The following is a 140,016-nucleotide window of genomic DNA, read 5'->3' on the forward strand; positions in this document are numbered from 1 at the left end:
AGTACCCAGGTGTGGCCTTTGGGGGTGATTACTCAGCAACACACTAGTTAGCCAAATTGAAAAGGAATGGAACAGTGTGAAGGTTTTTCAGGTGCTTGGAGTGCCCATCCTACCACCAACCCTCAAATACACCCAGGGCTGAATGTAGATTAACATCATACCCATGATGAAGCAAGTGCATGTTAAGGGCCTTGCTCAAGGGCCCTGCTTAATGGCCCAATGGAGTAAAATCACTCTAGGTATTCATGGGATTCAAACCGGCAACTATCTGATTGCCAGCACACTTCCCCAGCCTCAGAGCCACCACTCCACCTGCATTGAGCTGCTTGTGTAATTTAATTATGCATTTCTCATTAACGCACAATGTTCCTCTGTTTTCATGCAAAGCGCTGGTCAGCCTAACCCAACAAGGGGTCCTCATTTTATCCCAAAATAAGCAAGAGTAATATGGTGCCAAGTGGCATGCAGCGATAACCACACACTCAAACAGACGCAACAGTAAATACAACAGCCAAACCCAGATACTTAAGCAAGTTTAATATAAAAATAACAAGGAAAACAAAACAAGGAATGTTCAGACATTCGTCAAGCAAATTGCACACATTTTTTTCAGGAGATGAGCACCTTCATCTCCCAGAGGAATGAGAAATGGATAGATTAAACACCTCATCTCCTATATATACTGACCAAGGCGGCTGATCCTGGGGCTTAGTCGATGTTGGGATGTTGGCAGCGGGGGGACCCGCCTCCTGTTGTGAGATGCCCAGCTCCGACCTGATCAGAGCACTGGAGTGTCAATCCGGCATCACCGCATCTAAAGAAAACCGTAATCCCCGGATGGGTGTGGACCTCCTGAAAAGCCCAGAGCTACGGGATGAAATCCAGGTGCGTTCTCAACTGCTCCTTGGCAAGCATGTTTGGTTCTACAGCTCCTCTTAGACCACATACAGTACTGTATGAGCTGTCTGAGATGCATTTCCCTGGTGGGGCCAGCAGGGGGAAATCACTGCACACAGGCTTGAACACAGTTGAGAGCTGCTACGGGTGTAACACCACCAAAGACCACTTACACACTCATTCACGGGCCACATAAACAAAAGGAAACACAGGTCCCAAAATGGTGGGATTATCAGTGTTAACATTACATCTATAAATCGTCACTACGGTACCTTTCATGTCAGCCAGTGGATTCTGAGTGCAGCAGAGGGATATGGTAGCAGTGTGATGACATCAGCACTGACATCTGCATCCATATCCCCCTCCCCAAATGCTCCTACACTGTCATTTTTTGGTATAAAAATAGCCGGAGATAGGAGCTGGGACAATAGCTGTATTATTTAACACGTATCCCGCAGAGCCATGACAGCTGCAGTGGCAGAAATCGCTGGTGCTGTGTACACTGCACATGTAGGGGGTGACATACACCACCGTCATCTAAAAGGTCCCCTGGGGGCCTCGATGTATCTCCCTCCTTTACAATCCGGGGCCGTGACTCCGCTCCGGTCACGAGGAAATCATCCACTGTTTTCCACGCCACCTCAGTCAAAAGGCCACGATTAAAGGGTCTAATGAAGATCGCAGTGAGGCACAGCCAGTGATGACCAGTTCAGCCCGAGCCACCACACCTGGACTGTTTTTGGGGGTCACATCTGTTCTGATATTTAAGCAGAACAACCCAGAGGTCGAAACATACAATTTCTGCAGAAATGCAACAAATTTGCATTTGCGAAACACAAGTCACCACCACGGCCGTCACTTGGGCCGTGTCTCTGGAAGTACGAGCTGCGGGTCGTGGCGTAAATCCACAACAGCAGATGCCAGGGATGCGCGGTGTGTTAAGACAGATATACTGAGACTGTAAATGCCCTTGTGCAGCTGGAGGCTAGTATGCACTCAGTTAAGCAGGCCCTTCGCCCTGAGTTATTGACAATGTGTACATGAGGTCTCACTGGGGGTTTATTGCTAAGTGGCTCTTACTGCAAGCAGAACTGAAGCGTCTAAGTGCTTGTTTTCTAACTTGGTCCCTTGTCCCTATGGATACGCAGACGTATTTCAGGCTGCCTGAAGGTGAATGGGGATAGCAATTCACTGTTAGAATGATCCTTTGTTTACGCTGAGGGGGTGCATGCTTTGGTATACGTGCCCGAACCTGCGGGGGAGGGGGGTGTGCGCCATTATTCGTGTCCTAACAAGGTGCTCCATTTCCTGTCTGCTAGGTCCACACGCATCACGAACTCAATGGAAATACCATCCCAGTACTTTTTGACAAGGTGACAAGCCGCCGATACCCATTTCCTGTCTCTTCCGCTTCAAAGCTGAAATGGGCATCAGAGGAACGGACAAAAATAGCCCCCCCCCCGACTCCACCAGGAGTGACTGCTCAGCCTCGTTCCAGGGCCCTGGCCGGCATTGGTCCAATCAGAGAGCAGCAGGCTGGCTGGCCAGTCAGTCATTCCTAGGCAGGTGATTACATTCAGGACACCTGCAGGTGGACAGACACCCCGCCGAGAACATGGGTGCGTCATCGTCAACGTGACCTAACATGACCTCCAGGTCTGCGAAAAAAAAAATCCCTCGCAGCTCCCACCCAGCAGGACGGGTGGGGACGTTGCTGCGTCTCGCTGTTGAATTCCAGCAGCCGCTATAGCTTGACCACCACCACACAGGCTCCTGCCCTGCCGACGCACAACGGCGCCACCTGCAGGACGACATTGGAACCGATCATGTCAGTTTGCAGGACAGCTAAAATGGCATCGAGTCCCACCTGAATACTCCTCCACGCTGGCTAGCTGCCCGGGGGAGACACACTCACCGCTCAGGGCTGCTTACTGTTACCATATTTCCCCGTTTCCACCCACACTCAGGGGAAGACTCTCAGGGACCCGAACACTAGGGGGCGCCCATGAGAAATGCTGCAGTCAGCAAGCATGACATGGAAAATAATTATCACTAAATTAAAAAGTATGTTAAAACTGATAAAACAGGCTGAATATGCATTTAATAAAGTAAATTTCAGTTCTACAATGATTTAGTGTCATTGCAATGAATATAAAATTTTAAATGTTTTTAATCATCCTGTATGTAGTACGGCTATGGGGTGATAACACAGATTCTGACAGTAGCCATTATTTGTCTGATTACTGACATTACTATGTGTTCAGACACCTGTAACTATAGATGAGTGTGTGAGTTTGGATAATGGTTGGTTTGGACTGGCGGGGGCTCACCCATCCCTTTAAACAGCCCCGCCCACACTAGACCGAATCAGAAATAACCGCCTGTCTCCGAGTCACCAGCGTGACACACTGTGATGTCCCCATTAGTCACGGCCGGCTGCTAAAAACTCGCGCGCCTCCTGTTTGTGTCTCCTGATAAGTCCCATGGGGGGACGGGGGAGCAGCTGGCAGGGGTGAGATAAGGGTGTGGGGGGGGGGATTTCAGGCGCAATTTAGAGAGAAGGAGAGAGAGAGGGATGACGGAGGAAAGCATAATGATAGGGGAGGAGTACAGCAGAGGACCCCGGGGGGCGTGACAGCCCACCTGCTCCCACTGGTTGGTCTGCGGGTCGTAGGCCTCGACCGTGTTCAGGTAGACCTGCCCGTCGTACCCCCCAACGGCGTACAGACGGTCCCCCAGTAGACACACGCCCACAGCATCCCGGCTGATGCTCATGGGGGCCACGGTGGTCCACGTGTCCGTTTTGGGGTCGTACCTGGAAGGACGGATGACACGTCTTAGCGGCACGGCCGATTGACACCACCCCCAACCCCCCCCCCCGGTGCCAGGGGGTGCACTCACCTCTCCACGCAGTCCGACAGGCGCGAGGTCAGGCTGGAGGCGGGGGCGTCGTGGCCGCCGATGGCGTACAAGAAGTTGTTCCAGGTGGCCACGCCCACTCCCCCGCGCCGCTTGGCCATTTGCCCGCAGACGCTCCACTTGTTGGTGTGGGGGTCGAAGCACTCCACAGAGCGGAGGCAGGAGCTGCCGTCGCGACCGCCCACCGCGTACAGCCTGTAGTGGAGCCGGGACACAGCGGGGGGGTTTGCTGCTTAATAGGGGTGTCCGGTAATGGTCGAGGGAAATCTGATACCACTTAAGGTTACAGGAGACTGAGTCTGTTCCCGGTCATGTTGATCTGAAGGTCTCCTTCAGTACATCCCAGAAGACCAGTAAATGGGCATCCATGATAGTCAGGGGCCAGGGGCAGGCGGCTGTGCATCTGCTGCTTAGTCATACACCCATGACTAGAGGAATCTCGTTTGGCGTCGCCTGATACATGGATCATGTTAAGCGCCTGTACCTGAATTCTCTCCCCGGCCGCGTTGGCTGGCCTTTCTCCTCCACCAAATGTTTTCAGCCTCACATCTGCACTGGTGCCGATTTAAACCGTCCCTGTGGCGCCCTGGCATAGACCACTTGCTGTCTAAGCCCCGTGCCAGACAGTCCTGCTCGCTGACTGCATAGACCACTTGCTGTCTAAGCCCCGTGCCAGACAGTCCTGCTCGCTGACTGCATAGACCACTTGCTGTCTAAGCCCCGTGCCAGACAGTCCTGCTCGCTGACTGCATAGACCACTTGCTGTCTAAGCCCCGTGCCAGACAGTCCTGCTCGCTGACTGCATAGACCACTTGCTGTCTAAGCCCCGTGCCAGACAGTCCTGCTCGCTGACTGCATAGACCACTTGCTGTCTAAGCCCCGTGCCAGACAGTCCTGCTCGCTGACTGTATAGACCACTTGCTGTCTAAGCCCCGTGCCAGACAGTCCTGCTCGCTGACTGCATAGACCACTTGCTGTCTAAGCCCCGTGCCAGACAGTCCTGCTCGCTGACTGCATAGACCACTTGCTGTCTAAGCCCCGTGCCAGACAGTCCTGCTCGCTGACTGCATAGACCACTTGCTGTCTAAGCCCCGTGCCAGACAGTCCTGCTCGCTGACTGCATAGACCACTTGCTGTCTAAGCCCCGTGCCAGACAGTTCTGCTCGCTGACTGCATAGACCCTCACAGCCTTCCTCAGATGTCCTCATACAGTGAGGTGAGTGAGAAGCCAGGATCCATCAGCCAGCCCAGCCCAGCCTACTGGGAGAAGGCAACTCACAAGTCAAATGGGACTGGGGAGGAACAGCTGGTGGCTTTAATGCCATGTTTAGCCACATGGGGGAGCCCTGGCACCATCTGCAGGCTCCAGTAACTGATCTACTGTGGTTTCACCAGCCAAAATCAAACATCCTAATGTCAACACTGCTCTTTGAAGACATTTCCTCCAGACACACACATATTGACAGCAGAAGCTATATGTAGCTACAAAGCTAAAAGCAATGAAATGTGCAGTTTGCCCCTTTATTTCCACATAAAACCATCAACCAATCAGGGCAGAGACAATAAGACTCAATCATTAAAATCTCCCAGAGACCGGTCACACTTTACAGCCCTTGGGGGGGGTTCAGTTGGGTGGGTCTCAGTGCTCATCATCGCACCGTGGAGACCGGACTCACTTGGTGCCGAGTACGGCCACGCCCACCGTGCTCCGCGGCGTCGCCATGCTGGCCACGAAGCCCCACTGCCGGGCCTGGGGGTCCCAGCGCTCCACCGTGCTCAGGTAGCTCCAGCCGTCGTGACCCCCCACCGCGTACATGGGGCCCCCCAGGACGGCGACACCTGCGCGAGGACACATGGCGTCAGCAGGCAGGGAGGCGCAAGGCGCTGGCGGGGCGGGGCGGGGGGGGCTCACCCAGGCCATGCCTGTGCGTGGACATGGGGGGCATCACGCTCCAGCTGCGACTCTGCGGGTTGTAGCATTCCACCGTGTTCAGTGTCTTCAGGCCGTCGCGCCCCCCCACCACGTAAAGCCGGCCCTCCAGCACGGCCACCCCAAACTGCAGCCGCCGGCCGCTCATCACTGCCACCTGCCTCCAGGAGTCTTTACGCAGGCAGTACTGCTCGATGCTGGTGGCACCTGGAGGGAGTCACGGGCGGCGTTAGCCCCGGGGGCCCCGGAGACGGGAGGTGGGACGGATAGGGCTCCCGGGGGCAGGGGGAGGTGGACGGAGCCCCCAGGGGAAGATGGACGGGGGCCCTCGGAAGCTGGGGGGCTCTAGAAGTGTGGGGAGGCGAGTTTGTCCTGTAATTATCATTTCCCCATTTAATTAAGGAAAGCTCAGAGTATGACGTGAAATAACACTACAAATACCAGTAATACGATTAAAGTGTTGACATTACAGCGAGTGTGAGGTGCGGGGGAGGGACTCAGGGGGGGGGATAAAGGAGGGGGCCCACCTTTGGTGGCGTCCATGCCGCCCACGGCGAACAGCGTCCCCACGGTGGCCTTGCGGGGCCGTGTGCGGGGGCTCTGCAGCAGCGAGCGCCGCTCGGGAAGCAAGTGGTACTTCATGGCCTCCATGAGGAGGTGCTGGCAATCCACACTGTCCCTCAGCAGGGGGCTGGACTCCACGTCGGCCAGGAACTGCGGGCCGGCAGCACAGCTCTGACATCATCGCACCAACGACTTGGGCGGCGCTTACTGTGCCTTTCCTTCATTAACCGAAAGAATCAGCTCCCCACCCATGTGACGACAATCATGTGACCGCTATCCCCCCCCGTTTCAGACACGGCGCGGCTGTGGAAAAACAAAGGCACGCCGATAAGCCGTAGACCCCCCCCCCCCCACCCACCCGCACCCCCCCCCCCCACCCACCCGCACCCCCCTTCAGGGGGGAAAGAGAAACAAAGAGAAGGAGTGCGAGGCAGTTATTTCCATTAGAGTCGGGGTCACATGACACCCCCGCGAGCTGGCAGAGGGACAGCATCATTTACATTTAGATGGGAACTGCTTGAGGCGGCGTGTTTTCAATAAACAAGACACCCGGCACCCATTCGGCATACGTTCCGTTTCCTGCTCATCTGCTAAAGGCGGCCGACTCTTAAAGGGACGGGCAGCATCGCAGCGAAGACTACGCTGAGCTGGGACACGTAGGCGCCAAAGGGGTTTACATCTCCAGTTCACACCTGCGGTGCCGAGAGTGTCCGCGACGCGCCCCCTCTAAATCTGGACCGGGGGGGGCGGCCCGCGCACAGCAAGCTCAGCGGGGCCCCCTTAAGGCCAGAAGTGGCACAGCGATAGGAAGGCTCCACTGTGGTCTGTTATCTGCCTCTCCAGGCTGGGGTGTGTAGGAAATCCCCACAGCGAGAAAGCATGTTAATATGATCCAGCTTTTCACGCCCCCCCACACCATCCCCCGAAATAATTCAATTACTCAGAGGCGAGTAAGAGGCAGAATGCAGGCGGCCGCTGGCAGGCGAGCGAGCGACGGGGCGTGTGGCGGAGATGAGTAATGCGCTGCGGGCCGTCAGGCAGGCCCCCCCTCCAAGCGGCAGGGGCGCCCCCCAGATGCGCCTGCCTGAAAAGCGTCTAACCCCAACCCAAACCACTACGCCCCCCGGGATCCTCACCTGCGGCGAAAGCAGGGGCAGCCGCACATGCGCCAGCAGCCGGGGCAGGCAGCACTGCCGGGCTGCGCAGTCATACTGCACCCAGCTCAGCAGAGCCCCCATCGCAGTCTCCTCGTCCGGCACGTTCATGTCGTCTGACAGCAGCAGCTTCTCCACCTCCCCGGGGGGCAGCAGCTGGAACTCCTGGTTCCTCATCACCTCCAGGAAGTGCTCCTGTTGGGGGGGGGGGGGGCGGGGGGGGCGGAGTCACTGGGCTGCAGCAGGAGGAAAAGCTCCTCGGAGCAACGCCACAGCATTATATTACCATGCTGATAGAGTCCAAAGCAAACAAATATGGGAAGAGTAGGAGCGCGAGACAGTGAGTGTGTGTGACAAGGTGGGAAAGGCAGAGAGTGACAGAGTGACAGAAAGGGTGACAGAGAGAGAAATCACCGACAGAGCGACATTAAGAACAGAATCGTGAAGTTGCTTCCTAAATGACTGTTAAGTGTCCAAACGAGCTAATTAACCCTACAGAGAGTGATTTCGCACGGAAAGGGGACACGGGTTTCTCTGACCAATCAACTTAGAGGCCGGCGGAGTCCAACCCCCCCCCCTCTTCCACACACACACACACACACACACTTCCCTTTGAAAGGGAACATGACGCACAGTTTCAGGACATCGAGCTGTCAGTGTCTACTCGCGAAAAAACACATCTCCAGATGTCTCTGCATGCCAGATGCCGTTTCTGGGTAATCGCTCCATCTGTGATAAATGTTCTCGGCTCCAGAGAAACCCGCTTTTCATCAGACCTGAAAACGCGGCGCACGCATAAATTAGCCTGCTTAGAGCAGGACGGCCCACGAGCCTTGCTCTGTCAGTCAGAGGGGCGCCCCCTGGTGTTGAATGACGGGTACGCAAAGGCTGGACGAGCGTGGGTGAGGGAGGAGAATCTGTTTCACAAGCTCACAGCAAACTAACAACCTCTCTACTCCTGCGCCATTAGTGATCCCTGGGAGACGTCGTCCTGGATAAGTGCAAAACACATCAGTAGATGTTTGCCAGTCATACGGAATCGGACAGATGGGGGGGTAAGCACTCAGGCAAGCTCAGACACACGGCCTGTGAAAGGCTGGGGGGGCGCTCAGAGGAGCGGGCTCCCCCAGGGGAGGGCGAGTGGCTCACCATGGTGTAGCTGTGCGCCACCTTGTGGAGCTCCTGGCAGCCCTGCGCGTCGGCGAAGGAGCGGATGCCCAGGCAGTTCGAGGGATGCAGCTGCTTGACCAGGAAGTTGCAGCAGGCCTGCACCACAGTGGACAGCTGCAGCAGGCAGGATGCAGCCAGCAGGCTCTCGATGGTGTCCTCCCGCAGCTGCAGCCGACCTGCAGGGGAACGGCGGCGTGAGGCGGTGACTGGCGAAGCGGCGGCTCGCGTTCCGCTTGCGGCTTACAGGGAATCCTCACGCGGGGCCGGCAAACCTGTGTAAGCGTACTGCACCAAAGCCCATAATGCGTCGGGGTCCACGCCCTCCATCTTCACCTCCTCCTGTGTGGCCTCGCGGACGTTGCTGGTGAACATGGCGGCGAAGTAGTCAGACACCGAGGAGAGGACGAGTCTGAGGAGAGAACCGCGGGGGGGGGGGTCATAACGGCACCCGGAACAGAGTTCAGCTCACATCCCACAGCAGGAACTGAGGAAGCAGGCTGGAAGGTAAAGAGCCCACTGCGGACCTGAAACACCTGAGCCGCTGTCCCCAATACGGGGGGGGGGGGGGGGGGGGGGGTCCTGGGATGACCCTTTATCCTAGTGTAATATCACACACTTAACACTCCGGAATCAAAGGAGACGCGCCCTTGGCAAACGGCTGCCATGAAACACAGAGGCATGTGGGGGTCAAAGGACGAGAGAGACGGAGACGTGAGAGAAAGGGAGGGCTTTGCCATACAGCAAACGTCACATGGCTCTGTGTTGGGTACCTGGGGAGAGGGATTCCTCTCCCTCTCACCCCCTCCACCAACAGATTGAGACATCAGCAAATCCTCAAACTTCCGCTGAAACGTCAACATTTCCAACATTATCTAAGACAGCATCAGTCCCACAGCAGAAAGCCGCGAGCTGGGAGCTGACAGGAGGCGCCGGACTGAAACAGGTGCAGCGCTGACGTGTGGCAGGCCCTGCAGGAGGCCTGCCCTCCCCCTACATGGCTGTCAGGGCCCGTCTTTCAGCGGTGCAGGTGCAGGTGCAGGTATGCCGGATGGGTTCCCCGTTCGGATAGCTCTCTGACGAGCGTCGCCATCCCTCCTGCCAGACACAGCCCCCCTCTCCCTGTCACCCGACTGCACGGCACGCCTGCGTGTGTTGGCATGGAAACGGCGTGGAGCGGCGCGGCGGCTATGCAGACCTGTGGGCAGCGATGCGGCGCTCGCCGGCCAGGAGCACCACGTCGCACAGCTGCTTGCACCTCAGGTAGCTCTCCATCTTGCTGAAGGCCTGCTCGGCGTGGCTCAGGGCCTGGAAGTGCTCCTCAGGGACACAGGCCTCCATGGTGTGGGTGGAGGACAGGGTCTGGCTGCTGGAGCTCCTACGGGGAAACGGTGAGGGGCGTCAGGGACACGGCTGGGGCAGCTGATCGTACCACGGTAATGGCTAATAGCCCGACCGCACAGAAGCGGCACGGCGGCCATCTTGGACGTCTCGCACACAGCAGGAAGCAGGACCTGGAAAAGCGTGTCCGCATCGATTGTCCCTGTCCGACAAGCCCACAGCTCTGCTCGCAACACGAGATGCTCTCTCTCAGAGATCAGGCACCCAGTTTCACGGCCGGCAGCCTCGGAGCCCAGGATCCGGAACGCCGAGCCGGGGAGCGGCCCCAAGGAAACGTTCCACCTGGCCGTCCTTATAAGCACCCCCCGGACGGCCAGGAAAGTGCCGCGTTCCTACTGCCGGGTATCAAAGGGAAAACGAGGCCATTTGCTCTTCACATTTTTAAGTGTGATGTGGCTTCTGAAACCGTCCCTTCGCCAGCGGCATCCCTTGATGGTGTGTTGGGGGAGGCCAATTTTTAGCTAACAGAGCACTTGGCTGAACCAGGAAAGCCATGCCGGGTTATTTTAAACTTCCCCAATGCTCTTGAGTGGAGGCCTCTGAGAAGCTGCGAGCGGGGATCAGCCACCACAGGCCCCGGCTAGAGATGACAGTCCCCCTCGCACTGACACGGACCTCCATCTGTTTGTGCCTAAGGACCGTCCCATGTGGCGTATATGATAAATGGGTTATTACTGTCTTGTTCTGGGTGGTGCCCCAACCAACACAAACCCCGCCCCCCCCCCCAAGTACCCCTCAGGTTTATGGGAAAAAAACGCTGCGTCACGCAATGGAGAAAATGTGCAATGGGTGTGACTGAACACTGGTCCCATCGTGACACCAACTGCATCAGATGGGACAGAGCTCCGGGTTCTCCTCATCAATAGAGGGGAGGGGCAATAAGGGGTGGGGGAGGGCAGATAGAGAACATTACTCGCACTGACGTCCAATAAACAGCCAATTCCTGTCAGCGGGCAGCACTTACACGTGTAATCGCAGCAGCAGCAGCATGGAGCAGCCAGGCGGCCAATGATCAGCCTCCCGCGGGGCTCAGAATGTTATGGGTACCTGTAACATCACGCCCCCTCCCCCCCCCCCGTCCAACAAAGCCAGGCCACCATCCGAACGTACATTCAGGCACGGTCCCCAGCTACCCTGTCTGTATCCACTGCATTCAGCAGCGATTTGCCGCTCCGCGGCAGACCCTGTGATCCGGCTCGTACTCGTCACCGCCGGTCAAACAAGCGCTTTTATTACCACTACTAAAAAATTCACATTTCACATATTTCGCAGACGCCTTTGTCCAAACCGACGTACAAGTGAGGCAAATGGCACGTTACAGACATACTCGCTGCCAAAGAGTCGACTGGGCATAAGGGCAGCTATGCCAAGCTTCCCACCAATGCCCAGGTAGGTGTGTACATTTCAATGCATTCATGCCCAAACCTACCGCTAAGGACGCCGAGGCCAAGTCCTCTATTTTTTCTGCAACTTCAATAACCACGATCCATTACGGGGCACACTTACGAAGGGGTAACGCTTTTGAACTCGGTATTTTAAAAATCCTGGCTACGGCCCTGAATGCATTATTCGTGCCATGAAAACCGGGTCAGACACAAATGCGCCTCGGTTCAGTCGCTCACTATTCCAGAACGGCTCCCTACATGGGGCCCGAAGTGCAAAACGACGAGCGGGAACAACGGCCCCAGGCGATCCCGCTGTGGGATGGACGCCGACGTGGCACAGAGCCAGAGGTGTACCCCCCCCCCCCCCCCCCCCCCCCCCCCCCCAACCCCAGGGAGAAACGCCAGTCCGAGCTGGACCTGGGGCCAAAGAGACAACTCCAGACCGGAGCTGCACGCATGCATGGCATACGTAGGACACAGAAATGAGCGGATGCCGACCTCATAACCACAAGCCACTTCTGTAGACAAAGTGATCACAACTGGATCATTTCATCATTGCCAGCGTGTTCTTCCAAAAGACCGCGGCGCATACGCTGCATTATTAAAGCCTGCTTTGTGCTCCAGATGGCTCCGAAAGTAGTATTTTTGAAAAGTAAACGGAATGAAACGATGTGTAACTGTTACAATTAGACGATTCAGTGCGACGCTAACTATCCGTGTTAGCTGTGATGACACACGACGGCGGACGAAAGGGGCTGAAGGCTGCTATATCTCCACGATAAACTCTCTTCAAGCCCGACAAATCGGACACACCCTCGGCTTCAACAAAAGCAGGAGCAGATTACGGCTGTTACACGCGAACGGCGCTATCCGTGAGGACAGCGTTCCGCCGGAACCCGGCTTCTGCTCGCGATCTCGGTGCGATTCACCATCTCCACGTCGTGGGCACTTATCCTTAAGCTGGGCAGGGTCTACACCCAGCCGTGCCCACCTTTTATCCAATCTAAAAGCGAGATCTTACAGCGAACGCATTTCCCCCGGTTTTAAACACACCCGCACCGTCGGAAGGTTGCCCTGCTCTCCGTATCTGCACATAATTAAATAATAATCCGACAAAGAACCACCCATTAATTACGGCGAACCGTTTAAACGTGAGGCATCCAAAGAGGCGAGGCGCCCAGCCCGGTTTCCCCAAATGGGATACAGATGTCTGATGCAAACTGGTTGAAAACGATCAAAAGGCGAAAAGATTACCGCACATGAACTGTACGCTATGAAATGAACGCGATTTAGTAAAATACGAGGCTTTACAGTTACTGACGGTGTCACTTGGCATGAGCATAAATGTAGAGTTTAACCTCATAGCGCCAAGCAGCCGCACTGCCATTAAACACACAGCAGCTGCCTTCATATAGACTGTAAATGTAAGAAGCAGATGTGAGCTTTGGGAAATGCCCGCTCCTCGCCGCCGGAGACAGCATAAACGTACAGCATTTCTCTGTAAACTTCCACCTCTTTGAAAAGTTGCCACCGACATCTGATAAGATCTCACCTTTTTCCGAAAGCCTTTTAAAGATATCAGATGTAAAAAGTAGTTCATCGCTTCTCTGATCCAGCCCACCCGACGTCCTACCGGCGCTTTACCTGCAAGAGCTGGAGTCCGATTCGAGATTTCCGCTGTTCGCTTCACCCCCAGCGAACCCCTCCGGCTCGCGTCCCTCCATAAGAGCTTGCTGGGACCCAGCGCATCCTCCTGCGGTCTCCTCCAGGACCTCCGGTTTCGGCTGTGGGTGCGCGACCCACTGGAGCGGCGGGGGACTCCGACAGTCCTGCTGGCTCAGAGAGCGCCGGCAGCCCGAAGCCGATGCCGGTAAAAGCGCCGAACGGCTTGCGACGCCCGCAAACTTTATACAGCTGCTGCTGCTGCCGCCGCCGCTGCTGCTGCTGTTCGTGCCGGCGGCAGTACCAGCGGCCGCGGCACACACAGCAAGAGGCGGACCGTCCGCGGAGCCACCGTTTCCCCTGCCGCTGAAGAAGTCACCCAGCGACTGGTTGTGGGGCGCCGAGGAGGTGGGGTGGCCGAACCACCTCCATCGGATTCGCAAAATCTGTTTCACGTCAAACTCCTTCCTAGAGGCAGACATCCCCAGTTACTCCGGCGGAGACAGAGCCCGCTACGATGGGCACGGCTCGGCAGACGACACGAATGAAGGGAAAGCAGCGAAACTGAGGGGGATGGAGAGACGGTGCGCCGCGCAGGCTGGCGCGCGCACTGAGCCCTGAAAACGCGCTCGCACAGCAGACAAGCGGGGGCCGCGCGGCACAGCTAAACAGAATCCTGGGAAGGAATAACCGGGACGCGACCCAGGGGCGAGCGTAGTGCACTGCACGAAACAAACCAGTCACTCGACGCATGACGCGTTCGCTATGAAATCACTTAATTAATTTTCTGTACAGGACGAACGACGGCTGCTGATTACACATGCTGGGTTTTATTCCCTAAAAACACCCCTCACCACTGCCCCACAAAAAAGGGAAAAAAAACTGATGTGGTTGCTACGAGAAGGAGAAGTACCATACTGTAATGACCAATGGTCATGCAATATGACCCCTGCTTATATCTGTGTGGGTTGGGTTGGGTTGGGTTGGGTAAACGATAACAAGAATCATCTCACAGAGCATGCAGGATGCTACTTAGAAGGGATGTGGGCAGCACACATTCAGTAATTTCTATGGCTGATACCCCCACCCCCACAGGAACCCGTCTGCCTGCGCTTTCCTGTCTGCAGTGTCATCTGAGGCATGTGTGGCTATCATGGTGAGCCTTCAATGCTGCCCCCCCACCACAATACGAGAAGGTGGCCCCCTAGGCAGCCGCGCAATGCTATGCCAGTCCCCTAAGCAGCCACACTGGCATGGTCACTGGGCCACAGCGTCCCCTTGCCATTTCCTACACTGGCAGGCAAACGCAGTCGCTCACAATCAAACAACAACACTGGACGTTTTACCAAAAAAAGGTTAGTCAAGTCCCCTTATTAGTGGAGACCACTGGCCTTCAGCCTGGGTAAATATTGAAGCCCGTCTAAGTGGTGCTGCCTCGTACCAGGACTGACTCACCAGAGGTGGAGCATCAAGGGTGTAGGTTTGGCTTCAACGCTGTTAAGGACCAAATCAGTCCCGAACCCCTCGGCCCCTAAACACACATAGCTCCCCCGTGATATTAGTAGGAACATGTGCCATACCCAAAATCTATCTTCCATTAAACCAAAGCTCCCAGTGTAATCAACTGGGAAATATTAGTTTTTCTTCACTCAGACAACTGGAGGAGGGGAGCGCACAGTCACCTTAGTGGTCTGTAAGACCCACTGTCATGTCCCTTTATCCATCAGTGGGGTCCGGAGAAGGTTCCAGAGCACAGAGCTAATGGCCATGACATAGTCACTGAACCTGAATGTGTCTCAATGCTAACAGCAGCCCTGAACACTTCACGGCGTCAGCCACATTCCCAACATCGCCCACACAATCTTCCATCGCTGGGTGCAGTCATGTTTAAACATTTTGCTCCTCCCACATTGCAGGCTGTTCGTCGGCTGGTGCTAATTGGCAGAAAGGCCAACCAATCACGGGAACCAGCAGGGGGGAAAAAAAAAAAAAAAGAAGAAGAGAGACAAATTACACAGGCCACACGTAACACTCGTGGCTGAGGAATGTCCGAAATCATTCGCCCAGGTGATGCTCTCTTAGTAAGAGCTAAAAGGGCATTACAGCACACTGGATTAGCTGGACACTGACCTCTTCTCTCAAGTCAATGTAATCCATTGATTCAACACCAGACGATGCCCATCATCACCACCATGAAGCATCTTCTGAAATGAAGGTCAAGGAGGTTAGTAGTGAGCATTACTGGGGGGGGGGTTTAAGCCGTGACACCTTTCAGACCTCTTGAGGATAATGCTCATTAATAATCTGTGACTTTTATTGGGGTTTGCATGCTTTAAATGTAAAAACATTTAAATCTCAAAATCATCTCAAAATGTTCTCAAATTTTAGACTCTTCAAGATAGCCCTCTTTTGCTTTGATGACAGCACTGGCATTCTTTCAACCAGCTGCCCAGGTGTAACCACCTGGAAGGCTTCTCCATCAGTCCTGAAGGAGTTTCCAAAAGTTCTCGGCACAAGTTGACTACCTTGTTATTACTCAGCAATCCAACGCATCCCAAACCAGCTCTGTAGGGTTTAGGTCGGGGGATTGTGGGGGACAGGTCAACTGTCACAGCTCTACATTTCTTTCCTTCTTCACATGACAATACATACTACATAACCTCGAGGTTATTCTTGTTGAAAACCAATGATTTTCAGTTTGTGTGTCCAAACCTCTAACTAGTACTGTACATTGTTCTAAAGATTTCATGCATTCAGTTAAAAATCCTTCCAAGGCCAATGAACTGATACATTTTTACGAGCAATATGTTAAGGTAACGTGCAGAGTTCTCTTGCACCCCCTAGTGCCAGTCCTGTGTTCTGACAGAAGCCCTCTGCACTTGTGGTACTGCACTCTGGGGTCTTTACGTCAAGTTGGATGAAACTTCTTGGGCGTCCATGAGACGGCGATGAAGGCTTTCACAACCCCAGAGGCCTGGCCCTACCATGCCACCACGATCCTTCCAAAACAAAAACAAAAAAAAAAGGATTCTGCTGAAATCAGAGAACGTCAGGCCACCCAAGAGCTAAATAAATCGCAGCCATTAAGGGATCTTTTCCTTCTGGGAAAAAAAACCCAGACCTTTATCGACAGCCTTAAAACCACATCCCAGACATGACCGGCATCCTCGATAAGCAGCCCGTCGCTTTCACAGCGGGGGAAGCATGCGTACGGCAGTATTCTCTCAGCAAGCCCCCTCTCTGTCAAAACGGCAGCTCTGACTCACACGGGGGAGAAATGAAAATCCACGTGAGCTGCGACTGGCAGACTTCCGATGATGAACACATCAATGGAGAAACCGCAATGGGATAGATTGAGAGGCACGGCGTGCATCTCCATGAGCCGCCCCTCCCATACTGATCAGGAATAAACACTGCAGATGTATCTTCAGTGCGATTAGGACCAGAAAGCACCCGACGGTCAGGTGCCAGTCACCACGCTCACCTTGCCCAAAACGATAACGTCTGTGTCACAGAGCCGTGGGGGTTACCGTGCGGGGGGGAGCCTGGCATTTCCATACAAACCCGGAGTCTCATCTGGGAGCGGTACAAATATCGGAGGGAAAATTAACCAACCTAGCTGGACCTCAAGACCAGTTTTCAGGATCCGGGCGACTCGCCATCCTCCAACAATCTGCCCTGCCCACCCTCGACGTTCCCGCCACTATTAACCATCTGGCAGAATGAGCCCACCGCCGAAACCTCCCGGTCAGCAGCAGATATCCGCCTGTGATCTGAGGAGACCTGGGCTTTGCTGGAGCAAACACACCCTCGCCGTGGGGCGTTTGAACGCCAGGGACCCGAGACCTGCAGCTTCTCCGTGCAGGACAGCTCGCTCCCGATTCACATCCCAAACAGCAATCAGCTCAGTTTAGCTATGATCTACCTGTCTCCTTCATAAACACAGCCTGCAACCCCCACCCACCAGGACGATCACAGCCCTGTAGGACAACCGCACGCTCTAGACCGCGAGGCACCAACAAAGAAATGGTGAAGGCCCAGCAGGCCTTGAGAGCCCACCCACTCATCCTGAAGTAAAAAAAAAAAAATGTGTTACCTAGCACATGCTTTTCTTGGTCTATTTAACAACATACATATTTTGAGAAAGAGTCCGACAAACACTAAAGCGATTGTTGACCTTGTTCACTCTGCCAACCCTGGGATTTGAACCAGCAACCTTCTGATCCCAGGTCCAGTGTCCTAAGCTGCTGAGCCACACAATCCCCCCTGGAAACAGTACCGAACCAGACAGGTCCACTTATTTATGATCTCCCAGCCCGACACTAACCGCCGTTATCCCCGGCTGCCAGCCGGTGGGGGCGGGGATCACGGCACGCATGAAAGCGCTAATGATCACAGATACGTTTTCATTTACAAATCGCACAGACATTACAACTCTCATTACTTTTTATGTTTGCGTGGGATGATTGATAACGTCAGCATGACACTATCAGCACGGTTTCCGAAGAAATTTATGCAAGCTGAGCTGCGCCTCCAGAACAGTACTGTTCACGCCCCCACCTCCCCAGTCGTCAAATGGCGAATGCTAAAGGTGACAGAGCCCCTGCTGACACACTGTGGAGATTACGATCTCACCGCTCCTATGGTGATGGCGTTGACACACGCATGTACGTACGAACACACACACACCCACGCACGCACGCACGCACGCACGCACGCACGCACGCACGCACGCACACACAACCCCTTGACGTCTCAGGTGGGGGAACATTATAGGGATTCGAGACCAATTTTATCCAGCCCGGACACTTTGCCTTATTAATGTTTCATAAACAGAAAAACCCACGGGGACCAGCTGGTGTTGTGGCTCGATCCGCCGACTGTTTGGGCAGGAGATTCATCACACCGGTCCTGGAGTGGCCGGGGTGGGGGTGGCAGTGTGAGAGGGGTCCTTAATGGCTCTCCCGCAGGTCCCAGTTCCGTGCTTCCCACAGGCCAGGATGGGGGTGGGAGGGGGGGGGGGATTCCCACAGCCCAGGCAATGTGCCTCCCAGTGATGATGCACCTACCAACTATCTGACCCAACAGACACACTCAGGGGGGTGTGGTCACGTGACGTGGGCAGAGCGCACCCCCCTCTTTGATAAAGTCAGCATGGGGGACAGGGTCCTAAGAGGGCCTGTCTGCACCGCAGAAACACACACGTCCCCCACCCAATCTACACAGCCTCATCACCCCCAGTCCAAAAGGCTCGGTGGAATGCCACCCCCCGCCCTGTAAGGTCTGTACCCAGGCAGCTGAGGGACCTAACAGGCTGCTGTGCAGAGGCCAGCCGCCCTGATCCCACTGCCGATCCCACTGCCGATCCCACGGGCCTAAAAACCGCCGGCTCCCAGTTCCTTAGCCTCCTTTTCCTGCTCCTCTATTCAGCAGATACTTTGCACTGGACTGATGATCAGAAGTGAGATCCTTGCACAAGCGAGATCTGGCCCGACCTCCTAACCTCGAGTGTTTTCCTCCAGCGAATCGTCCACCCTGAAGCTCGATGAGGCCTCCTGCCGGGCAGAAAGCATACCCAGCACACGACGGGATTCTCCGACAGTGTTATTACTACAGACTGTAACAAGACGAGTGAGTCACACAGTTCGTAACAGTTTACTGCAAAGGCCACACTAACTAGGAATCCTTATAAGAACACGGCAGGGACTGGAGTCAAATTTCAGGTTTAATTATCATTTGTCTCCTGCTAAAACTGATGGGGTTTTTTTTGTGTAATTACAACAATCCAGCTGAGTCTTGGAGCCAGCTTGCATGTGACATCCTGAGTCACCGGGGAAGCTGGCTTCCAGCCAGTTCCGACACGTTCGTTTATGCATCGAGGGGAGCTCGGCTGTGTCTGTGATTCTCCTTGCCGCCGCCGCGTCTCCGGGGGATCCTGGGAACCTGGGACTCTGGCTGCCAAGCACCCAAAGGCAAAGCCAACAGGCATCTGACAGCCGGGGAAGATGGACCTTTTTATCTCTGAATGGCATGCGGATCCCCGCAACGTGCATGCTCTTTCCATGGGTTCTGTTCAAGTGGCTGCGGCTGGTTCTTACGAAAGCTAAATCACGAAGACGCAAATCCTGCACCGTGAGGTAGGTGCCGCAGATCGCCAGCTCCCCATACCCCAATCTCTTTCTGGGATTTATTGATATTTGTTGTCTCGTCACAACACAGAAAAGGACGAGGAGGACAATGGGCCTTTCATTCACCCCAGAAACACTGGCGGGTGCCTGCCCGGACAGAAGGGGGCGCAAGAGGCCAGCCTCACCCCTGTAATAACAGATGCTGCTACTCATCCACCCAGCCATCCATTCAGGTATGCTCTTGCTCCTCAAGGAAGCTTTACAGAGAATATATTACAGAGCAGATTCAAGACGGACTGCATTTGTAGAGTGAATCGTGCAGAGGTGAGAGCTGTGCCAGATGCAGCCCGTCAGCGACGCGACGTGACACTTCCCACCAGCCTGGCACTCCGCACCGTCAAAACCCCCCAGACACATGTGGGGGGGGCACCGCGTGTCTCTGCAGCTCAGAGCGCAGCCTGTCAGTGGGCAGTGGTCGCGGGTCTAATTAACAGCTAAATAAGCCCATTATTAAAAGGATATTCAATTACAGAAGATGCCTCCCCTCCCTCAGGTATGAGGTGAAATGTTTTCATCTTCACTATTCTCCGTCCTCTTGTCTGTGATCACAATGAGCTACGCTTTACAGCTCACGTTAGCGTTAAGGTCATGTGACTCACTCCGGCCAGCCCATTCGCTCGCTCGCCCTCTCGCCCCTGCTGCCCCCCCCCTCTCTATTTACTCAGTGGGTGTTTCTCACAAACAAAACCCCGCTATGGTTGCTCTGCAAACCAGCCTCGTCACCTGCCTCTCCACGGCGGGATCACGTTCACGCCGGAGCGCCTGGCCCACGTCACGCTGCCGGAGCATGGGGCCCGACTCGAGTCCAGCTGCCTGTTCTCTGACACCACCCCCCCAAGCACACCCCTGCAGAGCTCCATTCACTGCGATTACACAGGTGACTCCGGAGCAGAGTTACATAACATAACATCATATCTATCTTTCCTGGAACCTCTTCCAGGAAGCAGAGGGGCACCCTAGCTGGTTATGTACCTGTTAGTCATGTACCTGTTAGTCATGTACCTGTTAGTCATGTACCTGTTAGTCATGTACCTGTTAGTCATGTACCTGTTAACATACCATTCAACAGCACCTTGTCTGTAGATTCAGCTCAGCACCACACCCATCATGTCTATCTCCAGCGAAGGGCACCGCCAGTCAGCACGCACATCTGCAGGTGGATAGGTTCAGTTCCAGAAAGTAAACATCCAGATCAAAATTTTGTTTCAAACAAGTTAGAGACTTGGTTGGTTAAAACAAAATATTGGTCTGGATTTTGACTTTCTTTGCCCACATCACAGAGGTACGCTGAAGAAGTGAGGTCAATGGCCCAGAGACTGGTGCCTCCTTGAAGGTGCCTTCAGTCGCTGATCTTTCATGCATATTATTGCGTTTTGAGTCCAGAACATGAGGGAACAGCGTTTCAGCTCGGTGTTCTCCACAGATTAGCCAATATGTCGCCAGGCACTTAAGGGTCTCGGCAGTAACACACTGCAGCCTCATGGGGGTGCTGTCTCCCCAAAGCTGCCACAGCATGGTGCCATACGGGCTCCAAGATTCAACAACTGACATGCCTGGGAACAGGGGAAGCTGGGTAAGGGGTGAGATCTGGGTCCTTCGGATGCAAACAGGCACCTTTAAAATAAATGCTTCCTCTTCCTAAGTGGGCCTCTCATGCTTTACCGAAGGGACCCTCTGATGGGACACAAACACCCTGCCCTGGATTTACCCACAATGCTATGCAGCCTTGGGATCTTCCCCCAGACCGCAGATTGCCATGTGGCTCAACCGACAAACACCTGTCCTGCCTGACGGGATCGGATCTCCGCGGCGAGTCAAACCCGTGCCCCCACCCTCACTCCAGGCTTCCCCCCCTTTCTGCAGATACTCCATTCAGCTGCACGCCTTGGGATTCCCGATTCCCAGATTCACTGGCGGAGCCTGGAGACAGCCTACACGGTTCAGACAGAAAAACGCCAAACGCCAACAGAGAGGGAAGTGGCCCAGCCCCAGCAACACAGCTTAAAGGATTCAGTGGCACACTGCGTTTGCCCCCCCCCCAAATAATGTCGTAAGGCCTCTCTAACCAGCACGGAAGTGACTAGGGGTCATACAAGTACACGAAAACAGCAAATCAACCCAAAGACTCAGCACTTCCCCCGCACATGCACACAGATACACTTTCGTATTCATATCTTTGTGGGGACTCTTCATTCATTTCTATGGGCAAATCCCTACCCCGCCCTAACCTTAACCACGAACAACCAAACAGAATGCAAAGACCTCTGGCATTTTATATTTTTGATTGCAGTCACAGATTATTATTATTTTTTCTCCTCAAAACAGAGTCCCCACAACATAACACACACACACACTAATGAGTACCATTCGTATCACTTCAAAGCAGAATTCCAGTGCCATTCAGTCACTTCATGCACTGTACATCCCCCCCCCACATTATCGTAAGCAATAAACTGCTCAGCGTGTGGATCAGTGCCACTTGCTGACAGCTCCAGCTTATCCTCAATAAGCATCCTAACATGTTCACCAAGGGTCCAGCTAACGGCCACCATTAAATCCAGTGACATGCTCTGGCCTCTAGGTATATGTAATGATTCCTTTTGATGTGTAGGATGTACCATTTTGGGTGGGACTCAATCTGTATGCCATTTTTCATAATCTAGAGCATTACACAGAGCTCTATCACCAATCATCTACCAGCACAATGTTTAATACATCACTGCAATGACATTACTCAAGAGTAATTAACACAGCTCCTGGGCTATGGGCCTTTCCCCCACCGCGACGCTATCCTGTGTGGCGTGCACATTTTCTCCTTTTTGCCACAGATGTCCCGTGCCTTGTGGCCTCTGCTTCTCGCAGCAGGCTCCGGGGTTCACTGGCACCCCGGCGAGGACGGGCACTTAAAGGAGACGGACGGATAACTAACTACATCGGCCTGCGGCCATTAAAATCTTGGCATAAGGAACGACCTTCGACAAATCCAGCAGACATGAGAGACGCCAGTGTGGCAGGACAAGCACAAGCAGAATAATAATGCAGCACAAGAAAGGAGGAGAAAACTCCACGTTCGGCAGCTCTAATTTCAGCCTGGGGCATGCTGGGAGTTCACCCTTAAGAACCGCGATAGGAACATATACGGGGGTTTTCATCTTGTGTGTTGACGTGAGCTGAAAAAATGATCGGCCTCATTAATTCAGCCAAGCTGCCCCAGCAGTCGCGATTGGCAGACACAGCGGGGATGACAACCGGAGGCCGAGGGCATCCCTCTAGTCAGCGAGGGACTCTGACAGCTGGCCACTGCAAAACCGGGCTGTCAGAACAATATGAGTAAAACAGAAACTTCTGTCGATCTGCACAAGGGGTGCCTCTGCTGGAAGAGGCGAAACATGACTGAGCCACGCAAAAGTGTCACCTGAAAAGATCTGGGTTCAGGACATTCACGCAGGCTACACACTCAAAACTCAATATTTCCAATATGTATGAACACACCAGCACTGGCTGTGGTTCAGGGACAACCTATGGTGACCAGATAATCCATGTCAGAGAGGACATTTTGAGGTAGAACAGGATTTGTAAACTGTAAGGATTTGTAAAAGGACCCAGATTTCACTTCGGCGCCGAGTTCTTGCTGTGTGCCGATTGGTCAGTCTCCTATAATCACACATGTGTCACTAATGCTATTCTGAAACAGCTGGATGAGTCTTTCAGTCAAGGAAACTAACCAGTCAAAGCACAAGAGCTGAACTATTTAGCCAAACACAGGAGCCTTTCAGTTTGAAAGTAGTTTGTAAAACCCGAAGTAGCTCAAAGTGTCCTCCCTGACATGGATTATCTGGTTACCCTAGGAACAACCATGACATACAGAACAATATTACTAGACACTTGGCAGACAAAATTACAGAAATATATAAAGATGACAAATTTAGCACAGAAACGATTCAAAGACATCTTTAAACACATACATTAGCGTAAGAATACAATGACTGCTAAAAGCCATTCACACATTTCAGACGCAAAACACACCAATAACCTGAAGTAAAAAAAACAAAAAGACTGTTCATGTAGTGCAAATTTACAAATATATTGCAGACGATGGAGAGAAATGTCGACATAGCAAGAACGCAATTGTCACTGGGTGATGGGGAAAAAACAACACAAAAGCTTATCCTACGAACCAAAACGCATGCCAGTTTTATACCCACCTGACTCCCTGACTCCTCCCACTTCCCGCTGCGGCCAAGAGCAGCAAGTCTGCTGATTTTTATAAGAAACCACTTCTAGTGATGGTTCACCAGCTGGCAGAACAGTCACGTAGACCCACACTGGGGCGACCAATCAGCACAAGCGAGGAACAGCCCAAAACGACGACGACAAAAAAAAAAAAAGCAATTAGTGAAGAGGTTGGGGGTGAAAACACATGATCGTCATGCAGCTGGCTGAGGCTCCTCTTTCCCGAAGCACCCAGGCTGAGCGAAATCAGCACGACAGAGGCAAGAACAACTGCCCGTCGGCCGGTTTACAGTAAAGCTGCAGCGGTCGAATGCAGCCACCTGTACCAACCTGCGAGTTCCACAGATAAACACGGGTGCACGTGTCAGCAGTCTTAAAAAAAAACCCTTTCCAGATCGTACTACAGCTCCTATGTCACCCTGCTGACACCTTGTACCTTTGTTCCAATGACGAGCGCAGAACGTGCTTCCAGTAAACGGCCACACAAGTTGTGCAGTACAGGAGAGCGAGTCGGACGATTGCATCATTAAGGTATCAAACTCTCGGAGTTTCCCAGCCTGACAAAGTTTGGTTGTATATGTACAAAACTTTGCTGAAGTCTTAGGCAGTCAAAGACAATGACATTTAATTGGTCTTCAGGTTGGTGTAATACTGATACTGTCTAAGTGTGTCAGCTTAGCCATTTCAGAACATCTTCTAAAAAGTCACACTAGTATTTGAAGTAACCATCCAATAAACCCTTGACCACTGGCACGCCTCGTATGGCCAATTAATACATCATTGAGTTATGTAACTAATTAAATTGGCGCTGAAATGTAACAAATACATGGAATGGCTGCGGTGCCCCTGAGGAGAGGTATGGGAACTGAAGCGCTGTTCATCTAGCCGTCCAGCAAGATATCTGTAACTTTTTGGAGAACAGAAGAAATTCTTGCTAATTTTTATTGTGCTACTGTTAATTTTCATATGACGAACATATGAAGGAAACAAAACAAACACAGGAAGGAAACACGCCTAATGGATGGATGGACCCCAATTGATGAGCAAAGCTACACACCTAAAACCACAACTAAATTAAGGCACAGAAATCAATGCATAATCAGTAGTATAATAAAAGCATGAGATGAACTGAAAACACTCCAAAAAGCGCATTTTGCACATCGCTTAATTTCAGTTTCACTTTTTAGCCAATTAACAGTACAACCATCTAATCCCTTAAGACTTCCCTGCAATGGGAAACAGATCAGACCCTGCTGCCGGGTCTCCAAATACCACCTGGCTGATTCCCACAGGCAGCAGTCTTCAGATTGCATTCTCTCTCTCTCCTGCCATCCTGTCTCCAATTAACAAAAGAAAGAAGGGGCAGAGCCTGTGGCACGGTGAACAGGCCACTGGGGGGGGGGGGGGGGCTCCACCTGACAGGAGAGCGATTTCCACTCACACATCTCTGTGATCAGCTTACCCATCCAGGACACAGATAACCGGAATTATAGCAGCAAAAGCAATGTGTACAAGACAAGGTAGGCCTACACCAGTCTCTGCCTCTCTCCCCCCTCCCTCTCCCCCACAAAGTCTCATTTCACCCGAACAGTATGGCTCAAAATTGAAGAGTGGGGGGGGAATCAGAGGAAACACACAGGGAAAATAAAAATCCATATACAGGCAGGGGGGGGGAAGCTTATCTTCCCTACCCTAGACACCTTGCCTCTACTAAAGTGGCTTATAAAATGGCAAACACCAATTCAACTCATGTTAACAAGCAGCCTTGAGCCATGTGTGCTAAACTATGAACACATACACAAAGAAGCAGCTAACAGCTGTTAGCGCTTTCATTTCACATGCTACTGTGAACCGGCCTTCTTTAACAGACGGAGGCCCATACTGATAGGGCAACAGAGTGTAAGGGCTCACAGACATGCACCGACAACGGACCCCGACTCGGCAAGGCCAGGTCACCGAAGGACGAATCTTATGGGGATAGGTAATGCAGAATATAAACCAGGAGAACCGGTTCAAACCGGACTTGAAGCAAAAAAGCGACACGCATCCCTCGTTTCAGGCTGACTTGAGGCTCATTAAAATGTTAATCTGTGCACAGCAGTACTAATTAGCCTACACGGTATAATGTACACAGAAACCAGAGGCAAGTGATGTGCTGGGAACATGGGGGGGGGGGGGGGGGTACAGTGGAAAAGGAGAGACCTCAGAGGAACGCAATGTCTGCACACCTCACGAATCAGACAGGTTATTAACTGATGATGTGGATGGAGTTCACCATACCAGACCCCAGAATTAGAAACACGCCGTACTATCCACAGCTCCACAGAAGCAAAAGCAGTCAATTTCCCAGTTATTTATTTTTGTTTCACAGAAACGAGTTCCCTGGCTACGTGGCTGAGCTACACAAGCAGTGATATGCCGCAGAGGCTTATTTTAGAAAGTTTCCATCAGTAGATGTGTGAATAGGTCCAGTTCAGAGAAGTCTGTTTACAAACAGGGCATGGCCAAAAAGACAACACAATGAACTCGATGATCAAACCAAATTTATACTGCAGATGAACTCCTGGTTAGATTTCCAGGGACTTCGTTTCTGAGAATAGAGTCATGACCGCGCACACAAGATGGCACAATGTACTGTGGACGTTTAAGCTCCTGAACGCCGTTGTGCATGGCAAACAAAAGCTTCCTTTGGTATAGAAGGATCCTTGGGGGGGGAGGGGGGCTGTCTGCATCCCTCACCCAAACTGCTGTCACATGGAGGGCAGAAAGGACTCCAAATGTTCTAGAGTGGCGTTCCCCAAAGCGGTCCTTGGGGACCCACAGCTGGTCCAAGTTTTTGCTCCCCCTGAGCTCCCTGGGAGCAAAAATGTGGACCGTTTGTGGGTCCTCAAGGATCGGATTGGGAAACACCGTTCTAGAGAATTCTGAGATCTTCAGGGAGCCCTAGAGGAACAGCACGGTATTCCACAGGAGCTCTGAGCTGAGTCATGGGAGCAGATGAGCAGGCGACTCGACGGGGGACTCGTTGGGGCGGTGGGAAGACATGGCAAAAACCCCAGCACACCAGATGCCCTTGCCCCGAGCCTGTCAGAACTGCACTGGAAGAACCAGCATCCCCACTACAATTACAAAATCTGGTCACAAAACCGATAGGGGTGAAGCTGGAGAAACCAGGAATGAATTTCCGATAACTGGCATTCCTGACATCCACATTCTGCTTAGGCTGCCACAGTAATTACATTATCAACTTATCGCACAATATATGGACATAACCTCAATAATTTTTGTTTTACCTCGACACTGACAACTTGGGTTTACATAAGAATGAATGCCCCGAACATGGAAGCTGTTTCTTTCCTCTCATCTGCTCTCTGTTGCTGGTGCGGTTCAAGGTCAATTCATACTTCAAATAAAGTGTGCATGCCGTAGTGCACGCGGTACAGTGCCGCACCATCTGCAGCCCCGAATGTTCATACTTCTACTGCCAGTGCACCAGGAAAAGCTGCTATTAAGACATGTTTATGAAGTGTGGTATGGATATTATAAGAATAAATAAGAATTCACTAAAACTGACCACGCACTATGTACTTACAGTATGCAAGGCAGGATTATAACCATTAATGAAAACATTTCCACAAAGTGAAATAAGACACTAAAATAAAAACTATAACTAAATGACAACTATAAATATTGGTTCTGAAAATAATAGATAAAATAAAATGTCAAATACTTCCCGTTACTGTTTTTAAATACGAACTAGCTAAACTAATGATTTGTTTATCTTTAGGCGTCTCATGCAATAAATTATCTGGTTACTACCAGCTAAGTCCTGTAACTTTCCGTCTATCCCTAGAAATAAAAATACTAAAACCTAAAGTATATAACTAAGTAGATTCACATCTTTAAAATAAGGAAACGAAAGAAACCTAAAACTGAAATAGATTTCAAATAAAAATAATAGAGAAACTAAACTAAAAAAAATCCAAACGATAGCACTTATGCAAAAACATACATGGGTATATGCAAAAAGCCATGCAAAAATGCAAAGCTTATTCGTCAACATTGCAGCCAATCAGCACTCTGAAACATAGAACGGCAGAGCAGCATGTTGGCGCTGTCAAAATCAGACACGCAGAACTATGGAGCCTCCAATTCCCAACAGAGCTTCATGAGCTCAATTTGTTAGCTGCGAGGCGCTGTCAAGAGACCAAGTTCAGCTGACCTGAACACAGATGACCCAGACTGAATTAAGGCCTTACTGGACACATCGTTTTCAAGCAAATAATTAGGGTAGACACAGTACGATATATGATAGCAACACCTATTTTCAAGGCAGGAAGGACAAACTCAAATAAATCCTGTGTTCTGAGCTGATTAATGGACCGTCACAACAACCAGCTCTTCTACCGAGCCATTTCAAAGGGTCAAAGTGTTAAGCACCAGCTCATCATCAGTTTCTGACCTCAATGTCACCAGATTCCATCCCAATAAAGACGCTTTCGTAATCCCCCAAAGGCACTTAACTAGAATTACACCAGCAGAATATGAAGCTATATAGATGAGTAAAGACAAGGTCGCTCACTTAGCATTTAACCTAACCATCAAAACCCGACGCTTTACACAAAGACATGCGTATATTTTTACATTTCTATTGCAGCCGAGTAGCTTTCATTTATGCAGCCAGCAAGTACTGCAGCCCAACGTGTACCAATCATGTTGAAAAACGTAATCCTTACATTATGCCGATTAATCATCCTTATATTGACGATACCAGCCTTAAAGGCATCAAAAAAAACTTTAATCCCGATGGAATATTGTCCTATCCTGCCAGTCAGACTGGCATTCAGGAAACAAAATTAACAGACTTATAAAAACGGGTACTGAAACCAGCGTTTGGACTGCCACGTGTTTCATACAAAGTGCCCACATCCACATTAAAGTCAGACGCACGCACGCACTACACCTGACTAGGTGTCATCTGGACATTATACCGCATGAACCTGAATTACAGTAAGGAAGGAACTGATATGGGGAGTTAAAAAAAAAAAAAACCTGGTGCCCTTCATGCATGCAGTGGTGTAGAGAATAAATTAGTTTAAGGGCAATAAAAGGCACGGATACATTTCATGCAAGGGTTTTGCATACAAGAAATACAAGCATATTGGCAGATTCCCTTCAAATTTAAACGCACACAATTAAAAATGCAACACTGATACATGACAGGCCATGGATTCAGTAAGAAGTCGTCTCTGCAGTTAACTGGTCTGACAGAATTAGTGATATAAATGATCCGCTTTACAGATACCTTATGTTAATGTGATTAACGGTGGAAGCTGGTATGAACATCCGATTACCTGAAGCTGTCGCAATAACCAGCCCTCAAATAACTAACTTAGAACCTCACCTTTCACATATAAGCTACATCAGTCTGACTAAGACAGATGATAAAAGTAAACAAATAGGAGACGTGAGGCAGAGGACATTCTGTTCTGCTGACAGTAATCTGCTTGAAAGTTACCTTTAACCGGCCGAGATGACGGCTGGATCGGTTAGTACTGAAACCGGTGTCCTTTAACCAGACAGGCTCACTAACCCAAATGCAATAAGTCACCAGAAAAAGCAGCTTTGGGGGATTAAACACACGGTCTGTATAGCCAGCTGTGCGTATACTTATCGCAGGTGTCTGCTGGTCGAACACTTCTAATTGCTCCACTTTCACTCCTGACAGTCAGATTACTAGCAGTCGGTTAACCTCGTTACCAGCCCAACCCGCTTTTTAAAGTGTGTTTTAGCGGCCGAAACACTTAAACTCACTTTTGGACATTATACTGTACGTCGCTTCTTCGTCGAACAGCCGGCGACTCGGCGTAGCAGCCAGCTAGTTAAAGCTAGTTAACAGACACCTAGTCCACAGCCAGGAACACGCTCCTTGTTAACTCGGCCAGGAGTTAGTTAATAACTGTTTAAGATGAGTAAGTGGCGACTTCCCGTAAGTTTGCATCGCTGTAAAACAAGCGGAGGCCGAGCGAAACCGCCCGCTTTCCTCCGCCTGCACGCCGCTCTCAGAGCACCCCTGCCGCGTCTCTTACTCCTCAGCGCAGTTTTTTTTTTTTTTTTTTTTTTTTTTTTACTTTTATCGCCAAGGCGCCCCTCTCCGCCTTGGCTGATAACTCGGACGGCCGACATGCGCCCTTACCTTTGCCGTCCCGGCCGACATGCAGCTGTGTCTCCGTCGCTCACATTCGTACCTGACCCCAGCCGGCGTGGCTCCCGCCGCTTACAGCCCAGAGATTCACGTTACTCATTCTTTATAAACACAAATGACGTGCGTGTCTTTACTGCCGCATCAGTCTTATCTACCTCCCGTATACAGACGCCAGCTTTCGTCAGGCTTTACCAAAAATCACCGGACTGGGCGCACATAAAGCCAGTTGCCACTGAGGAGGGGGCTAGGTGTCCCTCCTTACTAAAAATAAGTATATAGTATTAATGTTATTTCTCCGCAAGCGTTAGAAAAAATAGGAAAACAATACATTAATTGTTTATTTCTTGGCCATTGGACAATAATACTGTGCCCAACCTAATCATAGAATGAGCTACAATTCATGTACTCATTCAAACGATTCAATTCATTTGAATATTTTCTAGTACTACGGTTCCAGGTTTATGAACCAACACAGCCACCTTATGCATATACACACACCTATGACATTCTTCTTTGAGGAACTGCGTCTTGAAACCGATAGCAAATACTGCTACATGATCATGTCACAACAGCTTACAAAACACTGTTTATTTAGAGGTTGGTTGGTTTGGGGGGGGGGGGGGGTGGTGGTGGTGTGGGTTTCAACATATCGAAAGATTCTGCAATACTAGGGTTGAGAGTTGGTTTATGATTTAATTTGGTTTTAAGATCCCATAAATGGGATGGGTTTGCTGAATAACAGCAAGTGTTTTATGCTTAACCCTGACCAGAAACACTATTTTGAGACTAGCAACACAGAATTTACCACAATCCACCAACAATCCACCTCTAAATAGGGTACACACCATTGTCCATCTGCCCGCTGGAAGGACACAAAACCACAAATAAGTGTGTATGTCTTTATTAAGGTTCTCAAATTATAAATAATGAATTAGCACAGTGGATCAGAGGCGACAAGAGTGGCTTCATATCTCCTGAGTTGTGGGTTTTATTCCTGTGTATTGAATTTCCATGTTCCTCGCATGTTCCTGCAGTTTAGGTGGGATAGACTGCAGGTCATCGATGACCCTAAGTAAACAGCTATGAAAAATAGATGAATGGGAAGATAATGAATTAGAAGGTAAAAGTCATGAGCGCTATGAATGTTCGAAATATAACACATTGCAGAGTAACAGCTTGGTTCAGCCAGCTTGGACAGTGAAACTCCTGACTCACAGATAAGCAGCTACCAATAAGGTCTTTGTGAATTAAGGTAATTTATGGCCACTCTTGCATTGCCTCTCATGTAATGGAACCTCAGAAACTCAGCATCCGTCCTCCTTGAAGCTGACAAACCTAGAACAGCATAGAATTTGCGTGACAGTCTGTTTCCTTTGTGTACGTTCCCAGACTGGCATGCCGCGCAATAAACCAGATCGACTATAAGATGTTGAACAGTTGACCAAACACAGCTCTAATCTGACATCCAAGGCTCAGATTCTTAAAAGATACATTTGTAATGCGTGATGCTTGTTTGACATCTTTTTGTCTGGCACACAGAACGAAGTCAAATCAAGCCAAAATGCACAAGTTGCTTTCTCTTGAGAAATTTAATGAAACGTGTTGATTAAACTTCACTTTTTTGCACAGCAGGAAGTCGCACAGGAAGTTTAGTGATAAGGCAACTACCGTTTTCAGTAAGACTAAGAGCTAGTGAAATAAAGTAAAATGTCCGACGAAGAAACGTCGGTCTGATTTCATCAGCCATGGTTGTAAATTAGAATATAGAGGATTTATTAATCCCGTCCTGGAATTAAGTAACAGAGAAATATATCAATGAAGTTGGTCATGACTGTTGATGAGCCCACGTGTTGCTGCTATGGAATATTCCCCGCTGATAAAACTACTCATCCTGCTGTTGGTGACCTTCATCGTGTGTCTCCCGGAGCTTTTCCCACCATACCAAGGTACGTGGCACAAAGTAGATTGATGGTACTCATATGACCATACGAGACTTCATGTTTGATTGGACACACAGAAACACATTGATATGTTGTATTTAACAAGCAGATCTTCTTGCTAGTCCAGGAATACATGCCTTCCTCTTCATGACAGATTGGAGTAGCAAACCTAACCAAACCTGATCTGAAGAACTTCACTATCGCATCGCTATTGGTATCTTGGCTATATAGCTCACTGAGCATTGTCTGATAAGTGACGTTTAGGAGGTCTCGCTTGTATCCATTTCACATTGATATCTAACTACCATGTCATTATAAAAACTCTTGACAAAAATAAATCACTTTGAAGCCAACAGTGACAGACTAAGGAGGTCCTGAAAACAAACATTACGTAATTAATTTTTTTGTCACTATTTTCATCTGCTTTGAAATACATTCTGATTAATATAGTAAAACTACAAATACAATAATCTGTAGATTAAAACAGAATTAATTTTCATTTGAGATGAATGTCAAAATAAACATTTAAAATAAGTATCTACAAGCCCAAATAAGATTTTCTCAGATATTTATACTGAGCATTCACGGACATACATTTTCAAAATTACTTTTTTTATGGCACAGAGGATGTGAGTTGCCAGTGATTTGCTTTTACAAATGATTCTGCTTTGTGGAATTACATTGTGTTATTTGGACTGGCAGCCAATACGTATGAAATACTCCCAATTTGTCACTGTATAAAAAATATGATTCAGGCAAACACGGTATCTGGTTCAATTTAGATCAAAAGAAATGACAGTTTTTAGCCAAAACACTTAAAATGGGCTAAAAAGTGAAATCCAACCTACGAAAACAGCAAAAACAATTTGCGCAACACTGTCCCCTCATGGTCATTAATCAAAACTGCAGGGGCCCTGAGTTATCTCCAGCGCTGCTGTGGTTCACTGCTGCCAGTTTAATGTTAATAACGTTCATCAAGAATTCTCACGGCCAATGCAGAGTATTTAGGCCTTAGGGGTGTTTAAACATTCTGTGTCACATTACCATGATGCAGGAGAGCCAAACACGACTAAGATATCAGGATGTTTACTCGACAGAATGCATAGTGATCAGCGCAAAAGGATTCTGAGGGCTGTTTGCAAAGTCTCTTCTGTCCAGTAATATTCTATCTGCAAGTTTTCTAGAATATCTCCATTTTTTTTGTATCATTCATCCATCTAAACGCAGTTCAGGGGAGAATAGATCTTACCTGCATGGGATTCCAACCCTGTCTGAAGCAGAGGCACCGTGAACTGGTGTGCCCTCCCAACACAGAGGACACAGGGCACAGGAATGAGTGCCTGGGATGTACCAACAGCAGCATCATGGGGGTGTCGCCCGGCGTCACCTCCGGAAACACAAACGGGTCAGACAGTCCAGAGACAGGCTGGTCCAGGTGTGAGATCACAGCAGACCTGGAGGCCCTGAAATGGACAGGTGAGGTCACCGCCTCCTGTAGATCACCATTAGCTAGGCCAGCTAGCGTGATCTGGGAGAACTGACATGCGTTTTCACTATTCCGGTTAAGGAGGTGAACTTATGTATTTGTTGACGAGGATCCCTTTAGGGACGTATATAAAATAACTGGTGTTACCGCTGTACAGCAATTCCACTTCTTGTTTTTTTTTTTTTTTTTTTCCGCCATCTTCAGAGCTGTCCAGCCTCTCAAAACTGCAAGAAAGAGAAACATGTCTTGTCTAAACCCAGTGGTGTATTTTTAAACCTGCATGTGACAGTATGATAAATCAGCTCTGCCGTTTGCCAGAAACCAGCAGGAATCCGACCTTGGATGAGCGGACCTGCAACTGCCTGATTTGGGCAGCAGGGGACGAGCGTTTATCTCGGCTCACAAAGTAATGGAGCAAGTTTTCTGCGTTTTGAGCAAAACGACTGTGCCAGACTAAAAACGCAAGCGAAGCTCTTCAGAAGAAGTCTCACTTTCGTTTTTACCGTTTCATCCATTTCCGACCCCAAATTAAGAACTTCCAAACACACAATGTACTTAGCTATTTTCTGCCCCCTATAACTCTAACCACGTATCTCTTTCACACAGTATCACACCATCTGGTGTCACAGCAGGTGACTGACCTGTTCCTGGGCATTTAGGTGACACTGATTAACCCTTATTCTCAGGGTAGAACTATGTTTGTTAAGTCCTGCTGCTCTCAAATTGCTGGCCACACTCCAGTCAACCTCAGAGTTCAACATCCAGAGGACCCACTCCAGAGAAATGACTGTACTCTCTGGGCCACCTTAGAAGGGGTGGGTCGAGGATTGTTTAAGGTGGGGGGGGGGAGACATAAGAGGGGGTATAATTCATACAGAAGCATACAGAGGGACCAACCTTATCATTAGCCAATGACTTGTTTTGAATTGTTGAGTGACAGGGGAAAGGGGCACTTCAGGGGCCAATCAGCTTTCAACTAGAGTGGGTGCCTCTGTGGCCCCGACCCTGTATAAGAGTCCCCAAGTGTCAGCTTCTCATTCCTTCCCTTTGTCTTCCTCTAACCTTTTATCCCCAGGAGCTAATGTAGAATTGTCTGTACTTCAGTCCGGGGACCACAAGCTGCACAATGCCACACTCGTGGGCTGTGTAGACAGCTGTGAGCTCATTGCTGGAATCCAGCATCCCCTGATCTGCTGCATGGAGGACCCTGCCTCAACCTTGAACCACAGTCACTGCATCCTGTGTGCCTTGGGCTTTGAGAATGCATCCATTAATGTTACGCTACTGTGGACGCACACGCAGCACGGTAGGGCGCCTTCTCCTGGCCACCGTGCCCCCGATGTTAGCGGGACTTAACAAAAGTGTTACATGTCCCTGCTTAACGTCTGGAGGGCTGGTGTTTGCTATTCCCTGGTTTACGATGTAAAACACCTTGTAACTGGGCTAGTACCTTAAGCAGGGTGTTTGACCTGCATAGCTCCAGTAAAATATTCAGATGTAGCTACAGTGGTTGCTCTGGATGCAGCACAAGGAGAGCAACTCAAGTTCTTTAAAAGGCTGCATCCTATAAAAGCCCCAGACTTGGTCCTGGTGTGCAGAACCTCTCCCCTCCAAGGGCTAATCTTTAGCCACAGAAACTTCATGAACCATTTGCTGTATTTTTGACCCCACTAGATGGCGCTCTTTTTTTGCTTTGGGGCATGTTTTGAGCCCTGTTATTAGCAGAGAGCACCATCTAGTGGGGTCAGAAAACACAGCAAACGGTTCATGAAGCTTCATTTGGCCATCACTACTCATCATCATTCTGGGGAGTGGTAGAGCATCTCTTCCGCCTTCTGTGTTCATAGGCTTCTTCTGGTCGTGCTCCTACCGGCTGGTGTGGCTCGCCATAGTGATGACTGTCATCCTGCTGGTCATCAGCACCACCACCAGGCACGTCCTGAAGAACCGATTCTATAAAAGTGAGTGCTGACATCTCACAGGCTTCTCTAGCTCAACCAGTAGAACATTGGGCTGACAACGCAAATACTTTACCAGTTAGAATTGTGCACCTGATCCGGTCCCACTCACCAACTTCCTCCTTTTTACAGGGAGGGCTGCAGTTCTCCCAATTACTGCGTACCAGCTGTCTCCGGCGCTACCGGGACCTGCCGGCCGTCTGGACAGTCAGCTAGGCCAGTATACAGTTTGTAAGCAGCTAGGTAAATTTCACCGTCTTCCAGGTTCTCTCCGAAGCGGGCAGCTGTTCTGGAGACTGATGATGCCGTGTTTCTCAACTGGTGGGTGGTGAAGTGTGTGGTTAAAAATAAATTATGGCCTCCACCATCCCCACATCACTTCCATCGGTTGACAAATTTTCTTTTGCCTCCAAATGCCCCCGGGTCGTGACTTAATGACCACGGATGAGTGGTGAGGCAAAATCAGCTAACGACCAATGTGATAATTAACTCAGCTGGAACAAATCAAGTGTCTACCCCCCTGGGGAGAAGCCAACAGCACAAAGATACATTTTAAGAGGGGAGGGAGACCAACCGATATTGATCCCCCTCTTGTTGTGTTCTTGTCCTCTCAGCACAAATTAGCCCCCTGACCCGAGCCAGCAGTCCAGCAGGTACGATCTCGCTCCGATGCAGTGATCCCCCCCCCGCCAGTGCTTATACTCCCTCACACTGCAGTGACAGGTGCCCCCAGCACAGTTTTCTCACTGTTTATTTACAGAAGCACGTCGGCACCTCTGCTGACAAGCATGTGGCGTGTGTCACTCTCTGAACTCGCTTGTTAATTTGCCGTTGGATTTCTCTCTGCTTTGACTCGCTTGTTAATTTGCGGTTGGGTTTCTCTCTGCTGGACTCGCTTGTTAATTTGCCGTTGGGTTTCTCTCTGCTTGACTCGCTTGTTAATTTGCCGTTGGGTTTCTCTCTGCTTGACTCGCTTGTTAATTTGCCGTTGGGTTTCTCTCTGCTGGACTCGCTTGTTAATTTGCCGTTGGGTTTCTCTCTGCTTGACTCGCTTGTTAATTTGCCGTTGGGTTTCTCTCTGCTTGACTCGCTTGTTAATTTGCCGTTGGGTTTCTCTCTGCTTTGACTCGCTTGTTAATTTGCCGTTGGGTTTCTCTCTGCTTTGACTCGCTTGTTAATTTGCCGTTGGGTTTCTCTCTGCTTGACTCGCTTGTTAATTTGCCGTTGGGTTTCTCTCTGCTTGACTCGCTTGTTAATTTGCCGTTGGGTTTCTCTCTGCTTTGACTCGCTTGTTAATTTGCCGTTGGGTTTCTCTCTGCTTTGACTCGCTTGTTAATTTGCCGTTGGGTTTCTCTCTGCTTTGACAGCCCTCTCTACGATTTGCGAAGCTGAGGAGACAGGTAAATGTCCTTCTTAACCGTGTGGAAACATCTGCAGTAGAAGAACTAAAAAAAACATGCTTGTTTATGCATTTGAAGGGAAAACAAAAACTATACAATTACTTTATTTAGCAGATGCTTTTGTCCAATATGATATAAAATTGAAACTAGGATCAACTAGTCCCTGGAGCAGTGGGAAGTTAAGGGCCTTACTCAAGGTCTCAGTGATGACATCACTCAGGGGGATGTACGCTTGCATAGGTACAGAATCCAAATCCTCAGCCGCATAGCACCATCTCATATTCAATTCTATTTGAATAGAGTATTTTAACAGTATTACATTGTCTCAAAGCGCCTTACATTATCCCTGCCAAAAGCCTCCAGTGAGCAAGCCAGAGGCGACAGTGGCAAGGAAAAACTCCCTAGGAAGAAACCGTGGGTGGAACCAGACTCAAAGGGGGGGGGCCCATCCTCCCAGGGCCAACAGAGGAAATCAAATTAATTAACAAAGTCCCGATTTATACACTCAAACTTTAGTCTGGTTGTAAATGCCGGATCACTGGCGGCAGGGCAGGCAGGAAGGACGGACATCACAGGTTGTAGGGGTGTCGTAGGCAGCAGGGTATCTTGCTTAATAAGATAAAAAGAATGAGTCTGTAGCTGCTTATTGGGTAGTAGTTTAAATTCTCTCATGGCTAATGGCCAATGGTTTTATTTTTCAGAGAGTTTGTGGGCGGAAGGGTAACCGCACCCTCCAGAGATGTTATGGACAAGGAGCTAAATCTGCGTGGGGTTCATTGTAAATGGTAAATAAACAAACCAGCACACTGAAGACAGTTACCGTGTCGTTTTATTTGGTTTTTCAACGAGCAAGGACTTCAGGCACATGGTTGGCAAGGTAAGGCGTCTCAATGAGAGCTGCAGGGCTGCGCATGCGAGGCTCGTCGCTGAAAGAAGCCGCCCTCGGGCGCGGCACCCAGAGAGATGAGAGCTGTGGCCCAATTCCTAACATATCCCAAGATTCACTGCGCGGACCTTCATAGGACGCAGCTTACAAAGGCACTGCAGACCGCATCCTTAGAAGGATGCAGCCCTTAAACTGGGACGTGGCAGAAGACTGTCCGTCTTGGGCCAAATTACCGGCTGAGTGCTCTGCCGCCTTTTGGCACTTCTGTAACAAACTCGTTTTCGAGTCTTTAAAAATCCACCTACAGCGTACATAAGAAAAATAAGCCACACTATCGATTACCAATGCCACAGACTTGGAGGTACAGTGAGCGGTGAATCAAAGGCAAAACACAGGCAGCTCAGGATGGATCAGTTAATGGTCTTAATATCATCACCTCCATTCTCACATCCACTAAATTTAACATTCAGTATTGATTACCATTAAAATCATAGTGCATTTACGTATTTACCAGGCACTAATATCCAAAGTGACATACAGTTGAGAAAGCAGGGTCAGACAATCACTGGAGCAAATGGGGATTAAGGGCCTCGCTCAGGGGCCCAGTGGTGACATCACTACGCCAAGTATGGGATTTGAACCTGCGACCTTCTAATCACACTGCCCCCCTCAGTAACTATAGTACTAATACTATCAGTTTGGAGATGCGACCCTCGCAACATCAAAGGTTCACATAGAAATAACTGGAGAACATTAAGAGCATTCAAATCTGCGAGGTATGTTTCCGATTTCTTTAACCAGCATGGTGTGATCGTTTAATTTGTAGCGTAGCGGGTGTTAAATTTGTGGTTAACTGTTTAGAAGCAGACTGGGAAGATGCCTTGTGGAAAAACCAAGAATATTAATCTCCATTATGAAAAAAAGACAAAAGTCATCAGCGGCTGAATGTATTTTGTTTAAATATTTAGCTGTTTGTTCAGAGTTATGCCAGGGCACAACATTTTAACGACCATCATTAAACATGTAAATCCATGTCATTAACAGTGCTCTAAAACGCATTTCAAAAATGAAAAACTTAAACATTGAGATGCTAATGAACCGGAACACCTCAATGATCTTCACCTCAAGCTTAGGAAAATAACTCAGAACTTATAATAAGTTATAATGATCATAAGGCATTTGACCAGATGCAGCTTGGGGTGCTAATCTTGCGTTCACAGGAGCAGGGCTGACCGAACCGCTTTTTGGGGGCTTGAGCAAAGCTTGATTAACCTAGCTGTCATTGGTTAACTTCCTCCCCAATCTGACACGCTGATCAGACGGGAGGGGGCCCCCTGGTGGCCACTGGGCAGCATAGCTCATTTATGCCTTGGGCCAACTCCACATAGCACACTTTCCTTCTTAAAACGCAGCCGATAGTCTTTTGCTTTTGGCATCAACAAAATTGCATCTGAACACTTTTTCTGTTACTAACCTGGTTAGTTATTACTTAAGGCTACTGACTGCCCAGTTCCTCGCACGCTTGACTCTTGGTTACTGTCTGGATGAACAGCCTACTGTATGTAGAGGATAACAACCGCACACGCACTGAATGACTGAGTGTCCAATAACGCTAATGGGTTAGCGGCTACAATCTGCCGACCAGCTAATTAGCAAAAGGAGACTGAGCGATGCCTTTCGCTTCTGGGCACTGAAGTCAACAGAGGTTCTCATCCACCTCACCCACATGGCGATTACATCCGAACGAGCCGATTAAACGGCATCTGAGCAAATGTCAATTTAAAAATCCGAATTAATCGAATTAATCTTCCGAGTATTAAACGCCATACATATAATTTATGTGCACAGAGACGGATGCTAGCACACTGCACTATGGCATGTTTGCTGTACATTTCGCATGTTGAGCTACGCTACAGTGCTACAGACACACACACACACACACACACACACGCACACACACAGCAGGGGGAATGTCCGCCTCTTCTGCAGTAGGGCTTCCACCTTCCTCAGCTAAGCCTCCTGGTTTGTTTGGGTCCTGCTGGTCTGGATGTAGGATATCTGGAGGACAGGCAGCAGCAGCTGGAAGGCATTCAGGATGTAGGTGGCGCTATTGGAGCCCTGGAGGAGCGAGAGAGCAGGGATCAGTGTCCGGTGGAGGAGAGCGGCCCTGAAAGTTAGCCCCGTAACCCCTCTGTGATGGCCAGCAGGCCAGAGCGGTGCTTCTTACCTCAAGCATGACACTGTCCACCAGGGGACTGAGCTCCTCTGCCTTCCTCTGATTCTGAGAGGATGAGAGAGAAAGATGGAGAGTTTGGTGATTATACTGCCACACAGAGGCGAAACACAGTAACTGCATATTTTATCGAAATTCAATTATGACCAAAATCAGGTCTGTTTTACCTCTTTAAAAAAATATGTTATATTAAAAATATATTATATTTTTTGGTAAAAACTTTGCCCGGTTTGAAGATTACAGTAACTACAAATCGACTCAAAGTGACTGTGTTTCTGCCTTGGTTAGGCAGCATTACATCACACACAGTGATGGGTTAACTGGAACACGACCCTGGTAAGAGTTAAACTGGTCAGAATCAGTGTACACGCTGTGAAGGTCCGCAGAGGGCATGTAGTACTGCGATTGGCCCCCTTACCCCGACGGAGAGCAGGGTGTCAGAGAACTTCTTCGAGAGCCGGCCCACCTCCTTGCACATGGTTTTGGTCAGCCTTGGAGCGGATGGAACATGCAGTGAGAGGAGGAAGGTAGGCACTCAAGCCCAGGTGCGTGCTTTGGGGGGGGCGGGGCCACAAGGCCACTGACCCCAGCTGATTGGCCCCTGGAGTGGCCCCTCCTCTGTCACTCACCAATTCAAAACAAATCATTGACCAATAATAAAATTAGTCCCTCTGTATGAATTATGCCCCCACATTGGTGACTCCAGGCTTTTCTCGAGAGCGATGCAAGGTGAGACAGCCCAACCAGTCATTCATCCAAATAAATTTGTAAAAAAGATAGTAAATACATTTGCAATTAATTGTTATTATACACTAATATGAGTAACACAAGCCACATTTTCAAATATAACTTCAAAATATAACTGAATTTTATATGTTCAAACAGCATTTTCATCAGACCAGTAGGGGGTGCAGTTGCACCGCAGACTCACCTGGCGAGGACGAGGGCCTGCTCCTGTGCCGGCTTCTCCACGTCCTGCCCGTGCAGGATGAGCTCGGCCACCTTGTGCAGCTGCTCGATGCTCCGCGCCGTCACCTCGGCCAGGCTCCCCACGGAGGACAGGTACGCGGCCTGCGGTGTGCACACGCGCGCACGCTCAGCCAGACAGACGCCCTCGCACGAGTGTGACGTGAGCGAATCACCTTGGTTGGTGAACATGGTATTCAAGATCTGGACCATGGTGGGAACATGCCTGACCTTCTGCTGGGTGGGAAGCTGCTGCCCAGAGGCACCAAGGGCTGTTACCAAGGTTACGGGAAACGGTAACTAAGGCGATAACACTATAATTTCCCTAACTTGCCCATATACTTATGCCCCCCCACTGCAGTGTCCAATCACAAACGTTAACAAGGCTGGAAGCTCCTCACAGCCTCTGGGTTCCTCCATTCAGAGGCACCATTCTTCTGGGTGTCTATAGAAGCCCCTTTGTTGACTGGGATCCAAAACAAAGCCCCGTTGATTTGAGCACATTGGTGCCTTCCCAACATGGCGTTAGATGGTGGTCTGATGACCCTGTGGACCTCTGCTCTGGTTTTAACATCAAAGAAACTTTTGTTCTATGACCCTAACCCAAGGCCAGGGGCTGTCATGCCCAGCTCCCCATCAATAGATGAGACATGGATTCCTCACCTCCAGACATTTAGAGCTGCTCTCCCCTTCTTGGTTCTCCTGCCCTCCGAGGCCCGCGTTGGGCTCTGGGCTACCGCTAGCGCTGGGCTCTGCCTCCTCCACAGCCTTGCCCATGCTGGGCCTCTCCACCTCCCTCACCCAGTCGCCAGCCCTCACCCAAGCCTGCGGAGGAGGCCGGCATGGGTTCGTCATCACCTGCCCCGTGCCAACTGCTACCATTGTTTTTTCTCGCAAAAATGTCAAGTTTTTGTGTATGACAAGACATTGTGAATTATACAGGTAAGAACCTTAATGCATTTTATTCATGAAAGACCAGCTGACAGATGAATTGGGAGGATAGGTCTGAAACAAGCGACAACAGAAAGACATGTTTAGACAGACAACGGTCAAGGCAGATGGACTATGAGGTGGCACCTTGTTGAGCTTATCTGGCGTAGCGGCGATGTGGAGTTCAAAGAGCAGGTCGGTGAGTACGGTGACAAACTCTGAGCCATCGGCAGCTGAGGGGACACACGCACACACACACAGATGACCTAATGAACATTTAGCTTTGAACTGCCCCATTTAACACAACCAAACCAGGTTGTCACACCAATTTAGAATCACCCGAATTACAAAGGACACCCATGCGCCGTCGTCCACAGTCTGATCACGTCATTGTCATTGCATCGTAGGAATCGCTGGGCACTTCAGGTTGGACGGCCTTGACTTACAGAAACAAGTAGGACATTCAAAGATTGAATATAGGTCACCATTTTCTTCTGCTTCGTCTTCCTTCCCAGAGTCCTTCTCCACAAAAATGTCCTTGATGGTGATCAGCTCTCTCTTCAGGACCTCTAATGGCTCCCCCTCCAGAGAAGAAAGCTCAGCCTGAACCTGGAGACATACCAGGAGAACAAGGATGATCCTTCCATCCACATAACGCAATTGTGAAAGTGACTTTGAGTACCAATTAACAAGTAAAATTTGGCACATCAGCTGAAATCTGAGCTCCCAAATAAAATATTTAACAAAATAATTAGCACCCCTTAATTTAGAGAGTTCATCAAGCTCTTAGACATCACATACTGAAGGAGCTCTGTCTGAGTTTGTCCTGCAGAAGGGGAGCCTGGAATCCACCAATGAGGAATGGTGAGATTGAATGTGGATTGGCTGGCCCAGGGATTGGCTGGCCCTGGGATTGGCTGAGATTACCCATAGCTGACCTTGGCCTCACTTTCATCAGACAGGATCTCCAGAGCTTCCAGGTGGGACAGGCCCTGGTAGTCATCAAAGAGGATGCCGTAGTGGGCGCTGGGCTCGCTGATGGGTTGGTGGCTCAGGCGCTCCCTCTCCTTCTCCTTGGCCTCCTTCAGCATCTGCAGGGGGTGTGGTCACTGCTCAGACTGCAAAGCAGTCCCTTATCGAAACCTTGCTTTTTAAGCACCGAGAACAAAAAAGTGTTCCTGCTGAAGGACCTTCAGAGAGATACTACAAGAAAGTCGAATTACTGTAGGAAACTGCTTTGTTCTTACAGAGAGCTGAACTCTGACCATCCTTCTGAATAGACAGCCCACAGACTCAAAAGAATTCACACAACCCACGTCAGCAACAACGAGCTGCAGTGAACTGGGTAGGATGTCATGGTTGAGGTGCTAAGATCCTTAGGGAACAGAGGGCTCTCCCAGGATGGATGTTCTGGAATGCTCCTCTGCCCTTACTTGGTGTCGAGTGCCGGTTTGCCCAGTACCTGAGATAGTGAGACAGTCCTCTGCATGAGAGTCTTGGTCTTCTTGAAGCCGGGGTCACTCTCCGCAAGGACGGTCATGGTCTTCTTGCCAATGAACTCCAGCGCATCAAGACCTCCAGTAATCACAGACTTGCCCTTCATGAGGAAACATGAAGAAGCTCATGGGAGTTTTACTTACACAAAAATGTTCTGAGGGCAGAAGGAAAAATGATTGGTTTAGAGAGATAACCAATCAGATTGTAGAGGAGGTGAGACCAAGCAACTAGAGAAGGCGGGACCAACTAATCAGGTATCTTGGTCTTACCTCCTCTAGTTGCTCAGGTGACCCAGTGTTTATATCATGGTGGACAAGCTTTTAAGGGGGCTGACAAGGTAACAGTGCTAGAACATTGTGGCCATGTTCCATGCAGTTTAGTTGATTATATCCAGCCTTAAAGGAACTACATTTTCATATGGTTGCTGATCATGGCGACTTACTGTGTTTTGAAAGGCGCTGGTGATGGTGGAGAAGACACCCCTCGTGGGAGAGGGAACAGGGTCTGCAGCAGAACCCAGGTCTGCAAAGGAGGGCACGCAGAACAAGTGACGATGGCAAAGCTACTCCTGAAGGTCTACTTATCTCTCAATGCCAGCTGCCACCTTCTGGAGATGACAGTGGGAATCTGCCCCAAAGTCACCTGTCTCTGCTGCACCCTCCTCCTCAGTCTCTGTGGCCTCCTCGCACACCGAGGTCTTATGGACACGCAGCGACACCCCCGCCTTCTCCTTCACGGCACTGATCCCGTGTCCTGGGGTACAGGGCCCACACAGTGAATGTATGACCTAAAGTGACTGAGGTTCACACCAGTGACACCATGGCTGGGGTGGGGGGGGGGGGGCATGTTACACAGTTGACCAGCTCACCGAGACTCACCCACTGTAGATGTGGCACTGGTCAGGAGTGACTTCCCCCAGGAACCCCAGGATCCCCAACCCTTGACTTTGCTCTCAGTTGAAGCTCCCTATAGTAAGATATAAACACAAACCAGCTCAGGCAGACATGAACTCTCATTCAGCCATGTTGGTCATTTTCTATATTTCTTCTGTGCAACAGTTTACATATTAAATCAAAGGTAAACAGGCCACCCACTCACCGGGTGTTCACCAGCTTAGGTGTATTGTCAGCATCTGAGGCTTTACTCAATAAATGTGCTGACAGAGCCTTCCGGACCGAAGCTCGCAACGACACGGAAGCACTGTACCTCCACCCCATGGCCTTCAGTCTCTCCAGCATCCCTGACAGTGCTGTCTCCCTCCAAGCTCACTGATTCGCTGCACTCTGTCAAGTGACTTTCTTCTGCATTTGATTGGTCCTCCTGAATCCTTTTCGTTTCCTGAACAAAAGGTTCTTCTTCATTCACCCCAGCAGTCAGCTGGCTTTTTTCAACATCCAGCAAGGGCTCTGACACAGACTGAGGACATGGCTCTTGGGACCCTGTTCCACTCATACAGAGGTCATCTTGATGAACTTCTGACAGTGGCTGTTTGGTCTCAGTAGACAGAGTGTCTTTAAGGTCACTCTCCGACATGGTGCTCTCTGTAAGGACAAAGTGGAACAAAAAATAGTTACTAGTACCATCAGATTCATTCATACGCTGAAGTCAACTAAATTAATTCAGTGTCTTTTGGGACTTTAAAAGGTACATAATTTAAACATTCAAAAATGAAGCTCTGTTGCAGTTTAATATATCTACACTAGAGAAAGTCATGAATGATTTGCTTATGGCTGCCGATTATTGTTGTGTAACCCCATTGGTTCTGCTGGAAATAAGCACAGCATTTGATACTGCTGACCATGACATTTTATTATGATATTTATACGATGCAGCGTACGGCTCAGTGGGCTAAGCCTCTGTGCCCGTGAGCAGGAGGTCGCCGGTTTGAGCCCGGCCTCGCCACATCTGTGAGTCCTTGGCCAAGGCCTTTAACCCCCAGCTCCCTGGGTGCCGTAACAGGTGGCTGCCCTTCCTGGCCAGCTTGCTCTCCCCTACGGAGAACAAGTTGGGGGAGGCGTTTATGAGCAAGGCTAGAGTCTTTTGTTGGTGTGAAAAGGCAAGCACCAGTTTGTCCATGTGAACAATGAATCCAATGGAGTGAGTTATGGGGTCCCGCAAGGCTCCGTCCTGGGTCCACTACTGTTTGCCATATACAAGCTGCCCTTTGGTGATATTATTAGGAAACATAGTGTGCGTTTTTTCATTGTTATGCAGATGACACAAAAGCTGTACATATCTGTTAAAACAGATTAGCTGTCACAGCTGTCAAAGACTGAAGAAAGATTTGCCAAGTCAGGAGCTACATGGCCAGTAACTCTGATCGGGTAAATCCTGACAAAACAGAGGTATTTCTGCTGGGCCTGAGAACAGCCCAGGGTGTTGCTGACATCATAAAGCTTGATGGCTGCCTAGTCAATGTAAGTACAGTGGTTACTTGGTGTCACTTTTGCCTCAGCTCTGTCTTTGGATGCTCATGTAAATAAAGTTAAAAGGTTAAAAAAAGCTTTCTTCCATCTGAGGAATACTGCAAAAGGTAGAACAATGCTCTCACTTCAGTTCACACACACCTTCATAAGCTCTAGACTGGAATACTGCAAAACGTAGAACAATGTTCTCACTTCAGTTCACACACACCTTCATAGCTCTAGACTGGAATACTGCAAAACGCCCTATTGGTTGGGTGGTGCCTCTGCATCATTAAATAAACTACAGTTGGTGCAGGACACTGCAGCAAGAATTCGAACAAGGAACAGAAAACATGTGCATATCAGTTCTGTACTGCCCTCACTCTACTGGTTCCCAGTTAGGTCTTGTTTTGACTACAAAGTATTACTGCTTTTCTATAAGACACTGAAAGATCTAGCACCAGAGTAAATTAGCAGTTTACCGGTTCCATATAACACCCCTCGTTTGCTTCGATCTTAAGGGACGGGCTACCTTGTGGGCTATCACTTCTGTCGGACTAGAGTGGAATGGTTGTTTGGTTGCAGAACATCCTGTTAGACTGCAGTGTTATGGAATAGCCTACCAGCAAGCGATCAAGATTCAGGCTCACTCCCAATACTTAAGTCAAGGCTAAAAATTCACTTGTTTAGTCTAGCATATGGTGACAAAGCTGATCGCTAGTTCTCACCCACGTTCTCAAGTGTCCCATGTGATGTTGCAGTGCTGGTGCTCAGGGATTCCTCATGTCTATGTCCCCCCCCCCCCAGCCTAGTTAAGCTGCCATATTTAATTAGACCTGCCAGAGCCTTCTTATCGCCATACCACACTACAAAATACCTCACAGAATTTAAACTATTTATGCCTAGACTATACACAATTTTACTTCACAAACTGGGACTTTGCTATTTGTGACTTACTTCGTCGGCCCTAGGAGTTTGGGCTCCCCCTTAGAGTCCCAAGGTTTCTTCCTACTGGGGAGTTTTTCCTTGCCACCGTGTCCTCTGGGGCATTGGGCAGGGACAATATAAATCCCTTTAAGAGAACGTAATATTGTGAAAATGCGCTACATAAATGAATCTTAACAGATTCGAATATCTACGATAAATAGCAGTAGTAATGCCTATACGTCTTTTACAAAACAGCTACACTCATAGGAATCATAACGATCCATAAATACGCTGATGCTCTCATTAACATATGGATTTAGGGCGACGCCGTGTGGTCAAATCGTTCAAAATCAATGTCAACTCCATTATTCGGATAATGAAAGGTCGGCTGAAACAATGCGACATCATATATTGGATATTACCATTAAGTATAATATACATTGTTAGAAGATTGCAAGTGTAAAGAAGTTGTACTAGTTGGACGGAAATCTCACTACAAATATCAGGCTATAACTCAAGAACAGGGAGGCTACTCAAAACGTCTATATAAAAGTACCGACAAGCTATAAAAGAAGAGTTTACCCGCATAGCGCTGTGATTCATTCATCATCATATACTATTTCCCATTAATCGTGTAGGCTGGCACGTGCCGAATGAATAAATAATATCCAATGGGAAATATTTTTCAGCAACCAAGAAGAATCTTGTTTGTGAAATGACTTACTTGTGAATTCTACCGCTGGGGTCCGTGCATGAATCCTACAGAAACACTCGGTAGATCTTTAAACAGAAGTCATTCTGGGTTCAGATGAATTAAAAGGCACGGATGTTTTCTGCAGCTGCAGCCCTCGCCTTCCGTCCTGCCTGCCCCGCCACGTCGGCAGCTCGTGTCCGTGTTGTGGGAGTGACGTCACACGGGAGCTGCTGCTCGCCCCGGATGAGCATGCGCACTTGCCCGATGGTCATTGCCGGGCGTTTTAATAAAACCATTAAACGCCTTTTAACGTGTAGATCGAGGGAGACTGAAACATATGCACATATCTGAGGCGAAAGTACTAACTGGAAAAAAATACTACTTTTGTGATCTTTGATCATTTTAACTGGTTAATATACCTATCAGTATCTGCTATTTAAGGTTATTTAGCAAAACAGCTAGCTTGCATGTTCCATAACTGTCATCATGAGATGAAGACTTTTATGGTAGTTATGTTGGCTTTAAAAATACCTTTCTCTGTGAGTAGCCACCCTACTTCATAGAAGCGTTAAAACAATCGAGCAGCGTCTTTATAAACAAAACAACATGGAGCACTTTTAAGTTTTATAACTTAAAATTGCGATATTACTTAATTCAAACATCCTATTATAGTCCGCGGTGATAAATCCTGGGCGTGAAAGGATTTTTTTGTCTGCCCTGAGCGTGGCTTTTTAAGCGACGGATTTACACTAGTTGGCGACATAAGTGTGGCAGTCAAATCAGGAGAATCAAATGACGGGCTACCTCCTGAAGACGGTCCATTTTGTAGCATCATGGAACATCTGCAAACAGCTGGCTCGTTGGTCTAGGGGTATGATTCTCGCTTAGGGTGCGAGAGGTCCCGGGTTCAAATCCCGGACGAGCCCCGTTTTTGTCCAGCCTAACCTCAGTAGAAAGTTCGAATAACTCCAGCGTATTAGGTCTATAAGACGCTGATGCTTAAAATCAGTAGTTTTGGTACGGAAATATAACTGATATTGTTTATTTGTGTCTGATGTTCATTTCATTGCATGTTCCTCCTGGATGCAATTATGACGTTCTTCACATACGTCTAACTGTACCATCTTTAGACAAACCAACTAAATGGATGTTCAGTGCATGGCTGGACTGAGAGGGTACAGGCGTCATGTTCTTTCTCTAATAATTCACTAAAGAGTGAAAGATCCAGGATAAAAGATATCACAGTCTCTAGGACAAATATACCTATCTGTCCCATTCCAAATGTACTGGCTTGATCTCCCATTTTCACTAATTAACCAAAAGTGAATGTAACTTAAAGGTCATAGCATTCATTGGAAATGAAAAAGCCTGAGTTTCCTCGTTCTGAGATATTTTCACGTATAATCACGTAGTTTATCCCTCAAATAGAGGAGGAAATCTATTTGCACTTACTTATTTCATATTGTTATATCTCATTATAACCACTAGATGGTAGCGTCGAGTCACATTTCCTGAAACGACCACTTACTGTAACTTTGAAAACGTGGCATCATTTTTGAAGTAAAGTGGCCACTACGCTTACAATCGCGGCTCGTTGGTCTAGGGGTATGATTCTCGCTTAGGGTGCGAGAGGTCCCGGGTTCAAATCCCGGACGAGCCCACTTTTAATACCAAATTGTAGCAGTAAGATCAAAACAGAACTAGATATGTAAAAAGCCAAACTCTTATAAGTCCTCTTGAAAAATTGCTTCATAATCAACACCGTGACATTTTGAAAAATACCTTGATATGGATCTTAGCATGCACAAACAATTACATGCATCACTTAACTTGCTTAGACTGGGAAAAAAACTGCAGGGAGCAACAGTTAATCCCGATAAAACGTCACTCTGAAAGAATGAGGCAAAACCTATTTAAAACTCTGTCATAAACAAGCGTGATGTAATCAGCCCGAAAGATGGCAGAAGTGAGTCACAGGCAAGGAGAGATTGAAAATTCGGGAGGCTCTAGACTCAAGCCACTTTTCCTTATAAGGAAAATACTGTAAAAGAAGGTAAACAAGAATCAGGTATCAAATGCAGTATTGTAAAGCGTTTATTATATATTTATAGTAATACATTAAGCTAGAATGTTCATATAAAACTGTACATTCTGTATTTCTCTTCACAGTTTGATATGACATCATGTCATTACAAAGTTCCCTTTCGAACTGCCAACCTAAAAGATCTTTATAGGAAAAGAGCTCAGTACAAAATTCACATCTTTACAGAAATGCATAAAATTCTTTGTGATACAATGCAAAAAAAAAAAATCATGCTTTAAAACCTTTAATAACCCATTCAGTCTTAACAAAATATATTACAATTTTTGTTTTTTTTAAAAAAAAATTTTGCAAAAGCTTTAAAAAAGAACTACAAAATATATATTTGCGAGTGGAAACGTTTGCACTGTCGCAGGACGCCATATGGCAACGTGACCGCAGACACACTGGAACCTTCTGCTCTAACACAATGCCTTGTTTCTGACGTTATCTGGTAAAAAATTGTTTGTCAAAAATCACTTATTTGCAGCTTTGTGTTTGCGGTATATTACTGCAGTATAACGTTTGATTATAGTATCAAGATAACATGGTTACAAGCTATGCACACACATAGTAACAATTGTGTAATTTATGTATACTTTATAATTTGCGTTTGTGTCAGCATCACAGTACAACCGCTAGCGTAAAGAGAGGGGAGCACAATCTTCCATTCTGAACTGTAAAGTGTCGGTCATCTAATTTAACAATTTACATGCAGCTCAGACAGATTGTAAGGGGGGAACCAGTTTGAGAATTTGGCTCTTTAACGATATTAAAGTGCAAAAATGTACTTATTTTAGGAAAACCTTCAAAAATATGTATGATTTGAGTATGTTGAAAATGAACAACATTTTGCTCTTAAGTGGCATTTAAAGGGAAGGGAAAGTATTATTACTCATATCTTAACTTCAGATTAATCATTGGAGATTAGTAAACTCATAATGTGTTATCTATGGAATATTCCTGCTTTACAACGGCAAACAGCATGAATCTGGCCTGTTAACCTAAATAACTATAGAACAACCAGCTATACCAACAAGCTTGTCCCTTCTTTGCACTTTACTTTCCCTAACAAAATGTCATATAGAAAAAGAAAGAGACACATTGAAATATACACGCTATTGCTTCCCCATAACCAGCCTAAATATCTCTCAACACAACAATAATGCCCAGATGACACGGTTCACATTTTACGAGGTAAAATCCGCCAAGCAGTATGTGGAGAGCCATTCTGTGGGCGGAGCCTTTCATCTCCCCACTGGCAGCCAACAGGAAGACCCTGGAGGTCCAGAGGAAGAGGAAGCCCTTGACCCAGGAGCCACACGGGGCCAGCGGACGCCCTCGCTAAACGGACAGGAAGGGCCCAGTCAGACCTTGGGCCCACAAAGGAAAGGAAATCTTCAGCGTCACAGCTGCTGACTTGACTCGAGTGGAAATGCACAGCGGAACTGAAGAGCAATGCCGACGGCTCCCAATAGGTGGCGCCAAAGCCCAGGAATGATGCGCGACATGCTGTAGAAGCCCACGGACACGTCCCTCAGGCTGGCAGGAGCAGTGCTCAGGTTTCTGCACAAAATTTAAACTGAAGGTTTCCTCTCACCGGTGAGAGGAATGTTTCTGCTCACTTCTGTCATATCGCTGACATTCTGACAATGTCACAGCACAGTTGGCAGGAATCCTCCACTGATTGGTGACACTGCGAGACATGCATGTTGTGTGGAAAGTTCTAGAACACAGCTCAGTGGTGAGTATAAAACGTATTACTGCACTGTTATCTATAGAAAAAGGTATAAATTTCATTTAAGCCCTCCGGATGAAAGAGAAATGTTTGCATAGTCTTTGAAAGGATTCACATTGTGTAGGTGCGACCTGGACTTCATGCCCAATGTCCAGGTCATGCCCGTCTCCCGTGCGATTCCAGCCAGCAGAGTCTGCTCATGCCAGCTGAGCATCTGTGCCATCTGAGGGCTGGGCTGGGAGGGCACAGGGATGGGGACACGCATCTAATGCAGTGGTCATCGGGTCAGTTCGAGGGGACAAAAAGTGACATGAGGTGAATGGATGTGGGTCTTCCGTTGTAGGGACACGTGTCCCCACCTTGGGTAAAACCCCAAATGAGTACCGTCACAGGTGTCGGAGTGGCCTTTATGGTCCTGTGGATATGTGGCCAGCACGGGGTGGGGGAGGGGTAGGAGGAAGGCGCTCTCCTGGCTCACACCAGCAGGTGGCGCTTCTTGTGCAGGGCCAGGTGGTCCGAACGGGAGAAGCTGCGCTCGCAGTCGGGGCACTGGAAGGGCTTGACGCCGGTGTGCTTGCGGAAGTGGCGGGTGAGTTCGTCGGAGCGGGCGAACTTCCACGTGCAGCCGTCCCACATGCATTTGTAGGGCTTCTCGCCTGCACACAAGAGGCGGAGACAGTCTTAGGCCAAGACCTCAGAGTGCAGATTAAAGACCCCCGGATTGCAGACATTCGCACACCGACAGCTGGTTTACCTGTGTGCGTGCGTCGGTGAGCCTTGAGGTGCGAGCTCTTGGTGTACACCTTGTTGCAGCCAGGAAAGTCACAGCGGTGAACACGGCGCTTCTTTAGGGTGTCTGGGGACTCTGCTGGGGGCGGGTGCTTGCCGCAGAGCCTTATCACCGACGGGCTGTTGCTCCTAGAGAGTTTGGGGGAGGTGGGGAGTGAGTTTTTGAGCAGATCTAATCAAAATGGGGCAGTGAAGTCTCTCAGCACTACAGCAAGCCCTGTTCATAAGCCATCGGCCGTAGATATATTGATACAGATTGGCAACAGGACGTAGAATGCATTCAGACATTAATAGGTGCGTTTTTTTCCCCCTACAACCACTAGAGGTCTCCAAAACAACTGCAAGTTACACACCTTATAAACCTACCGCACCACGACACAAGCATAGAATACGGCTTGGGTCAGGGACATTTCATTTCACTTTCCGATTCATTCTTTATGTTAGAAATAAAATTTCTGAGCTCCACTCCAGCAATTTCTTTTAAACAACATGTTTTTCTGCATTTAAAGGCTAACAGTATCACGAGGTAAACAAGTGTGCACACACCCCCCCCACGGCTCCCACCACACCTCGTACAAACACTGTAATTAACATTTCCTGCCACTCCCTGTGACTCGCTCTCTCGCTCTCTGTCTCCGTCTTTGTTTCTCTCTCTCTCTCTCTCTCTCTCTCTCTCTCGGGTGCAGCCCTTTTTCTGTGTAACGCTGGGGTCTAAAAGTAGATTGGCACCACACCCATAGGGCGTGTAAAACTGACCTTCCACCTTCCTCCGCAAACACGATGACACAATGCTTGTTTTTGGTTAAGAGTTCAATCTGAGAGTTCAAGTTTCAGCATGGAACTGTCACACGCGCCGAAGACAAACACCTCATGAACTCCCAGCAAAAAAACAGCCAATCAGATCCCCCGCCCACGTCAGGGCTCCCAGAACACATGGAGACACGGTGTCTGACTGGTGCATGCTGGGAGATAAAATCAAGGCACCAGAGAGAGGCAGCAGGGAAAGCAAATTAACGTGTAAATAATGCTGTTTGATATGTTCCTTTTATCGCCAGGATACAACATATTTCTCAAAAACACTACTTTTGTTGAGTAACAGTATTGCCATCAGATGATTGTCAGATCTTGTCGTTTTGACACACTTTTAGTACAGAAAGAATAAAATGGTGTAACATTCCTGTACAATAAATCCTCGGGTTAAAACACCCGGCTCGCTACGTACCGGCTGTACTTACAAACGGACTGCCATAAAGCCTATTACATTAAACATTTTGGTTAAATACAACGGTTTGTAATAACGAACGCACGCACTACGTGACACTCGTGAAAATTTTGCGAGGCTTAAGCAGTCCGTCAGCTCAAGGTATCGTATTTAGTTACTTTTATTATTACTGTATTGTTACCGTCATTATTATTTGAAATGGCAAAGCTGGCATACTTCGACAGAGATAATATTATAGTTTTATACCAACACGAAGATCATTTGAACATCATTTTCATTAACTGCCCAAAACGTCTGCACAGTACTGTACATATATAACATATATGTTTGTATATGTTCACTGTAGACTCTCAGTGTATATATAAGCCCTGAAACAGCATCAGTGTCCGTGGATTAAGAGAAGGTGCCAGAAATGTGGGGGGGGCATGCCCACACTGGTGCCCCATGCTCCCCTCCGATGGCCACAGCCCCCCCCACCATCGTGCCGGGGGGGGGGGGGCAGGTGCCGACAGATCCCAGCACAGAACTGTGGGGGTCACACTCAGTTTCAAAGAGAACGGAGGCGCGAGTTTGTGCAACTCTTGCGGCAACATGGGAGCTGCCACCCCTACTGGAGAGAGGAGGACAAACCCGTCCTTCCTCCAGAGGTTCTAGTGTCGAGGAGTTTGTTCTAAATGCGTGGGCGGCGAGTCTCATGGGAATGGGCGTAAAGGTTAATCGTGAACGCTAACAGAGAGTGACACGAGGGGCTACGGGCGCGGCCGGATCAGAACCACGGTAATCCAAGTAAGGGACCCCAAATGGATTTCGAAACCTTGTCCCGGGAATTATCAAGTTGTGTCCGTCACCGGACAAACTACAAAGACAGTGACTTACTCGGCGTACAGGCGGGGTGCGGAGATAACCGAGGTCACCTCCTCGCCGAGGACGTCCTGGTGGTCCGCGGGCGGCTCGCACTTGATGGGCTTCAGCATATTGTGGGGCTCTTGGCACAGGTCCACGGACCTCATGGGAGATCCTGCGGCATGACAGGAGACAGGAAAGGCCACGTCGCTGCTGATCTCAAGTCGAAACACATCGATCTCCGAGCGTGACGGAGAACCGCGGTGATGGAGAAAGAGAGCATGGCTCACCTTGCCTGTGGGAGTGCAGATCTTCCCCGGGGAGGGGGGGCACTATGATGGATTGGGGCAGGGAAAGGGGGGAGGGGTAGAGGATGGAGAGCGGCTGGAGCATGACGCTGGGCAGGATCATGCCGGATCCTGGGGGCGCGTTCGGGAGCAGCTGCGTCAGCATCGGGAAGGGTATGGGAACGTCGGCCGGGCTGTGGCGGAGCGGGGGGGAGCCGGCCCCGTGCGGGGACACCGGGCCCAGCCGCTTGGACTGGTGATGCACCCCTGACAGGCCGGAGATAAGGGGTACCGGGGAACCACGGGACGAGGAAGGGGAACTCCGCTTGGTGAGGGAGAGGTCCACCGGCTCCAGCTGCGACGGGCTGGCGCTGGACAGCCGGGTCATGGCGGCCTGGTGGCTCTGCAGGTCATGGAAGTCCTGCTGGTGCTGATTCAGCTGAAGGGGACCCATGGCGCCGGGGGGCGTGGGAGAGAAGAGCACCCTGATGGTCTCCGTCTGGGACTTCAAGCTGGGGAACTTCTGGTACATCTGCAGGAGAAGAGGTGGAGGTGCGCAGGAGGAGGAGATAAGAAGGAGAGAGCAGGGCGTCAGAGAAATAGCCAGGAGAGGTTTGGGGAAGGGGATTCTCTTTGATATTATTTTTATTTATTAATCAGACGCATTTATCCAAAGCGTCAAACGTTTTCTCTTGAGTAAGCAGGTCCCTGGAGTAATAGGTGGTTAAGGGCCTCGTTCAGGGGCCCACTGGTGTCATCACTCTGCCATCTGTGGGATCTGAACAGGCGGCCTTATCATAGGTTTAGCGTCCCTGTGAAATGATGTGCGCTGGGGGCCGGAATCAGAGCTTCATTACCCAATACGTTTCTCATAAATGAAGCTTTTCCCGTATGATGGTAGAGCAGCGGCTACGACACGCAGGGCGTCGGCACCGAGCTCATAGCCACGCTTCCTCCCCCCGCCTCGGCGCGACATGCCAGCGGGGGCTCTGCCAGATTTCAGATGGCCGCGTTCGACGGGGGGGGGGGGGGGGGGATGCTTTTCTGCCACGGCGAAACACAGAACCGCCAGGGGGTACGGAGATGACAGAACGTCTGCTTGCGTAACGGGAGCAGGTGAAAGGCCCCGTTAGAGCCTTCCGCGGCAGTGCCGTCTCCCCTGACGACGGGCATTAGTGATCGCTGGATGGATGGAGACCAGTTATCAGCCTCACCATGTCACGGACTGATCGCCCTCATCACGGCTGCCGGTTGCCATGGGGGCATTACACTGTGTGGGGTTTAGGGGGGGGGGGGGGAGTCACCTTCCGAGGCCCTCTAACACAGCCCGGCGCAGCTGCGCCGCCCCCCTACTCTCGTTCTCTCAGTGGGCTGGCCCAGTCACTCCCCATCCCTCGCCTCATTGGCCGTTCCCCCTATTGTATGCAAATTCCACGGTCTGTTTTTCCAGGAAGGAAGTGGCCTGTACAGCAGCACAAGGCGCCACTCACTGGAGAGGGGGCGGGATCGCAAAACAGGGGGCCCCGTACGGGTGAGGGAGGCTTCCAGCTCCACCACTTCAAACACAAAAAAAAAACGTGTCATTTCCTGTTTGGATGCAGCCCACCTGGTGAAAAACAGTCCAGCGGGATGTATAAAAAGCCGACTAGTGGGTAAAGTAAAACACCGTGTGACACTTACGGTCGTGTCTCCTCGCCCCCCCCCCCGAGGGAGACCAGCGGGTGAACTTACCGCCCCCACGTTGGTGTTGGCCGGGTGGTCATACATGAGCATGGCTGTAGGCAGGGGCCTGGAGGGGGGAGAGAGGGAGCAGACAGGGGGGCATTAGAGCCTAAAAAAAAAAAAAGCGTTGTTAAGGCATAAAGCCGCCTCTCTGAATCCGAACACCAAACAAACATTTGGAGATCAGAGGCTACTCATCGACACTCGCACGACGGGCAGGTAACCAACACCAGCTGCAAACCGCCCGTACTCGTGAAAAGATCAGAAGGTGATTTTTTTATAATTGTTAAACAATAATGTTTTTTTTCCCCCCCATCGATATCTTGATTTTATTTCATTAAAGTTAGTAAACAGAACATCATCACCGTAAACAAAAATCAAGACGAACATACCCAACCTCAAAAACAGAAAGAAAAGCAAAAACACGAGAAAGAAAAGTAGGTGTCGTTTACAAATATGAGCTGTTCTATAAGCACCAATGCTGTGCTTTTTAAATAAAACAAAGTGAGTAAAGCAGTACCAGGAAATACAGAACCGCTAGAGACATATTCATTTAAAGTATTAATTGATTCTACAGAACGGTGTCCAAAGGAGGAGAACAAAGCAATTTCGGGTGACACAGGCCGGATCAGGGTATGACCCAGTGATCCCGTGATCACCGGGCAGGTCCCAAGTTCACTTGGTTCACTTGGACAAGCTATAAATCGCACCTGACGGAAGAGAGAGTCGATGTTGCGTCAGTTCCCGGTCAGACCAGTCCGCGTATTGGGAAACACACTCCCAGAACTCCTCCCTGACCTGGACCGTGGCCAAGAACAGCATGTTCACGCCCGACCCCGACGGATCACCTGCCAGAGGCGGGGGGGGCGGGGGGGGGGCGGTTTGGGGGCTTTATGAGTCTCAGTGAATTTTGGGGTCAGCGTTAGCCAGAGAAGCGGGAAAAATTCCAGCCAATAGGGGAGGAGCTCAGCACGGTAAATATAGGAAGTATCATTATTAGGGGGCCTATTATTAATTATTATTATTGACAATAATAATACGTCCTCATTATTAGTATACTAATAATAATCATCATAATAATCATTTTAATCATATATGTCTTTGCTCAGATGATACTTGAAACCAAAGCTACTATAAGTCACAATTCCATTCCTCCCTTAGTGGTCCACCAGAATGTCCTGGGCCCGGCTCCTGTATCAGCCGCTCTCCTACATGGACCTCCGCTGACACCAGCAGCTTATCGCAGCCGGCGGAAGGTTGACCGGTATCTGCGGTTCAAGGTTCAACGCGGTTTAGCCGTATGTAGGCTAAAAACCAACCAAACAGCAGCCCTTAGTCTGGTAAACATGGAATCTTTTACGAATGAACAAAACTCGCATAGCTACCGTTCCATTTAAAGGGACGGCTCAGGAATATAAAATTAACACTACATTAAGATTAACAAAAAATGCAACCTAGCCTAGGCTGAGAATGTTGTTAGGGTTTCGTAAGGTCACGTTACATATTTACAATATTTGTTTTATGTTCTGTTCAAATGCTAGATTGTAATCTCAAGCCTTATCTGTCAGCACATGTTGCACTGTAAAAGGAGGTGCTGTAGCTTTAAGAGCAGCGCGAAGACACTTCACAGAGGCTGGGGCTCCATATTTGTTTGTCGAGTCATTGATTGTAAAAATAAGAATAAAAAAACACTCACTCATGCTTCCTAAAAAGAGGAAGCCATAAGGAGGTTCTATACAGAGCGCCCCCAAGTGGCTGTCTTCTGGCTGCAGCATACAAGGGTCACAGGCCATCATCGCTCAACCACAGAGCTCTGAGCTGGGCTTACAGCAGGTTCACACATGCACGAGATCGAACCACGAGGCGATGTTTAAGTTTACTTCCAGTACTTTGCAAGGTGCCTTGGGGGGCGAAATGCACACGGAAAAAGCAGGCGGTCGGCTGCAGGTTCGAGGCCTCCCCCCCCCCACCAGCACTGGTCTGGCTGGCCGAAGTCCACTGGGTTTTGGCAGAGCCTGGACGATCTATGGGCTCTGAATGTAATGATTAACACCCTGGCAGAGAGAGAGAGAGAGAGGTAGAGAGAGACCCAAACCGCGCACAGGACCCCTGTGTGGAGCAGGTAAGGTCGCAAAGAGACACACGTGACCTATAAGCATCCAGACACATCGCATGGAGACATTAAAGGAAGTCCGTAGGGTTGCTCAAAGGAAATACTGTGCTGTGACAACTGACAAAACCCCAGACGATTGCACAGCTCAGGTTTCTGGTTGACAAGCACGCACAGCTATGGGAACGCTGGTCGCTAATGCTCCTAAGCTCCAAGCCACAGCACGATTACAACAGAAGAAAAAAGAAATAATCTTTATTGTCTAGACAATGCTGGGAATTTGCCTTTGGTCTCGCAGTGTAAAGCATAAAAAATAAAGTTTACAAAACAGAGACAGAAAATAACCGCAACAGCAAAACAACATAGTGCTGGAAATGATAGCGACTGGGATCCAACCATATGAAGTAAAGGCGGAATTGATTCTTAAAAACAAAATATACGAAAGGAAAATGTCGGTATGATTTTATGCACTTGGAAGGTGGCAAGAACAAGACACAGTGACGTTATATTCACAGGATCAATAGTATTCGAGGCACCCAGAGCTTTAAAAAAAACAAAAAACAAAACCACAGCACTGTTATGACATGCAAAACGACATCGGCACGCGCTGCCTTCATATTCAGAACCACCTGGAGATTCAAAGGCGCCATCTGTCCGGCCCTCTCGAAAACCCAGCGACAGACGACCCGCTTCAATTTTGATGCCGCCACAAGTCACTTCCATTAAACTGTCAATAAAAGGATACACAGACAAATTTTATAGGTTCTATTATAGGTTTGTAAAATATTTTCTAATTACAGACCCAGCTGCCAGCAAGTCTTTAAACTTAATGACTTGCAAATGGCATTATGTCTGCAGTGGGGAACGGGTTCGAGACCGTAGGGTGCGCTGCTCCTAATACTGGGGGAGATTGATGTCATGCTGGCATGAAAGTGATGGTGGACTGGCCCCAGAACAGATCCGTGCTGCGGAAACACACACACACACACACACACACACACACACACACACACACACACGACTCATTTGGTTTTCATTTCTGTGCCCGCTAACCAAACGTACGCATCCGGATGGACCACCAGAGGTTCAGTTCTGGCGACGGTCGCTGGTAATCGCAGACTTGGCCTCTTCTCCCCCCCCTTTTCCACGGGGCCAGCAGGACCCGGGCCCGGAACAAGCCGCAGTCTCTGCTTCCCTCCGTCGTGGGTTTTTTAGCGCCACCCAGAGGTTCGCCACGGAACAGTGCCCACACTGACGTGCCACGTGACGCCACATCCTCCCCAGTGCCCCGGCCAGGACAACAACCTACCACCCCACCTTAGGCGGGTGCCGTGTAACTAAGACACCTCTCACTGTCCCGCCCAGCCAGAGACACCTGAACCAGAACGGACGAAAATCCAGTGATTCTTATTTCATATGCGTGCGGCCGGCCGAGCCAGAGCAGGGCCACCTTCCCAGGCTGAACGGGATCCAGGGCAACACTTTATGTTCCTCCCTGCTACCTTTTTCCTCATCCTGTTTGCACAGTTTATTGCAGCTAACTTTGTCCTCCTGTGTGGGGGGGCCTGTTGTTTCATCCATCTCATGGTCAAACGTGGTTTTGACTTGCGGTTATACCACTGGGGCCTCAAACCGCAGACCGAGGTGACACTGATGGAGACCTGAGAAGGATGCAGTGGGGTTTATTACTGGACACTTTCAACTGGTGGGGGGGGGGTGGTTATTGACCAAGAGTAACAGCTAAAACGACGCAGAAAGATAACCAGGAAGAGCCCAGCAAACTTCAGAAGTCCCTTACACGTTATTTCCCAGTGATTAATGAAAGAAAAATACTGTTTCATAAACCTATTGCTCAAACCAACACGGGGGAAGCCTTTGGGACTGTGGTCACACTGCACACTGGCTCCAGAGATGACGCTCAGAGTTGGATGTTTTCGAAGAGAAAACGTTAACTGCGTGCCACCTGGGACGAGGGGGGGGGGCAGCGAGCGAGTACGTTGGTGTTATTTCCACACAATATGGAGGACAGGGGAGGAACAGGAGGGGAGATAATGTGGGGCGGGGGGCCAAGGTGGTGGTGGTGGTGGGGGGGGGGGGTTGGGTAGGCGTGCTCTGAGCATGTGGTTTCCTGTCTGGGCCGGCTTCTCTCGCTTCTGACAAAACCTCAGGGAACCAGAACCAGAGAGTGAGGGGGGGGGGAAGCCAAAATCCCTCCCTCTGGCCTCCTGGACAATAAGCGCCCCCCCACCCCCCAGCATAGAGACTGCTGCCTGGCACACCGCCCAGTGCCTGCCTGGCTCTCCAGCACCAGTAACACCAGTACCGTTACAGTACAGCATTCCTACTATACCAGCAGTCCAATCTCAAACTGCTACAGCTCCGATTAAACCAGTATACTGAATCAGAGACATTTTACTGGTTATAGAACTGTTAGACTATAACTCCCACCACAGAACTGGTACATTAGTACTGGTCAGTGGTACAACAGCAGTACCACAATCGAAGTAAAAAATATATATACTCCTACACCAGTCCAGTTAGATGGGTGCTCGTAGGTGGGTAAAACCCGCACCAAAGCAAACCACAATAATTTATCTGATTAAGAGTCTGTAATACGAAACAACGGTACTTCCTTTGTGCCGCTGGTGCTTGATGGATGCCTGGCATACCTTCTCTGATTACCAAGGCTAATGTTTGCGGTAAAGGGCGTTGGCGAGATCACCGGCCGCCTCCCCGTTTACAAATCAACAAGGAAATATTGCGCGGGAATGCACATCTTTCAGCAACCTCGGAAAAAAGAAAAAAAAATTAAATGGAATATGCGTGTTGCACAAATCTCTGCTCAGGGAGCGCAAACAGTACGAAAAGGTCATGGATGGGTTATGCCAGGTTACAATAACAGGTAGCGCTATTCAGTTTCTCCAAGTCCCTTTCTTTGTATATAGCGCCCGACCCAGGACGACCGCCCCCAGATCGCTTAGCGCAGATGTAGCAACTTGGTTCGAAAACAAAGGATTTCTGCGAATTTCTGCCGGCGAGGGAGCAGAAAGACGTACGACTGGTCGCGGGCAGGAGCGCGGACCGGCTCGGGGACTCGCAGCATTCAGGAGGCAGCCATGTTAGGGGACAGCAGACGGCGGAGCTGGTTAATCTTTACCGGGGGCGACGGCCTGAACCATGACCTCTGAGCAATAAAACCAGCCTATGAAAGAAGTAGCTTGTGCGTGTGTGTGTCTGTGTGTGTGTGTCTGTGTGTGTGTGTCTGTGTGTGTGTGTCTGTGTGTGTGTGTCTGTGTGTGTGTGCGCACATTCCAGTAGATAACATCACAGCGTTGATCTTGTGGAAGCGGTGTGACTCAGGAGTGGTTCTGGGGGCGGGAGCAGTGCCCTAGTGACAACATGCATGCGTGCCCCCTTAATTATTATTGTCATTATTTACGTTTATATATGGGGGCTAAAATTTTATGTGCTGGGAGCAGACAAAACGCAAACACAAGCACATTTTCCTGACAGTCTCTTAACGCAGCTCTGCCGGGTGATCAAGTTGCTTCAGGTGGTGGAAATGGAAGTTAACGACAAAAAAATAAATAAAAATAAATCAAGCTTGTGGAAGCAAGACGGTAAACAATAAATCAGAGTGAATTACATATCTGTAAAATGTAACTGTAAAGCACAGCATAAATGTCTTATTGGTTTTCAAAATTGTCTTTTGCTCCTTAATCCTGACAGTCTAGTTTAAGTAACACTTGGAGGACATAAAGGTCAAATGCATCTGCCCCCCCCAACAGAACAACTGGCCCCAGTCTGCCCCCCTCCCAACTGAAATGGTGCAGATCCGCCACTGGTGTGACTCCGGGGCAGCATACGGGTGGAGTGTCTGGGAGTGTACGAGCCGGGCCTGAACACCCCCCCCCCCCCCCAAGCCCCCTATCCCTCCCACCTGGCCCACCCTCCAGAGACTCCAAACAGGAAAGGAGTCTGCATGTGCCAAATGGAATGTCTGACGCAAACCCAGGCCTTGAAACGAAAAGCAGAGGATGCAGAGCTACGCTGATGAGGGGGATATGGGGGGGGGGTTGAGGGGAGGACAGACCGCAGCGCTCACCCGACCGTACATGCGGGAGGGGGGGGGGAAGCAGTGAAATAAAACCTGACAGAGACCTGGCTTGTCTTACAGCAGTGAAGAGAGCGCGTCGCGTTAACCCTGCACAGGCAGTCCCGCAGCCATCAGCGAGAGAGAGAAATTACACGCCGCCATGCCGTCAGCAGGATCCACACAGAGACACCGGGAAACTGCAGACCTGAGTATCAATGGCAAGGAAGCCGCTGGCAAACATGGCCGGCCATTCTCCCAATGCCTGGTAACTCGCATGATAACATGAAACGGGATGAAAGCCAGCGACACACCCTTCGTCCTCGCAAATGACACACCATCCATGCCTTACACATTAAGTCCCTCAAACAATCCCCGATTCTCCTTCTGTGTTATTTAACATCTCAAACGGCACGTAAAACCGCAAACGGCACGTGATTCGTAGAAACAGGCTCTTATATCACCGGTGTCCCGGTTTTCAACGCTACAGGTTAAACAGGGATAACTTTACAGTAAGAGCACAGCGCTGATCCCGCAAGACTCAGGCGCGTCACCGCGTCCGGCGTTTCGTTTATGTTTGTCTTTATATAAGATACAACTAAGTACCATGGTTTTAGCCGGCAAACCAGGCAAAGTGTCCATTTAATGAGCACGTATGGAATAATACGTCCGCTTAAGCCAGTGAGCCCGAACCGAACCCCCGGGGAGGAAAAAAAACCCCCAACAGACGGGAATAAACCCAAGAGTCGCTTTTTCATAAACCTCGGCCATTTTCGTCCATTTTGGAGAATCCACTCATCATGAGCATTTTTAAAAGCCCCTAAAGTGCCATAAATACGTCGGATAATACGTTTATACACGGGGTATGGCAGCTGATCCCGGGAAACAGGACATTTAATAAAAAACAGCGACAATAAAAGAATTACACAATTTATATACGAATCGCACAAATATTCATTCTGTTTTTTATTATTATTATTATTATTATTACGTATACTAATATGCCAAACATTATATATAATTTATAAATTGCGCCGCTTTTAACTTAGGATAATGTAGATTATAGATAAACTTACGTTGAAATTGTATGAATAGGTTTACGGTCCAGTGTCCGAGGCAGCAGACCCAGAGGTCCCGCTGTCATCTACCAGCCGCGGTGCGGTCCGATCGGAAAAGCCTGGCGCAGGAAGCTGCGTAGCCGCCGAAGCACCGACATCGGCCGGCGCCGTCCGAGCCCAAGGCGCGTCTGAAAGTAACAAACAGGCGCTCGCTCGCCTCTCGCAAGGAGAGAAAAAAGTTTCACAAAGTAACGAGGCTGGAGGCTTTACTTTGTTTAAAAAAAAAAAAAAAAAAGTCCAGAACACATCATACGCCGGTCACATGACTGCGACAGGGGCGAGCTCAGGGGCGGGGAGCCGGACGATCGCTGCGGGAGGCGAGGGCGGGGACACGGGCGGTGCCATCCCGGAGAGTGGATCGCGGCCCCGGACTGATGATACGACGCGGGGGGGCGACCCGGAGAATTGCACTGGGAGGGAGGTGGCCGTGAGGCGCGTTTCGATTTGGTGTTATGGGAACTGAGAGATCTTTACCACGCCTTTTTTTACAGCACATTGGATGTATCAGGAATGAAGTCTGCTTGGGTTTATTACTGTGTGGTTAACGCCTATTCGGCAGTTCCCTCAAAGCCAAGCCGGATCTATACCGCACGGACCGGCATAAAAGATGTCAATGATCAAAACGCAAACATACTGCAACTGTGATCGATAAACCTTGTCGATGAAATAAATATATGAATGCACCAGTGGGAAACGTATTGGGAACTGGCCAGCCTGTCCGCCCGCTCCGCACAGCCTGGGCTGACTGCTCCTTGTCCCCCGAGGCTATAGTACTCCACCTGCCGCCATGATGCCCAGCTTGTGGCTCATCAAGGTGCGATCCGAGGCTGGCCTCTTTCCCGTCTCTCATCTGTGGCCTGCACAGGAAAATAGAGAACGAACGAATTCGTCGTGCGCTAATTAATTTGCGTGACTGTTGCAGGAGTCAGAATGAGCATCGCGGTTTCGCTTTGGGTTTCCGCGATTTTCGGTCTTAGTCGCCTAGGCACTTTGGTAAACTTAAAGCGGTTTTAATTAAGGCCAGATCTCCCGCAAAGCTCAAGTCCTTGTGGTATTTGTTAGTTTACCTCCACCTTCCCTTATTGTTACACGGTTTCAGGTAGGCCCAGTGCGCTAAACAAACAAGAGTCTCACAGAACTCAATCTGTCCTGCCCTTTGGGGTCTCCCACAATCCATTTTGTGGACAAACATGCGCTGTATTCATATATCTGTGGACTACTGGTATCTTAAACCTGACAGGTAACATAACACACTATATGATTCACAGAAAACTGCCACTATATTCCAGTGAAGTATATGTAATAAATTTAGTAATTTTCTCTCGCATGCGATGCTTGACTCCGACCCAACTAAAGGTATGCATTCTGAATAACTCTCCATTATAGAGGCCCACAGCCAAAGATAAATTGGGGTGGGGGGGCTGTCAAGCCCATAATTTTCATCCATGTCTACGTGCCTGTATGTATATTGTAATGGTATGCCTGTCACAAAGGAGTAATTTAGAGGAAATTCTCTGGAATTGCATTGTGTTTGAAGGGCATACCAGGGAAGATTGGCGCAAATCACGTACTGTTAGCTTACAGGCGCATGGATAGAGAAAGAGCAAGAGAGGGACTAGACGCTGTATGGTGTCTTGTTACCAAAGCCCTGTAGCTTACATAGGATAGTGATTCCAAATAATAGTAATAATAATAATAATAATGTGCATCTGGGAATATGTTTGGTCAAGAAGGGTTTCCCTCACTGTGTCTTTATTCACTGCGTTATCTACAAAACTCATTAGAGTAGCACCTTATTGCCTCAACACGCCCGTCTGACAGGACAAACAGTGCTAAATGAGCTACCAGTCACCAAGGCCCTGGAAAGCTTTACCAGATTTGCTGTGCGGGCATTTCTCCATGCTAATCTTTAACTAGCTGATTCTGCAGAATACAGCTGCCTAAGATCTGACAAGCTGGTCAGCTGGTAGAGAAGAGCCATTTTCTTCCAGAAAAATCGGCAAAAGTTTTGTTCACGTTTGTTCAGCAGGAACCTCCACAAACTGTGGTATATTCGAAGACTAAAATAAGCTTAACTCTGAAGAAAGAATGGAAATTCAGTTGCAAAAGGCTCGATTCGTCCCTCTCTGTGAAGTGGCCAATTTGTGACGTCCAAACGTCTTTCTAACTGGAGGATGGCTATCATCTCTCAGACCCCGGGTCAAACACGAGCTAATCTAGATCGGGTTTGCTGGCGTGGTCTCCTTTCTGCCTTTCAGGCAGAAAGTCTGATGGAAAAGGTTGGGTTGTAGGGACGCTGGACGTTCATGAAATATCATGGAAATTGTGAGCGTATTTTCACAATTGGATGTTTGTGAACCAATGCAGATACAGGCACCCCAATGCGTGACTGTTTAAACGGACGTGGCAACGGCGGTCTAGATGAACAGTGGCAGCTGCCAGGCCGAGCTGTACCTGTGTCCCGTCTCACTCGTACTTCACATACATGGAGATGTCACCTAGGAATCCGGTGAGAGCTCAGATGAGTCCTGAAGTGATCCAACTCGAATGATGAGGGAACTGTCGCAAAATGAGGGCGTGATGTGAGAGTGGCGTGTCTCACGTAACGCAAACCCCCTGGAGCTCTCGCAGCAGGAGACGCCTTCTCAGACCTTCTTGTTAGCATCTCGTTGTAGCTACGCTGAAGATGACTATGCTAATGCAGCAGAGTACTGGCGTTTCTGGGAAAACAGACGAGCCCCTGAAAATAATCAGACCGGGCTTGTGCGAGGTGCTAGGGTGACTGGATATTCATGTTCGCTGGCATCCTGTTCGGCCGCTAGACCTCTTTGGCTGAACCTGAATCATTTCGTTGACCTGTACTGGGGAGAGAAATGGGAACAGAGCGACACTGGTACTGCTTTTGCATGTTGGTGGAGCCGAGAAGAGAAAATGGAATTCCATGGAATGCCCTTCCGACCAGGGAGGGAGCAAACCCGTGGACCATCTGGGACCGGGCTGAGAAACACGGCTTTAGACAACATCTGTGTTTACAACCATTCAAACCTTGCATTTCTGTGGATCCCTTATGCTAGCGGAGACACAGTGGTACAATGGTCTCCTGGGTTGTTCCCTGCTTTGTGCCCATAGGCTCCAGACCACCCCTGTGACCCTGAATAGTACATGTGGTTGCAGAAAATGGATGGATGGGTCTGCATTGCAGACAGACCATATATATGGATTGTGGTGTGCAGATCACTAGCATTGTGACATCACCTTTTGGAACTGAGGGAAGTGTCTGATTGGATGTCCTTTAGATGGCAGGCCTTGCCCCATTCTTGATTACTGCGCATGGGCGGGGCTAGACCTCTTTTGTTTGAGATGTTTAACATACAGGTGAGTGCTTCAGTCTTATGGATAGCTGCGCGTAAATATGATCATAAACAGTCATTCATTCCACAAGTGTTTACCCTCATGCTAGTTTGCATTTCTGTATGAACTGTAAACAGTCCTTTGGCATTTTATTCATGCAACCGACCGAACAGGCATGTAAGCGGAGTTGATAATAGCCCGGCAAGCCAGCTGTATGTGCACTGCTCTTCTTTGATCGTTATCATTGATCACTTCACTCTGTGAAATCACAAACGTATTAAGCATGTCTTCAATACCAAAGGCTTTGCCGTGGTCAGAGATGATGTATTCTCGGAGATAAATTCGGTGGTTAAAATAGCCTAATTGCATAATAATTTTAGAATCCTTGTCATTCCTGTGGTTTCGTATATGTACCCACAATTGTCTTTTAGTTCATAAGAGTCATAATCACATCTAGCCTTTTAACCACCATAATTCTGATGGAGCGACATCAGTTTGATGAGTGAGGGGCGTCAGCTGATATCACACTCTGACACTGAATGTCCCCTAATTGGTCAATAGCGCAGGGAATTTATGGCTGTGATTGGAGGAGTGGAAGGCTGCCCAGCTTGGCGGCTCACTACCTGCTTCAGGGAAATCCATGCGCCACAAGGCCGAAATGCAGCACAAGTCACCCTAGACTTCAGGGGAAGTCGCAGTCCAGAGAGCAGAACACAAAGCGCCACTTTGGGGGTGGATTTTACCCACATTTGAACGGGATAATCCCCTGCAGATTCGGGAATAACAAATTACACTCTGGGTCTCACTTCATCACCGAAATGGCTGACTTTGGCCTGTTGTGCTTTCAGCCTCCTGTGATGGACAATGCAGTTAGGGCAACCAAAATTCACCTTCACGGAAATTCAAGTTTTAAAAAAGGAGACGAATAAGCCTCAGCGTGGAGTCTGGAGGCATCAACATGAAAACAAAGAGTCTTGACGTGACACTTGACGTAACTCTGTTAGTCTTACCAAACAGTGCTGATGACATTAGCTTCAGTCATCGCACTAAAGCTGACCTCTGCATTTACAACAAAGCAGGAGTCTTTACAATATATTAATTAGAGGTGTTTTTGCATGCTGTTACATAACAGTCTCCCTGAGACACTGGGCATAGATTTGCATTGACATCTAATTTCAAGATTATTACAGCCCATTGTTTAATGTTCTAGAAGCCTGGTGGCAGATTACAGAAAAAACCTGAAAGGCCAGAATGAAAAAAAAAAGAATGAGATGATGATGATGATCCACCACAATGAGCTGGGGACATTCCAGGGAACTGTGTTTTAACAGACGCTTGTTGTCTGATGCACATTGAAATAAGTTGGAGAGAAACATTAAGCTTCAAAATGACGCTCACACTGTTTGGCCTCCTTAGCAGAACTTATCGTTTCATGTTTGCTAGCAACTAAGCCTGACCTGGCATCTGTACCATGCGTGAGTTTTAGGTAAAATCCAGAAGCGGAACGCTGGAATCGGAAAGATGTGCTTTGATGCTTAGTTTAGATTCTTGGAATGGAACCAACGTATTGTTTATTTTATTGAATATGACCTAATTGCACAATCTGCAAAGCTTCTGTTTTCACAAGCTATTTTGCATTTTATTTCCATATTCAAGGCTTGCCAAAAGTGGAGGTAACCACAGGCACCTTGTGAGCCCAGGCGTACCTTGAATTACCGGAAAAGTCGATACCCGAATAAGATAAGAGAAGGTGACACCACTGACTTTGACCACAGTTAGTAATGAAACCTGAACAGAATAACTCATCTTGAAAACGGCTCCTGTCATCCTGTCACGTTCATTAGGAGGTCAAGGGCATGTGTTGCCCCGCCCACTATCGCATGAGTGGGGAATCGCTTTCACCCACTCACAGCCTCGTATTGGAAAGCCGTCGTGTTCACGCATGAAGGCAGCGCCGCTCGCACGCAGCTATTTTCCTGTAGGCGAGCGCGGAAAAAAATCGAAAACGGCGAAACATAAAAACACAATACCTAAAGCACTCGAAGACGGTCACCCACGACGTTGGGTGTGTGTGAATGTGCACGCAATTTTTTATTTGACATTAAATAAAGGCAATACCTGCCCCCCCCTCCAGCCCTGCCGGGGCGGGCGGGGGGGGTGGGGGGCGGGATACCGGGTAGCGGGAGATTTGCCAGGTGTGACATGGCAGCTCTGCATGCTGCTACTTCTGTTCTCGCCTCATTTTTCCCAGACACCCAGCAGCCATGTTTTGAAATTTTGGGTGAGTCATATTTCTCTAGCCTTCAGCGTGGGCCTTCACCTGGCACGGCGGGGCTGGGAGCTTCGACAAGGAAACAAATAATCGGCTCATTATGGCAATTACGAAAACAAAGAGCGTCGTATCTTGGAAAATCTGTCAGTCAATCTAACTACCCCACTGCACTATTATCCATCCAGGTATATTAGCGGCTCCCATAGGGAAAATACTGGAGCCAAATGCTAAATATGTTTCTACCTGCAAGCAGGCATGCAGGATTGTACAATCGTGCCCCTCGATCTCTCTCTCTCTCTCTCTCTCACACATACACACACATGTCTGCATGCTTCCTGACACTAGATCCATACTGTCACACAAACACAGCCACCATAGTAACCGTGTTTAGCAAACACGAATCGCTTCATTAGGGTCGCTCTTGCTACTTCTTCTCGTCGAAGCAACCCCCCCCCCACCCCCCCGGTCGCCCGCAGACTTCTTCACTCTGAAAAGAATGTCTTTCCTTTAGGTAAAGAGGCACATTTTTTTCAAACCTTAAAAAGTATCCTTGATGAGTGTACTGCTTGATCAACGGCAGCGAGATTCATGAAATGAGGCGCTACAGCCTTTATTGGGGCTGAATGAGTTTCTAAGCTTAGAATGAAAGGTAAGAGTTAACCATCAGATTCAAGATTCAATATTCAAAGCGTTTATCGTCATATGTACAGCAGAAAAGTGCATTTCTCTGTGCAATGAAATTCTTACTTTGCCGTCCACACAAAATGCAGAGGCACAATATAACAGAAAAAAATAGTAAATAAATACTTTGAAGTGTAATGTGCAGATGTCAAGAAATATTATCTGTGCATTTGTGCAAATTGAAGATGTGCAAAAGAGCTTAATGTGCAAAAATTACAGTATGAGGTAGAACGTCGAGAAATATAGAGGAGTCTGGGTTTAGCGAATCTCGCTCTACCCCACATATGCCGCAAAGTGAAAAGCCTTGTGAGAGACACACAGCCATAGAAATCATTGTGATGTCTTTTTATGAATTCAATTCACATCTTGTGGGGGCGGGCCAGGCCCTGGGGTAATTAAGCGTGACAGACCGCCTGTCCTCTCACGTACCTTCCTATCAAAACACACCCAGCCTCACCCTTCATTTGCATAGTGCCAGCAAGGTAAATGTGCCGTTTCATGTCGGTGTGCTCCAAGGGCGTGCTGCTGTGCGCATTACTTAAAGGGCGTGTCACAAAAACCGCCCGATTCTGTAATGTGGAGGCTGAGATACGCACATTCCCCATAACAAGTTAAAAAGCGTGACCGATTGAACAAGCAGGGGATTTAAGTCCAAACAAGCCAGCGAGAGCCTAAGATGGGTGACTTCCGTGAGCGTTGGTGTGCGATGAATGCGCCTACATGGATGGGTCCCCGCCCAATGCCCGTGCCCTCTATGTACGGGGCAACTTGCACACCGACGCTATAAAGTGGCAATTTCATTGGCTAAAACTGTCGGGCAATCATCTGAGGGGCTAAATGTGCTGATTAGCCGTGCTGATATTATTATATGGTATGACAGAGTAGGTTCACAACCCCTATGGTCACCTGTATGTGTGTGTGTGTGGGGGGGGGCTCACATGCATACGAAGCCCCCTGGGCAGTGTCCGACGTGGACCGAGGGCCAACAACCGACTGGGTTCAGCACCCGCCGACACCATTGCCGGAAACGTCCACGCACTCTCTATATCGTCTATGTGGTCACAACGGGGACAGCTGTGCTAGAATGCTCTTTAACACATCACCACAGTTTGAAATATGCTCTTTTTTTTTTCGCTCATGGAAGTTTTACTCACACAAAAATGTCCTGAGGGCAGAAGGAAAAAAAATGATTGGTTGAGAGAGATAACCAATCACATTGTGGATCAACCAGTCAGACCTCCACAATCTGATTGGTTCAGAGAGATGACCAATCATTTTTTCTTCTGCCCTCAGAACATTTTTTGTGCAAGTAAAACTCCCATGAGCTTTTTTCCTCTTCCAAATGTCGCGCTGCAACCTGGCCAGAGCGCGACACGGCAGGTTAATCATTCCACCCAGTAGGATTCTATATTCATTAATCTGGCAGCGCCGCCGCAGCGAGTGGGACAAAGAGCGCAGTCATGGGAGCCCCCGACAGTTCGATTCCCACCCTTCTATTTCAGGCTAAGGTTTCCTTAACCAGGGGGTGTAACAGGATGACTGCCACACCCCTGGTGCCCTCGCTCTTTTCACCAGCAGAGAACAGCATCCCCATCACCCGCACCTGCTCTCCGTGTTCGGGCTCAACGCCCCCATGGACCCGGAGTCTCGCCTTATCTTATTAAACTGAAGCGGCTCTTTTTTCTGGGCCGTTCTTTAATTTTAATGCACGCACACGCCACGACTGGCCAACCATGGAACTCTCGACACCCCACCGCTGTTGGGGGGGGGGGGGGGGGTGTGTGCAGAAAAGCTCCTTAGAGGTGGGGAGCTGCCCTGGAGGTGTTAAGTGTTAACTTTTTTTGGCCTGTGTGTCTGGGGTGGGGGGGGGGTCACATCCCGGGTGTGTCCATCTGCCGTCAGCACATCAGTTCCTTTCCGGACCCTTCCGTGATGAGCAGCCACTTGTGTAGAGTAGCCTGTGTAGAGTAGCCTGTGTAGAGTAGCCTGTGTAGAGTAGCCTGTGTAGAGTAGCCTGTGTAGAGTAGCCTGTGTAGAGTAGCCTGTGTAGAGTAGCCTGTGTAGAGTAGCCTGTGTAGTGACCGCACAGCCATTCCCTCCCGTGATAGAGACCCTGACTCCTCAACGCACACGATGTGGGCCTCATGTTCACCTCCCATTGCCATGTTCACCTTCCCTGGACTACCTTTTTACACGGCTAGGCTTATGGCATCTCCAGGAACACTAAAACAGAGAACAGCAGAGTCCTGCCCCAGCAGAATGAGGCGAGGATACTCAGGGTCTGGTCAGGACTCTCCGGATCTTCCTGGGCCATGGTTTAACTAAGGGCATGAGGTGCCACGCTGGTGACCACGCTGTAGACCCCGTGAATGAACCTTCCCAGCAGTGCCATGGAGACCATGGAGGTTTGGAGGAGGAGCTGGGAGGTCACCGCCGTCAGACCTCCTAAAGAGCTAACATCTCATAACAGAAGCTCCCAGAAGCAGGAACATAAAGCATGGGCTACATTCAGCAGACTCCAGAACCCCTGAAACAGCTGAATCCAGTCTCTCTACTGTGTGGAAAGTGCCGTTGTGATGAGATGATGAAATGGGTCACACAAGTTTAGTCAAGAATGACAGTGAGCAGATTTGGTTGCAGGTTTCCTAAAGACATTAATTATAGGGAACACAAGCTGGACCAGGGTGTCTCTCCATGACGGTTTTGATGGACTGCAGGTTCTGATGGACACATTCAAGCCTGAGTCACCCGAGGCCCTTCTGTTGCAACAAGCAGGCTCTGGAGAAAGGCCAGCTCGCTGTCATCATCTTCCTCATGCCCCGATGCACCAGCTGCAAACGGTGCTTTAACACAAAACGGCCAGATCGTTGCGAGAGCGACGAACGTATTGACTCTGAAACGGGCCAGCATCCAGGGAACATGACGACGAGATTCAGCCCCTACAGCCAATAAACGGCAAGGCTGACAGTGGTTTATGGACAAACCGCAGATTGCTGGAAAGGTGGCATTTCCAGGCCGATGACAGACTTTGACACCATTTTCATTCCAATTTACGTGACATCATAACCGCAAGATGATTAGATGTTGACCACACAATGATCAGTGAAGTTAAACCAAAAAGCTACGCAGGCAATGAAATTGACCTTTATTTGATCACTGTGTGACCATAACTGAAGAATGAAGGTGGGATTTAAACCCCCAACCAGAGAGGCATAAAACTCCTATCCACTAAGCTCCCACGATCCATACATGGTTTCAGTGGATTTCGTAGATACATTATAAGGCACACAAAACTATACGCAGATACTTTGAGAAGAACTGGATCATCTGTTCTCCACAACATGGCACCTAGGTGGTTAAACATGAAACCTGCTTGATGGAGATTCATACACACCTCATGTGAGGTGTACAAACACACTGCATCAGGAATTTACATGACAAATAAAGTGAGATTTATTGTCTGCCGGAGGCCAGCAATTACCCACCATTTTATGGGTTGGCGTAGCAGCTAATTGATGCAGAGATTTGATTGTCTTGCGGTTACAGGTGCAGAAGCAGGCTGTGACTTCACCTGACTGAGACCCGCATGTTACTCGGTGCCAGTCCACGGACGGGTCGGCCCGCTTTCGGCTGGTGGGTGTGTCCGGAAACCCTGCCACTCTGGAATGTTGACAGACGGCCATGAGGGGCCACTGTTGCCAAGGCAGGCCGCGTGTCTCGGGTCGCTGACGGTGACGGGCGGGGGGAGATTACCGGGGAGTGACGGAGGAGAGTGTGGGGGTGTGACGGGCCGCGGAGACTGGGGCTCCTGTGAGACGGCGACCTCGCCGGTTCGAGTTTAATCCGAGATGCCAGCAACGGGAACGTCAACAGCGGGGATTGCCCGTGGGCTCCGACATGGGACGTCCGTCTCACGCTCGGCAAAGATGGACTGGAGGTCACGGCCTCACGCGCGATGCTACTGGGGGGACTGGGGGGCAACAGGGTGGGGGAGGTGATTTTGTCAGATACCACTTGACTCAAATACAGCCTGTCCCAGAAGGCTGGTCCACAGCCCCCAGCCTGCTGCCCCCCCCCAGGTCAGATGTACCCCAGGTCCAATAGAGCAGTGTTTCCCAACCCCGAAACAGTCCACATTTTTGCTCCCAATTTAACACACACAGACACGAGAAGCATAAAAAGGACGAAATCTTTACTACAACTTTGCCGAAGAATATGCAGCGTATACGTAAGCTTCATAACAGCAATTAAAACAAACGTGCAAATATGAATCACCCCCCCCCCAATCATGTGTAGCTGGGGAGAGACACGCACACGCGTGTGTCAGCATGAGCCCGCACGCACACGCGTGCTCATGGGTGAACGGACGCCGTCCCTGCTGGCACTTGGTGTGACGGTGGGGGTGCTGGCGGGTCGCTGACATGGTGACGGGCGGGGGGGAGATTACCGGGGAGTGACGGAGGAGAGTGTGGGGGTGTGACTGCCCCCCAACACCCTGTCAGGGTAACACCATCTTATCACAGAGACACACGGGATACATCAGCTCAGCCTTTGCTTGTTCAGTGCAGAGAGGCGAGTCCACAATGGCTCCGGGCCTCGGGGTCTGCTGGTCTCCTCGGGGACGGTCACGTTTCAGCATCACATCAAAGGGGGCGGGCCGTTAGTGCTGGGCCCCACCCCCTGGCCCTCCTGAGGCTCGAAGCAGGCCAGCCGAGACCTAAGCCCTGCCACGGTGTCCCTGAGCTCGGCCCGGTCCTGCTCCAGGGTGCACACCTCCTGCCGCAGGCCGCTCTCGCTGCCCAGCAGGCCCTCCACGTTGGACTCCAAGCTGCGAATCTTCGCGTGAGCCACCTGTCGGGGGGGGGGGGGGGGGGGGGGTTCCAGAACAGACCATGTGATCAGCTCTCCAGACCCTGCCAGGACTTGTAACGCTCGCCTTGTCGTTAACGCTGGGTGTGCGTACGTGTGTCTGTGTGAGTCTGCTGGAAATTCCTCACACGCCGCGGGCGGCCAGGCGGATGAGGGCGGGGCCGTACCTGCAGCTCCTCCAGAAGGTCCAGGTTCTGCTGCCGCAGGCTGCCGATGGCCTTCTCCAGCTGTGCCGCTCGCTGCGCCTGGCTCAGCGGCGACGGTCCGTCCAGCAGTTCATCCTGCAGCACGTGGTACTCCACCTCGTAGGCCTGCAGCTGCTTGGACAGGTCCATCTCGAAGACCTGCCAGGACCGGATGGACCACTGGACATTATCCGCCGGTTAGGGGGGCGCCCCCGTGTGACCAAATGAAGCGACTACAACACGCTGAGGGTGCACAGGCCCGGCCATGGCAGCTGGCAGCAGCGGGACACGGAACCAGAAACGGACCTTGCAACGCCCCCCCCCTCCCGCTATGGGGGCCCATGCCAGAGGGCTAGCCTGAGCACGTTCCCGTCATGACCCGCATCAACCCCCCCCCGCGGCTCCCAGGAAATCCCGACCTCACCTCTTCGGTGTCTCGAAAATGTTAAGCTTTTCCAAACCGCATCCCACCTCCCCCCCCCCCTTCTTTCTTTTTGGGACCATGCCAATGCATTAAGAAATGTTACTTGACATTTTAAAGAAAACAATCCTTGATCACCAGAACGCACCATAGAGGACTAGCGACCAGAATACAGGCAACAGTACATGAACGAGGCACCAAGCCTCTGAGAAAAGCTTCACTATTTTCCATCTAAGGGTTTACAAGCGTCGGAGAGCGTCTTGGCAAACGCTACAGCATGGCAGTAAAAGGGTATGCGCTCTCATTGACAGCTGCCCCCAGATGATGATGCCCCTCCCACACATTCCCATGTCAACGCTACCTTTGCCATGTTCCCTGGGGTATATCTGCAGCCTTCCCCACTGCTGCCGAACGTGACCCAAAGACCACCCCTCTCTTAATGTCAGAGACACCTCCTCTCCTAGGAGTGGTGACCGCAGGCGAGGGCAACTAAAGGCGAGGGCAACTAAAGGCGAGGGCAACTAAAGGCGAGGGCAACTAAAAGGCGAGGGCAACTAAAAGGCGAGGGCAACTAAAGGCGAGGGCAACTAAAGGCGAGGGCAACTAAAGGCGAGGGCAAACTCAGGAACCACAAAGATGGTCAATGAAGCCAAAATGTAAAGATACGCAGGTCCCATTAACTGCAACCCAAAGGAAAACATGTTGCTAAGCCAGCGAACTCGACTTCTTGGGATTTTTTGGTTCGGTAATGAAGATCCGCATGGCGTCACATCCATAACACTGATAGAATGTATTAATGTACGAATATTGAGGATTTGTCTATATTCGCTAGAGGTTACGTGAAAAGATATGCAATCCGACTCATTGGTACCAAGCTTGTCGATGCTCTGAGGTATTCTGCTTGCTAGTATGAGTGCGAACGTCACATCCATAACGCTGTAATCGCCCTGTTAGGCCTTCGAGCAGCTGGGCCGTCCGGCCTCGTGAAGACGAAGGTAAAAAGAGACGGCCGGTTTGTCTGCAGAGCCGTTGTGAGCCACGCCTGGTATAAGCGTTAACCGGGACGCGATAAGAATAAAGGGAACAATAACCAGTTTATCAACCCAGCTGAGAACGACAAGAACATCTAGACTGAAAACGGCGGCACCACAACAAACATTTTATTACCCACAGAAGCCGATAGCAGAATCACCACTCCAGAGGTACTGTGCAATCTGATCTTATCTTCAGAAAATACAATACACAGCTGGTGATTACAGACCATCACCTGACGAGGTGCAACTTCAAACTGTCACACCATCTCATACGTTCCACGTCTATGCCCAATGTTTCCCAATCCGGTCCTCAGGGACCCACAAGCAGTCCACATTTTTGCTCCCAGCCACAGTTCACATTAGGGAGGTTGGGAGGGAGCAAAAATGTGGGGGTCCCTAAGGACCACGTCGGGAAGCACTCGTCTATACGACACTTGCAAAACCCAGGTGTCTGACTCCAAGCTTTACGGAGCGTATTCAGGACTGAAGGCGGATGCTTCCTTATTACATTTTTAAAAAGAAGCTGCCAACGTATCTCCACACCTACAGCAGCTTACAGAACCCGCCCTCCACACCACTGTCGTCGTCGTCGTCTCCGAAAAACACAAAAACATGTGTGTGGGGGCACGTGCTCGCTGGTTAGAGGCACACGCCCAGGGCGGGATCGCGCGAGAAAGTTAGCGAGAAATGACAAAGGCGTGAGGCAAGCTCTGCCGGCCTTTTCGGCTCGCTAATTAAATCAATGACTTCCTGTTTTCTTTATCCCCTCCTTCACGCACACACACACACACACACACACACACGCACGCACGCCCTCCCGCCCGCACGCACACTCGCTCCGGGCCACACCCACTCCGACACCGCGACTTCAGAGTCACTGAGGCAGAAACACAAACAAGCACACACCTCGTCGTGCTCAGCTCCTGTGCCCTTCCACACACGCAGACTCACGTGCACACGCACGTGGGCCGCCCTTTCTTCCACCCACCTGGCTGATGGTCTTCTCCATCTGGACCAGGCCCAGGTTGGGCAGTGTGGTCTTGATGAAGTCCACGATGGCCTCCAGGTTGTCGTGCTGCAGAATCAGCGGCTTGTGGCTACCCAGCAGGCTGAGGGCTACCTTGAAGATGACCTCTGACCCCTGGAGGAACAGCATGTCTGGAACCACCCCCCCCCCCCAAGAAAAAACCCCCCAAAAAAAAAACAAGGTCAGGGAGATTTCGGGGGATGTTCCTCATTTGGAGGTGTTGGGATCACGTGACAGATCGGGGGATGCCAGACCATAATATATGAGGAAATGGCAAACTGTAGTCTCAGGTCAGTGCGCCTGAGTGGGGCCCTAGGGTGAGTTTAGCCACGTAGCAGCTAATGGGGCTGTTAGACAAAGGAACAATGAGAAGGAGCGACGCTCGGCTGGCTGGGCGTAAGCGTGACAGGCACCTCCGCCGTTCCCTGGGGGACGGGCGTGTGACTCGGGGGCAGGTGACCAACCGGCGCACAGAGTCACGTCCATCCCAGGGGCGGCTACTGGGCCAGCGGGAAGTGCAGATGCCGGGGGGGGGAGGGGGGGATGCAGGGGGGCTGGACAGGAGCCAAGATTCGACAACGGGAAGGGCGAGAAAACCACACAGCCTGGGGCGTAGCTCGGGCAGGCTAAGCACCCCACCCCCCCACCCAAGCGCACCCGCAACATCTTATGAAACAGTGTCAAAAAAAAAAATCCCCAACACTCCTGGAGAGAGCTTTACTGCGATCGAGCCGGCCGTGACAAATTAAAATTAAAATTCAAAGGAATCCATCGCAGGCAGCTGCCCCGTGGGGAAATGGCATGCCGCTAGTATGTAAACAGTGCGTCATTGCAATAATGAACACCAGGGCGGCGCCACGCCTACCGAAGACGCGGGCGACGAAGCCTAGGGGGAAGTGGGAGGCGAAGGCGGTGAGGAACCAGGGCGCGGCATACAGGCTGGGTCCGATCTCGTGCTGCTCCAGGTGGCAGTACAGGTCCCGGTGGTAGTCATGGAGGAGCCGAGACAGCTGGTACATCTGGACCTGTGGGGGGAGGGGGGGGGTGAGGCAGGCGCAGAGCCGTGATGATGTCTGGGCCCCGCTGCCGACCCGCTCACCTGCAGGATGATCATGTCCGGCCGGTACTGCCTGCGCAGACCGATGTCGAACATGAGGAACCGGAGCAGGCCAAAGGCCTCCCGCTCGTCATTGTGCAGCAGCAGCACCCCGGCCACGAAACTCAGGCCCTGGCAGTAGCCCACCTCGGGGTCCAGCAGCGAGTAGGCCTTCAGCAGGTTGTAGAGGGACAGCTGGCCGGCCCCCAGCTGGGCCGAGAAGTAGGGGTGTGTGGGGAAGGTGCGTCCTAGCCGGGGAGAGGGGGCGTCTCGTCAGCGCTGACTAGCTGGGCCCGCTTTTGATTACGCACTGCGACACGAATACGACTGTAAACCTACCCCTAACCTTGTCGGCTGTGACATCACAGAAAGCAGAAGAGCATTAAGGACCAGAGAGGGCACCTATATGGAAATCGCACCTGGATTAGAAGCTCTATTGTGACCTCAGGACCTAAATAGCAACCTGGTCTGACCATGACGGACCGGGCTACAGCTCCAGAATCACCCATGCACATGTGAGCAGGCTGTTTGACAGTCCCTCCCCCACAGGGTAGTGTGAGATGCTCACGGGTCTCTTGCAGACCCATCAGCATGCAGCGGCGCAGAGTCAAACGCAAAGAGAAGAGACGAGTTCTGCTCGCTCCTGGGGGAGATTAACACTTGCAACCTCAAGGCATCCATGAGCCGGCAGGTTTAAAGACCCAACCGGCAGTCGTGTGAGGAAAAACCTGCGGCCTTTTCATCCAGAAGAGGGCGCTCTCCCCATGATGCCCCCCCCCCCTCGCCACCCTCAGGCGAGTACGCACCCTGGCGATGACGGGCCGCTCCACAGAAAGGCAGGTTTTTCAGACAGGGGAGGGACAAAAAAACTCAGCAGTCCTGCTAAACAATTAATCCATTGTCAGGTGAGGGGGGGGGGGCTGACAGAGGAGCTTGGTGCTGGATCTCGAGAGCCCTGTTGGGGGGGGGGGGGGGGGATGTAGCGGGCGGGGAAAGCAAGACGACAAGCCTGGGGCACACTCAATATCTGTCACCGTTGCGCAATTCCGTGTTTCCTCCCGAAAACCTTTTAAGAGATTTGCAGAGATATGCAACATGTACAGTTTGTAAAATGGGACGGATTTGTGCCTTCAGGGGGAAACAGGGTTCAAAGGAGCCCCTACCCATGCAGAACGGATTCTGACTGTAGGACCACAAGACCCTTAAAGGCTTGGGAAGGAGCCGGCCTCACGGGGACTTCGGTGGGCTTCCTGTTGGCATGAGTGATGTTTTTCCAGTATTTTAATACTGTGAACCTTCGCATTGTGTAATGTTACTCTGCATAATGTTACACCTTGGGCTGGCTGTATCTCTCACCCCTATACTGCGATGGCGGCGATTTATCGTTATCATCAACTGTTAAAGTGTGTACATTTCCATGCACTCCGGTCGCAGAGAGGAGGATGGGATCCCCTTCCGAATCTTGGTTCCTCTCGAGGTTTCTTCCTGCTAGAGGGAGTTTTTCCAAGCCACTGTCACTTCAGGCTTGCTTGTTGGGGGTTTGGGCCAGTTAAATGTAAAGTGCTTTGTGACAATGACTGCTGTTAAAAGCGCTATATAAATAAAACTGAACTGAATTGAACTGAATCGACTGGAAGCCTCGATCCCTGAAGAGCACCGAGCGATCGCATTTCTAAAAGACCCACCGCTTTCCTGGGGCACCACCAGGCCCGAAGCGAACCCCTGCCACATCGACAGCTCCGCTGATATTAAGTGAGATCAGCGTTTTCAAAATTAGCGATTCTGACATTAACAAACAGGCAGACGTGGTGTTGGCTGTACTTTTTGGGTGTAGTCACTTGTCACACGTCAAAGAATTTCTCTCGTGACATTTCTGTGACAAAGACAGATTCTACAGGAAAATCGACTGTGTCACAACTAAACGAGGGAGAGATTCAGCTGGGGCGTATCTAATTTTTCGCACTGTCCAGACATTATTCCACGGCAAGTGGTATTTCAGCGCAATATATTTCGCTGGAAATTTTATCGGGAGGGGCTGCCCCCCCCACAAGGCCAAAACTCCTGGACGAACCTGGATGCAACTCTGGGACGCCGACTTTCGTGATGTGTGTGGGGCTTACCCAGGTCGACGAGGATGGCGTGCTGGTGGGAAGTTAGCTGCTTCAAGAGCTCCTTGTAGGGGGTGTCCTTGCTTGGGGGGTGGCCGGTCACCGGCTGCCGGAGAAGGTACTGCTCGCTCAGAAACTTCCAGATCTCGCCACGGTGCTGCCTGGGCACTCCTGCCAAGACAGGTCACGTGACTCGTCATATGACACAAAGGCACCATTCGCGTACCATAAGGATGAATGGCAGGCCGACCCCATCGGGATGTACTTTCAGAGAGTCTCATCGCTCGTCTGCAACTCCTTCAGAATCATACGGGGTCTGGTGTCACTTGTGAACAGCATCCAACACGTAATCTCACACCGAGAGCCACTTGAGAACTTCTCAACAGCGTGGTCCTCACCCTGCCCCACGGCCGCGTGGATCTTCTCCATGTCGAACTTGATCTTGGCCCTCCCCACTGTCCCCAGCATCTTCTCCCACACCTGGGTGACGTCCTTCAGGCAAGGTGTGATCTCCTCGTAGACCAGCTTCAGGCGCTTGTTCTGAAGGTCATTCTCAGAAGCTGGCGTGACGGGGTACACAGACAGAAGCCAGTTAAAAACCTAATCTGCTAAATATGGGTAGCTGATGTGTTCAGTGAGTCCTAAGCACAAAACAGATGAAGAAAACAAGCTACTTATTCGAGACTAACTCATATCCCCAAGGCAACCATTAGCCAATCCCCAAAACCCTACTATCAATTAGCAGACACGGTCACCCAGATTCAGCCCCCTTAGTTGATCTGGGTGGTTATATAAAGATTGAGCCTCAAGGGAGAGCAAGACTTGAGGTTATATTACTAGGTGATGTTGCATTATAGCTTATTACACGGCTCTGTGAAGCCTCTAAACAAACTGATATTTAAACTGATATCGCCGGTTCAAACCCAGCCTCAGCACGTCTGCGGGTCCTTGAGCAAGGCCCTGAACCCCCAGCTCCCTGGGCGCCGCTACGGGTGGCTGCCCTTCACAGACTACTTACTCCACAAAGAGCAAGTTGAGGGAGGCGTAAAGAATTTCCCCATGGGGATCAATAAAGTATCGATTATTATAATTATTATTATTAGGACATAGCTAAAGGTTTTCCAATGAAAAAACAAACAGACAGACAAAAAAACTGTTTAATCATCAAGTCACAACTGAGAAGAAATGAGGACAGCTGGCTCTAATTCTGCTTGACCAGTGTTTCTCAGCCCAGTCCTTGGGGAGCCCCAGACAGACACTCCCTCCCAGCTTCCAGTACAACTGAACCAAACAATCAAGAACAAACGAAACAAAGAATAAACCAAACGATAAAGAGCAAACGAAACAATCAAGAACAAATCAAACGATCAAGAAAACTGAATACAGGTGTGCTGGGAGCTGGGAAGGAGCAAAATTGTGGACTGTCTGGGGGGGGTCCATAAGTACTGTGCTAGAGGACGTTAGTAAATAAGGGGGGGCAGGAGGGACAAAGGATGCAGAAAGGTCCGGCTCAGAGGTATCCACAGAAAAACAGCTCCCATTTAAGAGATGACGCAGAAGCACGAGCAGCTGATGGTGGGAGCTCCTCCGATTCCCCGCGAGATGCCTCAGAAAGGCAGGATCTTGGTGTTGTTCAGGGATGAGCGTCATGATCTTATCAGGCCTTCAGTTAACCACCAGCGGCTGGTGTCAGCAGCCGGCTGACACAGCTTAGCAGCCAGGGACTGCAGTCCGTGCCCAACCCCACACAGCGCCGCCTACCAGGCATTAGCGCGGATCGGCGCCCCCTGTCTTCCGGGCCCAGCATTGCGGGAAGCCACATCTCTGGCTCTCCTTGCTCTTCCAGTTTAGCTGGTCTGGCCCTTTTACTTATCAAACGGAGACCATCACGCTGGATGTGGGGCTTCAACACAAACTTTAAAAACGGCCGAAGTCTCACAACAGACCATCCGACGTTAAAAATGTACACGCTTATGGGCTGAAGCCTCACGGGAGGCTTGATGCCACCCTGGGACGGGCGATGAAAGCAGAAGTTTGTCCAGTACAAGAGTCTGTCCACCCCGCCACCCCCCCCACCCGTGCTGCGCTCCACCCTTCCTCCAACTGCCACCCAGAGACCCGCGCCGGCAGAGACTGAGTCGGCGGCGGGAAGGGTGGCTCTTCCTGAGAGATAAAAGCCAGCGACGCCCTTTTCCAGTCGAGCAGCTATTGTTACGGATCCCGCCCGGCTCGCGAGGACAGCTCCGGTGGACCAGTTTAACGTTTCCTCGGTGACACATTGGGGCCAATGAGCCTCGGGCCTGGGGGGGGCACCTCCCCAGTTCTCTGTGAGCTCAGCATGAACAGACACTCCCCGGAGCGCTTGGCTGCTCCTCTCCCCAGGGCGAAAGCGGCACAGTTCTCGGTCACATGCAGCCCTACATTTTGCAAAATGGACCTATCTATCCTCGGGCTCAGTCTACGACCCTAACTTGACCACATTTGATCTGACCAGGAACCGGGACCCTCGAACACTCCCCAAGGGTGGGGAGGGTTAAAAACAATAACCGGGATTTAGTAACCAATGTCAAGAAACGCCTGGTGTGGAGTATTTCTTAATATCATTACTAATTATTGCTGCTTTTCAGCAATTGAGATTTCCTCCTTCCCATGTGACTGCACCATATCTGGATGATTTTATTCCTGTAAACATTCAGGCTAAGTTCGCCCTCAATGGTCCAAAAGTTGGAGTCCTCCGTGCACATCGCTCGCGGTGGACACCCCGTGTAACGAAAGGAGCTTAACGAGGCCGCAAAGTGGGGGGGGGGGGGGGGGGATGGGGGGGTGGTGGTGGTGCTACTGGGGATTAACTTGGTCGTGCATCATCTGTGTCAGTCGACACCTCTAACGAGCTTCCGGAGGTTTCATATCGCTGTCGCTGTTGTTTTTCTTGGCGAAGTTGAGGACGGGGCCCGCAAAGCAGGATGAGGGGGCATGGGGCGGCGGCACGTGTGACTGCATGAGAAACCGTGACACTCTGCGGTATAAGGGGACGCATAACAAACGTGCCAATGGCAGCTTGACAAAGCAGCGAAATCAAACAGAACCTAAATGTCTTTTTTCCCCCTCCGAAACGGGCCGGCCCTTGACGTGCAGACCGCCGTGGTCGCGTTGCGGTCACGTTCTTTCGGTCACACCTTTTCCCCATGGTCACGCCCCCTCGGTGAGTACACATTTGACATGGGGTGCGGAAGGAACACCCATGGGGAGCTGGGGGGGGTGGGGGGTAGCCTGATCTTCAAAAACACACCGAGACCCCAGGCGAGTGAGGAAGGGGTGTGTTAAAGGCAGGAATGGCTCACCGGGGTGTGTGTCACGGGGGTGTTGAGAGAGATACTGCTTTGGTGCTTTTAACGGGCTTTCGGTGTTTTTTCTGGCTGTGAAGCGACAGCTCTGCCGGATGCCTGCAGCCGGGCAGGGCAGGGCAGGGCAGGGCAGGGCAGGGCAGGCCCCCCCACGCTCCGCCTCAGGCTGCCGGCCCCTCGGAGCCTCCCCTAGAACTCACCCTGCAGTTTCAGGTTCTCTCGCTCCATCCTGAGCAGCAGGATCTGCTGCAGCACGGCCTTCCGCCACAGCTCCCGCAGCTCTGCCCGGCTGCGCCTGCGTCGCTCCTCAGGCACCGCCCCCAGGGGGCTCTCGCCGGCCCCAGGGCCCAGGCCTGCGAGGGCTCCCAGCTCCCACGAGCCACCATCGCGGTCTGTATGAGGGGAGAACAACACGGACCAATCACAAACACAAAAGATAACAGCCAATCATAAAACAACATGTGGGATTAGGTGGGGGTGGGGGGACTCAGGCGAATCCTACAGGAAGGGCCCTGAGCACATCAGAGGCTTAAGGGAGATCTGATTGGCTGGAAATTATATCACATCCTAGAGGACCAGAGAAGTTCACCAATCCTCACAATCGAGGACTCCACTTTAAATTCACTGTCGCTCCATGCGTTCGGCTGGAGAAATGAAGTTGCCCGTTCCGGAAACCTGGAATTTCCCCAGCCCTGCGAATTCCTGACTGTCACTCCACACTGTCCGCGGGTTATGGTATGGACACGGAGAAAGGGTTCCTGACATTCCGGAGCCATGAGCAGCCGCAGGGCCCTTCGGCCGGTGGCAAGACAAACAAGGAAGCCGTCCGTCTAACAGGAACAGATGGGACGAGTGATATTGGCGGCGGCCGCGCCAGAGCGGTAAAGAGGAGCGTGACCGCGAGAGGGCCGTTGCCCGTGGTAGCCCATCACGTACGCACCGCTACAGAGTCCCTGCAGGTAGCTGGCCAGACCCACATGGGAGGCCAACGGCAACGGCAGGCCCCTCATCTGCCCTCCGCATGACAGTCACGCCCTTGGGGCCTCACCGGCTCCAAGCAACTCGTGTTTTTCTCTCCAGTTTCAACTTTACAGGAGCCCACAACAGACTGAAGTGCTATACCACATACAGGCCTGAAGACACACACACACACACATATGCACGAACAGAAACACGCACACGCGCGCACACGCGCGCACAAACATGCACACACACACATATACAAAACCACGGCCACACACACACATACAGATAAACATAAAGTAAATGTAATATATACATAATCCATCCATTCAGCCAACCACACACACACACACACACACACACACACACACACAAAATGGTCCCACCCAAAGTACAGGGTGGATCTGAAACTTCTAAATACCCTGTTTTGTGTCAAAAAAAGTATGTTTTTCCCCCCTTTCACCCTGACAAAGATCTCACTGATGAGACAAACAGCGGTGTGAGAAGTGCTGGCGACGGGGCAGGTGCCACTGGGCTGGGCTGGCGTGTCCTCCGCTGCGGCTCCAGGGGGGCACGACGGGGGCACAGAATAGAGTTACCTCCCAGGACAGAGCCACGCTGACTACGATTGGGCTTGAGGCCCATAATTACCGAGACAGCGCAAGGAGAAATTTAGTAGGACAATGTAAAGCGATTACTCTATGAGAACGATTACAACAACTAAATGAGACATTAAGGAGGACGGACTCTATAAGCACAGACTTGTTTAGTTTAAATCAGGAGCCGTCCTTCCTGAAAGCGTCTGGACAGCGGCCCACTGCACGCCGTACCCACCGGCTGAACAGAGCGGGTAAAAATAGATCCACGTTACGTTGAGTCATCTTAAATCCACGAGGTTCCATTACAGTGATGAAAACGTTTCTCTGGTGACGTGTGAGGGTCAAGATGCCACATGGAGCTCGGAAACTGAATTATTACTCATTGCCGGGACACACAATGCATACACAGATAATAGACACGTATCAGACACACACACATACAAAGTACACAATAGATACAGGTATGTGTGCACACAATACACACACACAGTACACACCCACATGCACACGCAAGTGAGCGGCCCCCCGTTTCCCAGACGGCTGACCCAGTCACCACGCTGCTGCCCCCCCCCCCCCAGGCAGACGCTGACGTGTGGCCTCCCACTCCCGGCCGACTCCCTCTGCAAACATCTCTCTCTCATTCTCTGTGCCGGCGACGCCCAGCCGACACGCAAGGCCGCACACTGGGGCGGGCGAGACGGAGTGGCCTGGAGCTGGTGGCCTCATGACCTGCCCTCTGCCACTGGGAGCGGGTGGGGGGGGGGCCGGGGAGGCGGCCATACGCCACGGTGGGACACACGGACACACACACACGCAGACCGAAACACCTCGAAGCAGAGGGATCACAGAAGACCGAAGCAACATTTCTAGAGAGGAGAAGATCTGGGCCGGAGTTCTTATAATATGACACGTTCTTGCATAGTGTCAAACTTAACGTCCGAGCTAAAATAATAATGTCAAAATGAAGGCAGGCTGCAGGGACATTGCCGTTGTAACATTTAACCCAAGTTAAATGTCCACAGCTTCCAGTAAAGGAACAATCTCACCAGCTTGATCCTGGAATGAATGCGGTGGTTAGGAAGGTTCAAGAAAGTTAGGGAAGTACATGTGGGTGAGAGGTTCGAGTCCCAGGGTATGCAGAGAAATATCACCGCTGGCCCCCTGAGCAAAGCCCTTAACCCCCAACTGACCCCAGATAAAAATGTCGGCTAAGTAGCCAAGATGTAAATGTAAATGAATATCTCAAGCTGCAGCGAGACTGCCTGACGAACCCTAATCTCTGCCCGGCGGCAGTCGGCCTGCCTCTCACAGCCGGATGTCAGACAGACTTCTCCAAAACAATCCCCCCCCCAGGCCAGGAGACCTTCTCATCGTGGGGAGTCTGATGACAGAGCGCCGCACGTACCGGCGTCCGCCACGCGGAACTCAGGTGAGCGGCCTGCCGGGAGGCAGACCTACATTCGGCTAATTACAGGAGCAGGCGCAGGAGTCACGGAGCTGAGAGAGGAGGACGCGGCATCAAACGCTACGCGCCGCAAGCTCCGATAGGGCGGGGGCCCCGTGACGCCACGGCAAGGGCGTCACGCACGTCTCCCTGCAGAAACACACCACAGCACGGCTTTGTACCTCCGCACCTGAAGTCAAAGGTCCTACTGTCAGTAAGAGGGGGCAGCATTATTGACACGACACTCTGGGTCTCGCCCAGACCTGCAAGATGTGGGGTAGAGTTTGCAGTTTAGGGTTTAGGACCTGGTGCTGCCCGATTATCACACAGGAGCTGCAGATCCCAGGAGAGATGCGTGCGGTCGAGGCGCACGGTGAGGAGCAGCCAGAGACAGAATTTACCTGGTCGGATCCGGAAGAAAGTTTTAGGTTTGTGCGGCTTGGCAGCTTACAGACAATATCACACGCAGTGTTTTAAATATAAAGCCCGCAACGGCATCGATATCAATTAAGAGTCTGCAAATTAACAGCGACAATCCACAACAAAGGCAACAGCGCCACTCAGTGGGAGCTAACCTGCATCACAAGGGCAGCTGATACATTTAGATGGACTGCTGAAAAACAAAAAAAAAAACCTCTCCACATCCCAGAAAAAAATACCAGTAGTATTGTTGCTCACTACATGGAATCCATGCTGGGAACTTAAGCTAAATAAGGCGAAATGTACTTTAGAATGCTAGATGACTCAGTTCTTTATGAATCCCATAGAATGCTTTGGGTTATTCAGCCGGCTGATTTGTTGACCACAAGCACTGGCGCTTTTAAGTCCAGAGAAATAGAGATGGAAGTAGCAGAGCAAAAATTGAGCAGATGAAATTATGTTTGTACTTCAGTTACATTTAATGCATAAATGAATACGTTTTTCGCTCGCACCTCCACATTTCTGCATCGGAAAATTAAACAACAGATATACTTTTGAAATATACTTTCTCTCTCCTGTTGGCCTGAGATCCGTGCTATTAACAGCCTCCGAAATGCGCGATCTGGCCCCTACCTGGGGGCTCTGCCACCCTTCCCCCCACCACAGGAACTCACCGTCATATCTGGAGGGCGTGTCGCACGTCTTCTGGGGCGTGGCCACCCTCAGGAAGATCTGCTGTCTCCAGGAGTGGCGCCGATTCCTAAGGGGGCCGTCTTCGCCGACCACGCCCACTACCGCGGGGCTACTGAGGGCAGCCACGTCACTGGACACACGCGCAAGCGCGCGCACACACACACACACACACAGATGGACCAGATGACTGGACAAGCAATATAAACAAACCTAACTAAAGCCAGCACATACTTGCTTATTTCAGTGCACAAAATACACAAAACTGAACCAGAAAACTATCCTATTATTCTCATTTTTACTCCCATTATCCTATTTGCTAATGGTCAGTTTCCTGCACGAAAATCTGACACTTTCAATAGCAAACAACTCTCTGTAACAAAGCCGACTCGATGCTTTGCAGAATTCAGGAATTCTACCACTAGATGGTGCTGTAGCTGATGTCAAGGGAGGTTACATGGTGAACTACTGAGGGTACACACTAAGCAAGGTGAGAACCTTTATCCTGCATAAATCCTCTAGCTAGGAATATCTATTTCCCATCAACCTATCTATCTATCCATCTATAGATCTATGTGTCAATCTCTCTCTTTGCAAGTACATTTATAAAATAGGTTATATGATTTAACATTCCGCTGCATTTGAATTCAATCCTCCTGAAAAATCTCGTAAACTGTACGTTATTCTAAAGACAATAACGGATAAATAAACATTAAGACACATTGTAACAAACACAGTCGCCCTGTGCTCCTAAAAGCACCACAGGTCCGAAGTCCACCCACTACACCAAATGACGACACCTTTAAATAGGGCAGAATGTGCCCAAAAACGACAGGTTCTAACAGGTTGATGGAACAGCTGGTCGACCACGGGCAGCGGGCAGGGCTCCAGCGGGCACGCCGGAGACGCGGTACCTTTTACATTTCGGGGCGCCGTTCTCATGCACGGGGGCCAGGAATTTGAGAAAGTTGGGGACAGAAGAAGAGGAGTGCAGCCGAGCACGGAAACCGCTGAGGTGGGAGGAGCTGTGGGGGCTGGAGAGAAAGTGGGGGGGGGGGGAAGCAAAAAGGGGGAAAGGGGGAGGAGAGGAAGAATGCAGCGATGTGGACCAGTACGAAAGAGGAAGAAGGAAATTAGGCACCAGAACCCAGAGAACCCATGTGGGGGGGGGGGGGGAATCTGAAAAAATCACGCTACAACAATAAACGTGGCACACAACCTGATTACAGTGTGAGCCGAAGGACATGAAGCTGGACGGGACCCTGATGGGGAGACTGAGACCAAGACTGAGACTGAGACCAAGACAGGGGGAAAGAAAAGGGAAGACCGAGACGGGGAGGGCACTGTAAGTCTGAACGTGCTGAAATGGGACAGAGCCATGGGCTATCACCAGGTGGGGGGGCAGCTCACCTCCACTTCAGGCTGGGGCTGGGCTTTAGAGACCTAAAGAAGCTCGGGGACGAGGCAGAGGGCACCAGCGGGGCTGCGGAGGTGGAGGGCGAGGAGAACGGGGCTGGGCCATCGCCAGGGATGGGCCTGGTGCCACCCGGCGCCAATGCGAGACAGCACAGGCAGAGGGGAGGAAAGCGGCAGCGTTACGGGGGAAGAGGCCCCGAGCAGGAGGAAGAGGAGGGTCCACAGAGTAAAAGGAGCAGCAGGCAGCATGGTGAGAGGGAAAGGCCCAGGAGGAGACACGAAGCCACTAGTGCTGCTCTTACTTGCTCTGGTGGGGGCTGTCGGTGCTGACAGAGTAGTGGCGCACCAGCTTGGGCTTGGTGGCGGCCGTGGGCTCCTGGGGGGCCGGCGGCCCCGTGGGCGACGGCGTAGGCAGGTGGCTGAAGGTGCTGGCGCGGCGGCGCACGAGTGGCCTCTGCAGGTCGGGCGACGGCGCCTTCAGCTGCTGCAGGTCCCCCGTGGAATTGTGGGACTTCAGGGGGCTGGAGGGAAGACGCAAGGAGGAAACAGGATCCTCCCGGGACACCTCCTGGAACAGAAGAGGAGGATATCAGTAGGGGGACCCACCGGGGACACTGAGGACGTTTCTGTAAGAGGCTTCAGTAGGGAGAACCTGGCGGAGCCGGCTGAGGGTGGAGCTCGAGGAGCTGCACTGGGACCCCCGGCCTTCGTTGTCCTCTCGCTGGAGCCTTGACTTCCCGCCTCCCTGAAGAGGGCAAAGGGCCATACGGTTAGCCGAGACCCAGCTCCAGACTGCTACCCCGGCAGCTAAGAATCCTGGACACCTCCAGGACTACCTGGCATAAGCCTCTGCTACCGGCCACCTGCACCCACCTTCCAGATGCCCTCCAGCGATTCCGCCAACGACTTCTTTGCCCGGCTTTTGAACTGCTCAAGACGCTGCCGGTTGCTGCTCATGCTTGAATCACCCATGTCCTCCGACATGCCCTGCCGAAAATTAGTTAATTTTCCTACCCGGCCACCAGGGGGAGCCCTACACACTTGAGGTCGTTACAATACACCGTGGCATGACATTTGCCGACTGCAAAATATGACGATATGCATTGTAGGGGTGTAACAATGCACCATCATCACATGATGCTTTACTACACACACACGCGGCCTGCCCTCCCGTGTACCTGCTTTACTACACACACACGCGGCCTGCCCTCCCGTGTACCTGCTTTACTACACACACACGCGGCCTGCCCTCCCGTGTACCTGCTTTACTACACACACACGCGGCCTGCCCTCCCGTGTACCTGCTTTACTACACACACACGCGGCCTGCCCTCCCGTGTACCTGCTTTACTACACACACACGCAGCCTGCCCTCCCGTGTACCTGCTTTACTACACACACACGCGGCCTGCCCTCCCGTGTACCTGCTTTACTACACACACACGCGGCCTGCCCTCCCGTGTACCTGCTTTACTACACACACACGCGGCCTGCCCTCCCGTGTAACTACTTTACTACACATGCGGCCTGCCCTCCCGTGTACCTGCTTGACGCTGCCGTCGCAGCCATGTGAGTGGGCTCTCTGCAGCTCCTCATACAAGCCGCGCAGACTCGCCACCACCAACTCGTTCTCCTCCTGCTCCGTTTTGGGCCGGGCCCTCTGCATACAGGACACCGGGTCACCTTCAGGGAACCTCATCCACCTTATTGATCAGTGTGCAGTTCAGCCAACTTCCTACCCATTACTATACAGTATATGCTTTAGCGCACTGCTCATTCACCGAGGACACTACCTTAACCGTACACTAGAGGTCACTCTATCCCAACGTTTGCTTTAAATAAAGACTCAGCAGCATAATTCAAGGCCAACACAGGACAGTAAGATCACAGAAGAGGAGTCAGTCAGTGTAGACAGAGGCTCATGTGTTCCTCCGTCAGGTGATCATGGAGATCCTTCATGCATGAGGAAACTTCACTCCTCATTCTATGTGCAAGTCCTCCTCAGAGCCAATTACATTAATTTAACAGAGAATCAATTAGTTTAATTACATGCTTGAGCGCTCAAGGCAGAAGAAAGATGACAGCGGGTGGTGGACCTCAAGAAGCATTAAGTTAGACAGAGACACCAAGCTCATCTAACAGCAGAGGGCGCTAATTACTGTTTTCATGGATTACAAGCAGTGTTGTCAAAGCACTCAACAGAACTTTATGTCTTCAGTTATGAATCCAATGAATATAGAAAGGTTAGGCAGGTACCATGGATAGGGAACGACCCTCAGAGAACAGCATAACCCCACACACACACACATACACGCACACACACACACACACACAGTACCCACCAAAATGCTCTCAAAGACGGACGCCTGCTGGTCATTCTGAAGCGTGGCTAGATGTTTTTGGAGCTCCAACTTCACTTTTGATGGGTGAAGACCTGAATATGCACACAAAACTCTCCATGAACTTAAAAGTGTTATTGTAGCACCCAGCGTTCCAATCCATCAATTCCAATCCAGATCAGGAAATGGAACTGGAGTTGGGATTGGAAAAAATAACTGGGGAACAGAATTGGTATTGAATTCGATTTTCAAGGAGATTTAAATTCCAACTCCAGTTCCATTTCCTGATTTGGATTGGAATCGATGAATGCATACCGGAATGGCCCCAACCCTGGTAGCACCCCCTTATAACTGTGTGGGGGTGCTATTCACAGATCCTGGACTGTGCTGGCTTGGCTCTCATGCTGTCATACTTCCTGCTGTAATCAAACCAATGATCCAGATTGTTGACACACTCAGCCTACTGACACACCCAGACATTCTGCGCTGAAAGTGCTGCCACTGTGCAAAAGTGTTCGGGGGGGGGGGGGGCAGCATGACAGGAAGAGGAGGGGCCTCAGAGATACTCTGGACTCTGCAGTCTCTGATTCCCGCTGATCCTGCGACTTCCACAGCCACACTGACCTTCTATCCTCTCACACAGTCGGTGAAGCTGTTGCATGGGGCAAAACTCGCACTGCTGGCTCTGGGTCCTCGACGTCTGCTGCAAGGCGGCCACGGAGAATGCCTGCTTCAAAGTCAGCATAATTTCGTCCACCTGCATGACACAAAGGCATGACAGTCAAATTCTGGAATCCCCAGAATTGTTCTTGCGCAATTTTTTACAGCAAGTTTATATTTGGGCTTTATATCAGCCTCATATATAACCTAGTATTTAAAGGGACCAGCTTTTGAACAAAAGAACAGAGTGGGGTCTTAAGTGACTCACATGAACTCTTGTACTGCCTCTGCATAAACCAGGATTTAACATGGGCTTAGATTTGCACCGTTCTGTAGTATGTAACAGCGATGTGAGGCCCACACAGAGCAGGGGTAGGATTCAAAACACCCTACCATGCCTCCAACCCCCTGCCACACCCCCTAAACCCCTGTTCCCAGGTCAGGTGCCCAGTCCTCACCAGGGCCTCATCGGTGCACTGAAAGACGTAGCAGACGAACTGGAAGCTTCCACCCTCCAGGGACTCCCTGCAGATAAATCCGAAGTGGTCGACGTGCCGGATGCCCTACAGGGGGCGACAGACTGGGTCAGTACTGGCGACAGACCCAATACGGCTCCCAGCCTCACCGACGCAGACAGGAGAGTGTTCTCTGTGGGTCCAAACAGGATAGGACTCCCCGCCCGAATAGGCACTGGCGTCGAGCCGCATGCTCACCTGTGAGCAGAAGGATATTTCCCGGAAGCCCTTTTCCATAGCTACTTTTTTGGTGTCCGGACTCACCAGAAAAATCTGGGATTTGCCGATCTGCAGGGAAAAGTAAAACAAAGAGCATCATGAGGTCCAGTCCAGGCACAGTTAGCCGACGACAGACCCGAATCCAAAGCAGAGGGAAGGGTGGCGAGCGACGGCATGCGACAGCCCCCCCCTCCCCCGCAGATTACGCCACAAGGCTGGAATCTGCCGTCTAAGCAAGGAGCTTAAGAAGCCAGCAAAAGTGTTTCCAGGACAGCGCGTCATCGGAAACGCAAGCACTGCCGTGCCCCTGGACCGGATCCAGGACGAGAGTCCCGTAACAAAATAAACCCAAAGGCACGGGTTTACAAATACGAGACACTAGAATTTAACATCTGGGACATTTTAAGCGACTGTAACAGAGATATATACCATAAATGATGTAGTTTATGTACAGGTGGACTCCAAGTAATTCTGAAATTCCGCTATGATGTAATGATTTCAACTGTAGCACTTCTGTTTTATTTTATACAGAGGTTTTGTTTTGCATAATGTAAGTAGGACAGAAACAGTACTGTTCTTTCATCATGTACCCCGGGATTCAAGCGGTGACCGAGGCCGGTGTATTTCAGCTCTACGATGACGGCTGAAGCCTTCCAAGTCTCTCAATGGCACTAATTTGTGTTTCTAGACATGTGTCAGGTCACCGTTCTGCACTAAGTGCCCTTTGATGGTCAAACACAAAGGAAGACCCCCTCAAGAAAAAATAATCCCTGTGGTTTCCATGTATGAGCTACTGAAATCGATAAATCCATATTCCCAGAATATTATGATCCTGTCACATTGATTGGTGATTACTGAGAGGCTGTCCAAGAACCCCAGGGGATTCTGGGAGGCGAAGGAAAGCAGACAGAAGCGTCCCAGTATGAAATGTGTTTACTCCGAATTTGCAGCCATCACTGTTTCAGCTTTCGAGGTTCATTGCGAAAAGATTGGCACATGACCAATGATCATCTGTTTACTGTGGCGTCATATGCCTGTGCATGTCCTGCCATGAAAACAAGCCTTGTGGTTTTGGACCCTTGCCTGTCGAAATTCATCCGTCTTCTACAACTGGCTCGGCGAAGCTGACAGACCTGTACCGTCGACTGGAAACTCCCCACAGCGTCAGAGCTGCTCAGAGCAGAGATGCACAGTTCAAACTGAGCAGAGAGCAGGACACGACTGTGCAAGAAACCACAATGTCCTGATTTCCTGTTTACAGTGTGCGGAAGGTGAATCGCATCAAGAGACACCAGCATCTCGTGGAATCATTATACCTTCAGGGTGTCAGTGAACCATCTTAGGATGGTGAAGATGACATCCCAGCAACTCCTCACACCGCTACAGAGAGCCGGAGGGATGATCCCAGCACAGCTACTCCTCACACCGCTAAAGAGAACCGGAGGGATGATCCCAGCACAGCTACTCCTCACACCGCTACAGAGAGCCGGAGGGATGATCACAGCACAGCTACTCCTCACACCGCTACAGAGAGCCGGAAGGATGATCCCAGCACAGCTACTCCTCACACCGCTACAGAGAGCCGGAAGGATGATCCCAGCACAGCTACTCCTCACACCACTACAGAGAGCCGGAGGGATGATCCCAGCACAGCTACTCCTCACACCGCTACAGAGAGCCGGAGGGATGATCCCAGCACAGCTACTCCTCACACCACTACAGAGAGCCGGAGGGATGATCCCAGCACAGCTACTCCTCACACCGCTACAGAGAGCCGGAGGGATGATCCCAGCACAGCTACTCCTCACACCGCTACAGAGAACCGGAGGGATGATCCCAGCACAGCTACTCCTCACACCGCTACAGAGAGCCGGAGGGATGATCCCAGCACAGCTACTCCTCACACCGCTACAGAGAGGGATCAGGGCAGAATAAGTGACCAGGCAAAGAAACAAGCAGCACAGGAGAGTGAGTGAGGGAGCGGTACCGTGAACAGCATGGTGCGGTTCTCCCGGATGCTAGTAGGCTGCACTCCGCTGGGCCCGTTGGAGGCACTGTTGTGTAGCTCTGGGGAGAGCCCGTTTTCATCCAGAGCCTGCAGCGAAGGGAAGCTGGGGTCCTTCCGGAAAAACACAGTCTTCTGAGCACTGCTACCCGTCCCACGGGCCCCGGAGGGCGGGGCCTGGGGGAAGAGGGCCCGCCTGATGTGGGCGCCCACGCTGTCGCCGCTCTCTTTGGGGTTCCCCGCGGCCCGGGTCGTGCCCCCGCTAGCGTGCCCAAACTTCTCAATGCATTCATCGATCAGGGCAGGCGGGGCCTTCTTGTGTGCCACGCAGACACGCCCACAGAACAGCACCTCGAACTTCTTGGCGAAGGCGGCAGCGTCGCTCATGTCTTCTGGGACCCTGCCGTCCTGGAACCTGGAACCCGGGGCCTCCTCCTGCCGTGCCGAGCTCTTTCCCGCCTGACGCAGAGTGCTGATGATCTCCGGAACCTGCAGGGGGCGACGTTTGGAAAGATTAGCAGCAGCGAAAGGAGCACCGACCTGACTTACTGACACATGAGCCAGTCCAGGGTTAGGCTTAAATGACACGCTTACTGGCTGAAGGGGAAAAAGGCAGGACGGTTTATTACGTGCCGAGGGAACAGGAACATTTCAAAGATGACTGAATATGTAGTTAAAAAAAAAGCCATAAACGGGCCATATTTCACCGCGTGACACGGTGCAGTATGAGACAGAACGGGGATTGCACAGCCAAGCCCGTCGTGCCATTACAGGAGTACCGGAAAACCAAAGAATGCGTTGAACATAAAATGGGATTTACGGAGATTAAAGGCCACGTGACTAAATGGCTTGAAGTTCAGCCTGACCAGTCTTTAACTTCAAGCGATAAAGTTCGTCTTTAACGTGACTGAACGTACCTCATCGTAAAATGGTCACTTTCTTCCTCGAACAAACAGTTTTATAACATAATGACAAGCTTGCCTTGGGCACGCTGCACAAGGCAAGGCAGGGGGAAATGATTAATAAAATGAACACATTTGGCCTGGATATTAAACTTAATCCTTGATAAGCCCTATAAAGAAAGCATAAGAGAAGCTGTTAGATTTCAAAGCCTCCTGTCTGACACTACATGCATCTGACAGCGGGGACACTGGCACTCTTCGCCAGCGATGCCACCACCGGGAGACCCAGGTCCGCCGCCATGCCACCGTGCCGCTGAAATCCGGCTCTCATCTGCCGCCCTTGACATTCCACCTACAGCGAAACTGGAGCGGGCAGCGGGACTCGAGGCACCGTCAGGGAGAGTCATATTCCCGGGGACGAGAGAGGGCTGGCCGCTTCGTCTGCGCCGTGGCACGATGATGGAACACAAGGCAGGCGGGTCGCACCGAACAAAGACGCGGCATGAATTATTAATGCCGGATTTCTCCGGCCGCACGGAAAGCAGCGCGTGGTGTCACGCAGAAGCCCCCGGGGTAATACTCCGTCGGCGTATCTCGCCGACGACACCTGCACAGCGCCATTGCCCCGGAAACGCAGACGTGACTCCTGGCACCGTCCACCTGTACCGCTCGGAGAAAAGGGACCGGTCAAGTCCCTCACATCACTCTGACCCTCAAACCAGTACTAGATCAAAGGACTCCTGTGTCCAATGCACCAGTCTAACACAATAACTTGTTTCTGGGTTTAAAACAAACAGGGGACCTGGAACCAGTTAAAATAATAAGAAGAACAAGATGAGAAACGGTTCCCGTGGGTGTGATGCTGTGAGAAAAATAGGCTCTACAGTAAACACAGACCCTCTCCACAACACGCTCTCTCCCCCTAATCAAATCAAGGCACTTTGGAATTTGGCCTCTGGCCCAAATCTATTTTAAAAGGATCCCTAGCTGGCTCCTGGGAACGCAACGTCAAACCACATAAACGTAGACGAGGACCCGCAGGGTGCTGTGGAAGCCCTGCCTCCAGGACGCAGGATGCTTACAGGTGGGAGGTTCTTCAGAAGCTGTTAGTGATGTTAGTGATGTCACGCAGAGAACAGAGCAGTGCCCCTACTGGTGTGGAGGTCGCGATCGTTAGTGGACCCTCTGGGTAGCGACTCCAAGCTGACCGGATCACACCTGGCTCTACATCCTCAAGTCAGGAATTCACCTCTTCACTTCCTATACGGTGGTTAAGGCTCCATTCTCGGCAGGAAGGAAACCCAACTGAAGGACCGACATTACTCGTTTATAGCTAATCCCACCACAGACCCCCCCCCCAATACCCCACAGTATCAAAGGGCTTGCAAACACCACATCTTCAGCTGGATAAACACGTGGTTAGAATCCAGTTCAATTTTAATTCAGCTTCAGCATCACAGTCAGATCCTAAATCTAGCAACAGGAAGACAGATATTAAAAAAAAAAAAAAAACAACAAACAAACCCAAAGTCAACAGGTTCAGCTGCTGTTCTGGGCTCCTTCCAGTCCATGGTCCATCATTCAATGCAGCAGACAAGCTCTGCCTTTAGATGATCGGTGCCGGGAGAGTGGTTCCTCACCCTTAACCCTAAACCCCGCACCAACACGCAGATAGCAGCGGGACTGGCTGATTCATCCCAAACGCCGGCATTCCTTGTAATCCACAGTGACGCCGCATGGCGAGCCCCAAGTGCGGTAACGCGAGGAGGGAACCGGAGACTGTGATACTGCCGGCCAACCTGAGCACAGCCTGGCAGGCGAACGAGCCAATCAGGAAGGAGGGGACGGACGGCAGCCGCCGGCATGTCAGAGCCGTTCTCCATCACGGCAAGCAGGGGGGGGCGTTCAGGGTGAGAATCCCCAAAAGCACAACCACATAAACCCCAGAAAGGGAGAGCTGAGACCCACCAGCCGGCTGTCCTGCGTCCGTGCCCAGACCGACCCCCCCCCCACCCCAATCAAATCACCTTGGTCACCCAGCCGAAGAGTGACACCATGTCCTGCCTCCTGGTTGGCCTTTACTCCGCAACACTACGGTAACATCGGAAGTCGGACACCAGTCTCCAGCTATGTCTCCCAGCAGGGCATCGAGCTTGTGAACCACCGCTGGAACTTCTGTTTTTCTTCAGGAACTTAACTACCCCCCCACCCACCCACCCACCAACCCACCAAACAACCAACCAACCAGGCTTCATGTCTGCCGATGATGTCACCACCACCACCACCCCCCCCCCCCCTTCCCAAAACCCTCTCAGACCCTCCCACTCCTCCCTTTCAGAAGACGAGAAATGCCCGGGGGATGGGCGTATGCCAGTGACCCCCGCCGCTGAGGCCGACAGGAACATGAGCATAAACCTGAGAAAGATTGTGGTGTGACCAGTACAGGGGAGACAGGAGCTGGCCCGCTGGATAGAAAGAACGAGAGGCGGCAACAGAGTGAGGGAAAGAGCGAGAGCAAAAGAGAAAGAGAGGAAGAAGAAAGGAAGACTTACTTTTTCCGACTTTTAAAAACCACCCCGTAGCTACACAACAGTATTTACACTATTGTTGTTTCTTTGAAATGCAAAAAAAAATAATAATAATGTAGAAAAAGAGATTAAGAAAGAAAGAGAGAAGAGAGAGAAAGGTACCATCCCTGCTTTTGGAAAAGAGACACTTAAAAAAAAACAAGCTTCTGTGAAGCTCCTATGCTCGGAGGGTGGCGTGTTCAGTGCTCGTCTAAGCGCCTGTGCTATGCAGCTCCCCCACACTTTGCCGAATCTCAGCCAGAAGCGATCCTGGGTCCTGTCGAGGCTGTGACTCATACCATGACTCTGAACCTGCCTGACTCTGCATCACGGCGGACGAGCGCCCGGCTGTACAGCTTTAACCGGCTCGTCCTGTAATCGGACTGATACGCCGGCAGCCGGGGCAGATAAACAGACTCCCTGCGGAATGCCCAGCTAGGCTGAAGTGGGCAGATTCTTTCTGCCCGACAGCGATTGGGCCGACCGGGGTGGCTGACGGCAGCAGTGCCGAGGTGTCGATGCTCAACACGCAGGCGCTGGAATCGTTCAGCCCTCTGACACCTGAAAGCCAGAGCAGACTGACAGCGAAGGGTATAAACCAGTCAGCAAAGTCTGGATTGACGTGTTAAGGCGACTAAAAAATACTTACCGTACAGACAATATCAGAAAACCATCTAATCTATCATCTAATGTCCTAGTGTCCCCTATGCCCTGTTCCCTCCCCAGTAATAGCTGCACAACAATTTCATTGTGTTCCTTGGAACACACGTGACAATAAAACCTGAAGTTGAAACTTGAAACATACTGGGCACATGAGAATTCATGCATATTTAAAATCTACATCAGAATCTCAAACCTGACCACTTTTTACAGTTACCCCACGTACATGAATGAATTAGCGGTCAAGTGAGAAGGCAACTTATAAGCAGAAGCTGTAATCCTTGCCCATGCAGCCCAAGTCAGGTGGGGGCAGCAAGGCCAGAGTTCAAAAGCTACCGAGTAAATCATACCTAGGTGCAGTCAGAGTCACACGGCAAGACGGAGGGAACTCAGGCAGCCGCGAGGGCGCCGGGACACAGAGGTCATGTGGGATCCCAGCTAAATTCTCCCTCATCCACATGACGACTGTTCCAGATCGAGATACTTGTCCAATAATATAAGGACCAGCAGAATATAGGGAGAATTCTGGGGGGAAAAGGCCAATGGGGACAGGCTGGGGGGGGGGGTAGCGTCCTGCTGGCGATGTCCCGTGCTTATTCGCGTGTTTTACGATGACCCTCAGCTCCATTAAACATCGACCAGCCGGCTTGGGACTCTCAGCGGCATTTTCTGAGAAAACTGTACCTGGAGCGACGAGGGTCACATGACACATGAAACGGGACCATGTGACAACCAAAGCCCAGAGATCCTTAGACCCCGTGCACTGCGGAGTTCATAATCGTTTTGCTGACACTCAGGTCCATCCCTGCTGTCATCCACTACCCTCACTACCACACTTAAGGAAAGTTTTTTTACTCCAGCGACGTAACCAGGCTAAACTGGGCACTTAAGTTCTCCCACACACAGGGACACAGGAGAGACTTTTGCAGTAGGGGGGATAAAACAGTGAGGAAAAGGTCTCAACTTTTAAGCTCATCCAGCTCGATGCAGCGACTTGGGCTAATGGTTTAATACACCAAACATTTTGATTGACACTGGCCAACATACATTCACTGTTACTTTGTTGCCTGGTACAGAGTTGCCAATCACCCACAAATGGCCTACTGGCCAACAGCCTAAACAACACAGAGCCTTCTATATAATACGTTGCAAGTTTTAATGTACTAAGCCCCAGTACACTGTAATGCTACACATTATGTGAGGACACATTCAAAGTATGTATTGTTTTATTCTAAAAGGCATAATTTCACATAAGTCCAAACATAAATGAAGTCAAGCTTTATTCCAGTAACATAAATTGGCCTATCTGAGATATGGAGAAATTATGCTTGGCATAAATGATATATAACCTATACCAAGCCTAAGGGTACTAGCATCGATTGCTATACGAAAGAGCACTGTGACAGATCTTAGTTATTTTTCAGTTTGCTTTTTTTCCTGTGTTGCATACTGCTTTGGTCCGAGTGACAGATCAGGGTTCCTATATAACTGGGTGGGGGGTGACCCCCCGCCACTGCGCACACATAACCACCAGGCACCACACACTATTCACCAGAGTAGTACTTGGCACGTATATTTTGACGTTTATACTGCTTACGCATTACATGTCCTGTGTTTGTTTGCACAGCTCAGAGAGTCGCAAACAGTCTCGTCGCGCCGTCACGTACAATAACAATTAAAGAACTAAGAACTGGATGGTGAACACGCTCCACAGACCCACGCAAACCACGCTGTAGCTGCCTTCTGTGTACTAAACTCGCCAGCTGATCGTGAGGAGGGAAGGCTTTGCGCACCGGCTTCCCGTTAGCGGCGCTTGGCACCTCTCAGTGCCGGTAAAGACGTGACGCCGCTCCGAGAGTCTCCCCTGAGAGACGGCCGAGACAGATGAGCTCCTCCATCAGACGGCGTCTACATCCGCGCTCGCGGAACGCAACATGTAGCCACTGCGCACGAACCGCGCCCTGATCCCGCGTGACGCTGACAGGTTCAGACCCAGTGTTTGTGGAACCTTCTTACCGGTGCCAGGCCTTTCAGTGGAAATGTTTTTAAATTATATTGGCGCAAGGCTCTCAGGTTCATAAAAACACAAGCAATTATCCACACACAGAGCCCGTGTTGGAAAACCACAGAACTGTTTCTGCAAGATCCTCATTTATTTTCCCTTTGCAAATAAAATGCATTAGTTTTTTGGCATTTCAGAGGGTCAGCAGTTTTCCAGGTGCTTAATAAAATGTAGTTTTCACATTTAAATGTTTAGGCCTACTAACTAGACCTATGTGGTAATAAACGGTTAAAATTTCAGTGCGACAACAAAGCAAAATCAATATATTTGAACTAAGGTAGGGTTTGCAATTGATGAAGGCGAATCGGTAATCTCTTTCCTTCAACTTAATTAGTTAAAACTGGTCATCAGACTACATCGGACATCGACACTGGGATGGGTTACGTTTCACATCATAAGCTGATCTTGGTTGTAGCTGTGCTGGTTCATTATAAATACAGTTCTGTCTGATACCCGATGCAAATAATAAAACTAATATCATTATACATTAACATTAAATTATGATTTATACTTCCAGATTAAAATCTCTTGCAGCCAAAAAAGCAATGCCCTAGCTACGGGTTCTTAAATTTATTTTCCTAAAATTTACATACATGACGGACAGTCGCGCGCACATACACGTGTGTGTGTGTGTGTGTGTGTGTGTGTGTGTGTGTGTGTATACACATACGAGGGCAGCGCGTGTCACGTGAAGCCCACCTGTCCGTGCATGTAAACCCTGCGCGAGACGCTCCGCGGCAGCATTAATGCAATGAAACCGTCACCGGTGTTAGCGACAACTTTCACTGACGCCGAGCCAGTACGTGTAGTTAGACACCAGCATCTGTCCCAAAGCCCCATGAGAATCCACACTCACATCGGAAACTCATGCGCACTTTTAGGATACATTTAGGACTTGAATACCGGGCAAATGAAACGATAACAGCGCCTAAGAAGTGCTCCGTGTTTATATGAAATGTAACTTTGAACAAGTCTCTGTTAACACTATGCGGCTCATTTATTAAACAAAAAAGGCCGCCGTTGCCACCATAACAGTGTAAAACTTCCACTTTAAAAACTACTCCCGCATCTTATAACGAGTTACCTGCCGTTTGTGTATCGAGGAAGACAAAAAAGGGAAGTGGGAAGCCCCGAAGTGCTCACAAAAGGATGGCGCTAAGCCGATCCGGCGGCGGCCGCTCACCCCGTGCTGCTCTCTCCTACCATCCCGTTTCAGGAGGTTCAGCTTCTGCAGGCGTGATTTCATTACCGCGGCCGCCGACTTTCCCCTCGCCGCTCCCGTACGGTGCTGGACGCCAGTCCGAACGCCTTCTTCTGGCCGCCGGGGAGTCGTAGCGCCCGGCCCAACAGCGGCACCACGCAGCCGCGAAGCACTCAGCTGGCTGCGCACCGGGAAGAGGCGGCTCCCCGTCAAGAGAGCGCGGGCAGCGGCGGCGCCAAAAGGGGCTCCGAGCCCCCGACGAAAAGCACCGTCTGCAGTCTTTCCAAGCACACTTTGATTCCCAATAATAGTTGAAAAGCGGGCCCTCTGGTCATTAAAGTAATATCAGCATATCAGCTCTAAACTTGAGGTTTCTGAACTAAATCGAGCTGAAAAAAAAGGTGAAAAAGCCCTTTAGAAAAAAATATTTGAACCTCCAAACTTTTTTTTTTGTCAGCCCACCGTCTGGGGGGGGGGGTTCTGCTAAAATAGGGCTGAGAATGCGGACACCTAAAAGCACGAGTGATGTGTTGATTTATTTCTCATTTATTTTTAACGACTGTGGGCTTCCCCTTACTACTCTAAATGTTGCCGATAAAAAAAAAAAGAATCTCTAAACAATTACGGCCAGAGGCTGCGGTTTTTTTTTTTTTTACCAGACAATGAAGTTAATACTGTGAACTTTCCAAGGGGTTCCGCCTAGAGGTACGAGCTGCCATGCTTTAATAGCGCCATCCAGCGTCGCTTCGCAGCACCACGCTATTCTCTTTCTCAGGTTTACCACAGACTAAGAAAATGTGGTTTTTAGTAAATTCATGTCAAATACAGAAGGTTGTTTCACTTCCGGTTTTGTCCCCTTAGTTTCATACTTACGGTAGGCTATATTTACGCATCTGTAAACAAACCACTAAAGTAACACCAGTGCAGAAATGTACATTAAATCAGCTGCTTCTGTATTAAGAGTTAAGTGTATTTCCAGCCAAAAAGCGCGTTATGTTATTGCTTTGTCCCTTAAAATTCTCTGTAAATGATAAACACAGGCCAGACCTTTTTGCTTTTGGGAAGGGGGGTCCCTCATGATTAATAACGTAGATATCTGCACAGAATTACCCTTGCAGCAAATTAATAAGAACAACAGAAAAAGAAGATACTAGTCTGTTCCTCATTCCAGCAGTTACAATAACAATACAAACATAGAAAACATGCTTTGCGTGTACAGATCAAATAACATAAACACAATATAGCCGCAGGTTTCCCAAAGGACTACAGTATCCAAGTGCTCTGTCTGACGGGACTGTACCACCAGTCACTACACCCAGGTGAAAGCAGATCTATTGTTTACTCTCAGACCTACTCAGGTGACCTGCGTTCACCTGATCACTCAGGGTGTCTGCTCGGGGGGAGCATTCCCACAATTCTTTGCATCAAAGAGGGGCCGAACATGGTAGAGTGTCAGAAAGCAACACGACACCGTCAAAAGGGCAGCCGGGAGTATGTGACAACTTCAAAGGGACCATGGAGGCATGATTAGATGAGCGTGTGCTTGTGATTTGTGGTTTCAGTATTAATAACCATCCATCCACCCTCTAACGTCTTATTGTGGTCAGGACCCAGGAGGGACTGGAGCCTGTCCCAGGTACAGGGCACAAGCCTGGGGTACACCCTAGACTGGATGACGAGTTCAGTATTAATATGTTATGATTTAATGCTTACAATGTGTGTTGTCTATACTATGGTGCTTTAGGAAACGGAATTTATTTTGGATACTTTGGCCAGTGAACTGATTACTCGCATCCAGATTACAGGAAGCATTGCAGTTTCAGTTTTCTAGCGACTATGACTGACACAGGCCTGCAGGAAATGGTTTCCATGACGACTAAGAATTTACATCCTGTCTGAAGACATATAGACAAATGCAAAAAAGAAAAAAAAACTCCACTTGTCCACATCCCAATGACAAACAATGTCACCACCATTATCATTGTACTTTTGAGCTGTCCCTTTTAGGCACAAATAAGCCTAAAATAGTCAGCCAAGCTATCGATGTTGTAAAAATACCGCACAATCTGATGCCGGTGTCCCCTTCTGAAAGCGTGTTCATAGGAGTATCTCCTAGGTCTGCAGTGCACAGTGGACCCCCCCAGTGACCTCTGGACCCAGTGTGCCATACACAACATGGATTTATGGGTCCAGCTGGCATTCCCCTGGGAGCACTGGGAAGCAAATCCCTCATAGCGATGTGGGGGCCAGCGCAGTACCCCTGGATATCGTATCACAATGCCAGATATCAAAACAAATGCTTATGAGGTCACCCTAGAGAAGCAGTGGGCTTTTTATAGGCGCACAACGGTGACAGGCTGGGTAGGAAGCGAGCGAGCGGCTGGATCCATTCCTCCTTTCTTGGTCACCGTCCCCCCTCCATGATCCCTTCCCAAATCCTCCCAGCAACCCCCCCCCCCCGACTATCAATTCAATTTAGGGTCTGTGAAACCTGATCATGCCGTGGCAAAGTCCTGACAGCTGATTGTGTCAAACAAATTGCTTTGTGGATGTTTTCGTCTCTCCAGTTGCTGGGGTGATGAAAACAAGGCCCATGATCTAGACTCGACTAGGAGACACTATAAACAGCCTCAATGCAAACCACCTGTAGTGGACCCAAGAGGTGTATAAAGGGGTGGGGGCACAAGGGCACTGGTCCCAACTGAAAGCTGATTGGCTCCTGGAGTACCCTCTCCCCTGTCACTCACAGAATCAAAATATATCATTGGCTAATGACAAGGTTGGCCCTTGTGTATGAATTATGCCTCACCTTAAAAATGCTAGAGTCGCCCGTGCTCAGGACTTCTCCCGATTCTACCTTTCTGTCCTACATTCTCATCACCTTTACACCTTAACGCCTCATCCATCACATAGGGTTGGCCCGTTGGCTTAAACAGCTTCAGAGATCATTGCACGTTTGCACAACGTGCTCCGCATTCAGCAGACGCATTTCTGGATGAGCGTAACGGAGTTAGCGTCCTTGGTCTAGAGACAGAAACACCTGGACCTGATCTGTCAACCCTGAGGGTCTCAGCAAGGGGTAAGCAAGCCTGATCCTGGAGTGCCACTATCTAGCAGGTTTTCTATCCCACCCACTGAGTTATGATCTGTGTGAGATCAGGTGCGGTTCGTCAGGGACCAGGTGGGATGGAAAACTTGATGGATGTCGGCACTCCAGGATCAGGGTTGCCTACTCCTAGCCTAAGCTAACCACTCTGTTGTTCTTCTTCTGTTTTATAGGCAACACGCCTAGCTGCAGGCCATGTGGGTAGCATTTCTGTGCCGCAGTTAGACCGGCTCTTCCTCACCGTGTTGTGGTCCTCACAGCGCAGCACGTGGCAGGTGCTCCTGGACTGCTCTCGGGCTAAACAACCGAAGTAGCTCGGCTCCTGACTGTTGTGGATCAGCTTGTGGATGTGATGGGGCCGGTACTCAAAGAGCACGGCGTGGTGCAGGGGGTCCCAGACCCTCTGAGGGGCCGCGTCCAGGCAGCAGCGTACGGCAGAGCCCGAAATCCGCAGACACACGGGCAAGTCCTGGAAGGCGCAGACATTGCCCTTGGCGCCGCCTCTGTTTTTCTCGTGGTCCCGAGGTCTGCGGATCTCTGCCACTATCCAGGGCAGCATGGTCATCGTGGTGAGGGGGTGTACGGGGAGGGAGCCCACCAGCTGAAGCCTGTACTGGACCTCCTTGTCCCCATCCTCCAGTACACCCTGCGGCAGTTGGGCATGAAGGGGGTATCTGTCCGTTTGACTGCCGACTTGCTCCTGGATGGAGTCCGATTTGCGTTTCACCTCAAAATATATTCCCTCCATATGTTTAGGAGTTCTTCTTGGAGCAATCTGGACAGATAAAACCCGAATTGAGGTTAAGGATTAATTTAAATTGCCTTTAAACGCTTTAAATACCAAATAACGTTAATCTATAACGTTTTTAATCTATAAAAGACAATTAAACACAACGTAACAAGTTGTCAGCGAACAGATAGTATGTTATGTGGTTTAATCGGGTGTAGTTAATTTCTGTTACTTCCTGTCGAATATGTAGGGTTTCACAGGCGCCTACTGAGCCGTCTCATAAGCACACTTTTAATTAATCTCATTTTATAAATGAAAACTACTTCGTCGGGCTGCAAGGTCAGGGGCGACACGTAGTCCGGCTCCGGTCCTCTTTCACCCCCGTGATAACGGCTATGAAGTGCAAGAGCATTTCACTGGATTAAAGACCAAAGCCAGAAATATGTCCACCCCGGAAACTGTGAACCTGAAAGTCATATCGCTACAAAACACAAATAAATGAATCCCTCAGTGACGTGCGGTATTTCATTAACTGTATATGTTAATAAGCAGAGACGGCATGTGGCACATCAAACGATCGATGCCACATCCGTTTTTCAAAACAAATCTTATTTTTATCCCTTAATTTAAGACGATGCCAACCACCTAACTTATTGTCTTTGCAGAGATCCTGTACAGTATATCAACGCTAGAGCAAACAAGATAATACAAATCACTCACCGACCCCTCTGTACTTCTGCATAATCGGACCTTTTCTTCCCAAATGCACGGACCGCGGCCGCCGTAAGCCGACTACAGCAGGCGGTTCCGATCCAACTTCGCTGGGCTGCTGGTTCCCATGCTGAGCCGGTGCTGAGGGACCGTGACAGAGGCGAGCAGCGTCCCGCTAGGAAGCTCTGATGGTGTCGGACGAGGAAATGAAACTCAGTCATCAAATCAACAGTTATGAGACCGTATTTTGCTGTTTCGATATGAACACATACTGTAAGCTAAATCAGAATAGGTGGTGATCGTTCCCATTAAACTGAAACGTTATCGACTATTGCAAATCAGTAGCATAAAGAGAAGAAAGACAGAATCAAATCACTTGTTAACGCCATCGGAATAATTGCGAAATGCTCACTGTATTGGCAAACCATAAAAGTAACAGTACTTTAGAAAAATTTAGCCCAGGTAAACTGAAACGGAAATACCTTTTTTTTTCTTTCTACTGCATTTTGATCTCGATGTATTTACTTAACGTCCTGCCACCGGTACGGCATGTAAAGTCTGCGGCGTCTTTACCTTACGGATACCGGCTGGTTTCTCTTCAAACCCGGCCGGCTCCCCTTGCACGTCCTTCGGATCGTCACCTACCAGCGCCGCATTATGCCCCCCCCCCCCTTTTGACAGACCGCAACGGGCCGCCTCTAAAATAGGTGACCAAGCCGCCCCGGACTGCGAAGGCCACTATAAATAGCCAGCCGGAGACCTACGGACCATCTCTTTACAAGCCCTATGAATGATCACACTTCGTCTTGCTCTTCTGCAATTACTGCACCTTAATCAAATTATCTTGGGTTGCGTGCCCGCGATCCCGCCGCAGTCTAACATTTACGTGTCTCTGGGGGCGGCATTTCACGTCCTAAAATTCATGTAATTTGATGGAAGCTGGAACTTGCACGTTTGACGTTTGACATTTTAATCGAATTCGGCCCAAAACATACAGAAGACAACATAATGTACTTTGCATCGGTATTAGTATCGTTTATTTATTAAATGAAGTACCAATAGCTTTCGCTTTATTACAGTATATCTATGAGAATTGAGACTATACTCAAATGAAGCTTTTGTATTTGTAATTACAGTATTCCTTGTATTGCGGACAGGATTAAGCAGCTGCATATCTCAATCATGACTATTCCGTTCAAGCTTTACATTTAAAATGCCTTTTAACACTTTTCTGGGAAGATACATTTCTGTAGCAACACTTTAATCAGTATACTCAAGAAGCAGGACCCCCCATATGTACGCCCTGCCTAATGTGGTTTTTACCGTAAGTATTAGTATTAGTGCCACCTGGCGACAGACATTTTAAAACAGGGAATGACTGAAAACGGGGGTTAGATAATTTATGATACAGGCAAATCCTGCTGGGTTACTGTTAACCCTCCATGTTTGAAATTTCTTTCAGAATAATTTCAATGCATACAAGAAACGTGCTTATACAGAGGATTGAAATTTATTTATTTAATTTTTTTTTTTTACAAACAGTTAAGTGGTTTCTAGAGAAACTCTTTGATGGAGTGCGTCATGCCCAGAGGGTACCTTGGTGCACTCTACACACTTTTCAAGTATGTAACCTGGTAGCTGAAAAGTGCGTAGAGTCCGCCAATTTACCCTCTGGGCATGACGTATGGTGTGTCCTGCTTCATGAGTATACTTGAAAAGTATGTAAACAGTTAACGGTTAGGTTTCTTGTTCGATCAGAATTATACAGTAATAACAAGGTATCGACTTATCGGTGCATCTTCTTACAAGGCTCTTAAACCGGAGCTAAAACTTGGTTTGGTAAAGGTTAAAAGATTCTCACACAGAGTAACAAAGGTTTTATTCACAAATGTGAGTGTTCACACTAAATAAATGCTCTATTTTGTTGATTGTTCCCTTATCTAAATCCAAGATTAGAAAACAAACCTGAAAATCAGCTGAAGTTTCAATCCCAGGTTATCAATTAGTCACAATATAATTTCTGGGATTTTAGGAATGTCGATTACCAGCTAATTTCTTAACCATCAAAGGGGAACGCTAACAGCATATATTTATTTAGTCACGGTGAATGGCGGAGAGGAATTTTGCTACTGTGGCCTTGGTGACAGTTTGTTCTTTTCTGGCTCAAAGAAAAATTTCACAATGGCGTCCACCAACTCATCCAGCTCTTCCTTCAGCTGTTCCAAATCACTGCAACAAAAAGTAAGCGGAGTCTGTTAGACTGGATATCGCCAGTACGCTCAGCACAATTCAATGGAATAACAGGAAATATCCATCCATCCATCCACCCATCCACATCCAGGGTTACATTTACATTTTTACATTTACAGCATTTGGCAGACGCTCTTAGCCAGAGCGACTTACATAAGCGCTTTAAGACTCTACAATGAATTTTTCCCGATACTAGCTCAATAAAACCAAGGCTATGAATACCATCGATCTAATAGGGTTGTAAGGGGGCCAGGCAGCACACACACACACACACACACAGTCCCATGCATGGGAAATTACAGGTGTGAGGAGGCAACAATGAATGCTTACATTTTTAAGTATAACATTTGATTTTACAGAATTAAATGATTCACTTCTCCATGTTCAATTCTCCTAACAAGATTTTAAAGTAATACAAGTATTTACTCTGCTTCAATAAAATTATTATTTAGACGAGCCAATATAGACAGTAAATCTTTGACTCTGGTGCCACCTAGTGGAATTTCTTAAGAATTACATGCATGTCCAAGTGATGGGTGCACAGCCCACCTGTTTCCGGGTGCAGCACACAGCTCAGTGTAGTACTTGATCTTGGGCTCAGTGCCACTGGTCCTCATGGTTGCCACCCCACCGTTGGAGAAGCTGAACGTGATCATCTGACTGCTCTTGCTAATCGGGAGCACCTGGGGTGAGACGGATTTAAAGATAAAACAGATTTTAAAATAAATTCACTTCTAGTGTATATGCAGCTGATCCATCATCTATACCATTTATTTATATTTATTTAGCAGATGCTTACATTCAATGCAACGTACAACTGAGGAACATTCTGGAGTCAGAAAGGGTTTAAGGCCTTGCTCAAGAGTCTTACAGTAATATAATTCTTCAACCAGTCATGGGATTCGAACCTATGACCTTCTCTCTAACCTATCAAGCTACACATAAGTGCTGTAGTTTGATAAAACTACATGAAATCGTACCGCCTTCTTATCGGGCTGGCTGCTATCATAGTCCGCGGTGAGGTCGCGCACGCCGGACACGGTAAACGTCCCGCATGATTTGGGGTAGGTGTCCTCCCCGTCGTAGTTACGGAGACGCTCGAAAAGCTGCCGGATGGTGTCCTGGTCGTGGCAGATGAAGTAGGAGTTGCTGGTGATGTGATGTCCGTATCTGAAGAGGGCAGACAGGCAAAGAGAGAAAACTATCAGGCTGAAAAACGATCACCTGGGGGGTGGGGGGGGGGCTCTACAGGCAGCAACTGTACCTCACCAGAAACCAGCATGGGAGGTTCAGTAATTCATGGAAAATGTGGCCACCAGTTAGGTGTTAGGGGACCAGCGCAGCCAGAGAAACCAGCACTCTCCACTGGAGCGGCAGTGGGTAAGTACAGCAGCGAATGGGCAGCGGAGAGGACACCCACTCCTCGTAGATGGCGCTCAGCTGCTGGGTGAGCGTGTGGCCCTTGGCACGGACGGAGGAGGTGCACTCGGCGACGATGGCGGCCGCGCTCACGCCGTCTTTGTCCAGCACTTCCGGGCTGCACATGTAACCTTTGGGAGACACCAGCAGATCCTCAAAAGGCCGAACTTAGGAAAACCGTAAACAAACACCGTATATCGATGCTTTTAGGCGGAATGGCGATGCACGATATACATCGCGGTATATTCTATTAATTTTATTGGCCAAGGAAAGTGACACAAGGAATTCGACTTGACGTTTCGCTCCAATACAAACAAGACAATTAACACTAAACACAAGAGAAAATACAGGTATGAGGTAATCCTAAAAACCCTACTGCAAATAGTAATTATATATAAATATTCTAGATGTCTGTACAAATTAGTTGTAACCAAAAGTGAGACAAGTCATTAAATAGTGAGATTTCTTAATGGCTGTGCAACATTCAGCATGCAACAAAAAATTATAATACAGTATGACATACTACGCTATTACAATTTCACAGGGTGGCAAAGGCAGACTTTTCACATTAAGTCAGAAAGGGTATTAACTAAAGAGATTTCAGATAGTTATGCAGTGTACATAGTGTGACGAGATTAGCAATATAAGCAGTACTAAGTACTAAACATAATAAACAATGTGGGGGATAAATGTTTCGTTTAAAGTGAAAACCACATATAGGATCTCAAACACTCAGTCAAACACTGTGGTCAAAACAGAATGCAAATACAGGAATTCCCTCGCCCATTTGCAAGTATACAAGTACAGTTGTTCAGCACAGACAATTTCTCCATTCCAAACAGTTTCAAAATAAAGACTAAAATAAACGATGCCTATACGTATTTCGCACGGGTCAAATAAAGCAGCTACGACACCATTACATTTCACCCCACTATGTCCGCTAACAGACTTTTGTTGGTTCACCAGTCTTACACAAAACAAAAACACCAAAATCTAAACCGAACACCTATTTGGCAAACGGCTCCAAAGAACAGAAGCCTGGCAACCATGGAAAGTGCGTAAGTAAGTTACGATCTTTTTAACCTGCGAGACATTTAGTGATTCTGGGATTCTGTGCAGCATCACGAGCAAAGCTCTCACGTTGTTTACAGACTGGAAGGAATACGATTGGTTACTTTTAGAAGTAAGAGAGACCTGATTTTATTGCACAATAACAGCATATTGATATAAATGGTATAGTCTCATCTTACATCTTGTTTTGTAACGTATTGATATGCTGCAAGAATTCTATATACCGCCCAACACTAGCTGAAAGGGTCATTCTGGTCCAGCTCAACAGATGCTCCACGTTCAGCCATCTCAGAATTGAATCATTTTGTGGCATCTTGTTTGCCTCTGGGGCAATATGAAGAATCTAAAATTTCTCTGTGCTTACACCAGCTTGAAATTCAATGAGACTTTCCCTTTGTTTGCAAAAATGCTTTGTCGGCCATTTTCAGATGTCTGTACCTTTGCGATGCTAACATTCAACAGCATGCACCGTAGCATGTAACCCAACTTAAAAGTTTTTTCTCTAATCGGTCAGGAGGCCCAGAATCTTAAGTGGTACTAAACAATATTGTCATTTTTCACTGTGACATTTGAAAGTTCTAGGTGCCCTTTACAAGGTTTGTCACCCATTGGGGTGACGCCCATTCTTCAGTTATCAGACGGCTGCCGTATACAAATGAAGGTCAAAGACCGAATCCACAAGCAGGTCACATGACAGGACTATGGAATGCTGGGTAACCCCTTGTGGTTATGGCCGTCGCCTCTCAAGTTAACATCCAAGTACAAGTACCTTATCATAATCACTGCTGCTCGCCTATTGGCTGTTTAACATGAGACACACGGGAATAAAAAAAGCACAAGGCTCCCCATAAAAGCCGGGCCCTGGTGGATGTACCTATAGCTTCTTCGAAGGCAAACAGCACCGTCTTGCCCTGGTCCAGCAGCTGCTTGGCTCGGTTCCCCATCCACTTAAAACCGGTCAAGGTTTCCTGGCGAGAGGTAAAAACGACACACCTTAGAGACCGAGTAGGAAGATACGGGACTGCCAAGAACCAAAGCACTCACCGGCAGTTTATCATCAACCGGTGGACCCAGTCAGGAAGCCTACCCACAGGGGGGTGGGACAAGGGTGGGGGGCGATTCTGAGAAGCTTATTTTGGACTCGTAACGATCTTGGTATCTTGGATTCCATTGCCAAGCTAGGCGACGTCTCCTTGCCATGTTATGGCTTATCCATGCAACACAAACAGATAAAACAGCCTGGGAAAGAGGCACGCTAGAGGCACAATAGAGGCACGCGAGCCTGTTGGAAGCAGTGGAAAATAATTTCGGGCACGTCAGAAGGCACGTACCGTACCAGGCAAAAGTCTGGACACACCTGCTTTTAATGCATCCGTCTCCATTTTAGCTGGAATTCACCTAACAGTAAAAAGCCCGAAAGCAATGAAGTAATACATATGAAATATTGCAACGACCAAGAGAAGTGTTTAGCATCTCAATTCTCAAAATTTTAGACTCTAAACAAATAACCCCTTTTTGTTTCGATGTCGGCATTGCAGACTCGTCATTCTTTCAACCAGCTTCCAGATGTAGCCACCTGGAATGCTTCTCCAACAGTCCTGAAGGAGTTTCCACAAGTTCTGGACACAACTTGGCCACCCTGCTCTTACTCTTCAATCCAACGCATCCCAAACCAGCTCTGTAGGGTTTAGGTGGGTGGGGGGGGGGGATTGTGGGGGCCGGGTTATCTGTCACAGCACTCCATCTCTTTCCTTCTTCATAAGATGATAGAGATCTGTGTTTAGGGTCGTTACCTTGTTGAAGGTAACGTTGGTGTGTCCAGATTTTTAGGGTAAGCCATTTGTTCTGGGGGCTACGAAAAGCTGACTCTCCTACATTCAGTTAGATGAGACACCCAGATACACCTCGAGTCTCTGGGCAGGGATAGCAGCTTTCTGTTTACGCAAGATAAAGCTGTTACCCGCCCCACTGCTTGAGCGATTCTGCTGACTGGCTGTTTCCCTGGATGCCGCAGCAGCACGCCGAGGCCCCCCCAGGGGCCGCGAGCTCGTACCTCGAAGTGGAACCCTTCCTTGAGCGCTATGGCCCGCAGGATCTTGGAGGACACCGTGCTGGCCAGCATGTAGACGTTCTTGACTGCAGCAGGTTCCGGGTTCTTCAGCTTCCAGCAGCGGAACAGCCACCAGCCCAGCAGGGCACCCAGCTCGTTGCCGGAGAAGACCCGCCACTCGCCGCTGGCCCGAAAACAAGCGGAAACGCAGGCCTTTCAGTTCACCAGCGCCGCTAAGAATTTTAAAGATTTTGAAGGGTTTAAAAAGAACAATAATGTACCGGCAGAGACTGCACTCGGGTGGTGAGGGGGGGGGGGGGCAGAAAGGGATTTTAACCCGTGTTTCATACATAAACACGGGAGGGAACGACAGGCGGGAGACAGCTTAAAGCCTGCTCCACAAGATAATCCTCTGTTGACGGTAAACGCAGTACCAGTCAAAAGTCTGGGCACACCTACTGGGAATCAGTCATTTTTCAACAAGAATAACCTCGAGGTTTGCTTAGGGTTGTTATGAGAGACCTGTCTTATCTTGTCAACACTGAAAGAGATGGAGCGCGGTGACTGATGACCTGGACCCCACAATCCCAGAACTTGTGGAAACTCCTTCAGGACTGTTGGAGAAGCATTTCAAGTGGCTACATCTGGAAGCTGGTTGAAAGAATGAGTCTGCAATGCTGTCATTAAAGCAGAAGGGGGCCATTTTGAGGAATCTAAAATTTGAGAACATTGAGATGTTGAAAACTTGTTGGTTGTTGTGATATTTGATATGCATCACTTCCTTGCCTCTAGGCCTTTTATTATAAGGCGATTAAACATAGCTAAAATAGAGACAAATGCATTACAAGCAGATGTGTCTGGACTTTTGACTGGTACCAAATGGGTTAAATAAAAACAGAGGTTTGGGGCCTTGGACAAAAATGCCTGGGAAGCTGGGAAGACAGTGGGAGGGATCGGGGGGACCTGCGTCTGGTTCTCCGGGGAAACTCCGCGCCGGGGAATCTCACCTCGGCTGCTTTTCAGCCACAGCCAGGCGATCGGCGTCGGGGTCGTTAGCCAGAATGACGGTGGCTCTCTCTTTGTCGGCCAGCTTGATGGACAGGGTCTGTCGGGGACAGGACAGGCACAGAGCGGCTCTCAGGGGCATGTGACGCCCAGTGCGGCTGTTTCGGTCTCAGTCCCAGGACTGCTAGCATCACACACAGACTGGGCACAGGTGACCTACACTGAGCAATACGCGACATAGGTACTAGTCCTTTTTATGAGCTAAAAAACAGAACTATCTTGTTTTATCTAAAGAAATAGATACTTTAAAAGTGCCATCAACATTTTCTTAAATTTATCTGATGCTTTTATTCAAAAGAAATTTACAGTAGAGAGAAGGATTACAAATTATGCATGCTCCCTAGGATTAGAACCTATGACCTTTGCATCATTAGCGCAATGGGCAATGCTGTACTTGTTGAGCTACAGAAATGTACAGCCAACAGAATAAGCAGGGGCTGAAAGTCCAGGTCCAGAAAGTACAAATCCAGACCAAGGTTTTGTTTCAGCCAACCAGTTCAGTATAAAGAGTCACAGAGTACTCAACTGGTTGGTTGAAACGAAACCCTAGTCTGGATTTTTATGTTATGGACCTGAACTTTCCGCCTCTGAGAATAAGTCCATCAAACAGAAAGGCTGCGACAGAGATAAGCATCATAAAGACAAAACCCCTCATCTCCATGGAAACCAGGCCTAAGCTCAGTGCGCCGCACCTACCAGGACCCCCTTTCCTTCCTCTGGGTTGGGGTACTTCACTGTGGGAAACTCGGGGTCGGGGTCCTTCTGCTCCTCCACCGGCAGGGGAGGTGGGAGTTCGAAGGCCTTAAATGCCGACTGCACGAATGCGTGGCCCACGCCGTGGACAGAGGTGTGGACAAACTTCACCTTGGAGCTCTTGTTAGTATCTCTGGGGGGGGGGGCAGTATGGGACGGCATGGTCAGTCTACACCTGCGACAGGTCAAAGCTGCCAGCAGCTCACAGGGACTGAATTCAGGAAGACCTGCAGTGTTCTCCAGTAAAACTACAAACTCACAGGGACTGAATTCAGGAAGACCTGCAGTGTTCTCCAGTAAAACTACAAGCTCACAGGGACTGAATTCAGGAAGACCTGCAGTGTTCTCCAGTAAAACTACAAGCTCACAGGGACTGAATTCAGGAAGACCTGCAGTGTTCTCCAGTAAAACTACAAGCTCACAGGGACTGAATTCAGGAAGACCTGCAGTGTTCTCCAGTAAAACTACAAGCTCACAGGGACTGAATTCAGGAAGACCTGCAGTGTTCTCCAGTAAAACTACAAGCTCACAGGCTTCTAGATGGAGGGAGAGCACTTGCTACGTAACCTATCTGCACTGGGGCCTCCACCTGTGAAAGCAGAGCTTCTGAATGGTCTCGAAGTACTCCCGGCTGATCTCCTCGGTCCGGTCCTGCAGCAGAGGGCTCTCCTTGACCAGCTGCTCATCCCAGGACTGCGGCCAGGGCTCCAGGTTCTGCTCGATGTACCTGGAGATCTCCTTATCATGGGGCGGGATGATCTGGGAGCCATTCTCCCAGTAAACCTACCAGAAAAGGCCCACAGAAGATGCATCTCGGGGGGTAGCATTCACATCTCAAGGTCACTGGATGGTGACGTCAATGAGCCCAACTGTCCATACATTAAAATGGCTCTTACGAGCAGGGCGGAGTGAGTTACCTTATAGCCGTTGTCCTCTTTAGGGTTGTGGGAGGCCGTCACCATGATCCCAGCACAAAGGCTCCGATTAGACACCGTAAAAGGCTGAATTGATGGGGGGGGGGGGGGTTGGGGATACATAAACATTTAAATATCTGTAGGAAACTAAAATGCTTGCATAATACATCCATTTTTAAAAACAACCAATCAACAACAACCAGGCACTCTTTACTGCACAGGTTTACCCAGGCTAAACCCCAGGGGCTTCTGCTATAAACTATAAACATGTTTAATAAAATTTTAACCCCGGCCCCCAACCAGTCGACAACTACACTATCGCAGGAGAGAGCAAGGGGGCCTCTGACAACTCAGATAGTCTAGGGGCTTAGGACCATGTTAATGTGTCTCTGATGAGGGAGGTAGTCTATCCAAACAACATCCAGGCCAAAAACATTAAAAAGTTACCGAAGGGCAACCCCCAAATCCGGGCCATGTGACCACGTGAGCAACGCGTGATTGGCCACATGACCTCGCCGGATTGGTCCATATATATCTGGCAAAAAGCCCAGACCAGAGGAGGGACAGGACAGCAAGGCAAGAGCGCAGTGAGTTTAGCAATGTTTTACCCAGGCAGGAAGTGAGTCACTGTATCGGGCGGCAGAAGGGTAGCCAAGGAAACGGGGAGAAAGATGTACCCAGGCTCAGGAAAGTATGCTGAGCCCTCAGTCAAAGACATGAAAGCTAGAGAAAGCGGAAAAACCATCTGGCTCAGAGCAGGCGGTAATGTTAGCAAGGAGACAAAATCCTACTTAGTCTGACCCCTCATTGGGAAGTTTTATAAACCCAGAAGACAAATATAGCAAGTTGGCAATCACTGGACTGGTGATTAGCAGCAGGACGAGGGCAGTGGCTGCCATCTGCACTGTCAGAAAAGAAGGGGACCAATTTGTACCTTTGTTGTCACGGGGGCTGCACCCTCAAGGGTAAATGTACCTTTAGGCACAGAAATGGACTATGAGGGACATTTAATGTACCACTGGGGGTACATTAATGTTGCTTCTACCTTGGAGATGTTCCTCAGAGTCCACTTCTGTACCTTACATTAGACTAAAAAGGTACAGTTACCTACAGCTAGGGCACAATTGGCAGACCTCTGAGGGTACAGCCCCGGTGACAAGCTAAGGTACAAATTGGTCCCCATTTTCTGGCAGTCTGGGTTCTATTTTGAACAGTGTCTCGCCAGTATAGTTGAGCGCGTCAGCCCAGTAGGGCCAAAAAGCACATACAATTCTGCCGGAGTCCCAACCGTGAGCCCAGATGACACCGACCACCAATCTGAAAATTTAGGTGTCAAACCATCACTATTTTACAGTGTTGTGAAATACATGCTTGGTTCACTTCTCAGGCCTCGTACATGATGTTGGGAAACCGCGGAGCTTAAAAGCGATCACACGTGCGAATGTTAAAAACACACCGGCCCAGAAATGAATACTCTGTGAAGCCTTTACAGATGGTGCATGTGAACATCACCACTGGACACAACCAATGAGGGCACTGCAAGCATGCATACATACAGTATACACTGCAGTGAACTCACTGCTCTCCAGTGAATCACAGAAATGTGTGGTTCAGTTTCCTGGAAGGGAATTTTAACAGAGCAACATTTATGGTGAAAATATTAGGAAAATACAAGAACTAAATAAGCCAACTTCAGGTTCATGTTTCGTAATATACATGAAAGAGCGTTTGTTAATTCTGCAAAATTACCATAAATAATTTCCACATCCAGCCATGTACCAATACAGTAAATGAACAGGCATCTCTTTCCTGTCTAACGACAAACAGACAGCATTCCGGCCGTAGGTATTACCACAAAGGGGGTGGGCGTGATGTCACTGAAGAGGTAGACCGGGACCCCTTGGCTGATCATCACGGCGGCGGCCAGGGTGGCAAACCTCTTACTGCAGCCCCCGCTGGGCGGGTGGGCCCGAGCATCGTACCCAATCACAACTCCCCGTTTCTTCAGGTCTGGGAAGTTCTTCTCCAGATACCTGCAGAACCCCTGGAAGGACAGTTTGATCACAGTGCATTGTGCCGTTACAGGAAGACGTCAATAAACAGGGCTGCCAGACTTCTAATGGTGAAGGCAACTCAGCAGCATCATTAGATCAACTTTACAAGCTACACATGTTCAGGTATTTTCCATATAAACTTATAGCACACCGCTGCTCAACCTTATAGGGACAGGACAGGTCCCTCCGCATTGCGATACCCACAGAAAAACCCTGAAGTGTTTTTAAATACAGAGAACACAAAGACCATACTTGTGGTCTTGGCAAGACCAGTCTTGCTAACTTAAGATCAAACTTGGGGAATCATGGGATTGGTCTCGTTCGGCAAGGATGCAACCAATGTATCCTTGATATTTGGGGTGGAACAAGACCAGCATCGAGGGATTTTTACAGTCCTCTGAATTTCTGTTCTTGAGTATTGGAACTGATCTTCAGCAGTGGAACATGACGTAAAATGGGGGTGCGAGTACGTTCAAATACACATATTGAAAAATACCCCTGGTCTCCTTACCTGGGTGGTCTGGATGATGGTGAGGTCGTTCATGCAGGAGACACCGGGTCCCATGGCGGCCCGGAGGCCGGCCGTCCCAAACTCCATGCGAGCTCCGAAGCACTGCCGCAGCTTCTCCGTCGCACCGTCCGCCTGCATACTCCGTACCGTAGACAGCGTCTTTGGGTTCTGCGATCAGAGAGCAACACAGCGTAAGCAATTGGAAGTGAGCATATGTATAAGGGGGTCTGCATGGGAATATATGCACCACTTTTTGGAGAAACCGTCAAAGCAAGCACGTCAACCGTTGTTCCTCAACACACAATGATGCATTCATGCAGAGCATCGTATCGTATCGGAAATGCACTTGAGTCAAAATTTGATACTGCACATAACTTAATTGTTCTGCAAACCCCAGAGAGATGGTCAGTTTTAAAGCTCTGCGTTTTGTAAATACTCGGTTTCACGATTGTTTACACGTCTTTGTCGTTCCGCCACGTAACAAAATACTCAAGTCAAGAGAAAGCAGGTGTCAGTAGCGTCAAGGGAGGATATCACATGTAATAAACTGTACGAATGACATACAGCACGGACGGAGTACTGATCACACGTCCCGATTTCTTGGAAATTAAGATCTTTACGACTTATCTAAGCCCACGTGAGCCTCCGCCACGCCAAGCGGCTAATCTGCTTAGTTTTCCATGGTTCTTTCACTTCATCTCCTTTCACCACGGATTTTATGATCAATGTGGAGCAAGACACACGACAACCTGCTGCATCCCCCCCCCGGGTTTAGCGTCGATACGCTGAATTACAATTTGTATGTGCAAGACTCCCACCTAGAAAATAACAAGCAGCGCTGTTTAACTGTCAGTTTTCCCTGCTTTCTGTGCAGATTTATACGTATTACTGACTTTAACAGAGATACGTGTCGCCTGTTTTTAAGTACAGTAAAGTATGCAAGTAAATAGGATGCAAAGAATGCACTTCAATAAAATGCGAATGACTTATTGGTAACAAGTCTAGTATCAAATCCATAAACAGTGTGGCGATGCACGTTACTGAACGTGAAATTTCCGGTGACTGTACGTTACACTAGTTAAGTAACATTTCTATGGCAGATTTTTATTTCCCAGCGAGCTGAAGTTTACAACAGCAGCCCGTGGGACTAATCTGAGACCCGTGAAGGAAAACGTGAACTTTCCCTTAGGAAGCATTTGCATCCCGACAAGCGAGGGCGGCTGCTGTGACAGGCAGGTATATATATCAGGGTATCATGAGAGGATCACGAAATAATATTTTTCTTTTGTAATGCAATGTCAGCGAAAAGTTGATGTCCGGTGTCCTGTTATGAACGCGTTTAACTGTACGAAGTGCACCCGCACAGTGATAAATATTGCATGTTTCGGCATCGATGCAAATGGACAGATCGCTTCGACTGCCTGATCTCTCCGACAGGAGTTGTCACTTTACTGGGGAAAACACGATCGGGACAGTATGGATAAAGCATATAAAGCCCAATGTCTCACCTTATCCAGCCGCAGCCATTCCTTAATCTCATGATCCAAACTGGCGTCCATCTCCATGTTCTCCCTCTCCGCAAATCGCTGTCTATAAACGGGCTAAAGATCTCAGCCCTTCGGAGCGAGACGGACTAAGAATCCTTTCCGCCTCGAACGAACCTGCGGCCGTAACGCGGCTGCGAACTAAACGCTGGGGAACGTGGCGTGACTTGGCGTGACGTGACGTGTCGTGACGTGACGCCGCCGCCCAGACCGGTGTTCCGGGCAATTCGGTTTCCCTATGTTTCCCCTGTCTATCAGGAAATAATGTTTCCCCTAATATTAAAGCAAAGAGGTATGTGAAATGTCTGAAAATCACTCAGGTACATTATTACATGTGAATACTGTATTGCTATTAGTACCGAGGCCCAGAGTTGCTGTATACCTGTTTTAACAGGGGGGAACCAAATATCCTGGATGTCAGGAAATAATGTTTCTCCTAATATTTAGGCAAAGATGTATGTGGGATGTCTGAAAATCACTCAGGTACAGTATTACATGCGAATACAGTAGTTCGTCACGCATAATATAGTCTTATAAGCAATACTATACCGTTTTCATTAAGAAATATCTCTATCCAGCAATTAAATACTTTCATGTATTATCTGTAAAAACAAAAAACATCGAAAAGGCATGTGATGTTTTAAAATATATGACTTGTTTACCTCAAGAGCTTCGTAAAAAGACATAACAACAGCGAAACTGTGTACAAATCAGCGCGCGACAGGGGAAACATAGGGAAACCGAATTGCCCGGAACACCGGCACCCGTCCTGCGGGGGGCGGCATGACAGGCATGCTGAAATCTCCATGCACGCCTCTTATTCTTCCGTGCACCCGACAAACGAGTCAGATATGTCCAAAATACTTAACGAAATTATGAAATGGTATGTTACGTTTCGGCGGCATGATGAATATCAATTAATTCCCTGCTCAGTAACTACAGTGAAATACATGAGGTGGGTCTCATTTAATAAGTGAGGGTTTGAACAACCGATTGGTGCTGTGCTTAACACAGCAAGAGGGGACTTGTCAGGAAAATGTTTAATTTAAAAATACGACTGTTCGTCTGCACAGAAGCGCATTGCATTAACAAAAGATAAAAAGACACCTTATCCCGTATACAAATATATTTGTTCATTTTCATTAAACGTGGACTTATCACGGATTCTAAAACACTAAATCCAGCACAGCAGTGTTTAGTCTTCCAGTCACGGCTGCATTTGTGACCAGTTATCGTGACTAGAGACAAATCAGGTTCACAGTCATGTTGCACATCGAGGTAGCATTTCCTCACCGGAGTCATTTAAAGGGCTACAGACGTAGTACATCCTGAAGAGTGAGAACCAGCAATTGCAGTGCATTTTGTGTTAGTCTCGGTTTTGTTCATGGGTGACAACTACCTGACACGCCTTAAAATTCTCTAAATCTTTCAAGGTCCCATAGGACATCCAGTAAGGAGTTTCATGGGGGGGGGGGGGGAACCTAGTCATTTTTAATGTATTCATCCACAGTGCATTGCAACAGGCTTCGGTCACCTATGAACAATACCAGTTACTGGCCCAGCCCACAAGCAGGAACCATGTACTGAGGCTTCTGATGAAACAAATAAATTCGTTACATGCTCTTACTGCAAGAGCAAGTAACTTCATAGCTATATACAAGAACACCATCAGTGGAGCAGTCCAGCATTAAAGGCCAGTTCTATGGAATCACACACACAAAAAGACCCTGCCGATTTAAGGACAGACGCTCTACCTAAACATGCAACTTCCCATAGCATACAGAATAGTGTTAGTGGAAGGCAGTGCATATAGTGTAGGATGATCCAACCCAGTCCATGTAAACACTACTTTATCACCAGCCGCCTGATGAGCTAGTACAGCCAATTAAAACCCCAGCACAAAGCCTGGAGCAATAGTTGCCTAAGGTACAAACACCATTCCATCAAGACCTCATCTACACAGTTCGAGAGAACCATGGAGGGGAACAAAGACCACACCCAATCACATTTAGCACTATAGAAACGACACGAGTAGTCTTTAGGGAGTTTTATTCGGTGCACTTTGCAATTTGTACAAACTGACAGGTTGTCAAGCATTGTGTGTCACTTGTGGGAATCTAGCAGACCACACGCCTTACTCCGTTACGGAATAAAGCAATGCCAAGAATCTAGATTCCCCGTGTGCCGCATTTGTGAGCCGAGGGATTGATCCATGCTCCAGACGTGTGCGGTGGAGAATGAATCCGCGTTTCCGCCATGCCTAAGACTTCAAGATTTCCTTCTCCTGTTGAATAGCTGCGGAGGCAAGGCATAAAACGCGGTTACACGGGCATGCTAATAAGTCAGTCTGCATTAGGGCAGTCCTCGGGCTATTAGAGGGCACCGGGGTGACACGCCCTCCCATACATTCAGCCAAAGCCAAAGCAGACGCAGCCGTAATCTGGACTCTGAGAATCAGAGACGCAAGATTCTGGGAAAGGAGGAGATTCCACCCCCGCCGATTTCAATCAGCATTTACTCGAGGCAATGCGTCGGAGCAAGCGGCGCCCGTCCCCCGTGGAAGCTGATACACCCCAAAAGCGCCCCGTTTTACATAACCGTCTGTCGGCTACTCACTCTCATTTGAAGGGAGCGTATTCTTCTCCTGGGTGCAAGTCTTCTTCAGTTTGCTTTTGTCAAATTGTTCGATCTCGCTGACATTGGGTTTATCTGCCATTGTGCAATTACTGTCACAAAAACACATTAAAAATAAAATCACTACCAACGGAACTAGAAGGTGCCACCATTCCTAGAACTCTGCTGCACACCGCGATAAACAGAACAGGGGAGCATCACTAGTTCCGTGCAATTAAAAATATAAAAAATAAACTCCACATTGACTAATGATGCCAATGAGGGGGGGAAAAAAACCAAACAAAAAAAAAAAAAAAAAAAAAAAAACAGGAAAAGCGGCACCTGGAGCACGTGCAACACCTCAGGAAAAAAGGCACCACACAGCAAAACTAATGCCTTCCAATATACGATTTAACCTCATATATTGGATAAAGTTCTGTCACATAGAAAACCAATTTCAACACGTATCAAAAAAAGGAGATTATTATTATATATTTTTTTTTTTACCAGACTACCTTGCCGTCTTGTCCAGACACCAGCACCCGATCAGCGTTCAGAACAATAGAGGTACCGCCTTGCGCTGCGCAAGCTTTTTATTCTGGATTCTGGTGACGTCACAAGACAAATTAACGGGGGTGCTGGATGGCCTGTATACGGAGCTGCTGGTACATAATTTTAAGCATTTATCTGGCATATTTATGAGTATCCCTGTCCCTTTCCATTTAATCGTATCGTTTGGGACATTGTAAATAATTATGATGATTGTATTCCCGCAATCAATTTATAAACCCAAGTTTAAATTTGAATGCACAGTTTTAATCCTGGATTTTATATTCTGCTCAGTTTCCGTTTAAAAAAATCTCAAAGTGCTTGTACTTAGACGCAGCGTTAGAAAAAATATAGGTATGCGAGTGTATTATAAATGAATTAATCTCTAATCAGAAAGCAATCTACACTGGGGGGTCTACGGGACCAAAGAAGTAGCATCTGGTGTAAATCAGGTATGAAATCGCTTTTTATTTTCTTTCTGTATTTATGTAGTCTGCACGCAGCGCCCCACCCACCAACCGCAAAAGGCGCTCCGCTCGCCCTTCGCCCAGCTCGAGGCTACGACGTCATCAGCAGAGCGCCGCCATGCAGCTGGAGCAGCTAGTGGGTGAGGGCAACGGGGCACGGCCGGGGCGGGCTGCTCGTCTTCGAAGAAGGATCACGGGCGGTGACGGCGGCGCATGGAGGTATGCTTGCAATGATACGGCTGATATAGCTGTTTGGGGTCGGTCTGATCCGCTGTCAGTGTTTGCATTTGTTGTGATCACCCCCAGCGGTATGGTCCGTCGGGGTCACGGTCGAAGCTTAGAATACAGATAAAACACTCCAGTCTAGTTTACGTAATATTGCTCATTCGATTCGCTGATTTACTAGATAACGGTTGTAGGATCGCGATGTATAAATGACAGTCGGTGCCACTTTTAATACGGACCACAACTAACCGTTATCGACATTAAAGGACAGGCCGTGAAACATTTACCTGCCCGAAAAAAAGCCAGTTTCTCGGTAAGGCGGTCCCCCAGAGCAGGGTATTCGATCGAGTGGATTATAGGGTATCGATCGAGCTCTTTTGGGGTACTCCACTGTTGGCAATGGCGCCGTAACAAAATAATGGGAAGAAACCGTCCTGGAGATGGCCGCTTCTGGGTATAGTTCTCTCTGGATTGACACTTTGACAAGATTGCCAGGCGCAGGACATTAGTTGAATTTAAATTGCGATTAAACTGATCGCGCACAGCGATGGTCCAGATGTGCCCTGCTCGCTATGGACGCCCGTAAACAGTCATATCTGGATGCTGAAGGGCTGCTGATTCGTCGGTTCGTAGCTCCGTGCAGATTCCCCGTTGCCCGAGGCACACAGAGCGGGCTCGGTGCTCGGAGGCGCCCCGACCAAACGCCAAAGAGCAGGCCGGTCTTTAAGGTGGCGGGAAGGTCAGCGCCGCCGAGCATGTGCGCCGAGTCCAGGAGGTCACTTAAAATGCGCACGAAGCGAGCGACGCGCGTCTGCTAAACGCGGCTTTTGCATGCCGCATGTGTGTCGTCGACTGCTGCTTAGAGACTTACAGCACTTTTAAATGCAATACGCAGTACTACGCCAGTTGTAAAGGTTCTTATAATCGCGGTCCGGGAGTTCTGTCACATATGGCGGGGGCAAATGTACCATTGTAGGTGGAAGTAGGTGCCAGGGTGCTCTGATCGCGCTCCTCCGCCCCCACTTCGTGTCAGGCACAGGTGTGCAGGCCTCCAGCCCCAGGCAGCAGGGAATAAGGGTTAAGGTATGGACACCCTGCCGAACAAAAAGGTCTGCTCCAGAATGAATGTGTGAAGAAGGTGTAGTACTGCATGACAAGTAAGACTCTTCTTACTCGATATGGGTTGATGCTTTTTTTGTGCATCTTTTTAGTGTATTTGGTTTTGTTGGTTGGTTTGTTTTATATATATATTCATCCTCTAACCGTCTGTGTGTCTCTTTGACAAACAAATAAATCTTGAACCTGTGAAATCGCTGTGCATGTTTTTTCCCAGCTTAGAGGCACCTCCATGTTATGGCACATTGCCCCTCATTCATCTCTTGAGTCTGTAATTTGTTTTCTTCTCCTTTAGATCATTGTAATTCTCTATTCACCTACCTCTCATATTCAGCTCTAAAGAAACCCCAGTGGGTTCAGAATTCAGCCGCTGGACTGTTAAGCAGAACCGGCTACAGAGCACATATATCTCCGGCTCTGGCTTCTTTACCCCGGCTACCAGAAAAATATAGGATAGAACAGGGGTCACCAACTCCGGTCCTGGAGAGCTACTATCCAGTAAGTTTTCAGTCCTACCCGGCTTCTGATGAGCCACACCTGTTCCTGGTATTTACCTGAGAACTAGTGTGGCTCATCATAAGCCGGGTAGGATAGAAAACCTACTGGACGGTAGCTCTCCAGGACCGGAGTTGGAGACCCCTGGGATAGAATTTAAGATTCTTTTATTTGCTCTAAATAATCAGGCGTCCGCTTGTATCCGTGACCTTTTGACCCCAAACTCAGCCAACGGGACACTCAGATCTTCTGACAAGGGACTTCGTTACCCCCCCGGTCCAAGTTTACGATCAGGGCTGACAGAACTTTTGTGGTTGCTTCCCCAAGGCTGTGGAACAGTCTGCCCATGGACATTTGATCAGCCGGCGGTGTGGACTCTTAAACGGCATCTGAAAACTTATTTACTGACCATCTTCCTGCTGATGTTTGAATATCTTTGTTTTTTTTCCTTTTGAAGCACTTCATTCCAGAAAGGTATTCGGGTCTAAAAAAGTGCTATATAAATAAAATGCTTAGTTACTTACTTATGATTTGTACTGTATGACAGCACACATGAAACCCTTATGAATTCTCTCCTTTACAGGACACCAGCATTGAAAATCTGACTTGTACAACTCCCTGGACTGAATTAACACAGGGTAGGACGTTTGTTCGTTTATTTTCTAACTCCTTATCCTGGTCAGGGTCACAGTGTTTGTGGGAATCCCTTTTAAATTTTGTTTTATGAAGTTTTAGGGTAGAGTCAGAAAGTGAAGGGGATGATTTGAGTATTCCGTGTGAACGAGTCGCAACAGGTCAGAAACCTACATCCACGTGTAAGTGGGGATGTTAGGGCAGGCATAACCCAGCCACTAGGGGGTGCCCTGTGGGCGCACGCAGAAAGCCCTGGGTGGGCCTCAGCCGAAAGGGGGGAATCAATAAGGTGTCGGAATGGCACACAGGACCCTTTGGGGAAAATCACAGCGAAATGGCGCTGGGCACAAAACCAGAATGGCTGGTGAGCTTGTGCCATCTTCACTGGATCATGGCGTTGACTGGCAAATTAGTTGTGTAACAGAAAATCAAAAATACATGTAGTAACCTGAACCCTAATGCAGTCACCCACATTTCCACTAAGCAGATACAGAAAATGGGAGCAGCAGCTATCCTGTAAACTCGCGTCTTCAGGTTTAGGCTCACGGTTCGGGTCGGCGCCGCATGTCTCATGTGCCGGATCTGCGTTTGCAGGACGCTCCTGTCCCACGCGGGCCCCGCATCCCGACTTCCGGAGACCGACCGTGTGGCCGAATCGCTGGTGTTACCGCGCCCATGGTGGTGGGTACCATGGTGTCAGAGACTCGGCAAGGGACTCGCGGGTGCGAGGCGCCGAGCGGCGTTAAGCACTACGCCTGCGGCTCCTGCGCCGCCTTCACCAACATCGTGATAACCTTCCCCATCCAGAAGGTCCTGTTCCGGCAGCAGCTGTTCGGCGTGCGTGCGGGCGAGGCCGTCCGGCAACTGCAGAGGGACGGCTTGCGGAACCTGTACCGCGGCCTGCTGCCTCCTCTGCTTCAGAAGACCACCACGGTGGCCATCATGTTCGGCCTGTACGAGGACATGTCACGACTGCTGCCGCGACCTGCCGGCACCCCGGGGCTGCCGACCGATAGCGTCGCGGCCGTGCTAGCGGGCATCGCCGAGGCGACCTTGACCCCCTTCGAGAGGGTCCAGACGCTGTTGCAGGACCAGCGGCACCACGGCCGCTTCAAAAACACCGTCCACGCGTTCCGGACGCTGGTGCAGGACCATGGTGTGCGCGAGTGCTACCGGGGCATGGTTCCCATCCTGCTGCGGAACGGGCCCAGCAACGCACTGTTCTTCGGCCTCCGCGGGCCCATCAAGGGTAGCCTCCCCGAGGCTGAGACCCATGCCGCCCACTTGGTCAACGACTTCATCTGTGGCGGCCTTTTGGGAGCCATGCTGGGCGTCCTCTTCTTCCCGCTCAACGTCCTGAAGACTCGCATGCAGTCGCAGGTGGGAGGGGACTTCCAGTCCTCGCTCCAAGTCCTGCGCACCATCTGGAGTGAGCGGGACGGCAAACTGACGCACCTCTACCGGGGGGCGCACCTGAATTACCACCGCTCCATCCTGTCTTGGGGCATCATCAATGCCACATACGAGCTTCTCCTGAAGCTCATGTGACCCGGCGTGAGATGGTTGGATCACATTGTCCCTATTAAATTTTCAACAATCAAGAACAAAATGTTGTCATGAAGATGCTTGTGGTCTGTCACCATTATAGCATCTGTGCCCCCCCATCCATTGTTCTGGGCTGGACCGGGTCAGTACCATTTGGGTCGGTTGCACCTGTATGTTCCCCTTGGCCTTCATTTTTTTGTGCGGGGGGGGGGGGGGTGGTCAGAGCCCAGTTGACTGCAATGACCCAACCGCCAGAAAACAGTCCCTGCTGACGACCACTTTTGGACTAGGGTCTCCATGTTGGCAGCTCTGTCATTTCTTTGGTGATGGTTTCTCTGTCAGGGAATAGAACTCCATCCATTCTCTGAGCTTATACAAAGCTTTAAAGCACAAGGAGGTGGGGTCAGGGTGCTGTCAATCACTCTGTATTAACCAATAAGGACCAATTGGTGAGTGAGAGCATGTGATGACTGAGAGCATGTGATGACTGATGTATCACCCTGAGCAAAGGCTACAGGCAAAAATCCATCCCTGTTGGTTTTATAGGTGCCCATCTATCTAACATTGGGCAGACGGAATGCGGTTTGGGTTTGGTGGCCTCTGTATTGGTACCAGTGTGCCAGCAAGCCCTCAGTCGTTTTCTCGAAGGCCGTTTCCTTACACTCAGACCTATATGCATTGATGCAGTTCATCTATTTGAATGAATGAATGAATGATTTAATTAATTCATTTATTCTCCTTAACAACCTAGGATGTCAGTACCAACGTTTGTTTAATCCCAACAAGACAACAGTAATGCACATCACACTGTCTTGAGTATTGACATTAAACAATATTGTTCCTTTAAAAGCCATCTTTGTTTGTATATAAAATACATGAGTTATGTTCCTTAATGTGGCAAATTTGTACTCTGATGCTTCTCAGTGTTAATCAGGCATTCGCACCTGGCTATTAAACAGTGTTCCATTCAGAAGTCAGCGGTTAGGACGACGTGAACCTGTGTTTGAAACGCAGATGAATTCAGTGGAAATGCAGCCATTTGCATGTGACTTGTTCATCTTAATGAATCTGGGTGTTCGGAAGGCTTAAATGCGCGATTGCATTTAGAAGAATGCAGCACATTTCTGGTTTAAAGAACGAATGTGATTGTATCTGTGTTTAAATGTGACGATTAGTTGTCACGGCAACACTGGATTCATTTTTAAGTCGGTAAATACATTAGTAAACCACTTATGTGGAAGTGGGATTTGTAAGACTATTGTTGGCCAAAATAGCAGAGTCATTTGGAGAATCATAGTTGGGGGGTGGTTTGGACCTTGGATAGATGATGGGGGTGGTCTTGGACCACAAGTGAACTTTAGGTCTTCCTGACAGGCAAGTCATGATGAATTATGACGTCAGTGAAGTGTTTACTTAAAGGGCCATGCAGCTGAATACAGCCCATGCTACTGAGGTTCTAGGGATTGACTGTCTGGTTACAGCTTTGATTTGTCAAAATGACATAATTAGGAAATGTCTCCCATCAGTGGAAGAAACGCATCGTGAGTTAAATGTGCCTTCACTTATGAAAGACTCCATGCTGGAGAAGCAAAGCTGGGACTTGTTTGACAACAGAAATGGTTGGAAAAATTGAATGAAAAGCAATCAAAATGCTACTTTATGGAGTGTTTTTCCACCCCCCACCCCCCCAACTGTCCTTGGCCGGACTTCCACTGTCAAACAATGTAAAATGTAATCTTTCGCCGTAGCTTTCCTTCAGAAATTTGATGTATATACCATGTGTTGGGACAGTCTCAGGCAAAGACTTAGAATTTAGTGTTTACCTTTTCGGTGACACGACTTCGAGGGATGGTGGCAGCTTTTGGAAAGAGGTTGGCCCATTGACCAAGGTGGCGTTCTTGTTTGTTGACTACCCTCGTGGCGCAGGCTGGCATCGGTGCTTTGCCCTCTGTGGGTAGCCATTTTTTCCCCCTCAAGTGATGGTCTGTACTCCACTGAAGAACACGTCAAATTTGCCACTGTAAAAAAAAATCCTTTTTGTTTCGCAAATTGTTTAAACCACGGTAGACACGCTTTAGGGTTTTTTTTCCCACTGCCAGTGTGTCCTGTGTGGTGTCTTGCATTAAAATAACTTTTGGCGTGACTTTGGATATGTTTGTGTTTTGGTTGTTATTTTGGTGTACATGCCAAAAGACGTCAGCACTTCCCCAGCTTGCCACGGGGATGCATCCCGGCCGTCTGTGTAGAAATGAGAGGTATAGACGGACATAAGCGTCCCTTACATCAGGAACGCAGATGCCAAACATGGATTGCCACTCCTGCCTTCTCAGCAATTGGCCGGAGAGGTGTGCCTGTCAGCCAATGGGGAAGCGGAGACCCTTGTCTTTGTCATGTGACATGAAGCCCATTTTTAAATGAAAACCTGACATGGGGTTTGTTCAGGGTTGCTGTATTCTAAGCAACTGACATCTCTAATAGCAATGCAAGCCGTTCATGGAACAGTGCATGGGATAAAAACCTTAAACTGACAATCAGATGTGTCCACTGCAGCATTACACAAGTATCACTGCACATACTGTCAAACAGCATATATCTGTATGGTTCATGTAAACTGATTATTTCATGTGAATATGGAAAAGCTGCAGTGAATGTTCAGTCATATGGGAGCACTCACAAGTGTTGATGGCTCTGGCTCACAGCGCACTTACACGTATGTCACATGATTATTTTTTTTTGTAATGGATACATTTTCATAAGAAATGAGACTCTCTGTTGCCTTGTGGAATGAGATTAAAGGTTTTACTCAAAATGGGCAAAACATGTTCCAGGCATTATTCATGGTCAAATAAAGGCAATATACTGGATTACAACAGAGGTTGAGCACTCTGTGACTGTAACTCTTTATGCTCAATCGGTTGGTTGAAACAAAATCTTGGTCTGGATTTTCATTTTCTGGACCTGAAATTTCCACCTTTGCCCATGAATGAATTCCATCAAGGAGGGAAGCCAAACAAATTACTTTGACTAAATTGTATCTCAGAATGGTAATGGGAGGTATTTTATTTTATTTTAGTTTCAGAAGTGACATTTACAGTTTTTGCTTAGTTGTAGTTTAGTTTTTTTTATTTTATGATCTCACTTTATTTCAGTTTAGTTTTAATTAATGATATCCCTGGTTCCTTCCATTGTGTTGGAGCAGGTCTGGGCAGAAAATCTAGGGTCAGTTATCTTTAAAAAGATCCACTGTGTATCAGAATAGTTTCAAATCAAAAGTTTTGCTTAAGTGGGGTTCATTAATTTAAACTTTTGTATAAAATATGCAAATGCTTTCACAAGATTATCAGTTATTACATTGTTCGTATTAGAAATTTTAATTTATTTGTAAAGTAATTTCACAATGCAGTGTTAATTTACAGTACCGAGCAGGAGTTTGACGAGAGTCACGGGAGATCCCCACCGACATCCCACATATAACCACACTCTTGTTTAGCTTGAGCGTTTCACCAATTTTTTCGCAAATGGGTGACAGAACATGAGGTCTCCATTCCTCTTTTTGTTGACGTTGTGTGTTCAGCCAAAACAAACAGCCTTTCATTTCTCAGGTTACACTCAACAATTTCAGTTAGCCCACACTGAATAAAAATGCTTTATAAAACAAGCCCAAGGGTTGGCTAAGTAGTAGGATTCCATTGGCTCATTTTAGCCCAGGTGGGGTTCTGAGTGGGACAGACGCAGCTTCGAGGTTGAACACCTTAATGTGGAATCGTACATGCAGGGAATTCAGCTGGCAGCTTGAGGCAGATCTGTGCACCCGAACTAACACAAGCACCATCGGATCAACAGGGTGGCAACATCTTGTGCTTTTATATTGTGAAAACAAATGCTCGAGGTATAACTCTCTAGTGCAAGTTCATCATGCATCCCATCATCGTGTGTAGCACCCTACAGGACTCAAAATCGGCCGTGCTGTGCTTTCACAAATTCAGGTTGGATTAACGAGGCCTGGACAGACTCTACCACTCAACTTAGCAGGGGAGTAAAAGGCAGGGTTTTGTTTTGGAAGGTACCATTGTAGTGCCACAGGAGGAATCCGCTCCAGCACCCCCTCATCCTGGTACATTCCGTACTTCCTAACCACAGCTGAGACTCGTACCCCTGTCGTTGCCCTCACACACACCCCATTTGGTTTACATCTCTGTCAAAGTGACAGTTTTCCTCTGCAGTTCATGAGGTCAGCTTTGTGTCCCATTCTGCCATTTTTTGCAGATTTTATAGTATGCATTTAATTATGCATTCAAGTAAGAATTAAACAGGTTAAGGCAATGCAAATAATGCAAAAGCTTACGATACTGTGCATCAGTTTCTTGTGATTTTTTTCCAGTTTGCAAAGTTGGGTTAATGACAAAAAAAAAATCCTTCTGACGATGAGACGCACAGCTACAGTACCTGAAACTAATTTCAACACAGATCCATCAAAATGGTGACTCGCACTGGCGGACCTGTAAACCAGCACAAATCTGCAACTATGTGGTGTCAGTCACTCATTTCAAAGAGGAATAAATCCACATTGTGCTTGTAACTCCCCTGATCGATGACTGAAGAACTGCTGTCTGACTCGGTCAATTTACCAACCACAATAAGTGACCGTCTTGCACAGAATGTACCATTACATACAGCTTTGGGCCATAACAATGAAATTTCTTTTCTTCCAATAAATAGGCTTAGGATAATGGTACTATTCTTTATCTGCATTCCCATTCCAGGGATCGGATTCCTCACACATGGACGGCTTGGTCAGGAGGTATGCGGCAGGTTGAAAGCCACACTATACCACAATTCCTAGGTTTTAGAAACTATTGAGGCTTTGACTTAAGAAAACAAGCAAATAACGTACTGAATAAATTATATAAAGACAGGAGCAATATGGTACGCACAGACATATATACATAGAAAGCTCAAGCATACCCGCTTTAAATCTAGCAACAGTACACTCAGACCAGTCAGGTGTGGCCCCTGGAATCAGTCACATGTCCTGAGTGGATGTGGTAGCATATGTATAGCTATTGCGGGCACTGCTCACAAACACCATCAAACGCAAATCCCCGGGCCAGCCTCGCTGTGCCAGGCACCTCTGGATGTCACAGGTGAACATCCGAGTTCAGATGGAGGACAGGTCAAAGGTCTGCGAGGGTGCGGAAGAGCTGGGTGAGGCAGAAGATGGAGGCGGTGAGCGTGGTGCACTGCCGAGCTAAAAGCTTGATGACGATGTCGTGGCAGCTCTTCCGGCCGCTGGCCCGCTCCGCTAGCTGGGCGAACTCCTCGTAAGTCCTGGTGATGTCCGTCAGGCTGCGCAGGACCTCGGCGTGGCGCCTCTGGCAAAAGCTGCAGCTGGAGAACCAGAGGCAGACGCTGGCCAGCTGCACGAGGGTACGGAAGCTCTCGGCCAAGGCCAGCAGCATCTCCTCGGGGGTCTGGCCCACCCGGATGACCCGCTGGCACAGTGACATCAGCTTGCGCGCCTCGGCACGGAGCAGCCGTTTGTCCTCGGAAAAGTGCAACGCACACGTCTCCTGGTGATGGTAACCTCGATCTAGTTGTGCCTCCTTCAGTAGGGTCAATAGCACCACCAAGTCCTGCTGCAATGAGAGGAACCCATCAGGGGTCCGGTAACGGCGGTTTCGCAACTGGTTAAGGATGTCCTCCAGTGGAGCCGTCAAGGGATTCAGATCCGTGGAAGGTGGAGGAGCTGACCACGAGAACGGTGGGGTGTCTATTAGGGGCGCCCCTTCCATTCCTTGTGTTCGACAAGAGAATTCGTAAACCGTCAAGTCCCCATCAAATTTGTTCTTGTCCAGCACACTGTTGAAGCAATTGGTGTAAATGGCTTGGCAGCCACAAGACACTTGCGCCTGGTGCTCCTCCACCATGGAGGGACACCCCAACACAGATGCTGGACTGCAATCCAAGGCATCCTTCTCCTGGGGGCAGGAATGGACATATGACTCGGGCCCCATGGAGTCACATAGCTCAGTAACCTCAGGGGTTGGGTCAGTGTCCTGAGCTAGTACTTTCCCAGGTGACCCATCTCCTGACGGCACTGTAGGTTCTGTACAGTGAAAGACAGTGAGTGGAGCTTCTGTTTCAAGAAAAGCTCTGTTTGAAAAACACAAGTCCGAATTCCAGTCATCCAAATGATCTGCATTGATACAGTTCACCAGCTCTGTAACTATGGTGTTATCTGCATCTCCATCTGTGTATTCCAAGCCTGTAACTCCCTCCAGCCCAATGGCCTCTACCTCTGCGGCGTTGTGGCCAGGAGCCTCTTGGGACCTGGACAGGAGCCATGGCAGCATCTGGATCTTACCCCGCAGAGTAGTAGTGGACAAACGGCTGACTAACCCTGTGGTGCAGCCATGAAGATTGAAAGGCTCCAGGGGAATGACTCCAGTCTCCTTGAGAGCAATGGAAGTGGGACCAACAGCCTCCTCAGTCGTTATATCCAGAAGACTCTCAAAGCTATGAGAGAAACTTGTTTGAATGGCTAGGGCCAGGCTTCCACTGCGATCCTGTGCGGTGAAGTGAACGTCTGTATCAAGGTCATCATTACTTGACTCCTCCCCCTCTTCAACTATAGGCATGTGAAACGTAGATGTTTCTGTGTCTAGTGAGGGTACAGGACACAGTGGCTGGACCAGAGGAACCTCAGATACCGGACTTAGCTGCAGGATATCTCCTCCTCTGCTCAAGTGAGAAAGTCCATCTGTTTTTTGCACCTGTGCTTCTCCGGTGACGGTGGTGATGCCATTTTCTTCTATCCTGCCTTTGACTGTTGTAGAGATGCTAGATGAGTCCTTACAGCAGTTGGCTTCCCCATCTTTCTCCAAGAGGAACATGTGATGTGGGAATGGTGCATCATCATGGCTCGTGGCACAGTCCCCAATCTCAGGCTGTTTGCAACTCTCCTTGCCCTCCGGACCGAGACGGCAACGCACTGCCAGGATGACGGGGGAAGCTGCAGTGATTAGCTCCGTCACCGACTTGAACTCCATGGTATCTGGCTCCATCTCTAATAGGCTTGAGGACAGTTGCTTGTTCTTGGTCACTTTCTCTTGGCCATAGCTGCCCCAGGAGGCAGAGGAAGGGATGGGTTTGGACTCCAACTGGGCAGAATCCCCCTCCTCACTGGTCAAGGAGGAGAAGGTGAGGCAAAAGTTTTGGGCGGGCGGTTTGGTGTGGAAACAACAAACCATGTCCTCATCTCTGGATTCCCTATCATGACTGGGGAAGGACACCTGGGAGGTATACTCAGAAGCCACGAAGGAGCGACGCTTGCGGGATTTTGTCCCGAGCCTCGAGACCATCTCTTGTTCCTTATCCATCAGCGATTCTGGCACAGCAAAGCCAACGTTAGTCAGACTTGACATCCTTGATTTTCCATCTATTAACATGAAAAAAGACAGCCTTTCAGTTAGCATTTCGTCATGGTAGTATTTCCATGAGTCATTACCCAAAAAGAAGACATGATGGACTATGTCAGATTAGCCAAAATTCACCAATTAAGAGAACAATATTGGTTCATATAAACAATTTCTAAAAAATATGTGAGAACATAGGAAGCAAATTGTAAGAAGCAGTTGAAAATAATATTGCACTTGTGGTTACACTGATACAGACCTGTGGTCAGCTCTCTGCCGTAGGTAAACTCGGGTGAACTTAATCTGTCACGTGCATCAAAAAATTCTTCCTCCGAGCTGCTGTCTTCAAAGCCGGGCGGTGGGTGAAAGATGGGCAGGGGCTCCGGGTTCAGAGGCATGTACTGTCCCCTCTCCAAGGGGTGCTCACGCACCGATTTGGGCAAGCTGCAGGCACTGTCGGGGGTGACGTTGCAGCAGATGTTATAATAGGGCCGGGCGTCTTTCTCCTCGAAGGTGAACATGCACTCCTCTTCCTCACTCGCTTCCGGGGGGCTGGGGAGCCATTGAGCCATGCGGGAGAGCTCGGCAAAGCGCAACGTTGGGTCGGCGATGTTACAGCCGTCAGCCAGGTGCGAGTCGGTGGCGCAGCCAGCAGCTTCCTGACCCCCGCCTGGATCGTGTTGTGCAGGTGGGCTTGACGAGTACGGGTAGGAAGCCTCCAGGTCTGTGGGGTGGCTGGAGGAACAGGTGACGAAGTCGTCTTCTTCTAGGGCATCCATGGAGTCGCTAGAGCAGCTGCTGACGAACCGCGAATCGGAGCAGCAGGAGTCGCCGACCTCGGATGCCCCCTCCTCACCAGTGTCTCCATCACCCTTCTGCTCCTCAGCTACCCCCCTCTCGCCTTCCTCTCCTGCCCCCACCTCCTCTCCTCCTCCCCTTCCCATCTTCCTCTTCCTCTGCTTCTCCCCCGCCGGTAAGCATGTGGCAGCCAACCCAGTGGAGAGGTGGGGGCTGACCAGAGAGATGAAGGTGTCCAGCTCAGAAGACTCCTCCGAGTCACTGCAGCCCCGTGACACGTACCCTGAACAAACAGATGCTGTTAAAGATGCCGTGAATCACGCTAAACACTTACAACATAGACGATTAGCATTTCCTTGACTAGAATGTATCTTATAGTACTAATATAGCGCCCCCATGGCTTCAAAATGTACTTAACATCTAAGAAGAAAGTTAAACAAAGTAATTCAAACCAGTAACACCATGAGTACAAACTACATACAAGTCAGCCCTCCTTGTCCGCCAGGGATTGGTTCCTGGACCCCCCCACGGATTCCAAAATCCATACGGAGGGCCGACTGTAGTTACCAGCCAGCCAAACTCGAGCTTGTTCACTCTCCTCTGCCGGCACTCCCCATCCTACAATGCTCCCCTAACTCCTCACCTTCCTCAGCCGAAATGCGATGCTCCTTCACCTGCTCCGTCCAGGGGAACACAGTCAGCGTTGGGTCCACGAGCAGCTTGCAGTACCCCGCTACCAGGCAGGACAGGTCTTTGGCAGCCTGGCACTCCAGCATGAGGGTAATGGGCTCAAGACGGAAAAGAAGCCATTGCATACCGGACTGTAAACGCCAATTGTGACTACAATTTGCCAGATAATCATAGATAAAAAGTGTCTTTTAGCAAGTTGTGGAACATAGTTACCATATACACAAAAAGCTTTGTTGTTCCTACTCTATATATCAACTAAATAATAAATTGGTTTAAAACCAGAGGTGGAAAGTTCAGGTTCAGAAAGTGAAAATCCAGAACAAGATTTTGTTTCAACACACTAGCAGAGTACTCTGTGAATATGACTCTGTATACTCAACTGGTCGGTTGAAACAAATTCTTGGTCTGGATTTTTAATTTCTGAACCTGAACTTTCCATATTCCATATTCCCATTTAAAACCAAAAATGAATGTTGCCAGGGGTGGGTAAATATCTGGGGAAATCCATGATCCATGAATCGGGTGAAATGATTTCTTAGTTTGCTAGGTTAACCTAAGCTAGAAGTCATAATTGTCCAATAAGAGTGTAGGTAAGGAGCATTACAGTTGGACAATCATGCCTTCTATCTTAAATTAACCCAGCTTTGTGGAACACCCCCAGACTTTCTCAGTCAGCTGGATAACTTAAGTCAAATGTGAAACCTTTTCCTCCTATTGGACAGTTAACTGACATTCCTATTGGACAATCCTTACATTTGGCTTAAGTTATCCGGCTAATGAAGAGATCCTGCTTTGTGGAATATCCCCCTGGTATGCACTCATTAACAGGTAAACGAACAAATCTGCACTCATCATTCATGCTTTTTGGGCAGTCAGGGAGACAGAGGTGATCCTACATCGATGCATATGAAGATGAGCCAGGTCGCACCTTGATCTCCTGCAGGTAGATCTTTATCAGGCTGACCTTGTCGGACTCGGGCAGCAGCTCCAGGCGGCTGATGCTGCCGAACTCACTCAGCCTGGTCATGATGCTGTGCTTGTGGTTGATCACCTGGCTAATTCCATACTTAGCCCCCACCAGCAGGGTCACCGTGGAGTCCCTGTCCTGGAGCTGAGGACACATGGACAGGGGGAGGTCCGTGGAGCAGAACCGGACCTGCTAACTCTCTCAGCGGAGCATCAAGCCTCTTTTTGCTGGACCAATTTAAGGACTTTTGGTCTTTCCGATTACCTCTGTTCTTAAGTAAAACTCTAATTTAAAAATGAATTATATACGTGACACAGGCTGTATACATGAAATCATAAATCAACTGCCAGTAAAACCTACAATGCACAATGCATTGCTCATCATTAGTCATATCCACTGGGTTCTCCCAGTCGTGGAACTCTCTTCTCAGGATGTGTTCATTTTCTTCATTTATCGCCAAAAACTCGGCTATGCTGCAGTTAAAACAGAAGTACCTTAAATTGTTTTCCTTGCTTTGGTTATTAAGGTATTTTGTGCAGCTTTAAGAGCTTCCTTAAAACTTAAATAGTTAAGTGAACATTTTAAGGAAATCTTAAGGAGAAGACTTAAGAGTGTTTTGTGCAACTGATTTCATGGAAACTTTAACTCGGACTTTAAGGAAAATCTTAAGGTGTTTTGTGCAACTGGCCCTACCTTTTCAGTGCCTCTAGGCAAAGCTTTACCAAAAAAAAAAACCTGACGATCTCACTTCCTCCACTGCAGGTAATTTGGGGAGCCCTATTCTGGCTATAAGAGTCGGCCCTGCTTGTAAGGCTGCAGGTTGTGCACGGAGACTATCACTAAGGCCTTGAATTATTTCAGCATCTTCTATGACGTATGGTACTGTCCAAGAGTCTTTGGCAGTCAAACAAAATGTTCCTGAGTCTATTTCTGTACCTTAAAAGGTACAATTACCTACAGCTAAGGGTACAATTGGCAGACCCTTGAGGGTACAGGCCCAATGACAAGCAAAGGTACAAATCTGACCCTTTTTTCTGTGGGTTTTTTCTGTTCCCAAACACCCACCTCAGCCACTCCATGTGTTTTTTTCATTTAACTTAGTCAAATAACTTGATGTGATATTGAATCAGCCACCAACACAACACTGTCATGTCTCCGTGTGGCCTGTCCTACCATCATGGTGGCTGTGAAGGATTTCGCCCCGAAGCACTTCAGCTCCGCCAGCTCCCTCAGGTAGCTCAACCGCGCCTCAGTCACCAACGAAACCTGTCGAGAGCAAGCGGCAGAAATGACTCCTGGGAAAGAGTACAGAGGAAGTCACCGCCCAGCTAGAGCGGGATGGTAGATGCCATCTCTGCCAAAGACCTTATGCCTGGGTTCCTGGGTCTGGCTCTTCTTCAGGTTGTAGCTCAAGGCCTTCAGTAGGTCCTTCTCCTTCATGTTCTTCAGCAGAGTCGGAGAGACGAGGTTCTCGATGCCCCAGCTCTTCCTACGACGGAAAGAGAAAGCCAAATAACTAAAGTGAGATCCCAACTCCCAACTGCGTCGCTGCTCTGCTCATCCTGCGATCACATTCAGTCGGCAATGCGTGTAGCACTAGAACCTCTTGTGGAGAGATGGATGTTCGTTAAGCACATTCTGTACAGATGGTGGACAAAACCGGACGCAGTTTGAAGACGTGCCACCCAGGGTGCAGGAATCCTGGTGGCAGGGATGGTGCAGTGCAGCTAAGCTAAGCTGGCACCGCTCTCGCTCTGTGAGACCTGCCAACTCACACCGGAGGCAGAAACTGCTTCTCCAGAACAAACGCTAAACCGCAAATGCGTGTCCCATTAAAGGCTCTCCGGGACTGAGGGTGCATTCACTGGGGGAAGGAGAAAATGATGGGATATTTTATCGGCGAAAACACCCATTTGCGAACGACAGCTCCCAAATGGCAATGCGGGCCGCATTATTTGATGCAGACAATTGCTATCACAGCGATGTACCGTGCTGCAGCGATTCTGCCGCCTAATGGAAGGGGCAGTTCCAAGCCGTACCAGAAGGAGGCGCCACACACCATCAGTGACCCACACGCACATCTGTCTAAGGAAGGGTGCAGCTTACACTGTCTCCAGCAGGGGGCTCCCTAACAGGCTTCACAGCACTCCACCTTTCTCGTCTGACCTGAACGAGTGGGTTTTGCAGGACTATCTGTCCTTACTCTTCTCCAGCCCGATCCATCATGGCCTACAAGCCCAAGAGGT

The 140,016-nt window shown here is 49.4% G+C and overlaps 9 protein-coding genes and 2 non-coding genes across 44 annotated transcripts in view; 4 read left to right on the top strand and 7 right to left on the bottom strand.

The window, feature by feature from the left end:
• Positions 1–522: 522 nt before the first annotated feature.
• Positions 523–30,226, bottom strand: klhl5 (kelch-like family member 5). 19 transcript variants are annotated; one of them, XM_023829742.2, is made up of 13 exons: positions 29,697–30,176; positions 15,210–15,280; positions 14,762–15,013; positions 9,830–10,009; positions 8,907–9,043; positions 8,614–8,810; positions 7,447–7,659; positions 6,274–6,460; positions 5,729–5,953; positions 5,493–5,655; positions 3,799–4,011; positions 3,541–3,712; positions 523–2,698 (listed from the first exon to the last, which is right to left on the bottom strand). In XM_023829742.2, the coding sequence occupies exons 4-13, from the start codon at positions 9,970–9,972 to the stop codon at positions 2,642–2,644; spliced, it is 1,707 nt and encodes a 568-aa protein (XP_023685510.1). In that variant the 5' UTR covers positions 9,973–10,009; positions 14,762–15,013; positions 15,210–15,280; positions 29,697–30,176; the 3' UTR covers positions 523–2,641. The 19 variants fall into 19 exon arrangements, with proteins under 19 accessions (XP_023685510.1, XP_023685501.1, XP_023685511.1 ...); XM_023829733.2 differs by having other exon boundaries at positions 15,210–15,283; XM_023829743.2 differs by lacking the exon at positions 29,697–30,176 and adding an exon at positions 29,315–29,595 and having other exon boundaries at positions 15,210–15,283.
• Positions 30,227–31,353: 1,127 nt separating this feature from the next.
• LOC111853110 (uncharacterized) lies at positions 31,354–37,308 on the top strand. The gene is made up of 8 exons (XM_023829694.2): positions 31,354–31,651; positions 32,873–33,121; positions 34,207–34,437; positions 34,979–35,092; positions 35,222–35,332; positions 35,704–35,742; positions 36,457–36,489; positions 37,191–37,308. Exons 1-8 carry the CDS (start codon positions 31,543–31,545, stop codon positions 37,211–37,213), a joined length of 909 nt encoding a protein of 302 aa, XP_023685462.1. The 5' UTR covers positions 31,354–31,542; the 3' UTR covers positions 37,214–37,308.
• On the bottom strand, positions 37,301–47,237 carry fam114a1 (family with sequence similarity 114 member A1). 2 transcript variants are annotated; one of them, XM_023829690.2, is made up of 15 exons: positions 47,058–47,237; positions 46,364–46,478; positions 44,208–44,542; positions 43,880–43,967; positions 43,644–43,754; positions 43,444–43,523; positions 42,967–43,101; positions 42,443–42,595; positions 41,990–42,113; positions 41,652–41,737; positions 41,238–41,399; positions 40,540–40,679; positions 40,027–40,099; positions 39,603–39,656; positions 37,301–39,493 (listed from the first exon to the last, which is right to left on the bottom strand). In XM_023829690.2, exons 3-15 carry the CDS (start codon positions 44,532–44,534, stop codon positions 39,386–39,388), a joined length of 1,641 nt encoding a protein of 546 aa, XP_023685458.2. In that variant the 5' UTR covers positions 44,535–44,542; positions 46,364–46,478; positions 47,058–47,237; the 3' UTR covers positions 37,301–39,385. The 2 variants fall into 2 exon arrangements, with proteins under 2 accessions (XP_023685458.2, XP_023685459.2); XM_023829691.2 differs by lacking the exon at positions 46,364–46,478.
• A 644-nt stretch (positions 47,238–47,881) lies between these two features.
• Positions 47,882–47,953, top strand: trnap-agg (transfer RNA proline (anticodon AGG)). Its single transcript has one exon. It is a non-coding gene; the product is annotated as a tRNA-Pro (tRNA).
• A 662-nt stretch (positions 47,954–48,615) lies between these two features.
• On the top strand, positions 48,616–48,687 carry trnap-agg (transfer RNA proline (anticodon AGG)). The gene has a single exon. It is a non-coding gene; the product is annotated as a tRNA-Pro (tRNA).
• A 411-nt stretch (positions 48,688–49,098) lies between these two features.
• Positions 49,099–63,313, bottom strand: klf3 (Kruppel like factor 3 (basic)). The gene is made up of 6 exons (XM_023829721.2): positions 62,988–63,313; positions 55,718–55,775; positions 53,990–54,518; positions 53,733–53,874; positions 51,600–51,763; positions 49,099–51,501 (listed from the first exon to the last, which is right to left on the bottom strand). The coding sequence occupies exons 1-6, from the start codon at positions 63,053–63,055 to the stop codon at positions 51,320–51,322; spliced, it is 1,143 nt and encodes a 380-aa protein (XP_023685489.2). The 5' UTR covers positions 63,056–63,313; the 3' UTR covers positions 49,099–51,319.
• Positions 63,314–73,506: 10,193 nt separating this feature from the next.
• Positions 73,507–107,494, bottom strand: tbc1d1 (TBC1 (tre-2/USP6, BUB2, cdc16) domain family, member 1). 7 transcript variants are annotated; one of them, XM_023829530.2, is made up of 23 exons: positions 107,200–107,494; positions 106,636–106,811; positions 105,427–105,960; positions 94,670–95,176; positions 92,662–92,751; positions 92,407–92,511; positions 91,913–92,045; positions 91,292–91,383; positions 90,493–90,609; positions 89,823–89,936; positions 89,602–89,694; positions 89,252–89,517; positions 88,944–89,069; positions 88,448–88,567; positions 87,518–87,666; positions 83,618–83,809; positions 80,472–80,633; positions 80,086–80,244; positions 77,969–78,213; positions 77,735–77,894; positions 76,831–77,000; positions 74,370–74,546; positions 73,507–74,184 (listed from the first exon to the last, which is right to left on the bottom strand). In XM_023829530.2, the coding sequence occupies exons 3-23, from the start codon at positions 105,931–105,933 to the stop codon at positions 73,972–73,974; spliced, it is 3,897 nt and encodes a 1,298-aa protein (XP_023685298.2). In that variant the 5' UTR covers positions 105,934–105,960; positions 106,636–106,811; positions 107,200–107,494; the 3' UTR covers positions 73,507–73,971. The 7 variants fall into 7 exon arrangements, with proteins under 7 accessions (XP_023685298.2, XP_023685297.2, XP_023685299.2 ...); XM_023829529.2 differs by having other exon boundaries at positions 107,109–107,267; XM_023829531.2 differs by lacking the exon at positions 88,448–88,567 and having other exon boundaries at positions 107,109–107,267.
• A 143-nt stretch (positions 107,495–107,637) lies between these two features.
• pgm2 (phosphoglucomutase 2) lies at positions 107,638–120,458 on the bottom strand. 2 transcript variants are annotated; one of them, XM_023829537.2, is made up of 14 exons: positions 120,222–120,458; positions 118,714–118,881; positions 118,001–118,192; positions 117,728–117,766; positions 116,152–116,235; positions 115,824–116,017; positions 115,178–115,367; positions 114,424–114,521; positions 113,420–113,600; positions 112,241–112,334; positions 110,297–110,426; positions 109,857–110,046; positions 109,426–109,559; positions 107,638–108,855 (listed from the first exon to the last, which is right to left on the bottom strand). In XM_023829537.2, the coding sequence occupies exons 1-14, from the start codon at positions 120,276–120,278 to the stop codon at positions 108,753–108,755; spliced, it is 1,854 nt and encodes a 617-aa protein (XP_023685305.2). In that variant the 5' UTR covers positions 120,279–120,458; the 3' UTR covers positions 107,638–108,752. The 2 variants fall into 2 exon arrangements, with proteins under 2 accessions (XP_023685305.2, XP_023685306.2); XM_023829538.2 differs by lacking the exon at positions 117,728–117,766 and having other exon boundaries at positions 120,222–120,455.
• Positions 120,459–122,289: 1,831 nt separating this feature from the next.
• Positions 122,290–123,471, bottom strand: LOC111853073 (thymosin beta-15A homolog). Of its 2 annotated transcripts, none has more exons than XM_023829598.1 (3): positions 123,386–123,471; positions 122,874–122,983; positions 122,290–122,552 (listed from the first exon to the last, which is right to left on the bottom strand). In XM_023829598.1, the coding sequence occupies exons 2-3, from the start codon at positions 122,971–122,973 to the stop codon at positions 122,518–122,520; spliced, it is 135 nt and encodes a 44-aa protein (XP_023685366.1). In that variant the 5' UTR covers positions 122,974–122,983; positions 123,386–123,471; the 3' UTR covers positions 122,290–122,517. The 2 variants fall into 2 exon arrangements, with proteins under 2 accessions (XP_023685366.1, XP_023685367.1); XM_023829599.2 differs by having other exon boundaries at positions 123,378–123,453.
• On the top strand, positions 123,437–130,050 carry slc25a51a (solute carrier family 25 member 51a). 3 transcript variants are annotated; one of them, XM_072706940.1, is made up of 6 exons: positions 123,437–123,535; positions 123,912–124,105; positions 125,145–125,268; positions 126,050–126,196; positions 126,306–126,360; positions 126,950–130,050. In XM_072706940.1, exon 6 carries the CDS (start codon positions 127,031–127,033, stop codon positions 127,901–127,903), a length of 873 nt encoding a protein of 290 aa, XP_072563041.1. In that variant the 5' UTR covers positions 123,437–123,535; positions 123,912–124,105; positions 125,145–125,268; positions 126,050–126,196; positions 126,306–126,360; positions 126,950–127,030; the 3' UTR covers positions 127,904–130,050. The 3 variants fall into 3 exon arrangements, with proteins under 3 accessions (XP_072563041.1, XP_072563040.1, XP_023685363.2); XM_072706939.1 differs by lacking the exon at positions 125,145–125,268; XM_023829595.2 differs by lacking the exons at positions 125,145–125,268; positions 126,050–126,196.
• A 1,202-nt stretch (positions 130,051–131,252) lies between these two features.
• Positions 131,253–140,016, bottom strand: part of frmpd1a (FERM and PDZ domain containing 1a) — a 28,139-nt gene continuing 19,375 nt past the window's right edge. For 4 of the 5 annotated variants that reach the window (XM_023829590.2, XM_023829593.2, XM_023829592.2 and 1 more), the window contains 6 exons: positions 139,136–139,259; positions 138,944–139,036; positions 137,732–137,914; positions 136,757–136,901; positions 135,575–136,396; positions 131,253–135,338 (listed from right to left, as the gene is read on the bottom strand). In XM_023829590.2, coding sequence (XP_023685358.2) covers positions 133,075–135,338; positions 135,575–136,396; positions 136,757–136,901; positions 137,732–137,914; positions 138,944–139,036; positions 139,136–139,259 — 3,631 coding nt within the window. In that variant the 3' untranslated portion in view covers positions 131,253–133,074. The remainder of the gene's footprint in view (positions 135,339–135,574; positions 136,397–136,756; positions 136,902–137,731; positions 137,915–138,943; positions 139,037–139,135; positions 139,260–140,016) is intronic. The other variant, XM_023829594.2, reaches the window with a different exon arrangement.

Source organism: Paramormyrops kingsleyae, chromosome 25 (genome assembly GCF_048594095.1).
Source record: "Paramormyrops kingsleyae isolate MSU_618 chromosome 25, PKINGS_0.4, whole genome shotgun sequence".
NCBI classification, from domain to species: Eukaryota; Metazoa; Chordata; class Actinopteri; order Osteoglossiformes; family Mormyridae; genus Paramormyrops; species Paramormyrops kingsleyae.

Excerpts from the sequence above, each read along its gene's own strand:
- LOC111853110 (XM_023829694.2), top strand. The coding sequence starts at position 31,543 with ATGAGCCCACGTGTTGCTGCTATGGAATATTCCCCGCTGATAAAACTA. Across the intron at positions 33,122-34,206 it reads GGAGGCCCTGAAATGGACAG|GAGCTAATGTAGAATTGTCT; the intron begins GTGAGGTCACCG and ends TTTTATCCCCAG. Across the intron at positions 35,333-35,703 it reads TACAGTTTGTAAGCAGCTAG|CACAAATTAGCCCCCTGACC; the intron begins GTAAATTTCACC and ends TTGTCCTCTCAG.
- pgm2 (XM_023829537.2), bottom strand. The coding sequence starts at position 120,278 with ATGGAGATGGACGCCAGTTTGGATCATGAGATTAAGGAATGGCTGCGG. Across the intron at positions 116,236-117,727 it reads CTGTGATTCACTGGAGAGCA|CCTTTTACGGTGTCTAATCG; the intron begins GTGAGTTCACTG and ends CCATCAATTCAG. Across the intron at positions 108,856-109,425 it reads TGTGCTGCACCCGGAAACAG|TGATTTGGAACAGCTGAAGG; the intron begins GTGGGCTGTGCA and ends TTTTTGTTGCAG.
- klf3 (XM_023829721.2), bottom strand. The coding sequence starts at position 63,055 with ATGACAGCGGGACCTCTGGGTCTGCTGCCTCGGACACTGGACCGTAAA. Across the intron at positions 54,519-55,717 it reads CCAACACCAACGTGGGGGCG|ATGTACCAGAAGTTCCCCAG; the intron begins GTAAGTTCACCC and ends CTTCTCCTGCAG. Across the intron at positions 51,502-51,599 it reads TCACCGACGCACGCACACAG|GCGAGAAGCCCTACAAATGC; the intron begins GTAAACCAGCTG and ends TCTTGTGTGCAG.
- LOC111853073 (XM_023829598.1), bottom strand. The coding sequence starts at position 122,973 with ATGGCAGATAAACCCAATGTCAGCGAGATCGAACAATTTGACAAAAGC. Across the intron at positions 122,553-122,873 it reads TACGCTCCCTTCAAATGAGA|CTATTCAACAGGAGAAGGAA; the intron begins GTGAGTAGCCGA and ends TTGCCTCCGCAG.
- klhl5 (XM_023829730.2), bottom strand. The coding sequence starts at position 13,561 with ATGTCTGCCTCTAGGAAGGAGTTTGACGTGAAACAGATTTTGCGAATC. Across the intron at positions 3,713-3,798 it reads CTGTCGGACTGCGTGGAGAG|GTACGACCCCAAAACGGACA; the intron begins GTGAGTGCACCC and ends CCGTCCTTCCAG. Across the intron at positions 2,699-3,540 it reads AGACCAACCAGTGGGAGCAG|GTGGCGCCGTTGTGCGTCGG; the intron begins GTGGGCTGTCAC and ends GTCGTCCTGCAG.
- slc25a51a (XM_072706940.1), top strand. The coding sequence starts at position 127,031 with ATGGTGGTGGGTACCATGGTGTCAGAGACTCGGCAAGGGACTCGCGGG.
- tbc1d1 (XM_023829530.2), bottom strand. The coding sequence starts at position 105,933 with ATGGAGGGAATATATTTTGAGGTGAAACGCAAATCGGACTCCATCCAG. Across the intron at positions 87,667-88,447 it reads GGCGCCCCGAAATGTAAAAG|TGACGTGGCTGCCCTCAGTA; the intron begins GTACCGCGTCTC and ends GCGTGTGTCCAG. Across the intron at positions 78,214-80,085 it reads CGCCATCCTCGTCGACCTGG|GACGCACCTTCCCCACACAC; the intron begins GTAAGCCCCACA and ends CTCCCCGGCTAG.
- fam114a1 (XM_023829691.2), bottom strand. The coding sequence starts at position 44,534 with ATGTCGGAGAGTGACCTTAAAGACACTCTGTCTACTGAGACCAAACAG. Across the intron at positions 41,400-41,651 it reads CGCCAGATAAGCTCAACAAG|GCTTGGGTGAGGGCTGGCGA; the intron begins GTGCCACCTCAT and ends CCTCCTCCGCAG. Across the intron at positions 40,100-40,539 it reads CAGGCCCTCGTCCTCGCCAG|GCTGACCAAAACCATGTGCA; the intron begins GTGAGTCTGCGG and ends ATCCGCTCCAAG.